Here is a 139763-nt window from a genome sequence, read left to right on the forward strand (position 1 = left end):
CATTCTGGATAATTATTTGTTGTGGGGTGCTAACTGTATATTGTAGGATATTTTGCAGCATCCCTGGCTTCTTCTAGTTGTGACAACCAAAAATGTCTCCAGATATTGCCAAATGTACTTTAGGATAAAATACTATCCCCCACTGAGAGCCACTAGTTTAACATGTTTTTGAACTTTTATAAAAGGAATCACACAGAATAGACTTTCATAAAGAATATGCTCTTTTGTGTCTGACTTCTTTTGCTCAACATCATTTGAGAGTCACCAATCTTGCTGCACTTACTTAGTTCTAGTCTGTTCATTATCTCTGCCTTCATCTGTATGTATTTCTGTTGACTATCTAGAAGCAGAATTGCTAGTTATAGAGTACACAGGTCAGTTTTACTATATTAGTAATTTTCCAAAGGGGTTGTATCAACTTACACTCCTACCTGTCTCTCTTTTTTATGTTGGCAACTAAAACAAAAAAAAATAATACTGAGCAAAATATCTCATGAGCTGAATAAGCCTTGCCAAAGACCTGTTTTAAAAGAAAATTTCATTACATAGGAAACTATTCATATGTAGTAAAAAGACAAGAAAAACCATAACCCCTCCTCCAAACAAACAACAAAATAGCCAGATGCAGTGGCTCATGCCTACAATCCCAGGAGGCTGAGGCAGGAGGGTAACTTGAGGCCATGAGGCCAGGACTTTGAGACCAGCCTGGGCAACATGGCAAGACTCTGTTTCTACCAAAAAATAAAAACAAAAAAATTATACATATATATACATATACACACATACATACACACACACACAAGTAAATAAATAAAAATTAGCTGGGCATGGTAGCACTCGCCTATAGTCCCAGCTCCTCGGAAAACTGAGTCAGGAGGATTGCTTAAGCCCAGGAATTCCAGCCTGCAATGAGCTATGATTATGCCTCTGTACTCCAGCCTAGGCAACAGGCTCATCTCTTAAAAGAGAAAAAAACAAAACAAAACAAAAGCACCAACAGCATAATACGTCTGAATGAAAATACAACAACATTAACAGTGGCCTCTGAATGATTTCTCTTCTATATACTTTTCAGTATTTTCTACAATAAACACGTGATAATGGAGTTAGCAAAGCTTTACTATGCAACAAAAGCCCTGAGAGAAATTTTAAAAACAGATTAGGGTACAAGTTTCAAAGTATTTTTATACATTCATAAAGACCTAAGTAATGGATATATCACAGAAGAGTACAAATATTATACCCAAGCATTCGTACCATAAAACTATCTCATAGAACCTTCACTACAATTACTACACCCCCTCGGATATAGAGATTCAAGATAGAATTTATATAAAATTCCACTCCAGAGGTGGATGCCTTTTTCGGCCTCCACTCACCTGCACCCAGATGCTCAAAATAAAGAGCAATTTTAAAATTCCAAAGAAAATACATTTAAAAAAAAATTCCAGAGTAAAATATAGGATGGTGAGTACAGAAGGTAATTCTTAATTCACAAGGACCAAAGGATAGTGGTCTTATAGCAGGTTAGTATCACAATGCTGCTCTTCTCGTTCCTTTAGAGATCTACTATACAATGAACAAAGAAAATTATATCCAATATTCTCTTGATGCTTGCATTATTTCAGGAAAGGGATTTAAAAAATATATATATTCTCTTGAAATACACAGTTGTTGCATTATAGCCTGCTGGTTACTATATGGTATTGAATATTTGGAAGGAGTTACTTTTATTTGATAAATTAATTACTAAAACAGCCACCAAAAGCTTACCAGTCTCCAGTACAAGTGAGTTCTACTAAATGTTTACTTGACAAATGAAAATATTGCAAAACTCATACTTCCTGCCTTAATCACTTTGTTTCATTTTCTATACTTCATATCAAGGGTTCTTCTGTTGGGATAAGAATATGCCCATGAGACTCAGGACGAACTCAATATATCTGTCTTCCTAGAGTAATATATTAAATATTATGTATAGCCCTAGATGGATTTTTTAAACCAAAATAATCTATTATTTTAAAGCTTTGAAGATTAGCTATACTGAAATTCAGGCCATTATTCTGAGAACTGATTTCTTTTCTCTTTTGTTTTTTAAGACAGAGTCTTGGTCTGTTGCCCAGGCTAGAGTGCCGTGGTGTCAGCCTAGGTCACAGCAACCTCAAACTCCTGGGCTCAAGTGATCCTTCTTGCCTCAGCCTCCTGAGTAGCTGGGACTACAGGCACGCGCCACCATGCCCGGCTCATTTTTTCTATATATATTTTTAGTGGTCCAGCTAATTTATTTCTATTTTTAGTAGAGATGGGGTCTCGCTCTTGCTCAGGCTGGTCTCGAACTCTGAGCACTGATTTCTTATTTCCATTTTCTTATCTATCTCAAGAAACTGGGTTGACATGCATGTCACTTGAAACCAGGAAGGCAGAATAAATAAAAACCACTTGTAAATAAACTTTCTTTTATATATATATATATATATATTTTGTTTGTTTGTTTGTTTTTTTGAGACAGAGTCTGTGTTGCCTGGGCTAGAGTGCCATGGCATCAGCCTAGCTCACAGCAACCTCCAACTCCTGGGCTCAAGCGATCCTCCTTGCCTAAGCCTCCTGAGTAGCTGGGACTACAGGTGTGTGCCACCACACTCGGCTAACTTTTTCTATTTTTAGTTGCCCGGCTAATTTTTTCTTTTTGGTAGAGATGGGGTCTCTCTCGCTCTTGCTCAGGTTTTGAACTCCTTGAGCTCAAGCAATCCTCCCACCTCGGCCTCCCAGAGTGCTAGGATTACAGGCGTGAGTCACAACATCCAGCCCATTTTAACCATTTTTAAATATACAGTTCATTGGTATAATTGTTTTCATAGTATTGTATGAATAATCATCACCCCATCTGTTTTCAAAACCAGCCTGAGCAAGAGCAAGACCTGTCTCTACAAAGAATTAGAAAAAATTAGCCAGGCATGGTGGCGCATGCCTGTAGTCCCAGTTACTCGGGAGGCTGAGGCAGGAGGATTGCTTGAGCCCAGGAGTTTGAGGTTGCTGTGAGCTAGGCTGATGCCACGGCACTCTAGCACAGGCAACACAGTGAGATCTAGTCTCTACTAAAAATATTAAAAATTAGCCAAGCAACTAAAAATAGAAATGAAAAATTAGCCAGGTGCGGTGGCAAACACCTGTAGTCCCAGCTACTCAGGAGGCTGAGGCAGGAGGATCATTTGAGCCCAGAAGTTTGAGGTTGCTGTGAGCTAGGCCAATGCCACATCACTCACTCTAGCCCAAGCAACAAAGCAAGATTCTGTCTAAACACCTGCTGAAGATGGATCTGGACATGGCTATTAACAAGTTTATATCAGTAAGTATTCACTAAGGATCTAGCACTGTATCAGTATGTATATAAGACAAATAATGCAGAAAAAAAGCATACAATAACAAGGCTTCTACTTAAAAGCACAAAAGCTTTGTCAGAAATACTTCACTACAACCAGCAATTAATAAATAAAAAATAGTAGGCACCCAAATAATTCTTGAATACATAAATGAACTATGAACCAGGTGCTGAGGATACTAGGCTAAGATAGATATTACTCTTGACTTTACAGAATATACTGTATAGTCAAATGATGAAACAGGCATTATACAAAGAATTAAATTAAAACTGTGATAAAGCCTACAAGAGAAATATGGGGTGCTAGAAGAGTATATTATAGGGCTCCCTAACCTAATATAGGATGATCAGAAAGTTTTCTCTGCAGAAGTGATTTTTTTTTTTTTTTTTTTTTTTTTTTTTTGAGACAGAGTCTCGCTCTGTTGCCCGGGCTAGAGTGAGTGCCATGGCGTCAGCCTAGCTCATAGCAACCTCAAACTCCTGGGCTCAAGCGATCCTCCTGTCTCAGCCTCCCGAGTAGCTGGGACTACAGGCATGCGCCACCATGCCCGGCTATTTTTTTCTATATATATTTTTTAGCTGTCCATATAATTTCTTTCTATTTTTAGTAGAGACGAGGTCTTGCTCTTGCTCAGGCTGGTCTCGAACTCCTGACCTCCAGCGATCCACCTGCCTCGGCCTCCCAGAGTGCTAGGATTACAGGCGTGAGCCACCTCGCCCGGCCCAGAGTGATATTTTAAATAGGTTCTAAAGAATAAGGAGCTGCCTCCCACACAGAGATATTACCTATAGAAGTGCAAGGCCCTTGGGTGAGCTTTGAACTTTCAGGGAATAGGCATAAAAAAAGATCAGTATGGCTACATCATACAGAATAAGAAAGAATGTGAAAACAAATGACGCTGGGGAAGTAAGCAAGGCCAGATCACACCTTGTTAAAGATCCAAAGCCAGGGGCACTGGCACACACCTCATGCCTGTAGTCTCAGCTACTTGGAAGATCACTTGAGCCTAGGAGTTTGAGGGCAGCCTGGGCAACATAAAAAGACATCATCTCTTTAAAAAGCAAAAGATTCAAGGCTTTAAAGGGAAAATAATAGACATTTCCTGATAAGTGACTTGATTAAATTTGTTTTATAAGACAATTTTAGCCACTGTGAGAAGAGTAGATGAGGGTATACCGCTTAGGGATATTTTTATATATATGTAGTAAAAGCAATAAAGAAATGCAAGGGTATAATAAAATCAAGTTGGTGATTACCTCTGTCAAAGAGGCCTATAATGGGAGGAGAGGTACAATAGAAAATCAGAGAACAATAACAGTAGTATTTTATTTTTTAAGCTGACAGGTACCTAAGTATTCATTGTCATATTACTTATTACTTCTGTCTTAAATATTTCATATTACATTTTTAAAAGTAAGAGTGAATGAAGAAAGATCATTTAAAATGACTATAACAGTCTTAGGAAAGGGTTGCCTGGACTAGGACAGGGAGAGTAGAGGTTACTGGAGTAATCTTCAGAGTGTGGCCTCAGTAAATTGTTGATAGAGCCAATTAATGAAACAGGATACACTGAAAAAGGTGTAAGTTTGGAGTCAAGACCAAGAGCTTAGTTTGGGGGGGTGGGGGACACGGTGGTTAGTTTGGACAACTCAATTCAAATTACCTCTGAGTATCTCAGCAGGGACTTTGAACGGGCAGGCACAGCCAGGATCAAAAAAGGGGTCTGGGCTACAGATAAAAATTTGGGAGTATTCAAAATATATATGGTAACTGAAGACATAGAGTAGACAAGATTAAAGTGAGAAAAGAGGAAGACTAAGGACCAAGACTTGTGAAAGACCACAAATTAAAGATCTGGTAGAAAAAAAGGCTGGTGGGAAGAAAGGAGGAAGGGATATTAGAATCCAAGAGAAGAGAGTTGACTTCAGGAAGGAAAATTTTGAGTCCAAATAAACACCTACTCCAGAAAGGCAATTAGGAATTCCCGGTCCAAGAATGAGTCAAAGGGAATTCCCTAAAAATAGAGCCCAGCTCCAATTTACTCTGAACATTCCAACTCATTACTTAAGCAACAATAAATTCAGCCAAAACTGATAAATCTTACAAACATGTGGATGAAAATCATCTTTATAATTATTTGAGAGTTGAATGTAATTTAGAGAGATTAGAGGATAAGAATGGGGTATATGAAGTTTATCCCACTTCTGTAGAGAAAAAACATCAAAACTTACTTTGAAATCCTATACATTTCTTATGTTTCAAAGATTTTAGATAACTTCCAGATGGCTAAGCCTTTTAGCATGTTAAAATGCATTGAGAGCAAAAAACATGTAGTGTTCATCTTTGTATCTTCAGCATCTAGCTCAGTGCCAGACATATAAGCACTTGATTAAAAAAAAAAAAAAATAGGTCACTGAATAAATGAATAGGCACCAGAACACTTTTGTCCAAACTATGTTGGTGCTACAGCAACATAGCCTCAAAGAACAAGTTTTACTGAGAGCTCATTCATTCTTCATTCATCCCTCACAACACTTCATTTCTCTAGAAGTATTGTAAAATGCTATCTGCAAAGAGATCTTATCCTTGTTTTAGGAAAACCCTTTGGGCAACAGGTTCCACAAGTCTGAAAGATAATATAAACCTTTATTATCAAGGAGTACAGTCAGCCAACTGCATACAGTCCCTGCAAAATTCAAGATTACTACCATGTGACAGCCAGTACTAACGATGTAGTCATTCATTCTTGAATGCTGTAAAAAATAGCAATGCTCTAACAGAGTAAGTTAAACAACACATTTTAATAGGTCCTTACTTCCACACAAGCAAACTCATCAGCTGTAGTAGTATGTCTGAAAACTATTGGCACTTAGCTGATACTAACAGTTCAGAATTGTTTTCTATGCCTCAATTTCAGGTTAATGATAGCAGCCAAAATCTATCTTCTCAAACCTATTCTCAAAGGTATGGTCTTACAGAAAGAATAATTCTACCCTTTCTGTGCCTAAATCTTTATCAAATATTTTGAATAGGAACCACCTGTTTCTATAGTACAAGAAAAGCATGAATTCCGAAATAAGTTATTATAGCCCCGGTTGCACTCATCTATCGAAGGGAACACATCTCAATTTTGAAATGTGAACAAACTTCAAATAAAGTAAATAGTTTTTTGGAACTCACCACTTTGCCCTGAATTAGGTATAGAACAAACACTATATATTTGTTACGAGAATGATGCTCTAGATTTTAAGTACATATCTTGTATTCTAAGGTCCAATTACTGAATTGATAAGCAAGCCTGGAGCTGGGGGCTAGGTGGCTAATCAGAGACAGAGCCCTGGATTCCTTCTTTAGCTGATTTATACAAATATAAGAAGAAAAATTAACAAAGGATAACAGCACTTATAAGTAAAATTCTTATGTGGAGATGTGTTTAAGTTCTTAAATCCTTTGGAGTAAAGGCTAAAACTCAATTTTACCTTCATGAACTGATTAGAGAAAATGACTGGGTCCTTTGCTCCTTTTTAAGAGAATTGTGTTGGCTACCTAGAGCAAGTAGAAAACCAATTTTGAAGTCATACAACCTAAAAAAGTTAGAAGTAATGACCTTTGAAAAGGATGTTTGAAATGCTTTGGAAAAAAGCACAACAGTCTAACACAAGCAGTCAATAATATTAAGCCATTACACATCAACACAAATATTAACAGAACTTCCATTTAACTTCTATGAATTCTCTTCAAAATGCTCTTTGCCTACAGCACACTGGGCACAAAGATCTAGTGAAAACTAAGACACTATCTGTTTACCAGAACTTTTTATCTTTTACAGAGAAGAGTCAATTCGTGTTTCATTAATTCTGCCATTACATAGCTCTTAAGAAATCCAAAGCAAATGCGATGATACAACTCTATGCTACATTAAAAAAAAAAAATCACCAAACACAATTCACAATATTTTTAGTCAGGAGCTCTGGAATTAAAGGTTTTGGGTTTCTTGGGGGTTTCTTTTTGCATCCTTATTCTGAATAATACTTAAACCCTCTTTAGGGGGAAAAGGATTTCGTTCCTAGGTGACATTATTAATTCTTTTTTGTGCAGATAGTAATGTACTCGAAATACGCTGTTTTCTGCTTACAGAACTCCCTTTCATTTATAGTTTGATTTGTATAGCGCTTTCACATATATTCACTTGAACGTGTACACAACACAAACATAATTTTAGACTTATCAGGCATACAAGATAACCCTTATCCAGAACTCACTCAAACTTGATTTACTCGATTTCACATAGTCTTGATGCTGAGAAAATAAACCGTGAGCACAATGAAATCTGTACCACTGCCAACTCTCAATGAACAAAAATTCCTTCAAATGATAAAACCAAACTTGCCCACTTCGCAAAAGAAAAGTAATCCCAATCAAACAATCGCAATAGAGAGAAAAGAATCTAAACCACAGATTCAAGTAAATCTTTTCAATTCAAAGGTCCAAACGCAGCCGCCAATCACCCAACTGCCGCCAATCACACAACTGCCCACAATCACAGCGTTAGCGCCTTCTCTTAATTTTGAAGCTGGAGGCTCAAGGAAAAACAAAAACAAAACAAAACAAAAAAAACCGAACAGTCCTCCAAAGTTTCACGAAGTGGGGGAAAAAGTCATTTTAAGTAAACAAAACGAGTTAATCAAGAGGTGATTAACCCAGTTCTTCCGCCCCCCTCTTTCCCGCTGCCAGCCCTCGAACTAAACCTCCCCTAGGCAGGAGTCCCGGCGGGAAGATGTCAGAAAAGAGTCAAACGAACCCGCACGCCGCACGGAGAGACAGCAGGGGCCCAGGTCGCGCAGACAAAGACCAGCCCGCGAAGCGCCCGAGCGGCGAGGGGCGGCCCCAGCGCACTCTGCGCCCCTAACCGCCCGGAGGAGTTGGGAGCCCCGCCTGAGCGCCAAGTGCGCGCCGCCGCTGCCCCGGCTCCCCCTCCGGCCCCCGGCCCCCGCTCCGCCGCCGCCGCGGCCCGGGCCCACCCCCAGGCCGTTTCCCTCCCAATTTGGAAACCACACGCCTGGGGACAAAGAGGGAGGGTGCGCTGGGGGCAGCGGCGGGACGCAGGAGGCGACGCCCCTCCAGGCTCGGCGGGAACCCCTCGGAGGCGCCCCTCTCCCTCCTCCCAGCCCCGGTCGCGCTCCTCCCCAGACCCCGGCTCTCCTCAGCCCCGCTCCGGGCTCCCCACGAGTTCTCCTGTCTCCCCCTGGGGTCCCGCCCCTGGCCCACTTCTCCTCACCCGGCCCTGCGGCCGCCCCTCACCCGGCGGCGGGTTCCCCCGGAGCCGCCTTCTCCGCCGGGCCTCGGCCCGTCCCGCCGGCCGCCGCTTCATGTGCCCCGCGTCGCCATCGCCTTCGCCGCCACCCTCGCCGCTCCTTCACCTCCTTCGCCGCCGCCGCCTTCGCCTCAGTCTCCAGGAGAGGCTGAAGCCGCTCCAGCTGCTCCCGCCGCCACCGCCTCCCGCTCTCGCTCCCGCCGCCGGGACCCGCGGGGAGGCGCCTGCGCACTACGCGCGGCGGTGGGGGCGGGGGCGTCCCGCAGCGGCCTGGGAGCAGGGGGCGCGTGGCACGTGGCGCTGGGGTGGGAGGGGGTGCCCCGGAGCGCGCGGGCGGCGGCGCGAGCGCCAACTTTCTGCGGTCGGGTCCGCGCGCGCTCCCGGGCGGTCTCAGACGCGGCGGAGGCGCGGAGAGTGTAGGACCCACCCACCAGGAGTCCCGACCCAAGGTGGGCGCAGACTTCGCTCCCGGCAATTCATTCCTCCAGCTTGATTCTCGGGACAGGAGTCCCCCGCCAGCCGTGCCTCAGTTTGAGCGGGCTACTAACGGTGCCGTGAGGACTCGCCTTACCTGGGTATCCTGGCTTGGTTCAACGGGCCCCGGGGTTGTCCTCGGTGCGCTGGGCCGAGGCCTTGGTCGGGTGCCACACGGTGCTGATGCCCGGTTCTAGGTTCTGCTCTACAGTTACTCGGCGAGTATCCCACGGGCCCTCGGTGGGTCAGCCATCCTAGCTGCTTTGAATAGTGGCTTTTAGAGGCATTCTAGATACTTTTCAGGTCCTGAACTTCTTGGATTAGCAAGACCCTAATAGGCCATTTCCTCTTAACTGCTTGCATCCCAGCAAGATCCCATTCAAAGGACTTGCTAAACAACTGCTTGCATAGTAATCTCCAGTTTTAAACTGCCTGGCAAGAAACTGAAAATTCCCCAACTGCTTTAAGTAGAGTGAGACTTTGGGTAACAAAGGAAGGTTTTCTGAAGAGATGGGAGAGTACTTTACCGTGTATAGTGTCTTAACAGTTTTTGTGTTCCTGAATTGTCTCATTTGAGCATCACAATACAAATGGACAGGCTTTTATTTTGCCCCTTTAACCAGAGAGGAAATTAACGTCTAAGAAGTGTGGTTACTTGCTGCAGGTCAAACACTCCCACCCAAATGCAAGGGCTAGTTTAAGGGTTGAAAATTTGAGGGCCAGGCATCTAACCCACTGACAGGTTTTGTTTGGCCTGATGGTGTTTTCCAAAATTATGAATTAATTGCCAAAAGTTTAAAATCCGCACTTGTGGCTTCTGTCTAAAAAGTCAAAAAAGGTGCTCACTTTGAGCCTCTATTTTCACGTGGCAACTACTTCTGAGGGACCTTTTTTTATCCAGGGCAGGCACCGTCCCCACCCAGCTGCTTGAATCATTAATTACCTGCTTGGCCTCTGAATATTTAAGTACTTCTCCCTGTGCTTGCCTTACCCCAGTCCGGCCCCCCCCCCCCCCCGCCCCTTATCACATTAACTCTCTACAGATGTATTTAAAATGATGAGTGCGAAGACCCTGGAAATGTTAATAAAGGACATGTTAACTAAAATAACGCAGGAGGCAACACCATTGCACGTGTTGACTAAAATATGAAAAATCTCAACAGCCTGCTAGTAAGTGCAAGTGTAAATTGGTGAAAATCACTTTGGAAAACTGTTTGGCAATATCTACTGTCAGGGCTCAGAAATGATACCCCAAATAGGGCGCTTTGGCATGCCGGGTACTTTGAGCTAAGGGAGATTGGAAGGCCTCAGAAGTCTCTCCCACCCTCTTTCTCCCCTGAAGGGAATCACAGAAACAAAAATTTCTCTTCCCAAAGGCTGGTCATAAAAACTAGAACTCTCCTCCTTAAAAGCAAGCCATAAAATGTAGAAAAGTCACATCACTCTTCCCTTTCTCCCTTCCCCCTTGAAGACCATCATTCCAGAAGGATTGTACCCCATACCTGGGAGGAAGGAATGCTATGCGGAGAGGACAAAAAGAATCTGAACACACAGGCCTTGCTAGGTTCCCCGGTTCAGTCTATTACCATTAGATCATACCCTTTTTTGTCCAGTTACATTTCTACACAGCTAGCTGTCCATTCTTCATCGAAACTAAGCATACAGACAGATAATGTTCCTTGGGTCATTGAGTCTTCATTTCTGAAGGCTCTTGTGTTGCATAAAACCTTACGTAAATTTGTTATGTTTTTCTTTTGTTAATATAGCTTTTGTTACAGGCGTGTCCACTGTGACCCTTATGATAGGTGAGGAAAGGTATCACACCTTTCGGCCTCTACCCTACTAAAGCTGACCTATGAATGAATACACTGTGACTTTGAAATTCTATGGAAATTTCACAGAGATGTGTACAAATGTTCACCAAAATACTCACATCAGAGTATTCATAGCAGCACTATTTATAACAGCCAAAAAACTGGAAACTACCCAAAATGCCCATCAACCATAGAAGGGATAAATTGTGTTATATTCACAAAATGGCACATTATGCAGCAATGAGAATGAACAATCTATAATTACACACAAGATAGATGAATCTCACAAAAGTTTCCATTTGTATAAAGTTCAAAAACAGGCAAAATAAATCCTGACTACATATCTAGAAAAAAAAAACAGGCAAAAACTAATCCATGCTGTTAGAAGTAAGGATAATGGTAGGACAGTTACTAGAAGGAAGCATGAGGGGGCTTTTGGGGGACTGGTCCTGTTCTGTTCTTGATTGGGATGCTGAATACACAGGTGTGTTCAGGTGATACATTGACCTGTATTCTTTTGATAGTGTACTTTTCTGTGGCATATTAAGACTTCCTTAAAACCCTTTAAAATTGTATGAAAGCATTGATTATAATATATAAATAATAAAGATATACAAATAAATATGTATAATTTTTATATCTATGCAGATGTTCATTAGGTATTATCTTCCTATAAATTCATGAATGAACTTACCAGGGAAGGCTTCCCATCTTTTGTTATTGCCCATTCTTCGTGGAGATTGGGAACGATACACTCACTTAGTAAATCTGTTGCTTTACTACCAAGCCTGCAGCTTTTAAAGATTGTAAAAATTAGACCCAAAGAAACTAAGTTGTTCTACCTGTAGGTAGTTTAAAAATCAGAAAGATAACCTAAGGCTCTTTTCTTCCTAGTCGGGACTCTTCTTTCTCTCTTCTGTCACCTTGCCAGCTAGTGACATCGTTAAATCCCATTACAGGTGGGGAAACTTAGGTCAGAAAGCTAGGCCAGAGACTGTTGGGCCCAAACATTCACCAAGATCAGGAGGAAACCAGGTTGTCCAATAGAATGTGAGTTCCCTTGAGGCAGGGGCACTGTGTCTCAGCTCCTAGAACAGCTCGCACATAGTAGGTACTAGGAAGTATATGCGGAGTGAATGAAGGCTCACCATTCCTAGGACAAAAAAGACAGGCTACTGGAAGGAAGGGGGAAAAAGCCCCAAGTTTCCAACAGGGAAGTGGGTCTGGTTTCCATCCAACTCCAGCAGGGAGTGGTGCAGCCGGGTGCTGTGAGAACCAGTCACTTTTAATTCACATGGGGCCCAGGCAGGAAAAGATCAAAACCCAATTTGAGAACTTGAGAGTCACCCTGGGGCTCTGTGGTTTGGGAACAGTAGGGTCAACGTGAAGGCTACAGTGTGTCACTATTTCCATTACACACTTTCCAGGGTCCCCACTTGCCTGGCAAACTCAGAGCAGATTCCTCTGTCTTGGAGGATAGAAATAGAGGCCCAAAGAAGTAGGTTTTGAGAACACTCCTTGTTGGCAAGAGGGAGTCCTGCCTGCCCCAGGCTGGCTGGATAGTGAGGAAGAATTGTTAAAGAAGTTCTTGATGACTCCTGCTAATGGGAGAGAGGTATTAGTAGCACAAACTGCCCTCCCTGCCCTCCCTCTCCACTAATCCCTAGCAGTTTCGGTTAACCTGTGGGACACATTATACTGCTTCTCCCCACCCTGGCCCACAAGGATGTTGGCTGAAGCAGATTTTTTTTGTTGTTGTCAAAAAACATTCTCGAATAGGTAATACAAGTAGCAAAGAAAGAACGTAAAACCACCTCCCACCAGGTATCTCCTGGGGGCCCTGTTAGCAGTTTCTTGTGTATTAATGCTGAATGTAAATTAAGGTCAATTTCCTGAATTGTATGTTCCTTAATAGTATGTTCAGAATGTGGAGGTACGGGTTGGGGAGAGTTAAGGAGACCTGCTGTGGTACCACCCACCAGGCAGGGACTTCTGGACAACCCTGAACACAGTGCACTGGCCCAGGACTGACCCTGTCTTGTTGAGAAGTGTGTAGTCCTTGAATGTCTGGAAGCCCTGAGTTCGAAAGTCCATTCTGCCCAGCTGTTTGCACTCTTGTTTATTTGTATTTTTCTCCTCCATGGGAAGGCAGATGGCATGTTTACTTGTATTTTAAGATGGTTGTGAGAATGAGATGATGAAATGTATATTAAGTCACATTATACATTGTTATATGCTAATTTTCTATTGTAAAGTGGTTTGTAGTGGTTATCACTATTGGTTGGATAGCTCAGTCTTAGCCATTTACTTGCTGTGTGATCTGAATAAGTAACAACCTCTCTGAGCCTTGGCTTCCTCATCTGTAAAATATGACATCTACCTGTTGGGGTGATTGTGAAGATTAAATAAAATATGAAAATTGTCTAAACCTTGTGGGTTCTCAAGACATTAGTCCCTTTAGCATTATCTTCAAAATAAAGAAACACATCATCTTTTCTCCGGTTTGACTTTCGTTGTCGAATTACCGCTGCTGGGTGTACCTTTTTTCTGAGCTCTTGTTTGCCTTTCTTAACTGTGGCCATCACCATGTCACCCACACCAGCAGCGGGAAGTCTGTTCAGTCGTCCCTTGGTCCCCTTCAGAGAGATGATACACAGATTTTTGGCTCCTGTGTTGTCAGCACAGATCACGGCTCCTGCCGGAAGACCCAGGGAAATCTGGAATTTCGCACCAGAGGACCCACCATGTCCTCGCTTTGACGTCTTGAACGCCGGAAAACATATTTTTTATTTTTATTTTTTACCATCAGGCAAGAAACCACCACCTATTTTCAAAAGGAGAGGGGTATTACCAACCCCCCCCCAGAAGCCTGCCTCCACCTAGCCACATTATCTGGAAACTTCCACTGCCTCTTCCTGTTACCCCACTCCTTACCCCTCCAGTCCCCCAGACACCACTATATGGCCTAATGTTTTCTCCCCCATGATCCCCCCAGCCCTTCTACCCGGGTTCTTCTCATTTCAAACCCAACTGGAAGGATCTGTTCCTTGTCTAGTTCATTCTTCATCATCCCCTCACTCACAGCTCTCATTAGCTCAAGGCAAAAGCTACATGTCACTCTCCTCCCCTGTTTGGTCACTCAGCTCTGTTGGGCTATATATAGCACAGCTGTGCCTTAGAGTATTGAGAGCTTCCAGGCTTAGTCCCCCCTGCCCCCATCCCTTCCCCTCCAACACAGTTAGGCTGAGGAAGCCCAAGAGGATGGGGGATCTGGGGGAGGGGATGAGAAAGGGACCACACAGAATATGGCAACCCTGCCATCTGTTGTCAGAGACTTTCCATTTCTCCCCAGCCTGCTGCTACCCATTCCCTGCCACTTGCTCCATCCAGAGGAAGAGGAGCAGCAGTATACAGGGGAATTCTAGCAATCATCCTGTCGAATCCTTACAATAATCCTATGGGTAGATGTTACCTCAATCTTATAGCCAAGGTCATAGACTCAAAGGGATGGAGTGGCATAACCAAATACTTAGTCAGCGTATGGGCTAATTCATCCCAGGGTTGACTCTGCCTGCACTAAGTCTGTCTGCATCATTCGTTTAGACTCCTCTAAATCAGGATTTCTATTGGTGTGACCTGATTTGGAAGAAAAAGACGTTTATTAAGCAAATTACTAATGCAGAAATGCTTAAATGGAAAACAATTAGAAGACTTGGCTTCTTAACAAAAATGGTGCTATCATAATTTTATCTTATCTGTTTACTAAAGCACGACTCCACAGAAATCTGTTCCTTGAAGTTTTAGTTACTGTATGTTCTCAGAGGTTTTTGAAATAAAGCAACTTTTTTCTTAGAGATGGGGTCTTGCTGTCACCCAGGCTGGAGTGCAGCAGTGGCAATGATCATAGCTCACTACAGCCTGGAACTCCTGGGCTCAAACGACCCTCCTGAGTAGCTGGGATTACAGGCAGGAGCCCCTGACTCGGCTTATATTTTTTCTATTTCAAGACTTCCCCTCCACTTTACACAACTTCTCCCAGGTTAGTCCAGAGCAGTGAGATTTAATTTTAGGAGTGGTTAGAATTCTGGACCTTTTTCTGTTGCTTACTGACCTTGGGCAAGACATTAAATAGAACCTCGGTTTTTTATCTGTAAAATGGGGATAATAATAGTACCTACCTCATGGTTATGGTAAGGAGCACTATCTATATAAAGCAATTAGCCCATGGAAGGTACTCAGTAAATCAGAGCAATCATTATCATTTCTCAGTTTGGGGCTGGCAGGCTGTGCCAGCATGAAGAATGAAGAAGCTGAACTTCACTCTCCATAGCTTGGTCCCTGTTCTTCAAAGGACTTGGAGTTGATCCTGATTCCTGCCGCCTCATGCAGACATTTTTGTCCCCCTACTGTGGCCCAGACCAGTGAGGGCATATACAATCCATCTCTTGAGAATTCAGGCCACTGTTGGGACCTGGAAAGGCAGCACAGGAGGGCGTGTGTGAAAGGCTGGGAGGAGAGTTCCCATGGACGTTGGGGATATGGGAAGGCCCTGGGGAGTTGCCGTGACCCTGGGTTTCTTCCTAGAGCAGTGAGTGTTGGGGAGAGAAGAGGGACTTCAGCTGCTGGATAAATTTCCAGTGCTGAAAAAACCCCTCTAGGACAGATATATGGGGCTGAGTCATCTAGGGAAGGAACAAAGGCTTGGAATGGAGTGGGACTCTCACTGGTGCACCCTATCTTTTCCCATTTGCTTAGCAAGTACTTTTTCTTCTAATCAAGAGTCCGGTGAGGAGGGTTTCAGTCTGGCTGACTCCCTGGAGGTTGGTATTGCTGTCAAGAGTGCAAACTGGAGCCAGCCAGACCTGGGTTCAGATTATGAAACTGCCACTTATTAGCTGTGTATACTCAGACAAGCCATTTAGCTTCTTTGAAGGTCAGTTCCTTTGTGAACAAACTGCCACTTACCATATAGAATAGTTGAGAGGTCTGAAATATAAATCTTGAGTACAGAATAGTGCTAATCCCAGTCATTGTCATCCCTGCAACCTGAGTGAGCATCAGCTCCACAGATGGTATACAGAGCTCTGGAGACATGAGGAAAGTCAGTCCTGTTTTGTTTTAAACTCCTGGATAAATCTCCCTGGTCTGGAAAGCATCTTTGAAGAGATCAAGACTAAGACCAAGGAGCCTGTCTCTCACAACCAGGGTATTTTGTTTATATCCCACATTGTTCATAAGAGTATTTGGGCCAGGCAGGGTGGTTCACACCTGTAATCCCAGCACTTTGGGAGGCCAAGGTGGGAGAATTGCTTGAGGCCAGGAATTTAAGACTAGCCTGGGCAACATAATAAGATCCCATCTCTTAAAAAAAAAAAAAAAAATTTTATTGGAGGGGGGTTCAATTTCTTTTTTCTTTTTTTTTTTTTTTTTTTTGAGACAGAGTTTCACTCTGTCACCCTGGGTAGAGTCCAGTGGTGTCATTATAGCTCACTGCAACCTCAAACTCCTGGGCTCAAGCAATCCTCCTGCCTCAGCACTCCCAGTAGTTGGGACTACAGGCCCGCACCATGTTGCCCGGATAATTTTTCTATTTTTAGTAGAGATGGGGTCTCGCTCTTGCTCAGGCTGGTCTCAAACTCCTGGGCTCAAGCAATCCTCCTGCCGTGGCCTCCCAGAATGCTAGGATTACAGGTGTGAGCCACCACACCTGGCTTCTACAAAAAATTTTCTAAAAAGCTGAGTGTGGTGGCACATGCCTGTAGTCCCAGCTGCTTGGGAGATTGAGGCAGGAGGACCACTTGAGCCTGCAGTGAACTATGATTGGGACCTGCACTCCAGCCTGGGCAACAGAGGCCTGGTCTCTCCCACCCCCCAAAAAAATGTATGCAAGGTAGTGTAACTTGGGGGAGAACCCAGGGTCTCTGCCCATCCTTGCTTCAATATCTCTATCTCAGTTCTCCACATCAAGCCTGTCTCTGACCCAGCCACTTATGTCCATGTCCGTGGGAACTAGAAGACTAAATCTAGTTAGGGGCTCCCCTCCATCTGGCCTTTCATTACTTTCTAGCTCCTGGAGCTCTGGCCTGGAACTCAGCAGATGGGGGGTTAAGACTGATGCCCTGTCCTATCTCCTCCCCTCTCTGTCTCTGACTTCAAAGTCGCCATAAAGCCCAAGTCACTGCTTCCCTGACCCCATAGTGGCAGCTCCATCAACAGCTCTTAGCCAGTGCAAAACAGCAGACGCTGAGCCCTGGCCCGGCCACTCGCTCTCTACTTTCTAGTCATCTCCTAGGGTAAGCACCAGCATGCCAAGGGCCGGTGGGGCTACCCGTCATTGCTCCCCCAGCAGAGGAGGAGGGCCAACTAGGAATAGAAGTTGTCTCAAGCAGGGATTGTTTGTCTCATGGTCAGACTTAGAAGGCATCCCACTGGCAGAACCCTTGGTCTGAGGACTGGGACTCTGGGACTCTGTCTAGTTTGTGACAGACATTTACAGGGGTTAGCAAGTGGAGCGATACGGTTTCCAGCCCAGGGATAGAGTTAGCAGGTTGGTAATTGTGAAGAACCTGGAAAAAGAGGGACCTGCAAACAGGGTAGCAGCTCAGGAAACAGAATTTGTTCCTTTAGCATTAATGTGCAAAATATAGGCTAAGCTATACACAAACCCATGTCAGATCATTCAAATCTCTGGCTCTGGTGACTTGGTAGTCAGTGCTGTAACGCAGTCTGGGATGGTTCTGGCTCCCTCGGGAGCAACCTTCACAGACCCAAGGCCACAAGGCTTAAGGACTGTTTCTCCCATCCTCATATGTGGATTTTTCCAGCTGTTTTTCTTGGCCCAAGGATCACACCCACAAGGATGCAGATGGGGGAAGGGGAAGCAGAGGAGACAGTGAAGTCGAAATGGGCTGGGGAGGTGGCAGATGTTAGGAAGATGAGATGGAGAAATGGCACTAGTGGTCCAGCCCCGAGACAGGACAGCTGGGAAGGACAGCTTTTCAAGAAGAGGCTGTGCTTGGCATGGTAAGGGAGGGTCTTAGCAGGTAACCCCCTCCTTTCCACGCCAGACTGAGAATCACAGTTCTTAACTGTAGGGTGCCTCCTACTAGGACTAGGCAGAAGCTGAGGAGCCCCAGCTATTAACATCTGGGCCCAGGATTATGTCTGCTAACAAAGGCTGGTGGGTGCCATCTGAGGGCGAGGACAGCGTGTCTGAGAAGTTCCTGAGGAAGACCCGGGAATCTCCGCTGGTGCCTATAGGTGAGTGGAGAATGGAACAACGGGTGGGGAGGAGGCCTGAGACATCATGTCTCCTGGTGCTTTCAAAGGAGAATGAAGCAGAGGTCAGAGAACTCAAGCGGTCCTGCCCACTGAATAAGGGAACCAGTAGAGAAAGTGCCAAGGGACGAACCCTTACAACGAAATGAGTTTGGATGAGTGGACGTGTGGCCCACTGAGTACCTGGGATATGGGGAGACTTGGGGCACCAATGCCAGAGCCAGGATGGGAAGGGTCAGAGGGACAGTTTGGGGTCCTCCAGGACTTCCTTCTTCCAGGCCCTGGGAAAGTAGGAGAACAGCCGTACCAGGATCCGGAGCCAGCAGCGGCTGGAGTAGGGCCCAGAGCAGAGCTGAGGTGGGGGCAGGCATCAGGATGGGCTATTTGTATATGGGGGAGGGGCATCATTGGAGGAGGCAGTCACTTTAAAAATGACACTGAAGGGAAACAACCCACTATTCCAACACCCTCCCCCCTCACTGTCCCACAAAGATGCAGGAAAGCAGCTGTTTATCCAGGTGCCCTGCCTGACTAGTGAGGAATCGCTCATCAGGGGAGCACTGTGCTTGGTGGCTGTGGCCCAGGGGTCATGTTCTCTGACCACAGGCTTGGGAGGCTGCTTGGTGGTAGCAGCATACAGGATTTACCGGCTGAAGGCTCGGGGCCCCACCAAGATGTCCATACACCTGATTCACACCCGCGTGGCAGCGCAGGCCTGTGCTGTGGGCGCGATCATGCTCGGTGAGTAGCCTGATGGGGTCAGAGAACGAGGGCAACACAGATCTGGCAAAGTCAGTCTGGCTTTGACTTCTGCCAGATAAAAGGACCATGACTTCAGTCCCTGTTCCCTATGCTAGGGTCTACATCAAGTCCTTGGTGAAGCCCCGATACTGAGACATTTTTAGGGTTCCCTGTTTCATCTCCTGTCCCAGGCCTGGGGGGATGTGCCCAGTGTTTCATGACAGTTTGCTCTAGAGGTGAGAAAAATCGAGCAGCAGAACAGATACTGAACTTCTCTTCCCCTCTGGATCAAAAAGCAGCCAGCCACGTGCTGTGTGACAGTAGACAAAGCCCTCTCATCAAGCCTCGGTTTCCTTGTGTGTGACATGACGATAACCGCCCCTAGCTGGCCTACTTCACAGGTTGCTGTGAGGTTTCTCACGGATGTATAACGTACATGAATGTGCTTCATGAACTGTCAGATGGGTTGCTCCCCAGGCTGTGTGGTCAGATGCTTGGAGCAGCTGCTGGGACCTGGGGCAGAAGGATGAGCGGGGAAGCGGGAGTCTCGAGGGAGCAGCTGGAGGTGGACACCTGGGAGAGCCAGGGAGGGGTGAAGGGCTCAATGCCAAGGGGCGTTTTTCTCTTTTCCCTCACACAGGTGCTGTGTACACAATGTACAAAGATTATGTCAAGAGGACAGGACAGGATGCTGGAGAGAAGTAGGTCTCCTATAGGATCTGAGGCAGTCAGATGCCCCCTAAACCAGTCCCTGGAATGCTCCTAATAAAGTAGTTTTTAGGAAAATCAACAGGCTCTTCTTCATGGGGGGAGAACAGAGTAAGGGACTGGTGGTGGCTGGGGAGAAGACTTGGAGCAAACAGCTGGAAATCAGTGCTCTGGCCCCTAACTTCAGGGCAAGGGCGACTCATAAGGGGCAGTGGTCTCCCAAGGAGGTGGCGTGTAGACCTCTGATCCCAGGAACCCCACAAGGCTACCTCAGGTCCCACGCAGCAGCAGCGTGGAGTGGGAGTGGGAGGATGAGGGCAGGAGAAGGGCCTCGATGCTCATGGGAATGCTGCATGTGTTCCTCCTACCACAGGCTGCTTCCCTGGGGACCTAGGCAGGAAGCAGGCCGCAGCTGGGAGCAGAGGCAATAAAGCCTCCTGGGAGGTGACATATATTCAGAATGTAAGCGCTAGGACTAGACAGGGCAAGGGGGATGAAAGAAGCAGAGCAAGGCAGAAGTCAGAATGTTCTGTTCACTTACAAACCATGGCTAAGGTCAAACATGTAAAAAATAAAATTCCATGTAAATCCCAAAGACAGGACCCCTTGGGGTTTTGTTTCATCTCCTTCCCTTTCCCTGAGCCCAAGCTCCACTCTGTTCCCTGGGAATGGAGCCAGGCAGAGGCCACAGAAAGAAGCAGGAGGCCAAATGCTCCTCCCTCACTGGGGTTCTGGGCTGGAGGTTTGCAGGTTGTTCAAGATGGCAACAGCAACTCCCAGATACTCTCTGACAACAGGAAGGCTGAGTCCCACCAGGTCTCAGTTTCAAGTCCAAGAACTGCAGTCCACTGTAGGGAGCAGGAGCTGCCGGGAGTCGCTCACTCACATGGGGTAATTGAGCACAACGTCTTGTTTGGCGAGCTCCAGCAACATAGGATCGTCGAAGAACTTGCTGATGCTCACGTCTTCACTGAGGCCCTGCAGAGAAGGGGAGCACATGCAAGAGTGAGCCCTATCTGGTTGGTGGCTGGCTGAGCTGGAGGGGTGGCGGGGCATCCAAGACCTGTGTTCAAGGGGGAGGCTGGTGGTGGCTGGAGCTTACGTGGGGCCGTTTCAGGAGCCTGCCTTTAGGGTGTCATCACATTGGAGGAGAAGGCCTTCCTTCCCCAGCCAGAGTGGGCCCCAGGTCTGGCTGCCCAGAGTGTACAGACAGCAAATCTCTACATTGGAAAAGGGTCCCTTGGGAAGAAGTAAAGGGAGCTCCAGCTCCTGTTGAGAGCCCTGGGGGTTGAGGGACGGCAACAGGTCTGAGGGACACATACCTTCCTACGACGGGTTTTGATCATGAATTCCCGGGCCAGGTGAGGAGCGGGCTGTGGCTCCAAGGGACGAATGACAATGCTCTTGTCCAGAGGATCACCAGGTACAATCTGAAAGGCAAAGGGATTTCGGATGGCCCAGGCAGCTTCCCAGAGGACTGAGGCCCAGAAGCAGGGCTCTTCTCCAGGATGCTGCATGTCTCACTGGTGGCTTGGAAGGGCAACAGGCCAGAGGGGCTCGGCCTGCACTCTTTGCTCACCTGCCAATGGTGGAAGACAGACAAGGAAAAGGCTTGTCCCTGGGTATGAGTCCGGAGATCAGTCTCAAAGCCAAAAGAGTCGATGGCTGGGATGAAAGCTTTGATGGTGTAGAGGGGGGAGCCTGGGATGGGTGCGTCCTGAGTCACGTGTCCCCTGAGACAGAAAAACAAAGGCTGAGTCCCTAGTCATACAGAGGCCAAAAGCCAAGTGGCAATATGGCTTTTGCTGTCCCCAAATGCATCCCAGCCCAGAGTTACCATTAAAGAAAGAATAACTTAAGAATGCCCTACAGACAGCAGAAAAGGCTTGGAGCTCTCAGCACAATTCCCTGTGAAGTCAAGGGGAGCGAGCTCTGGGCAGATGACAGGAGCACAAACAGTGATGGGACAAGGCCTGCAGACATTCCCACCACCGACCTGCCTCAGCACTTCCCACAGCAGCTCTCTGAGGAGGGGACCCAGGAAGAAATCTCAAATTTTAATCTGTGCAAAAGCTGGGGATTGCCTCATTCCCTTCCTACTTCCTTCTGGAAAACCAGCTCACTGAGTTTCTGGTGTGGAGAGGGTGGGGGAGGCCAATCTCTCCTGCTGGCAGGAGCGAGGTGCTTCTCGCCAAGCTACTCGCACCACTGTCCCCAACATGCCTGTGACTACTCACCTGCGCCTGGCCAGGACAGTGTAAACCGCAGAGACACAATCTGCAGGGGCCTGGACCTCTACAAAGTAGTAAGGCTCCATGAGACGGGGAGTGGCCTGCAACAGAGCAGGAAGAAAGGGCTCCTCAGTGGGGGAAGGTGGAGGAGCAAGACCCTCGATGGAGGGAAGGCTGGGGGACTGTAGTCTTGAGGCCCCCAAAATTTGTCTTCTACTTTGCTCCCTGTCCAGAGAGGCAGAGTCCCCTGTAGCCCCACTCTTACCATAAGGAAGGCAGAGTAGACGACTCTCCTGGCCGTGGGGATGATTTGGCCCCCGCCCCGGTGCAGGGGCTCCTGGGCAACCACTGCATCCAGGATCTTAAACTTGACGTTCCGAATCACTGCAAAGGAGATGGGGCAGCTGGCTGAGGAAAGGTGCTGGGGCTCGTCACCGGGCCATGGCAGAGCAGAGTCTCCTGCTCACTGTAGCTGTCTTGCAGCCCCAAGAGACACGGTACAAGTTTACACTGGAGGTGGCTGTTCTAAATCTAATAAGGCAGGCCTGGGGCATTGAGGCCAGAAGTTAAGCATATGTTTTTAGTGTTGCTTCAGACCACACTCAGACATGTAGAGCTTTCCTAGAAGTTTATGTGCATCTTCTGCAGATCATTAAATTTTCTCGGTGTAGGAATTCTAGGAATTGCACATTTAGTCCCATGAAATCCAATCAGGGCCTATAAACTATTCCAATCTCATCATCCTCTTGATATCCTTCCTCAAACACACCCAAAGCCAGATCCTTCTCAGGAATGAGGAGCAAATGCCAGCCTAGAAATGACTTACATTTCCTGGATGTACCAAACAGAGGTACCACGACAGGGAAAGAGATGGGAAGCTGGCCCAGGTCATGGGACGGCCCCGTACGGCCCATGCTGATTCTCCTGTGAGAATCTCCTGTCCCAAAGACAGTGAGCCCACCCCACCCCACAAGCCCAGGTGCAGGGACCCTCAAGGACCGGGCTGGGGGAGGTGCTGGTGGACTTACACTCATCACAGAGGGGCCCCTCCCTGGTTCCCCACTGGAAACCTTGAACGATGCTGTCTTTCACTGAGCCAAGAAGGGCCTTATCCACCTGCACAGAAAACATGAGGCCTCCTTAGCAGTCACTCTGACAACAGTGGAAGAGTTTAGAGGAAGGAGAAGACAGAACACCTGTAAAGGGATACTCTTCACCAGAGGACTTCTGGGAAAAGAAGAACACTCTATAGTTTCTTCCACTCGAGAGCTAGGACACTGCCACATGGTTCCCATCAGTTCCTCTATACCTCAGAGGGCAGAGTATCATCCACCAGGATGTTGGGGCCAGTGGCATCTGGGCCAAAAGCCCAAATGGAACGGGCAGCCAGCAGATCCCAGTCGTACTTGGTCTGGAAGAACTCTCCCAGCTTCTTCCTGGGGAAAGGAGGGGAAAATGGAGGTAGCACACTGCTCTGTGATTGCTGGCTCCTGGGACCACAGACCCTCCCTTCCTGGAGGACAGTCACCTCATCCTACCCACACTGTGCCTGGGACACCAACGTGGGGAGACACAAACGCTTTCCAGGGATGTGTGGTATTAGAGAGCCAGTAGGAAAGCCACGCCATCGCCACCTTCCTTCAGCCCTGGCATCAGAGCCATGTTCTCACCTGTTCCACGTGATCTGGACCACCTCGTTCTCTATGTCCTCGGCGAGGCCCTTCTCAAGAGGCTCAGCAATCATGGTGATCTTGTTCCTAGTCAGAATGGAAATGGGTGATGATGAGGGTTAACAGGACTAGCAGAAGGGACATCCTAAGGAAAGGGTAACACAGTGGACAGCTGAGCCAGTGACAGCAGGGAAAGCCACAGGGGCAGGGTAGAGCAAAAAGGGGTCATCTTCTGTCTCCTTTCATTTGAATCGACCAGTCTTTAAAAAGTAAGGTTTGGACTTAGAGGTCTCTTTTTCCACAGTGCTGTGGTTGGGGTGGAGTTGGGGAATGGGGGGAGTGTCCTTGAGGCTGTTAGCCCCAGGGACACTGTGCTCCCAGCTTACTTCTTATTGGGTGTTTCAGCAAAGCACTTGAGAGAGGATGTTTCCACCACCGTCTCACAAAATGTGACAACTGGGTCAGCCACCTGGGAAACAGAAAATATTAATAAATTGCTGAAGCGAGGTCTAATTTTGTTGGAAGGACAACCTTCTACCTAAGGGAATTCTGAAGCTCCCCGGACACTACCTCTGTGAAAACCCCATCTGCCTTAATCAGCAGAAGTGACAAATGCAGCAGCAGGTTAAAAGAGCTGTCCATACTGTCACTAAAAAGACTGAGAAAACTTAGCGTAGTAAAGAAATTATATTCCTGAGCCAAGAGTAAGTGTGGTATCAAATTAGGGCCTTAATTATAGTCTTCTAAGGTAGCCTTCACCACGCGTCCAACTGTCCACCACCATTCCTGGCACAACTCCCGTGGCTCGGACAGAGCTGGCGCCACAGCCCGGGAAGCAAGCACCTGTTCCATTCTCAACCCCTAATGCCTGGGGGTGCAGCTCCTCCCTGACGCCCCCACACGGCCTGCTGCCAGGGAAACCCAGTGCTTTCTCCAGCACCAGTCCTGGGCACATCAGTAGGACAGTCTTGTATTGAAGGCACTTGTCCCAGCGCCACAGGGCCCTGAAGAAAATGTGCGCCTCAACTGAGACATGGAGGCCAAGCAACGCATGGTTTAACTACATCAAGGCTTGACAATGAATCCAGGAGAGCCAGTACCACCTTTTTGTTTAATTTTTGAGAGGTAGTCTTGCTCTGTCGCGCTCAGGCCAGAGTCCACGGGCATCATCATAGCTCACTGCAACCTCAAACTCCTGGGCTCAAGCAATCCTCCTGCCTCAGCCTCCTCAGTAGCTGGGACTACAGGCACACCATCATGCCTGGCTAATTTTTCTATTTTTGGTAGAGACAGGGTCTCGCTCTTGTTCAGGCTGGTCTCAAACTCCTGAGCTCAAGCAACCCTCCCTCCTCAGCCTACCAGAGTGCTAGGATTACAGGCGTGAGCCACCATGCCCGGCCCTCACTCTCTCCTTGAATATATCCACTCTGAGCCCTAATCACCACAGATGGGTTAACTGTGCAATTATTTTCCTAACAAAGGACCAAGAATAACTTTGCCTTGGGAGCCTTGAGTTTAAACATATGACATTGAAAATAACCCAGGCAGAATGGGGAAAACCTTCCCATACAAAGAGCGACAGATCATGCTTTTTACAAACATATCTCCTCTAGTGTACCCTCTCTTCCCATGGAACCTCCAGGGGCATCAAGGGTTTGGCCACATGTAAATCGGTCTGGAGCTGAGCACCCAGCTCCCGTCCAGGTAATGCTCTACCTTGATGTCTATCTCCGAGTACATCTTCCGCAAATCGTGCATCACACAGTCCAGGTAGAGCTCCCCGGTACCCAGGATCACATGCTCACCAGACTCTTCCACCTGAAACACAACAGCCCTGGTGATCACATCTTAGACTCTTTTGCCAGCAACAGCAGATACAAACAAAATCAAGGCCAGAACCCAAGAGAAGGTGCCTATCAGAAATAGCTACTGCTTAGCATCTGTTCTAGCCTCTTCAAGAAGTTTCAGTGGGGAGCATCTACCTGTGAGTCAGTTCTCAAGACACCAGGACCACTGGGTGAGGTGAAGGATTTAATTCCCATCTTAGCCATTTGGGGGGAAAAACTGGCCCTATGTCCATGGACACAAGATAACTCTTAGCCCTCCTGGCCAGCTACTCAGAAAGGTATGCTGGCAGGCTTAAGAGTGTATAAGTATCAGAGTAACTCACTTTTCCTTCTTTCTTTTCTGGAAAATCAACTCAAAGTGCACTCTCCAAGAAATACACTTTTCCTATCCAAATATATTTGGGAAAAACACATACACACACAAGCACAGGTTTTGTCCTGCCTTCAAATGATAGCAACAGGCTGGGACTGCTGCTGACACAGGTTGCCGGAAACCGCACATCAGGGATGCCTGAGGGACACGAAGTGGCATGGGGCACGGACCAGTTAGCTGGGGCAAGTAGGCAGCTTACTTCTTATTGGGTGTTTCACCTGGCAGCTTCTGCAGGTCACGGGCATACCTTGGTGGTGAGGGATGGATAGCTCTTGTTGACTTTGCGCAGACCATCGAGCATCTTGGGCAGCTCTGAGGGGTTGACTGGCTCCACAGCAATCTTGATAACAGATGTAGTATTGAACTTCAAGGGCCGGAAAATCTGAGCCTGAGATCCAAAACGCAGAGGAGTGAGGGCATTTGGCATGAGCAGTCACAGAAGGTGCAGAGGTAAGAGAGGAGCTGGGGGCCTGCTGAGATCAGACTACTGGATTCCCTAACCAGGAGTTGTGGTGCCATGTGGGGGCAGCCTGAAGGGCCATTTATTCCCATGTATTCTCGCAGAACGAAGAGGGAAAGAAAAGAAAAAGAGGCACTCCTCCTAATTCCTAGCATCTGAGCTGAGCACAGAGAGAACTCAGCAGGGTCAGATCCAGAAGGCTGAGCCCATGCTGGGGCCTGGAACCAGGGAGTGGCAGCGACTGGACAGTCCTCTGTGGGTTCTGCTGCTTGTTGCTCCTGTGTGTCCTTGTGACCCTCTAGCTTCAGTCAAACCAGTTGGCCTCTTCAGAAACGCTACCTCCTCATTGCCTCGGGGTTCAGTTATGGTCGCTGTCTTCACAATTGGTTGATCAACACCTTCAATCAGAACCCAGTTGCCGGCAGGAACACGGTTCACCTCAATGTGGTACCTGCAGCAACATCCAAAAAGCAGCAATGGAACTTAGGGAGAGCAAAAGCACCACAGAAAACACTTCAAGTTTCCAGCTCCTCAATATTCTTCTGCCTTTTAGCAAACAGGGTGGATCTGGAGGAGGGAAAAGGGGCCGTCATTGAGGCAGAGCAGCCACATTAGGGAACAGGACTGCCTTGGTTTTACTTGCCTACTGAGATGCCAAACTTATAAACTAACTGACACACAGCCCTGGGACCTAAGTTAAGTTTGACTCTGCTACAAGGGATCCAGCGAAGCCTTCTATTTTGGTCAAAGAATAGACAGTAGAGGTGGGGAAATTTCTTTTGGGAAGAAACACAAAGGTTAAGACTTAAAGAGAACACAGATGAAGAAACGAAAAGAGGAGTAAGATGAGTAAAACTGATAATCCTGCTATCAAAGTTTATACAAACCACCCAAAATGAAAAGGCACAGCTTTGGCGTTATCCCAATAGTAGCTGCCTTTTGGCCCTAGCAACCTTTTTTTTTTTTTTGAGACAGAGTCTCACTCTGTTGCCCAGGCTAGAGTGAGTGCTGTGGCGTCAGCCTAGCTCACAGCAACCTCAAACTCCTGAGCTCAAGCGATCCTCCTGTCTCAGCCTCCCGAGTAGCTGGGACTACAGGCATGCACCACCATGCCCGGCTAATTTTTTCTATATATATTTTTAGCTGTCCATATAATTTCTTTCTATTTTTAGTAGAGATGGGGTCTCGCTCTTGCTCAGGCTGGTCTCGAACTCCTGAGCTCAAACGATCCGCCCACCTCGGCCTCCCAGAGTGCTAGGATTACAGGCATGAGCCACCGCGCCCGGCCCCTAGCAACCTTGAATAGTGAGAACTATTAAGTCAAAAGATTTCTTGAGGGAGGGTCATATTACCCTCTGTTGCATAGAGCCAGGCAGCTACTGTGTCTTCAAGGAGGACCACCACTTCTAGCTCCTTGGGGGCAGACCCAGGACAGAGGGCAAGGCTCTGATTAGCAGTACCTGGCCACAGAGATCCAAAGGCGGCCCACGGTGCATATCTGGGAGTCTTCCTCATCCTCCAGGGTGTAGTTCTCCCCTAGCACCTTCACAGGCTGCCCAGCATGGATGGTGCCACTCAGCACCCGGCCAAAGGCATGAAATTGAACTCCATCATCTGTGCTGTACATCTTAGTAGTGTGGCACATCAGGGGACCCTGGAGCGGGGACAGAGTACATCTCAACCACATCTACCCTCTGGGCAAGTACCACTGTCCCCACCTCCTTTGACAGAATGACATGAGCTATATGAGAAGCTAGAGGAAGATGAGGCAGTACCACGGAAAAATTCCAAACCATGCCCTACTCCTTCTCTCTAAGGAGGGTTAACAGGAAACACAGGCATAGCAAGAAAAATTCTCTTTTTCTGGAAGGATGAGGGCATTGGGGAAGAGAGACAGGTTTAGGATGGCAGATTGGCACTGCTGACAAGATTACTTGCCCCAAATTTCCTCTGAAGATGTAATTCATAATTCTACCTGGCTGTATGTTTATAACAAGAAACTAGATTGCCTAAGGAATGGCTGGGAAAGATGTTTTTAAAAGCCAGGACTGACAAGATTAGCTACCATTTGTTGAATCTTTACTATCTGCCAGGCAACATGCTAAATATAACCAAAATACTTTCTTTTTTAAAATTTTTTCATTTGTTTTGAGACAGAGTTTCATTCTGTCACCCTGGCTAGAGTGCAGTGGCATCATCACAGCTCACTGCAACCTCAAACTCCTGGGCTCAGGTGATCCTCTTTCCTCAGCCTCCTAACTAGCTGGGATGATAGGCTCCCACCAGGACACCTGGCTAATATTTTCTATTTTTAGTAGCAATGGGGTCTCACTCTTGCTCAGGCTGGTCTCGAATTCCTGAGCTTAAGTGATCTTCTCTCCTTGGCCTCCCAGAGTGCTAGGATTACAGGCATGAGCCACCGCGCCCGGCTATAAAACTTCCTTAATCTTCTTTAATTCTCAAAACAACCACTCACATATTATTGTCCTTATATTATTGACCAAGACCTTGAGACTCAGAAAGCACGAGTAATGCTCCCAGGGTCATACCACTAATAGTGGCAACATCAGGTTGTGAATTTAGGCCTTCCCCTGCCCACGCTCACGTGCAAGGATAGGGAAGAAGGCATCACTCCCTCGACCAGATATCAGCATCCTTATGCAGGAGGGGACAAAATTCAGAGAACCAGGGGGCCACATTCTCTTACATCAGGGTCACAGTCACTCATGGCCTCGCCAAGGTCAGAGTCTACTCCACCAGTGTAGGTGTGCTCAATCTTGGGCTTGGCGCCCACCTTTGGAGAAGGAATATGCTGCACACACATGTCCACAAAGCCTGTAGAGGGAGAAGAGAATGCCATTACTGTATGCTCACAGGGAGAAGTGAGCCGGAGTTATTGATCCACTCATGATGGTCAGAAAGCTAAAAGTGAGGGGACCGATCTTTAAGCTCTAAAAGCTATGGCACTATCATTCTAGGGGGAAGTGATAGCCTGTTTCCCGGGAGTATGCTGCTAAAAGACTTGGAGTCACACTGATGTCAGAAAAGAGCAATAAGCAGGTCTCAGTGGTATGTGATTCCTTGGAACTCAGCTGACAAAAGCCTTAAAATACATCAATCCATGAACTTTTGTTGAATACAAGCATTTACTGAACACCTGCATTGAGCTAAATAAGCATCCCATCTTGTCTTTCTAGATCTACTTAGAACAATTCCTAAACAGTGTTAAGGGGCCATGAGCTTTTTATTACCTGTGAACTCGCCAAAGAACTTTTTGCAGACCAGCCTGAGCAGGGGGCGGATATTCAACTTCAGCTCCTCCTTGGTCAGGTGGATGCCAAGTTCGTCCAGGGTCCTCGGGAGGCTGGTGTCCACATCACCTACAACCTGTAAGGGTACCAGACACCACTTAGCTGTAGTGACAGCCCCAGTTGTGGTGCTACAGAGGACAAGGGAAGGCCAAAGGGCAATTTGAAGAGCTCCTGCACAAGGTTCTTTTCCACAGAGAGAGCTCTGGGCAAGGACAACAGTTTAGTTTCAGTGGTGTCTTTGGTACCCACCCTTCAAATCAAACCCGGGAGAAGCTGACTTGGTTAAATCCCCATACCAGCCAATAAACCAAGCACTCAGATTGATCGCTGTCAGTGCTGCCCCCTGGCGTCTGAAAAGTAGCATCTCACCCCACTGAGGAAATCCCTCACCCCTCTGTAATTAGACTTCTCAGATTTAGAGGATCATTGCCCTGGAAGGAACCAAAAAAGGTCACCTAGCAGACCATCCTGTCAGGACAGGGCCAAGCTAAATCATCCTCAGCAGACTCAAGGTCTCTACTGCGGCAGGTTCTATAAATTTCTTTTATTAATCCATTCCAATCTGACATGAGATACTAAGTATTTTTCAGCACTAATAAATTTAAGTCGTTATTTTGTCTTGTTGCTATGTTTTGCTGTTTTGTCAGCTGGAATGGCCACACACATTTTGTGTATGTGTGTCCACTGTATACAGTGCTTATTAAACACCTGTATATTTTATTACTGTCTTGGAAGAAAGGTCTGAAAATTCCCAGACAACATTTTTACCCTTTTAGTCCTAGTCCTGTTTTTTAGGTAGCACATATTTATATAAACATAAAGTTACATTCTTTCCTTCACAATATTCCACAACTTTAACTGCATCCTTACCACTTCCCGATGTGTCCTTTCAACCTGACACACATCACATTCCAGTACACACATGCCCAGAACAGTCATGAAAACAGTTCATATAGTCATTCCTCTAATGGCTGCAAAATATTTCATTTTATGGGATGTACTATAATTCATTTAAGCAGATTGATGAACATAATTAATTAACATTTAACTTATTTCCAGTTTTTTTCTTTTCCTATTATAAACATTGCTATAATAAACATCTTTATTGATATAAATAACCTGGATGACTGCACAATTTTATCTATAAGTTAAATTCCCACAACTGATATGACTAGCTCTACAGTGTCACATTCTTCTGAATAGTCAATATCTGTCCCCAAACTTTCCCTAGGTTACGCCTTCTCTTTCTTTCCTTCTTTTGTACCTTCTCCCTTTCCTCAGATTTCAACAGCACTGGGAGTAGTGTAGTGTTTGAGATCCAGAAGATTACTTAATAAACAACTGGTGACCAACCACCCTCATACTTCGTAATGTAAATCTGAATAGGTTTAGGGGCAGAGGGAAGCCTGAGTTCATCAGCTTTAACACGTGTGCTTAGAAGAGCAGATCTGAATCCAGTGGCCTGACACTCACCTGAGCAAGGATCTTATAAAGTGGCTCCAAGATAAACTCCACGAAGCTCCTCTGAGAGCTGCTGGTTGGGGCCTTTTTTGTGAACTTTCGCCTAAAGAGAAAAAGAAGAATTCTGAGTGACCCAGGAGGGAAAAGGCAGTGTCACTGACCCCAAGGGACTGTTGCTTAAATTCTGAATCTGAGCAGGAGCCGGGGGAGGAATGTGAGCACGATCGTAAAGTTTCCAAACACAGATTCCTGAGAGGACACATAGTTATGACCCTCCTGCATGCCTGAGCTGAGCTGTGAAGACCTCAGGAGAAATAGCCTCTCACCCAATTTGAACTTAGGACACCAACCCTTTTAAGGGAGGAAAGATGGTAGTTTATGTCTAAGGAAAAAGTAAGTTTTAATCTTAGGAACTCTTTTCCCATCTCTCCTTGCTTACTGGCAAAATGGATCACCCCTCTGGAGTCATGTCCCACACTCTATACTTACGTCTTAGGGTTGAAGTAGATGTCACCCCAGAGTCTTTTAGCAAATTCCTGGTAATTAATGTCACCTATAGGAGAAGCCACACAATTATAAGCTACCTAGCAAAGTGTTGTTCAAAATTCTGTTTCAGGTACCACAACTGGTTCATAGCTGAGGAATTCTAGCACCTTCCATTCCAGGGCCCAGACATTTTCTTCTAGCCAGCAGGCAGACAGGGACACTGAGGCACAAAAGAAGGATTAGCCCAAGGCTGGCAAGGCTGGCAAGGCTGTGCTGGAGCCAAAAGGAGAAGCTAGGTTGACCGCAACTGCTAATTCTAGTCAGATTGAACCAATCAACTATGGCTTTTAAAATCCAAGATCTTCCAAGTCAAGAGCTCCTGTAACATTCAGCTAGAACACTAACATCACCAACTACCTCCCAGATATTTCTACCCAGAAAAAAGGGAATGCGTCACCCTTTCCCTAAAGTCATGTCCCCCTCAGCCTTTCCTGTCTCCATCAGTAAGGCTACCACTGGCATCTCATCCAAGCTCAAAATCATCTTCTTCCTCATTTTGTTAATGACCAAATTCTCCCTTTCTTCCCCATTATTAGTTCCTGAAACTTTCCTCTCTCTATGAACCATGGTACCTTTTATCCCCTCTATTACTGCACTTACCACAGTTTAATCACTGGACTTATAATCCTGGGACTGAACTTCTCTGGACTCACAAGAATGGGGTCTAGCACATTAGAGAGGTTTGATAAATGCTTACTGAAAGAATGAATGAATCTCTTAAATCCATCTCCTCTTTTCAATCCCACAGGTAATACTAATCCAATACTCACAATGCTGTATCTAAATATTTGCAAAAATGTCTGAACAGGTGGCCCTTCCTGCATTCCATCCTCCCTCTGGTCTTTCATTAGTTTGCAGATAACACCTACCCCAATCTTAAAAAGCTCCTAATTGCCTATAGAATAAGGTTTAAATTCCTTAATCTGGCATGCCAAACTCTCCTCAATGTGGTCCCAACCTAGCCCACCTACCAGCAGTTTTTACTTGAACTTTTCTCCTTGGTGAAAGAGTCTATTGTTACTTGAACAGGCCATGACTAATGCCACCTGCCTCCATTCTTCCTCTTCCAACCTTGCGAGTCTGGAATTCCTGGCTCTCTACTCTCCACTTACCTAAGCCCCATCGCCTTCCCCGACCCTTAGGCCATTGTACCTACCCCTTGCCTCCAAATTCTCTCAGCTCTACCTGCCTATGGCAGCTACCTGGCACTCAGCTCACACTACCACCCTACATTGCCATTCATCACTCTGTGCAACTCTGCCCACCCACTGGATGAAGTTCCTAGAAGTCAGAGATTATTCATCATGACTTGTATTGTATTCTTAGCAAGAGGACATGATATAATTTTGGCAGTATGGTATAAATGGATTCTAGTGCCAACTCTCAGTAAGTTCTGTGACCATGGGCATAGTTTCCCCATAGGTAAAATGAAGGGGAAGGACTCAATGCTTTCCTTCAGTGCTGACTTTCTAGAAGCCCAAACATGGCTTTTCATGATAATGGTGTTGGAGCCCACTCCTGGCTCCTTCATAAATTGACAGTGGGTTCAAAGGATGACTAACAATATCTCCCAAGACTGAGGGCCATTTTCAATCAGAAATTGAATCATCTTTATATTACAATTACAGAAAGGGTCTTGGATTTTGCTTCACATGCTGATACAAAGGGCGCTGAAAAATACATAAACTTCTACTGGAACCCTGTTCAAATGAGTTTCACTTATTGTTCATCTACTCACATCTACCCAGTATATATATATATATATATATATATATATTCCATGTACACTGAAATATGCATCTGATGACAAGAAAATGGTCAGTGATTCAAGGCTGAGTGAAAAACACAGGAAATATACATATACATACACACACACACACACACACACACACATATATATATAGTTGACCCTTGAACAACATGGGTTTGAAGTGTGTGAGTCCACATATGTATGAATTTTCTTCTGCCTCTGCCACCCCTGAGACAGCAAGACCAGCCCTCTTGGTCCTCCTCCTCAGCCTACTCAATGTGGAGATGATGAGGATGAAGACCTTCATGGTGATCTACTTCCACTTAATAAACAGTAAATATATTTTCCCTTCCTTATGATTTTCTTAGTAACATTTTCTTTTCTCTAGCTTACTTTATTGTAAGAATATAGTATATAATACATATAAAATGTGTTAATCAACTATTTATGTTATCAGTAAGGGCTTCAGGTCAACAGTAGGCTATCAGTAGTTAAGCTTTTGCAGACTAAAGTTATATGTGGATTTTCAACTGTGAAGGGAGGTCAGTGCCCCAACCCCCATGTTATTCAAGGGTCAATTGTGTGTGTGTGTTTATGTATATAATATGATCTCATTTATGTAATATAACAAACAGAAAAAGAGGGAACTATCACCAAATGTGACCAGTGGTTATGGTATGGAAGTTACAGGTGAATTTTGACTTTTTAAATTTTACTGTATTTTCTACTTTTCTAAATGAGCATGTATAAAATATTTTTTAAAAAGGACTGAGTTTTAATTGCCCAGTTTTTCACAAGAGCAAAGGGATCCACACCAAGGGTTCGGCAGGACAACCAACCAGCAAGAAGAGACATGCTGGCGTTCCAGTGCCTGCCAGTCGTGAGACCTCTCACATAGCCTGTCTCCCCAGCCCCCAAAATGGGGGTAACAATGACTCCCCTCTAAGTGCAGCATTTGACACGCACACGACTCTCAGTACACTATTCCTGCTGGAATGCGAGGTAACTGGGGAGGCAGGGAGATGGAGAGCCAGGGAGCCCCTTGGGTTGGGAGGCTGGTCCTAGGGATCTGGTGTGGAGGCTCTAGGAACCCATAAAACCATTCCACTGGGCATGCCAACGGAGGCTTGTGCGTGCTGACTGCAAGTCCAAGACGAGTTCTCAGTGAGGCCTGTCACAGTTACGTGTGCACAGATGCGGCTGGAAAGACGGCCAGGAGCGGTAACAGTGAAAGAGCCCACCTCTGAGGAGGATGTCTGAAAAAGTGCTCCGTGGGCACAAATAATTCCTATTTTACGAAATCTGTCTCACTCCAGGAGAGATTTTTATTCCTAAAATGAGCTCCCTATTCTCCCATTTCCTTCTAGTCACTTTTATTTTCCTGTTGTTTAGAAACCACTTGGCCTGCAGCAAGGGTCTAAAGGCCAAAAAGAGCCCCAAATGTGATAACAGGTGATAAAGCGCTCCTCCAGCAGGGTACTCGGACACGAAGCCAAGTTCAGAGCCATTCAGCCGGAAAGGCACACGCGACTCTGGGGAGGCTGGCGAGACAGGCCGCCAGCCAGTGCTTACCGAAGGTGTCGGCGTAGATCTTGGCAAAGGAGCCCAGCGTGAAGCAGATGCTGTACTGGGAGCTGGAGAAGCAGACGTTGCCCAGGAGTGGGGAAAGGATCAGGTTCTCATCAGTGGAATACATGCTGAAACAGAGACATGGTGAGCACAGTGCCAGGCTGTGCAGCAGCCCTGACACACTGCCATCGGGGAGGGCAGGAACTCAGTGGCACAGCCGCTCTCCAGCCCTCCGGAGGGGCTTGCATAAGACACTCAGTTTTGCCAACAGCCTGGTCCAAGGAAGTGACATGATGGAGTTGTTCCCTAATTCCCAGTAACAAGTTGACTTCCCAGAGCTGGGAACATTCTGCACAATCTTGGAAAAGTTAACTGTACCAGACAGACAAGGGGAAACCTGGAGGATACAAAGACCTTGGAACACAGGAAATGAATCGAATCTGATAAGACAGAAATACACTGGAAAGAAATCTCAATTTCACAAATACAAACAGACATGAACACCACTAAAACGAAAAAAGCCACAGAGAGAAAAAGAAGAAAGCAACTCTGCTCTCCATCTCACTGCCCTATTCTGCTTTGGTTGGCTTTGTTTTACAAATTCATGTTAAAACGTTGAATCTTAAAAGCCATGCAGATTTTGGTGGCTGAAGCAGGAGGATCACTAGAGGCCAGGAGTTCAAGAGCAGCCTAAGCAAGAGCGAGAACCCCTGCCATCTCTACAAAAAATAGAAAAATTAGCTGGGTGTGGTGGTGCACACCTGTAGTCCCAGCTACTTGGGAGGCTGAGGCAGGAGGATCACTTGAGCCCAGAGTTTGAGGTTGCAGTGAGCTATGATGATGCCACTGCACTCTAGCCCAGGCAACAGAGTGAGACTCTGTCTAAAAAAAAGAAAAAAAAGAAGCCATGCAGAAGCCACAAGCATCCCTAGTTCACTAACATTTATAAGAAAACCAGTTACAAACAGGGATCAAATAATCCACAACCCTAGCTTTACTGGTACATTATTTTATGGAATTTCCTAATTTAGAAATAAAAACATTGGTTTATAAAGACAGTCCTCTAGCTCACCCCACCCCCAAGTCACGCTTCTGTAGAGGCAACTATCTTAATATTTACCTCCACATTTCTAAATAATATGCTTATGTTGCTTTTTATTCTTTTAGAGACAGAGTCTCACTCTATCATGCAGGCTGGAGTGCGGTGGCACGATCATAGCTCACTGCAGCCTCAAATTCCTGGGCTCAAGTGAAGCAATCCTCCTGCCTCAGCCTCCTGAGTAGCTGGGACTATAGTTGCTGTGTACCACCATGACTGGCTCGTTTTTTTTTTTCAATTTTATTTTAATTTAATTTTTTGTAGAGACAGGGTCTTGCTATGTTGCCCAGGCTGGTCTCAAACTCCTGGCCTTAAGTGATCCCCCTGCCTTGGCCTCCCAAAGTATATGTTACTTTTTCTTATTTAGAGGTTTGAAATGTGACCTCTTGTTACATCAGGTAAAATTTAGCCGAATCCGTATCTTTTTTTGTTTCTAAAAAAAATAAGTTTATCATTTCATTTTTTGGACTCATGTCATGTTGGGCTCTGGTCATTCTCAGTCCGTCCAGAGATGATGTGAGTGAAGACATTCCTACTGAGAATTGGTGCTACAAACTGGGGAGGCTCCTGAAGTTAACTCTGCCTCGAGCCACACAGGAACCCTCAACTGGAGAGGCATTCTTTTAGTAGGATGGCCTCCTCCCAGGTCCATGTAAGGGCCTCAAGAAGTCATCTATATACCCTTCAGCCTGCAGATAAGACTTTTTAAAAATTTTTATCTTTTTAAGAGACAGCATCTCACTTTGTCACCTAGGTTAGAGTGCAGTGGCACAATCATAGCTCACTGCAGCCTCAAACTCCTGGGCTCAAGTAATCCTCCCACCTCGGCCTCCTAAAGTGCTGGGAATACAGGTGTGAGCCACTGTACCTGGTCAAGACTGTCTTTAAGATATATTTCACCTTTGCTTCAAAGCCACTTTGACACTGTATTCTAAGGTATCCTAACCCTCACTCATTAATGTGAGCCCTAAATCTATCTTGCTAAGAAGCAAGTATATCCACAGGAACACAGTAAACGGTTTCTTAATTTCCTTATTCTGTGTCAATAGTAAGATAATAGACAACATTCCTCAGAAATCAGTTGTCTTATGGTAAACACAGAGCCAAGCGTGTTACATCAAATCTCTATTTAATTTCTTGCAACATCCCATTGGGCAAGTACTATTATAATTCATTTTTTTACAGAAGCAGAAACTGAGCTTAAGTAATTTGTCCAACTTACCTGGATGGTATGTGGTGAAGATGAGACTGATTCTAGAACCCATGGTATTGAGCACAATACTAAACTGAAGATGTGTTAAGTTGCAAAAGTTGTTAAAGCACAGAGTTAATGAGGCCAAGTCTGTGGAGTCAATCCCTGTAGAGATCCAGAATATTCCTCTAGCTTTGCCCAACAAGCTTATCAACACATGCCAAGAAATAATCAGTTACTCCCAGAGGTATTCAGGGTTAAAATTAAAAACGAGTCTCTGAGGACAGGAAATCTACTCCCAGGGGCCTCATACCTTATTAATCCATTGACCTCATCCACAATGTGGCGCAGCTTGTAATAAGCATCAGTTGGAGGCAGCTTCAGCTCCAGGATCAGCCGGTCAATCTTGTTGATGCACACAGTGACCGCCAGCCTCTCCTGCACCGCGTGCTTGATCAGCCGCTCTGTGTTCAGCATCACCTGAGAAACACAAGGCTCAGAAGGTGGTCATAAGAACAAAGAATGCGGAAAGTCCAGAGCAAAGCCAAAGAGGACAGTATTTTAAAATATGAAGGCTGAGGGGGAAGAGGACCCGGGGAGATGTTGTTGGGTGGAAGCAGAGAGCACTTTGTCTGAAGGCAGATGCAGGAACTTTAAGAGGACACTTTGCAGGGCTGAGAAATAAACACACGAATGATGATGCTGGGGGTCAGGTTTGTCACTGCTAGAGAAGGAACTAGGAAGGCTAGGAAGGACCTGTGGTGCTGAAATGGGATTGGGGTTGTTAGGATGAACGAATGATTTTTAATATGCAAGTGCAGGAATAGTTACAGATATGTGTGAATGAATATGACCTAGCTGGGCTCAGCGAAAGGGCCTATAAGCAACGAACCCTAGTAGCAACGAGCACTCTCAGATCTTTGTTTCTAAATACCAGTCCCCACTATCAGAAGTCAGAGCTCCTTGAGGATATGGCTGATTCCAGGATTGGGGCAGGGAAAGATATGTACAGAACATTTTGTGCCTGAAAGTAAGGAAATGCAAAGATGAGACATCTCAAAAGGACGAAGGAGCTCTTGCTAGCCAAATCTGGGATAACTAGAGCCCCACAACATGTAAGGATCGTAACGGATTATAACCCACTGAATAAAATAAATATCCATGTGTCCACACTGATAATAAATAAGCAAATGGGGGAGAAGGGAAAGCTCTTCTTTACCATAGAATTCCAACCAATAAATACAGAAGAAATAAGAAGAGTTAGAAAAATTGCCATTTGCAATTATCACAGAAATAAGCCAAGAATCATCAATGGATGATAAAACTGGTAGATAAAAAAACAGAATATATATATATATATAGATTCAAAGTATCTCCCCACAAATTATTTATCACAAAGAGGAAAATGGTAACTTTATACTGGAGAAACCTGGCTGACCCACCTTAAACAAGTAATCAAAGTTAACATCACAAATTATGGGATAAGGTGGCATCATGTATCTTCTGATGGATGGAATAGTAAGAACACACAACTTTACTTATGTAGTGTTCCTGCCAAAAATAACCTGAGATAATCATGAGGAAATGTTAGCCAAACCCAAATTGAAAGATATTCTACAAAATAAATGCCTTGTACTCTTCAAAAGTGCCAATGTCATAAGAGATCCAGAAAGGTTAAGAACAGCTTCAATTCAAAGAGAAATGAAAACCAGAGAGTCATGAAAACTAAATTACTCTGGATTAGGGGAAAAATTCTATAAAGGACATTACTGGTACAATTAGACTGAATAAGGTCTGTAGAAAAAGCTCTTTACAGTAGTATTGTACTAATGTTAAATTCCCTGATTTTTGGTAACTACTGTGGTCATAAAAATTAATGTCCTTATTCTTAGAAAATGCATTCGGAAATATTTACTGTCAAACACTTCAAGGGGAAAACACACACACACATGTACAGAGAGAAAAGTACAAAGCAAATGAGGGCAAGTTCCTTGTACTGTTCTTACAACTTTTAGCTAAGTTTTAAATTTTTCCAAAATGAAGAGTCAATTAAAAAAAAAAATAATAATAATTCTGGCTCCCTCTGCTGGTCATCTCACCAATGACAACACGAGTGAGGTAAGCCAACTCAACCTTTCAATAGAGAAATATTAGACACCGTTTTAACTTCAATCTCTTAGAAAAACTCATTAACATTTAAAATCCATTTATATGAATATACTCTCCTCCCTCCCTTTTATTTACACTTCTCATTTTATCTTTGTGTTTCCTGAATGACAATGAGTCCTATCATTTTGAGCTTCACTGGGCAGGGAGCAAGGAGACCCACGATGAAAATTAATTTTGAACTTCATTTACTGCCCTAATTTCATAGCAATTCTGAGCCGTAATCCCACAGATTTTCATGTTCTCTGGCTCCCAGCTATCTCAGTCTCTGGGCATTGGGGGGTGGGGGGCAAACATAACCGTGGAAGAGGTTCTAAGAGTTGAGTCTGACTCACCCCCTCAGCAGCATCGATGAAAAGGACCACTCCGTCTGAGATACGCAAGCCAGCTGTGACCTCATCAGAAAAATTCACATGTCCTGAAAAGCAGATGCAAAGTAAGTTGCCATTTGGTGCAGGTGAGGCACAACTAACTTGTACAGTGATCAGAGGGGCACTACAAAGCTTGTGCCCAAATATCCCCCAAATATCCCCTTTCCTTCCTTCCTCCGACAGCTCCTTGCAATGTATAAATTCCCCTCAGTAGAGTCACATCCTTGGATTACACTTTTATACAGGAGGCCTCCATGCATAAAAAGAGGGAAGTGTTTTACCCAGGAGGGCGTACTGAATTCGCACTCACACACCACTTAGTCTAATCAGCAGTGAGCAGAGTGCTATGGGACATAAGACAAGCTGGGGACAGAAGAAGGGGCAAAGGCAGGCCTGGAACACCATGTGCTGCCCAAGGGGGACAGGGGCTGAGAGGTATCAGGGCACTGGGCATCTGATAGTGCAATGAAGGAAAATCAGCCAAAATCCCAAATTTTCTAGAGTTTTTAAAAATTCTGCCCCAAGTCGGTCCTTTTCGTAAGAGAAAGAGTCATCCACAGGGCAAGAGGTGCTGTCCCCACAGTAATCTACATGTCCATGAGCCTCCTTCAAAGGCCTGAGCGTACTGAGGCCGGGGACCAGGTCTGACCCACCTTTATCTCCCCAGCAGCTAGCACGGGGCCTGACACAGGTGGGAAATGAATAAATGAATTAGGATTCCCTAAAATATAAATATTCTAAAGGAGAATAAAGAGAAGTAAATAGGAGGCCTGGAGCATGGCTGCTTGCTAATTAACCAAAGGATAGAGTTAAAAATGAAAACTGTCTCAATGAAGGTGAAGGAAATGTAAAAATGAAGATGTCTGTTTTGCTCTTTCTGCTCTGGAAAGTGGGAACACAAATACCCAACAGGACAAGGTTCTGACAGTAAAAAGTCAAAGAATGTCTTACCTGGGGTGTCCATGATATTGAATAGGTAAGATTTTCCTTTGGTATCTGGCAAGACCACCGTCACAGGAGTGCTTTTGATGCCAACACCTCTCTGAAAGGCACAAAGAAACAGTGGTCAAGACTTGTTCCTATGCAAGAGAGGTTCATTCTGCTCTTGGGGCTTGCCAATTACTAGTAAATTACACTAATGCCTCTTCTTGTAGTGGGTTGATTTTTATCTAGGCCTCAACCATCATGACCATGAAATATCTTGGTGCCAGACAGCATTTTGGGGGGGCTTTGGTTCAAATGTAAAAAAATTAAAATGAACAAGCAAGCAAAGCAGTATTAAACCTTAACAGAGAATCCAGGGTCCTAGAATCTTATCCTCCTCACACGTTGGAAACAAAAAAGCTGAGCATTTTAAAAGTAAAAAGAAACAATCTGGGGCATTTTAGGTTTATTTTATTTTATTTTAAAGAAATACTGTAAAAGCTATAATAGGAAATAAATATTTAAAAAACTCCAAACAGTTTGAGGGCAGTGAGCTATGATCAAATTACCACACTCTAGCCTGGGTGACAGAGCAAGATCCTGTCCCCCGCACCCCAAAAAAACCCCACAAAAACGAAACAAAAAACTCCAGACAAACATAGAAATATATTAGCTAACATTCATTGATTGCCTATCACATGCCAGCACTGTTCCAAGGTCCTTCAGTTGACCAAACTTATATAGTTGAGTCTTCCATGTGGTCATTTAGGAAAAAAGGACAGAAAAAAAGAGGACAGGCCAGGTGTGGTGGCTCACACTTGTAATTCTAGCACTTTGGGAGGCCAAAGCAGGAGGACTACTGGAGGCCAGGAGTTTGAGACCAGCCTGAATAAAGTAGAGAGGCCCCATTTCTACAGAAAATTAGTGGGTATGGTGGTGGGTGCCTGTGGTCCCAGCTACTCGGGAGGCTGAGGCAGGAGGATTGCTTGAGCCTAGGAGTTTGAGAGGTGAAGGTTGCAGTGAGCTATGATGATGCCACTGCACTCTAGCCTGGGCAACAGAGCTAGATCCTGTCTCAAAAAAAAAAAAAAAAAAAAAAAAAGAACTAAAGAAGAGAAGGGAAAGACAGGGGTCAGAAGGAAGGGCCAAAGTTCCAAAGGGAAAGACAAAGAGAAGTACAAAGACACAGGAACCCATTCTCAAAGAGAAGCTATTCTTAGAAAGAGATCATCATATGGATGGAGTCATCTTACAGATTTTAAGGATGATGCCATTTTAAAAACCATACTGAGCTTCTGTATTACTTACAGCATAAATGTAGACATCACCTCTTGGTATCTGCCCTATCTGTCCAAATTAAATCCAGTCAAGGACAGGAGGGCCCTCTCCCCCTACACCTTGCCAACCTAGTTCTCTTTGGAGTTACAATCTTGGGATGACTGGGAGAAGCTGGGAGATAAAGCGTGTGGGGCAGTGGGGTACAGAGGGGTGGAGATGGACCAAAGTGCTATCATAAAGGCTTCCCTACATTCCCTAAAAAACCATTACTGGTGGGTCTGGTGTGGGCAACAATCTGATTTCCCAAGGCACACTTACCTCTTGCTCTGTGAAGAGGATGTCAGTATAGCATAGCTGAAAAAAATGAAGTGTCATGACCACCTGAATTCAGACTCCTCTCCCACGAATGAACCATCAATCACTTTCCCTCACCGCCTCCCAGCTCAAGGGTTTCTGTCTAAGCAGGAGAATAGATTAGAGACAGCAGGGTATCCCCACACAATTGCAGACAATGAGACCCTCCCAGCTGGAAATGCTCCTGGATGTGTAGAGGTTTGGGGTTTTTTTGGAGGGGGGGGAGCAGGGGAAGGTCAATGAAGACCAGGTAGAGCTGGAGAGCTAAATCCTATCAAATGCACCAAATTCTCAGAGTGGTAAAAGGAGACACATGCCAGCCTTCATGCCAACATGTCTAAACAGTCAATCTGGCAGAGATTGAACATTTATTGCACTGAGACTTATAGCCACAGTTGGCCTCATTCAAGGGCATTTAAATTTACCATGAAAACAAGATACAATTGTATTATATTTATAGGGCAGGCTATTAATATTATGATGGGAAAAGAATAGAAAATAAAAGTCAGGATATTTCATAACAGAGGAGGGATCCCAAGCACAAAACAGATCATCCAAAAATACTGCAGGTTGATATTCTCATGCTTCTGAGAAAGTTGAAATTATTTTCCTACAGCCTATTAATAGAGATTACAATCATAAAGCCTCACTCTGTAGGCGTCATTATTTATAAAGAGAGTGGGAATGGTGAAGGAAGGGGAAGGAGAGAGACATCCCTACATATTAGGAATGGTTCCTCCTAAACCCTCAGCAGAAGTTCTACTCACATCTTGGTCATAGCGCTTTCTGATTTCTGGGTGAGTCTGCTCGATTAAACAATCTACAAAACACGTCTGAAAGGGAAGAGATGGTTAAGACCTGCCAACCACAGAGGAAAATTTCCTGTGCCCATCCCCCAGCTCCCAATGCACCATGTAATTTAGGAATAAGGAGACGAAGAGGAGAGCAAGGAGGATGATGGGACAGCAAAGTATTAACGCTGAAGCCACAGGATTATTTTCAAATGAAAGATGAAATCTTTCTTGGACAAGCATCCACCAGGAAATGAAAACTTATAAAAATCAGAGTGAGGCTCAATTTCCCTTCTTCTGTCCAGATGTAGACACAAGGCTCAGGCATACAAGTGGCTTTAGAAACAGCCTCCACATGTCGCTCAGGAAAAGCTACAATTTCACAGCAAGGTTTTATAATAGGCATGGAGGCTCCCTCCCACCCCGAGTCAGGAAGTCAGGAAGTTTAGCCTTACGATCTCAAACCTCAACTTCTGTGACTCTTAACATGAGTCCCAGACATGAGCAGGAACAAAGAGAACTCCTGTTCCAAGTAGCCAAAAGTTCTCTTACCTTGCCATGGTGGAGATGGCCACAAAGGGTCACATTTCTGATGAGCTCCGAGTTATCCATCAGGTCCGCCAAGAAACTGAAAGGAGAAAAGAAAAGAGAAAAGGGACTTTGGCAAAAGCTTTCAAATGGGGAGTGGTTCAAAAGCATTTCGGGTATTTTCAGCCAGGAACAACAGACCAACTGGAGAATGCTCAGAGACAGACAGGAATGTCTGTGTCTACACAGCTCTGGCTTTGGGAATGGAACAGACTTACCCATGAAGTAACGAAACCATGTGAATGAAATATCATGGGAGTAAAATAATGGGAGTAAAAAAGAAAAGAAAAAACATAATACGTGAACTAACACATATACATGAGTACTATCCCTTTAAAAATCTTCAGTCTGTACTTATATTCCATTGATGCCCAGGGGGTTTAAAATCACTTTGGGAGCTTCTGTTGAAATTGTTGTTGAAGGCATTCAAGAAAACCCCATCTCGGCTAGGCGCAGTGGCTCATGCCTGTAATCCTAGCACTCTGGGAAGCTGAGGCAGGAAGATCGCTTGAGCTCAGGAGTTCCAGACCAGCCTGAGCAAGAGTGAGACCCCCATCTCTACTAAAAATACAAAAATTAGCCATGCGTGGTGGTGCGTGCCTATAGTCGCAGCTACTTGGGAGGCTGAAGCAGGAGATCGCTTGAGCCCAGGAGTTTGAGGTTGCAGTGACCTACGATGATGCCACTGCACTCTACCTAGGGCGACAGAGTAAGACTCTGTCTCAAAAAAAAAAAAAAAAAAAAGAAGAAGAAGAAAAGCAAAGCAAAGCAAAAGAAAACCCCCATCTTGTTAACAACATTGAGTCTAGAGGACTTCCATCTTGATAATAACCAATACTGTCCTTCTCACTCATCAGCCACATTACTTATGGCAGGTAGCCCTTGGATAGCTCGGGCTCTTCACAAAAATCAAGTCCACTCTCAAAGATTGGAGATTTCAAAAGTCACCACTGAGAACGCAAAGGAATATGAAGCAAATTCTACAGACAACTGAAAAGTTGTTTCAAAAATGTCTGAACAGGCCGGGCGCGGTGGCTCACACCTATAATCCTAGCACTCTGGGAGGCCAAGGCGGGCAGATCATTTGAGCTCAGGAGTTCGAAACCAGCCTAAGCAAGAGCGAGACCCCGTCTCTACTAAAAAATAGAAAGAAATCTGCTGGACAACTAAAAATATATAGAAAAAATTAGCTGGGCATGGTGGCACATGCCTGTAGTCCCAGCTACCTGGGAGGCTGAGGCAGAAGGATTGCTTGAGCCCAGGAGTTTGAGGTTGCTGTGAGCTAGGCTGACGCCACGGCACTCTAGCCAGGGTGACAGAGTGGGACTCTGCCTCAAAAAATAAATAAATAAAAACAAACAAACAAACAAAAAAATGTCTGAATGATGGCAGATGAGCTGACCATTTCAGAAGGGACCCTGCTCTTTTGGACATACAAGAGGTCAACAAGAGGTTTGTTTTAGAGACAAACAAAAAAGTTTCGTTATCTAATCACGAGTCACAAGCACTTTAATACATGAGGGCCTCACAAGTGCATTTTGCCAGTAAAAATGTTTTCAAAAACAGTTTGCAGTGTGAAGAGTCTAAATGATGCCATACATATATCCACCTACTTGTGCTCTCCTTTTCAAAATAAAGAGATGATACGGTCCTAAAGGTACTCAGCTGTCTTCCTGAGTCAAAACAGGCTCTGGTGGACCTGACACTGATAATTAATACCCAGTTCTGTCTCAAAGGCTGGCTTCCAATACCAAACTAAAGGTCTGGAAGAAGACAAAACAGCTAAGACCTGGATGAGCACCAAGAGACAAGTCAACAGAGCCTAAATATCCCAGCAGCCATATACGATAAAGGGGAATTGTGGAGAGATTTTTGCTGCCACAATCCACCAGCTACTTCAACTACAAACCACTTCCTACCTCCATGGAAAGATGAACCCACACACACTACCTCTGCAGAGAAGCTGAGAAACCTTATAACTTACTCCATTTCATATACTGTGACGGGTAATGTCTGCTCCATCAGAGTGAATTTCTTCGTTTTCACTGGCTTAATAATGGGTTCTAGAAGGAAAAAAAAAAGGAAGTGATGTGTAGGTAGGTATAAAACAAAAATACAGAGCCCTATTCCATTAGACTGAGCTTTCAGAATGTATCATGCATGCCATCAATTTATTTTATTCTCAAGGATCACTCATGTTGAGAAAGTTCTGGAAATACTGTTTGGCATGAAGGATCTTGACCTGAACCAAGGCATTTGAACTTCATTTTGTGGAAAGGTGGAAGGGAGGGAGAATGGATATAGGTTAAGATCAAGTCAGTTCAAAATCTCTCCTTGCATTTATAAGATGCAATTACTTTCTAGAAGATCAATGAAAACTATTAAGAAACGGACAATAAGCATTGTAAGGACTGGTTAAAAGGGCAGGAATTATTTGGACGGAAAAACCTATCAGACCACAGGGAAAACTTACTAACAATCTTCATGTGCCTAAACAGATACAGATAAAGTAATAACTTATTTGCTTAGTAATAGGAGCTTTATTGAATATCAAAACAGGATTAACTAAATTACAACCTAGAAACGGCACCTGAAAATAGTAAAGGAAAACTGATCTGGGCCGGGCGTGGTGGCTCACACCTGTAATCCTAGCACTCTGGGAGGCCGAGGCGGGTGGATCGCTCAAGGTCAGGAGTTTGAGACCAGCCTGAGCAATAGCGAGACCCCATCTCTACTAAAAATAGAAAGAAATTATCTGGCCAACTAAAATATATGTAGAAAAAATTAGCCGGGCATGGTGGTGCATGCCTGTAGTCCCAGCTACTCAGGAGGCTGAGGCAGTAGGATCGCTTGAGCCCAGGAGTTTGAGGTTGCTGTGAGCTAGGCTGACGCCACGGCACTCACTCTAGCCAGGGCAACAAAGCGACACTCTGTCTCAAAAAAAAAAAAAAAAAGAAAACTGATCTATTCATTCACTAAACTTCTGGGTTTTTTGTTTTTTTTTTTGAGAGACAGGGTCTCACTCTGTCGCCTAGACTGGAGGGCAGTGGCTCAATCATAGCTCACTATAATCTCAAACTCCCAGGTTCAAGCGATCCTTCTGCCCCAGTCTCCTGAGTAGCTGGGACCACAGGTGCATACTACTGCGCCTGGCTTCACTGAACTTTTTTAACATCTGCTGACGGCTATGGGATGAAGTTTTCAGGTTTCAATTTCACCTGTCACAACTTAGCTCATCCTGACTTACCTGTGAGAGGCTGTGTGTCTTCCTCCTGAACTATGGTCTCCACCTCAGGACCGTACACCTCCTCGGCTGTTGGGTAGTACTTCTTGTCCTCATGCAGCACCACTTCCATCCCAGGGTGATCATCATCATGATCACCTATGTCATCATCGTCGTCATCATCATCCATCTGCAAGAAAGAGAGGAAAGGAGGATGAAGAGGCACACACTTCTGCTTAATGACTGACTACCTTACATGAGTAAGGGCACTGACTTCACGTGCTAGACAGCACCTTATTTTGAGTTCTGTGCCCATGGGGCAAGATCCTTCACAAACAGACGACTGTAAGCCAAGGCTACAGACAGCTCTCCTGACTCAAACTTGCCCCTTCCTGGATGTGACCACTGGTTACAAGTGGATTGAGACTGGAGAAAACAAATGGCTCATCGCACCCGTTAGGGGAAAAAAACAACTTTCTCCAAGGGTAAAAAGCAGGAGCCTGAGGTAGGAACCACGAAAAAGTTCACACTTTTGTGTGACAGATAATACCAGGTGTTGGTGAGGATGTGGAGAAACTGGAACTTTATACATTGCTAGTGGGAGAATGGTGCAGCTGCTTTGGAAAACAGTTTGGTAGTTCCTGGAAATGTTAAACACAGAGTTACACATAACCCATCGAGTCCACCCCTAAGTATATACCCAAGACAAACGAAAACTTAAAGCTACACAAAAATTTGCACATGAATGTTATTGGCAGCAATATTTATAGTAGTCAAAGAGTGGAAACAACCCAAATGTCGATCAACTGATGAATGGATAAATAAAATGTGGTGCATCCATACAACAAAATATTATCTGGCAATGACAAGAAACGTAATACATATATACGCTGTATGTATACACACGCTACAACACAGATGAACCTTGAAAACATGATGCCAAGTGACATAAGTCAGACACGAAAGGCCGCTTATTATATGATTCCATTTATATGACAATGTCCAGAAAAGACAATGTCCAGAAAAGCAGATTGCCTAGGGCGGGGGTGGGAGGGTGGAGGTGAGGGTCAGTGGGAGGGCAATGGTTAATGGGTGGGGGGCTTCTTTTTGGGATGATAAAAATGGCACTATGTGCCAGGCACTGTTCTAGGTGTTGGTAATACAACAATGAAAAAAAAAAGGTAATGACGTTTGAGTAACAATCTGAAGGAAGAGAGAAACCTCTACAAGTACCTGGGGAAGAGCATTCTAGTTGGCTAACACAGCAAACAAACGCAAAGGCCCAGAGCCAAGAGCATGTAGCAACTTTGAGAACTAGCAAGGAGACCAACACAGTGAGAATGGAGCAAATGATGGGGAGAACAGTAAGCTGAGATCACATGGGAGGTAAACACACAGGATCTTCTGGATCATGCTAAGTCATCTGGCTTTACTATTTTTTTTTTTGGGACAGAGTCTTGCTCCGTTGCCTGGGCTAGAGTGCAGTGGTGCCCTCATAGCTCACTGTGACCTCAGACTCCTAGGCTTAAGTGATCCACCGGCCTCAGCTTCCCAAGTGGCTGGGACTACAGGTGCATGTCACCACACCCAGCTAATTTTTCTGTTTTTTTCTGTAAAGATGGGGTCTCGCTCTTGCTCAGGCTGGTCTCAAACTACTGACCTCAAGCGATCTCGCCTCAGCCTCCCAGAGCGCTAGGATTACAGGCGTGAGCCACTCTGCCCTGCCTCCTACTTTTACTCTAGGGCAGTGGTTCTCAACCAGGGGTGATTTTGCCCCCCAAGGAACATTTGACAATGCCTGCAGACAGTTTTGGTTGCCACAACTTGGCAGGGCAGTTGTGCCATTACCCTCATTAGCATCCAGGAGGTAGAGGCCAGGGATGCTGCTAAACATCCTACAATGCACAGAACCTCCAACAAAGAGAATTAACTGGTCCCAAATGTCAATGGTGATAAAGTTAAGAAACTTTGGATGTGAGGGCGATCTGGCTGTGACATCTGTCACCTCACTGATCGCCAGGGTTGACTTGGCTGATCTGGCTAGCTAGGCGGGTGTGCCCTTCCTCCCTCACTGCTCCATGTGTGCCCTCCTGAAGCTGCGGGCTCAGTCGAAGAGGACGACCTTCCCCGATAGAGGAGGACTGTTCTTCAGTCAAGGGTATATGAGTAGCTGCGCTCCCCTGCTAGAACCTCCAAACAAGCGCTCAAGAAACCCCTGCACCAGGGGTTTGAGCAGAGGAGTGATATGATTGGACTTGTGTTTTAAAAGAACAACTCTGGTCCCTATGCTGAGAATATACTGGAAGGAAGATTAGTTAGGAGGCTAATAATTCAGAAAAAAGAAGACAGTGGTGGTGGCTTGGACCAGAGTAGGATCTGTGAAGGTGGTGAGGAAAGGGTGAATTCTGGAAATATTTTGAAGGTGTTTTCTAATGAATTGAAAGAAGGTGTGAGAAGAAAAAGAAGAGGCAAGGTGTTTGACCTGAGCAACTGGAGAATGGCACTGTCTTCACTGAGACGAGGAATGAGGAAGACTATAAGAGTAGGTGGTGGCAGGGAGAAGCTCAGTAGTTAGGTTTTAGTTAAGTTTGAGATTTCCTATTAGACATCAAGTAGAGATGCCATGCATGAAGTTGGACATACAAACCTGAGGTTGGAAAGAAAGGTCCAGCTTGGAGATACGAACCTGAGCATCCTCATGAACAGAAGTTATTTGATGGACGGGATGAGCTCACCATGGGAGTAAACGTACATAGAGAAGAGGTATAAGGAATGGAGCCCTGGGGCCTGTTGACGTTTGGAGGTCAGGGAATGAAGGAGGAACCAGCAGCAAAGGCTGAGAAGGGATGGCCAGTGACGAGGAAAGCCAGGGGGTTCTCCGAAAGCTGAGGAAAGAGTTTTTTAAAGAGGAGGGAATGCTCAGCTGGGTCAGATGCCGCAGGCAGGGCAAGTAAGATGACAGCTGGGAACCGACCTTTGGATTTGGCGGGGCAGTGGCCTCTGGTGATCTTGGTAAGAACAGGCTGTGTGGAGTGGGAGAGGCAAAAGGATGGAAGTGAGTTTGGGAGAAAATAGGAAGAGAGGATTTGGAGACAGTGAGTATCAATAACTCTTAGGAGATGTGCTGCACTGGGAAGCAGGGAAAATGGGAGGTAACTAAAAGGGGGTGTGGTCAAGAGAGGGTTTAAGATGAAATAACAGCATGTCTGGGCGCTGATGGGGTTGATCCAGCAGACAGGGAAAGCTGATGATGCAGGAGAGAGAGGGGAGAATTGCTGGGTAAAGGTCTTGAGTGGTGAGAAGATGTGGGATCTTGTTTCTAGTAAACAGAAACATTAACAAATCATCCATAAGAGCAGAAGTGAAGGCATCGTATAAGGGTACAGATGCAGGCAGGTGGGTAGATGTAGTGGTGGGCACTTGTTTTCCTTCACACAAATTCCCGCATGCCAACCTCTTCCTTAAAAAGAACACAAAACCCTCCAGTGGTGAGACTGGCTGTCTCCTACCATCTTTACACTCTACTTCTAGTAAAGTGGCCTAAGATTACATCAGCTCTTTTGGCAATCATATATATCATACACTTAGTGGTGGCTCCAAAATAGCTATCAAGCCAGTTTTCTCTGCCCCATACTGCTGAATACATTATGAATCCGATAATAATTACAGGATTTTATGTAATAATTTCTGACTGCCTGTAATTACCTCTACCTGCGCATCCGGACAGTAGCTCAAACTCAACATGTCTAAAATAAAACTAAACAAGCATCCTTTTATCATTGCCTTTTGTGTGTAAATAACCAGTGTTCCTCTGGACATTCCAGCTCCCAAAGGTCCCAGCATTTTGTTTTGACCATGTCAGCCTTTACTCTCAGCTCTCCACTCAAATCCCTATACTGTGTGGCCCCACTGCCTCTGCTTCACACCCACAGCTGTCCTCCAGGGGCTGTGCTTTGGGGATTTGGAGGACAAATCATTCCTGCTTGACACACAACCTCTGGGCCCTGCTCACTGCATCCCTTCTGTGTAGAATGGACAACCTTCTTTCCTGTCTTCATTATCAAAATCCTATGCATCTCTTTACTCTCATATACCACAATAAAATATTTAAAAATAAATCTATGCATCTCATGTGGACTAAGAAGATATAGAATCTTCATTCTGCTGGAAGGAAGATAGACTAGTGCAGTCATTCTGAAGAGCAATCTGAAAGCCCTTAGTACAAATATACTAACTCAGTATAAACGCAGTAAGTACACACGCACACTCCCCAAATCAGCAGCTCTGCTCTTAGGAACACAATTCAAAGAAATTTTCACATGGTCCATCAAGGAATACATTTGAGAAATTTCATCACAGTATTATTTGTGGCAAGGGAAGGCTGGGGGCCAGTAACCTGGGTGTCCAAGACTAAGAGAGGGATGCCACTAGGGTGAACTGAGCAGCAGTCAGATGCCACAGGTGAGACATACACACAGCAATAGGGACAGACCCTAAGATGCACCACTCATCATGACGCTGAGAGGGAAAGGGAACAAAATGATGCAGATAAAATACCACTGACTTAAATTTAAAATACATTCCCACAATGCAACTATACACATTTCATAACTCATACAAACAAAAAGAAACATACAAAAATAAGAAAGATTACTAAGGTGGCAGGTATGGGAATGAGATAAATAGGAAATAAATTAATTAAATAATAACAGAGCCTTGCACGGCAATGATACTAAGTAGCATGAACTAGGCCGGGCACAGTGGCTCACGCCTGTAATTCTAGCACTCTGGGAGGCCGAAGTGGGCGAATCATTTGAGCTCAGGAGTTCGAGACTAGCCTGAGCAAGAGCGAGACCCCGTCTCTACTAAAAAATAGAAAGAAATTAGCTGGACATCTAAAAATATAGAAAAAATTAGCCGGGCATGGTGGCACATGCCTGTAGTCCCAGCTACTCAGGAGGCTGAGGCAGAAGGATCATTTAAGCCCAGGAGTTTGAGGTTGCTGTGAGCCAGGCTGACACCACAGCACTCTAATCCAGGCAACAGAGTTCGACTCTGTCTCAAAAAAAAAAAAAAAAAAAAAAAAGTAGCATGAACTAAAAGAGTATGATTAACTCAACTGCCTTTAATGAGGTAAAAACGTTCACACACCACCTCACCACTCTTTTTTTTTTTTTTTTTGGTATTATTTCGCTAACAACTTTATTGAGATAGAATTCACATTCCATACAACTCACCCATTTTAAGTGCACAATTTAATGGTTTTTAGTATATTCAGAATTGTGCAACCATCACCACAATTTTTAGATCACTTTCATCACCCCAAAAAGAAACTGTGTACCCTTCAGCTACTACTTCCCAACCAATCATTCCACTTTCTGTCTCTACAGATGCCCATCGATTCTTTGGGTCCACTTCTAATGTCACTTCCTCAGATACTTTCTTGGTCATCCCAGCCAGGAATGATTCCTCCTCACATACTATTCCTATAGCACTAAGCTAATATCGCTTAAATGGCACTTGTCCTTCCCTGCTTCATATTATAAATACCTGTATCTCATCTTCCTTGATAAGCAGTAGGTTCCCAGAAGGCAGGGGCTGTGCCTCAGCTCTCTCTGTATCAAGTTTCCCTGCACATAGTAAGTGCTCTATAGATATTTTTTTTTTTGAGACAGGGTCTCACTCTGTTGCCCAGGCTAGAGTGTAGTGGTGTAATCATAGCTCACTGCAGCCTCAAACTTCTGGGCTCAAGTGATCGTCCTGCCTCAGCCTCCCAAGTAGGTGGGACTACAGGCATCCACCACCACACCTGGCTAATTTTTCTTGTTTTTTCGTAGAGATGAGGTATTGCTATGTTGCCCAGGCTGGTCTGGAACTCCAGGCCTCAATCGATCCTCTCGCCTTGGCCTCCCATAGTGCTGGGATTACAGGTATAAGCCACCATACCTGGCCTATAAATATTTAATGAAAGAATGAATTACTGAGTTTGTAGTCCAGAATTCAGATTTGTTGGGATCACTTTGAATTTAGATTCTGCTATCCAATATATAAGCTTTATGTCATGTGCAAATTTTATAAACCTCTGTTCTCTATCTTTACCCAAGTCATTGACAAAAAGGTAGAAAAGAGCCTTTTCAGGACCAAGCACAGATACCTAGGGCATGTCATGTTACATCACAAGAGCTCTGGTGGTGACCCATTAATCAACACTCTTTGGGCCCCACTGTTCAATGAGCTGTGACCTACCCTAATTGTATTATGACTCAGGCCATGTTATTTTCACAAGGACATCATGAGTTACAGAGGTTAACTTGGGAAGGGGAGTGAACTAGAACATGGATGAAAGAAGACTTTTCTATCCATATAGTTTGAATGAGAATGTACTTGTGAATTACTTACATAATAAAAAATACCTCTTTAAAACAATATTGTTGGCCGGGCGCGGTGGCTCACGCCTGTAATCCTAGCACTCTGGGAGGCCGAGATGGACGGATCGTTTGAGCTCAGGAGTTCGAGACCAGCCTGAGCAAGAGCGAGACCCCATCTCTACTAAAAATAGAAAGAAATTATATGGACAGCTAAAAATATATATAGAAAAAATTAGCCGGGCATGGTGGTGCATGCCTGTAGTCCCAGCTACTCCGGAGGCTGAGACAGGAGGATCGATTGAGCTCAGGAGTTTGAGGTTGCTGTGAGCTAGGCTGACGCCACGGCACTCACTCTAGTCTGGGCAACAGAGTGAGACTCTGTCTCAAAAAAAAAAAAAAAAAAAAAGAACATAACTTTTAAAAAAAAGAAAAGAAAAAAAAACACAATATTGTTTTAAAAAGTGGTTTATAAGACATCAATAAAAAACTTCCAATATCTTGCCCAAATCTAGATACATCATTCATGTCCACAGCATACCCCTGAACTGTATCTCCCATCCAGGTACTAACCAGGCCTGACCCTGCTTAGCTTCCAAGATCAGATGAGATCAGTCACGTTCAGGGTGGTATGGCCATAGACCTTGAGCTGTATCTCAACCCAATAATCCTATCAAGAGAAAATTATTTTTATAAAACTCACACTAGCTTCTTAAAGTGTGCAACAGTCACTTGTTTTAAAAATTCCTTCCATAATTTTACCATGGATGCATATTAACACTTACTAATCTGTGATTTCTGAAATATAGTACCTTATCTACATCTTTGAAAATTGGGACTAGTTGCTTGATTTCCTCTGTAGCACTATGGCCACGCCCCACATTTTCTTAAAGGTGATTACAGTGGCTCTCAGCTTCGATTTGCAAGGGCCTCACCCCAGCCAGGGGGCATAATTCATCTGGGCCTGGAGGCTTAAACACATTTAAAGCTGCAAGATGCTCTTTCACCCTACTTACATGGCTTCAATTTTATTTTTCCAGTGTTTATTCTATTTTTTCTAGTTTGAAGGCCGTTTTCCCCGATGGAAAAGATAGATGGCAGCCAGGACTTTTGTTCTGCTTTCCAGCTGTCCCATTAATATCACACCTCCATTGCCAAGTATCACTAATACGCAGACTAATCACTGCTAAACAGTGGGACTATATGCTTCTTGTTCATCTTATTCTGAACAATGCTAAAACATAAAAGCCATCTTTCGTACCTTTTGCAAATCTCCGATCATTCTGGACTTCACCGTCCATAGCCCTCCTGAAGGGGAGTCACCGGATCTGTACCTTCCCTTTCTATTGTTTTTATGCATCTTTAAAAACCTGAACTTGTGGCCAGGTGTGATGGCTCAGGTCTATAATTCTAGCACTCTGGGAGGCCAAGGCAGAAGGACTGGTTGAGCTCAGGAGTTCGAGACCAGTCTAAGCAAGGGTGAGATCCAGTCTCTACTAAAAATAGAAAAAATCAGCCAGGCATACTGGTGCACGCCTGTCGTCCCAGCCACTTGAGAGGCTGAGGCAGGATAGCTTGAGCCCAGGAGTTTGAGGTTGCAGTGAGCTAAGATGTCACTGCATCCTACCCGGGCTACAGGAGTGTGACTCTGTCTCCAAAAACAAACAACTTGAACTTGTGAGGAAGCTCCGAGTGCAGCTGCACCTGGAATAGTTGAATATCTTTTCTAAGTTGGAATTATTCATGATTGTCAAAAGACACTTCAGGCAAATGGAAGCAGAGCTACTACCATATGAACTAGAGATCAGACTACAAAGCCACCTCATCAACGAAACTATATATTCCCTTTTGGAACCTTAGTAGCTAAGCTTTCTTGGGGGCAGTACAAGACCCCACTAGGTCATTTTATAAAAAAGGCAATGTTAGAGAGGTACACGGGGTATTATGAGAACACAGAGGATTCAGTCCTTCATTGCTTTTTTATAAAAAGAGTGATGAAAAGAATAATATATTTGTTTTACCTCATCAAGATCTTTGGTTTCTCTGCCCAATTCATCATCATCTTCATCAGAATCGAGCTCTGGTCCAATGTAATTCCCAAACTCATCATACAAGTCAGTGTCCATGATGCTAAAATTCAAGGAGAAGAGAAGAGTTAGATTCTGGCAAGGTAATCAAGGCCTCTAAGACATGGCCCCATCTTTCTAGTCTGCTGGTTGAGCACAACTCTTCACTCACCTCCTCTCCAGTTATGTCAGCCTACTGAATGCTCCCCCAAAAGCCCAGTACTTTCCCCTCTCTGCCCTGCTCACTGTCTCTACTGGCATACCATTCCCTCCACTTGTTTTTTAACACTAAAACTTAATTTTAACATAATTCCATACCAAAAAGTGTCAAGAATAGTACAAATAATCTTCTTTTTCTTAAATCATTTGAGAGTAAGCTGCTGATCCAATGCCTTATCACTTTGTAATCATTTAGTGCAGGAGTTGGCGAGCTCTGGCCTGTGGCCAAATCTGGCCCCTCCAGGGCTGTTTTTTCTATTTGCATGGCCCACAAGCTAAGAATGCTTTCTACATTTTTAAATAGTTGGGAAAACAGTCAAAAGAAAAATATTTCCAGATACATAAAAATTAATTATTCAGAATTCAAATGTCAGTGTCTATAAAAAAAGTTTCATTGGAACACAGCCATGCATATTCATTTATATTGTCTTTAGTTGCTTTCACACGATAACAGCAGAGCTGAATAGTTGGGACTGAGACCATAAGGCTCAAAAAGTCTAAAATATTTATTATATGTTCCTTAATACAAAAAATTTGTGAACCCCTGCTTCAGCATGTGTGATTCCTACAAACAAGGCATTCACCTGTAATACAACCGTCAAAACCAGAAAACTAATGTTGACACATTACTGCCACCTAATCCACAGACCCCATTAAAGTTTCACAAATTGTTCCAGTAATATCCTGCGCACCCAAGGATCTAATCCAGGATCACATGTCTGCAGGTTCCTAAATCTTTCCTTGACTTTCATGACTTGACAATGAAGAGTATAAACCAGTGATTTTGTAGGATGTCCCTTAATTTGGGTTTGTCTGGTGCTTCCTCATGAAGATAGTCAGGTTATGCATTTTTGGCAGAAATATCACAGAAGTGATACTGTGTTCTTCTTGGTGCATTTCCTAGCAAGGCAGACATGACTTCAGTTTGTACCTTAGTAGTGACGTTAACTTTGATCACTTGATTCATGTGGTATCTGCCAGGCTTTTCCATTGTAAAGTCAACTCATTTTTCCACTGTAATTAAGTACTACTTGTGGGTTTTCTCTTTAGTTATTGAAATTCTATTCAAAGAAACAGTTCAAATACCACCTCCTTCAAACTTTCTAGATCCTCAATTTCTCATTTTCTTATCCTGTTATAGCCTTTTGCACCTGTATCAGTATTAATTCTATCTTGAATAGTATTAATAGTTAACTATACTAATTACCCTCACCAACAACTCTGCAGATTATAAGAAATAAACAAAGGACTAGAGCATGGCTTAAGTACCATGGAGTTGGAAGATCTAGACTCAAATCCTTTGTCACTAACAACTATGTGACTTCAGGTAAGTTACTTCACCTCTCCAAACCTGTTCTCCTAACTGGAAAATGGAGGGAATAATCTTCACTGCATAAAAGGTTATGAGGATTAAACAAAATACTCTTTTTTAAAAATTTTAGACATTTATTTTCATTTATAATATAAAACACTTTAAGAAAAGTTTACTGTTTTCAGTGTTCAAAATTAAATAGGAATTATTTTCCATACCTAGCAATTGTAATGGTAATGTGAAGTAAAAATTTAATTCTGCTGAACTAAAGCTCAAAGAGTCAAATAAAAAATATGTATGAAAATACCTACATTTTTAAAAAGTTTTATATTTTTGTTATTTTGAAATGATAGGTTTACTTTTTCTAACATTTAAAAAATCCAGCCTTCTATAATCAATATAAAACTATTCAAATACTCACAACAGAATCTTTTATATCAGAAAAACAAATTCACATGATATCCTCCTAACACCAATTACCATCCAGAAAGAGGTAGTTTCCCTGAAACAGAGAATTTCTTTCTTTTTGTCACCTCCATTCCTTATATATAATCTTTATTTCACATCATTTACATGGATATATTATCACAATCTGACAGGTGGATAAGAAAAACTTTTTTTTTTTTTCCCTTCTAGAGCTCATCAAGTAAATGTATTGTCTTCTACGTTTCTTTTCTTTTCTTTTTTTTTTTTTTTTTTGAGACAGAGTCTCACTTTTTTGCCAGGGCTAAAGTGCTGTGGCATCAGCCTAGCTCACAGCAACCTCAAACTCCCAGGCTCAAGCAATCCTCCTGCCTCAGCCTCCCAAGTAGCTGGGACCACAGGCATGCGCCACCATGCCCAGCTAATTTTTTCTGTATATATATTTTTAGTTGTCCAGCTAATTTCTTTCTATTTTTTAGTAGAGACGGGGGTCTCACTCTTGCTCAGGCTGGTCTCGAACTCCTGACCTCGAGCAATCCTCCTGCCTCGGCCTCCCAGAGTGCTAGGATTACAGGCGTGAGCCACCACACCCGGCCTGCATTTCTTTTTAACCTTATCTGAGTGTCATCTGCAGGTTTGGAGGCCAATGACCGAATGCCATTGGAAGATTATTTTGCTTTTCTCTTCGCATGATGAAAACTGCTGCTGCTAGCCAAACAGCATCCAATTCAACGTGTCCTCAAAATGAGCAAAAGTCATAGAAGTCTGTGTACTCATCATGGTTGCCTTTGTGGCCACAATAAAGATGATGTAAAGGAACGTAAGATTATGCTTTGATATTGCCAGATGATTGGTGTGCTGGAATGGGGAGATAACAAGGGTAGGACATCTACAGTCATTCATGACCTTCTGGTTTCCAATCTCCTTTTACTAACCTCTCAAAACTTGTGATAATGGTACCACCTGTACCTCAGGCCCACCTAATAGCTATCATGACTATCAAGCCATTTTTGTAACAGTTATTAGCATGTGTGACTCCATCTACTATTTTCCGAGTTCTGGTCACTTCGTTGCAGCCAGGAGCTGAACAGGTAGGAATGACTAGCACTGGGAAACTAGGTTGCATGAGGAAAAAAATATAATATACCTGATTGAAGATGCTCATAACATATAAGTGTTGTTTGAAGAAACCTCAATGGAGGCTCTGCAAGCAATACACAGCATATAATTCCTCCACCACAGCAGTGGAACAGAGCTGTAAAACAGCTTGAAAGAGGATTCTTCCATGCCACTGCCGCTGCTCCCTGCTGATGCTTCAGAGCCATCACCGACACTAGATAATGGGTGATGTCAAAAAAGGGGAACACAGACCTACGTGCAGGAGAAGGCCAGAGCCAGCTCATCCCACAAAGAGTCCATAACCACAAGAGGACCGACCGCAGTGGCTAAAGCAGCTGTGGCAATGGGTACCCCACATAAGAAAATACTCTGTGTAAAGGATTTAACACAGCCCCAACTTCAATAAATGTTAGCTAGCATTATTTCTGGCTATTCTCAAATACAAAAATCCTGTATTCCTTGTGCCCACCTACCAACGCCCAAGACAGCACCGTGCATAAGGAGGAACTGGATAAATGTTAACTGGATGGAAAGTTTAATTTTGAGGTGCTGATATTTCTTGTGTTAGGCTAATACCTCTACCTCCCTCAATGCCACCTGCTGGGTGCTGAATGTAGATAAAATAGAGGGTAAGAGAGTTCCAAGGACTTGCAACTAAATGTAAATTATTAAGGAAAGTTTCATAGGTATAGATTCTTTTTACTTCCAAAGAGCTCTGTGCTCACTTCATTCCCCCAAGATGCCCATCAAGTGACTGCAGAAATTTTTGTAGAAGGCTGTCCATGGAAGAAGCCAAGCTCATTTCTGCCTCGGGGCCACTGCACTTGCCATTCTTTGTCCAAACTGCTCTTCCCTTTGGTATCTATACCTTGTTCCTTTATTTCACTCAAGTTTCTACTAAAATGTCACCTTCTCTATCACTCGAAAAAGTCCCCCAGGCTGGGCACGGTGGTTCACACCTGTAATCCCAGAACTTTGGGAGGCCAAGGCGGGAGGAAAACTTGAGGCCAGGAGTTTGAGAACAGCCTGGGCAAATAGAGAGACCTCGTTTCTATTTAAAAGTTATATATACACATACGTACACACACACACACACACACACACCCCCATACACTCTCCAACCCCCGCTTGCACTGTTTTGTTATTCTTAACATTTATCACTAGCTGACATATACCTAGTCATTTGTTTAACTGTTCATTTCCCCAACTACATTTTAAGCAAGGACTTTGTTTTGTTCACTTAGAACCGTGCCTGGCATAAAACAGGCCCTCAATAAATACTTGTTGAATGAATGAATGGATGACTCCAAAAAGGCACAGAGAAGATGGCTGACTTGCCCACAATTGTATAAAACTAGTGACTCTTGGTACCAAACCTCACTGCAACTTCCCGCTACAATGCAAGCTCTCAAGGGAATACCGAATAAAGACGGAGGTAGGCTGGCAGAGAAGGGGTGAAGCCGGCACACACGGAAGAGGGAGTGAGAGAGGGGACTGGACAGTCCCTGCCTCGGGACGAGATTTTACGGATGGAGGATATCGAGGGAACCCCAGAATCGGGGTGAGTGTGTCCTAGGGGCGGGGGGACTCTTTCGTTCCCTTTCCTGCTCCAGGCCTCAATTTACCCATCTGTAAAGCGAAAGGGGCAGATAGCACATAACGCCTCTTCTAGGCGTTAATTTCCTATCCCACCCGGAGCAACCATCCCACGCCGTTGGCCCGCACGCACTCACCTCCCGCTCGCTCAGCCAAGAGCGCCAAGGCCGTCGCGGGAGACCGCGCTTCCGTCCCACGCCACAGCAACACCTGCGCCTAGCGCCAGGAAGGACCCCGCAGACGCCAAAGTCGCGTTTCTGCCCCGGAGGACAGCCCTCTGCCTGAGGATCGGCTCCAAGGAATGCCGGCCGCAAAGACAGGAACCGACAAGGTGGAGTTGTGGGTCCCCAAACCAAGGCGTGGGCTACTACAAAGAGAGTTACGCCTGAGGACGCATGAATCTGATCAGGCGCCTCGGACCACCCTGAATGGGGGCCTTCGGCCAGATCACGTGGGCGGGCTGTTGGAGCCGTTGCTGGGCAACCACAGCTGCTGTGCCTGGTCTGCGCTGAGCTGCCTTCCTGTTCTGGCATATCAGGGGATCCCCAAAGAAAGCAAGGGGACCAACGCCGGGGCTGCTGGGGTGGAGGTCTGGGTAGCTGAGTAAGGGGGACGGTAGGATTAGTTCTAGTTATTCAGTGACTGGGGAGGGCTGAGAAGTGGTCAGGAGCCACAACACCCTAGTCGCTGGTCAGCTCAGCTCCCTTCTGGTGTTCAGCTTCCCCACATTGGGGTGGGGGTGGCTAATGGGGTTGGTTGTGTATCTCCTGCTTCCCTACCCTAGAGCTGTTCATGATGACTCTGCCACAAAATCTAGCTCAACTCCCCACCAGGAGTCTGAGGTTGAGAGGGGTCTCACAAATAAATGCCAGAGCCAAGGTTACAACCCATATTTTAATGGATAATCTCTCTGTAGAAATAGTCAATCAGCCTCAGATACGCAGAGACTGCAGACGTAGAGTGGTAAAACTAAAGGCGTTGCCCAGATACTTGGGCACCTGTGCTCCAGCCCTGGGCTGGGCAGAGTGAATTAATGGATGAAGATCATTAAACTCCTTTCTCTGCCACTTCTACTGAATTTCCTGCACAGGCATTGTATCTGGTTGGTTTAATGGAATGTTTCCTTCCCCATTAAAGACATTTAATGAAGGATGAAATTTTTTCCCTGGGCTTAGAGTTCTGCTTTTTTTTTTTTTTCCAATCAGCTTTTTCAGGTTGAAGAGTTCTGCTTTTGTGTGAAGAGGGAAGGGACTGAATTCTGGGATCCAAATGCCTCCTCTGCTGGAGCATCAAAATTAAAAGTATTTTTAGAAGCAGAGAGCAAAATTAAGACGGCTCCAAACTGGAAGCCAGGACTCTATTTTCAGTGACAAGTCTTGTTTAAGTCTTCACTGCGCAACTCTGCTTATCTCTGTAAAGTAGAAAACTAGATTTTTGCAACACCCCCCCCCAAATAAGCGGCGCGCTATTCAGAGTGCTTTAGGGTTATTTTGTGTTCTGGCAAAGAATCCAGAGGCACCCGCTTTCCCCTGATCCTGACCCTGCACTGATGTGCATTCCCTTTGCCTTCCCAGGCCATGGAAAGGAATGACATCATCGACTTCAAGGCTCTGGAGAAAGAGCTGCAGGCTGCGCTCACTGCTGATGAGAAGTACAAACGGGAGAATGCTGCCAAGTTACGGGCAGTGGAACAGAGGGTGGCTTCCTATGAGGAGTTCAGGTTGGCTTACTGCCATTTTTCTTAGGCCCTCCTGTTTGGTAGATTATAGTGGTTAACAGTGAATCCTCTGGAATCAAACCATTCTGGGCTTCAGTCCTGGCCTCACCCTCTGCTATTTGTGTGATCTTGTGCAATTTCTTTAACCTCTCTGAGCCTCAACTCCTCATCTGTAAAAGAGATTAACTTGTTATAATTAAATGAGTTATTGCTTATAAGATTCTGAGCAGTGTCTGGCACATGTGAAGTGCTTTAAAGTGGTCAGCTGTCACTGCTGTTGTTATTATCATGTTGGCTTGCAACAGGTTCAGCCTATATCATGCAAATACCAGCTGCCTGACACCCACAGACACAGCATTAGGTCCATCCCCTAATCTCTGTCCTTTGTTCACAGGGGTATTGTCCTTGCATCACATCTGAAGCCACTGGAGCAGAAAGACAAGATGGGAGGAAAGAGAACTGTGCCCTGGAACTGTTGCACTACTCAGGGAAGGACTTTCCAGGATGTGGCCACTGAAATCTCCCAGGTAGGTGAGGCCCAGCTTCTTTAGCCCAGCAGGATTCTCTGCCCTAAAGCTCCAGTCCTGTCTTCTTACAACACATACCTCTTCCTTATTTGTCACGTTAAGCCAACAGAGATAGGTTTCTGCCTCCAATCCCAGAAAGAAAAGCAAGCAGCAGATGTTGAGGCTGGGTTGAACTGGGCAGAGTGAGTCAGAAAGGCAGGCTAGGCAGGTCCCCTTCAATCAGTCCTTTGACTTTCATCAGATTTGTGTTGCTCTGCTTCTGGGTTATATAATACATGGTATAATGATCCTCTGGCAGTGTTCAGAGAGAGACCCAGCCTGTCAGATCCTTGACATTCACTTTTGGCTCCTTTCTCTCTTCCTGAGATTCCCAGTCAATCCCTCCACCCAACTCAGAGAGTAAACTTTAACTTACTCTTGAATACCAGAGCTATGTCCCCGTTCATCACTAGGAAAATCCCAGTATAAATGAGAATCTCAAATCATGGCCTGGATTCCTTGCCCTCCCTCCTGCTCCCATCCCATTTCCCTCATCTGAAAATGATGCCCCCAAGGCCCGCAGCCTTTCCAGTGCTCAGAGAGCAGTATCAGAGCTAAGATGAAAACCTACAGGCTCCCCTCACTCTTACTGTCACAGGACAGACATAAGAGCTCAGGACTCTCTTTCCCTCGTTTGTGATCCAGGAGACAGTACACTGCCAGCCTGAGACCTCAGCAGAGTTCTACCGAGATTGGCGGCGACACTTGCGGAGTGGGCCTGAGCGCTACCAGGCCCTGCTGCAGCTCGGGGGTCCCAAGCTGGGCCACCTGTTCCAGACAGATGTGGGGTTTGGACTTCTAGGGGAGCTGCTGGTGGTACTGGCTGATCACGTGAGGCCGGTCCACCGGGTGGCAGTGCTGGGGATCCTGCGCAGCCTGGCCAGCACCGGGCGCTTCAGCCTGAACCTGAGCCTGCTGAGCCAAGCAGAGAGAGAGAGCTGCAGAGCCTTGTTTCAGAAGCTGCAGGCCATGGGAGCCCCCAGACCCATGAAGGAGGGGCTCAGCCAGGAGGAGCAGCATCTAGAGGAGCAGTCTGGTGGCTCCCAGGAGGAGGAGAGGCTCTTGCAGGAGTTGCTAGGGTTGTACCAGCTCGATTGATAGGACCAGCTGCCCTCAGACGCCCCAGTGGGCACTGGAGGCATTTTATTGGTTGTGGCTGTGGGGTTTCTGCAGGACCGTAAGGAGCAACCTACACTTAATTCCCTTCTCAACTTAGAATTTTCAGAGCAAAAGCAGGAATTGAGTTTTCCCCACTTCTCCAGTCCCTCAATGTCTCAGTGTTTTGAACTATGTGGATCCACAGGACAATCAAGGGCCCAGAAAGTTGAAAGCAGTTTTGCTTCTCACCCTTAGAGTCTACCAAGCCTCTAGCCCACTGACTCTGAGAAATGGGGGTGAGCTTAACCAAATGCTGGCTATACTAGTTATAACCTCCACTCGGAAAAAGCAAAATCATTCATCTTCCATGGTAAATAAACACTGATCTATATAGCTCTTTTTTCTTTTTCTTTTTTCTCCTTTTTTTTCGAGACAGGGTCTTGCCCTGTTGCGCAGGCCTGAGTGCAGTGGCATGATCATAGCTAACTCTAGCCTTGAAGTCCTGGGCTCAAGTGATCCTCCTGCCTCAGCCTTCAAAGTAGCTGGGACTACAGGTGTGCCCCAACATGCCCAGATGATTTTTTTATTATTTTGTAGAGATTGGGTTTCACTATGTTGCCAGGCTGGTCTCAAGCTCCTCGCCTCAGGCCATTTTCCCCGCTTAGCCTCCCAGAGTGCTAGGATTACAGGTCTGAGCCACTGTGCCTGGCCCCCACAGCTCTTAACAAGAATATTTATAACCCAAAATCAATAAATGGACATTTAATAAACAAATGATCAAATGCTTCCCCATCTGAGGTATAGACTCTTTCCCTAGACACTGAGTTCTTGTGCGGGTTGAGCCTAGGAATGCCCTGCGCCATCAGCTTAGGTCTGGCCAGCCTCCTGTATGGCCAGATGAGCAGGAAAGTGGGTTTCCTTCATCTCCCAGATTGATAAAAGGGAAGACTTTTCCACCAGGCCAGCAGGGCAGGGCCTGGAGCAGTGAGGCAGAGAGTTCCCTGCCTAAGCACCTGGGCCCTTCTTATTCCGGTTTCCCTTGGCCCATTCTTGGGTAAGTGCCAGTGTTCTAGAAAGGGAAGTGAGGGTCAGGTTCTAGAATGATTTTCTCTTGAGATCAGGTCTGGAACATTAGAAGGGCATCTTGTACATCTGCTGGGAATAAATTGCCTTGCATTTGGCGGCTTCCGCTGCAGATCGTTGCTTCTTTTCCTGGCTGCTTAATCCTTTTCTCACATAGAGGCTTCCTCTCAGCAGATTTCTAGAAGCCCCATAGGCCTTTAGTGCCTTGGTTTTCCCTTACCGCTCTGTCCCCTCCCTCCTGCAGGCATGAGCCTGGTCCACACCACTGTGCTCCTGTGGGTGTGGGGGAGTCTCCAGGCCTTTGAAATCGTAGAGAAGGAGAACATTTTTCAGAAGACCCCCTGCCCCGCTTTCCTGATGTTTGACAATGCAGCCTACCTGGCTGACATGAGCTTCGAGCTTCCCTGCCACTGCAAGCCCGAGGAGGTGACGGCTGTGGTCTGGTTCTACCAAAAGCACCTAGGCAGCAGCCACACCAAAGTGCTGACGGACTTCGACGGGCGGGTGCTGACGGAGGCAGCTCAGGTGCGCGTGGGCAGTGACATGCTCGTCCGCTTCAGCATCCGCATGTTCAGCCTGTTGGTTTTCCGCGCCCAGCCCGAAGACTCAGGCCTGTACTTTTGTGGCACTCGCAAAGGGGACTACTTTTATGCCTACGATGTAGACATCCAGAGCAGTGAGGGAATGGTGGCTACCTTCAAGGACCAGGGCCAGGAGCCCTTTGCAGACGAGTACCATGGGAACCTCCGCGTCTTCACCACCTTCTGGGAGTGGACGCCCTGTGACCGCTGCGGGGTGCGTGGGGAGCAGTGGCGCATCGGCCTCTGCTACCTGCAGAGCCCAGACCTCTCCCCACGCTACCACAGGACAGTGCCGGACATGGTGTCCTGTGGCTCTCGGGCTGTGCCGAGGAAGCTGCGGACCAGAGCCAGGGACCACATGCCCGAGCTGCTGGTCCAGAGCTGTGTAGTGCCCTGTGAGAAGAAGATGACAATCCGGGAGGGTGTGCTGGCCATCTTCAACTACGTGTCTAAAGTGGGCAGCCGGCCCTGGGTACCCCAGGTGCCCATTCAGTTCCACCAGCAGAGACTGGGCCACGGACTCATCATCTCCTGTCCCGAGGCCCGGCCAGAGCACGCTGTGGCCTGGGACAAGGACGGCCAGTACCTCTACCGCACACAGTACCTCAAGGGTGTCAACAGGTCCATGAGGGTGTTCATCGACCACGGCAACCAGCTCCACATCCGCTTCACCCAGCTGGAGGACCGGGGCATCTACTATTGCTGGCGGCAGGGGGTGCGGGTCGCTGGGTTTCGGCTGGGTGTGACATCTCGAGGGCACTACCCAGCCTCGTTCTCCGACCCGGAGACTCACTCCGCTGTGGTGCTCACCCTGATAGGCTACCTGCTCATCACAGCAGTCTTTGTCACCATTCACCTCTGTCGTTGCTGCTGTTACTTATTTCGCTACTGTCCCAACTTCTCCCGCTAGGTGCTCTCTTGCCCAGCTCTGAAGACCGGTTGTGCTTCCATGTGTTTGTTAATGATACCAGATGCCTTTGGGTGGACACCCTGGGCTGGAACTGAGACGATATGGACAAGTCTGTTAGTTTCAGCCTGCTCCCCATTTTCGTGGGCCGGTCTGGGGCCTGATCTGGGAGTGGGGGATCCTGTGGCAGGTGGGAGATTGGGGAGCGAGGTTGGGAGGGAATAGAGCGCACGTGTCCTGACTTCACTCCCAGGTCAGAGAACGAAGGAGTGAGCTGAGTGTGATCAAATGGCCTATCCAGTGCTGAACAGCATTTGGGGTGCTTTAGCTTTTGCCTTGGAGCATTGCCGAGTGGGTGAAACTGAGGGTAGCGGGGAGAGGGGAGAAGGAGAGAGTGGCGGGAGCTAGTGTGTGTCCTCTTTGGCCTCCTCCCCAGCCTTGCTCTGCCACTGGCAGGTAGAAATAGCAGGTTTGGGAATAAAGGTAAAAACGAGAACAGGGGAAACGGGTGAGGAAAGTAGAGTTCAAATTCAGGACTTTCCTGAGACAGTGTACCCAAGCTAGGGACTGGGGGTGACAAGAAAGGTGGGAGCAAAGGCCTGGGGCTGCCAGGCACAGGCACCACTGTGGCAGAGCAGTGTTGGGTGGGATTTGACACGTGGCTGCTGGTATGAGGGTTGGGCCATGAGGGTGGCCGGCAGTAAGGAGCAGTGGTTTTGTCCACAGCCACGTCTTGGCCCCAGTCCCACCCTCGTGAGAACAGATCAGAGTCCACTCTGGGGAAGGCCGCAGCATTTGTCTTTATTTTTCCTCAGTGACTAAAGGCAGCAGCAGTGCCCTGAAGGTTAGCAGCAGCAGCGGAAGGTGGCAGGAAGGAGTCGGAGGAAAGGGCACCAAGTCTTAGGAAGAGGGAGGGACCCCTACCTCTCCTTTCAGCCTTAGAGGGGAGAGGAGGACACTGGGGTGGGCCCTCTTGGCCCCATTTCTGGGCACAGGTACCCACCACTTGCCCACCAGTCTGCCCAGGGAAAGCAGAGGGGTGCTCAGGGGCAGAAGTGTCAGCCCCGAGTGCTGGCCTCCAGGCTGCAGGAACATAAGCCAATGTTGTCACTCTGTCCATGCCTCAATTTCCTGAATTGTAAAGTAGGGTGCTACCTAAATTACTGGATACATATCGTGTATGAGCAAGAAGGGATCACAAGAGGCCCTTGGGTGAGAGAAAAGCAGCTGGTCATTATGGGGGCAAGGGGTCAGCAGTCCCAGGGCTCAGGGGCCTGGGTGGATGGGATTGTGCAGCAAGGAAGAGGCCTTTAGAACTGGGACAAAGTTGTGTCCTGCCCCCCTGGGCAGCAGCCCCTCTCTCTCCTATTTCAGCATCTTCAAGAGGATGAATCACTTCCTTGATTCCCACAACCCAGAGGCCAAGTGTAACTGGTCACTCACAACCCCCGACTGTAATGTCTAGCATCATCTCAACCACCACCTGCACCATCTCTGCTAGTGACCCCTCCAGCCTGCATGGGGGAGTCCTCCAGGGCTTGACCTCTCTGCACCTACATCTGGGGGCCAGGCAGCCCCCCTCGATCCCTCCCAGCACCCCTTCCCTCTCCACGTACACTGTAGATCCCCCAAGTGCTGAGAATCAGGTGCCTGCGTGCCCATGGCATGCCCACAGACAGGGGCCCTGGATGGTGGCTCAGTGGGACTGAGACACTTGGATCGTTACTCAGGAGGCCCCTCTGGGATCTGGCAGGACCTCACCACCCACTCTTACACTGGTCAGAGTCAGTCTAGAAGAACAAGCCTGTGGCCAGGGCTCCCTTGCCTGTGGGGACTTCTCCTTCCTGTCTGGGTTTCACTTTTCCTCCAGCAGCCTGAGGAAACTCAAAGGCCCAGTGCCAGACAAGCCCGAGACCTCCAGCTCTGGCAACAGTTGCCATAACAACAGGGATTGGGGATACGAGGGTGATTTATTAGGTCCCCTGCCTCTCCTCTTCCCAATTCTAACCCAAGCTGCTGGCCATGCCTTTCCACACTGCCCCTTTGGGGTTAACGCCCTGTTAGTTGGAACTGCTGGGTGCTGGGTGGGTGCTGAACGACAGGCCTAATGCTGACAGAGCCTAGGGCAGCAAGCTGGGTAGAGACAGAGGGAGGGGAGCAGCTGGGTGGGTGGGAACTCAGGTCTGGAGAAATGAGCTACTAGAAGTGGGGCGACTGTCCTGCTCCTGCTGCAGGCTCCTCATACTGTGGGGCAGGGGCCACCAGGTGGGGCCTGCCTCACATCACGTCCTTGTGCTCCTGCTTGGACTCCTTAATGACCTGCAGGACACAGGGAAGGTGCACAGTGCAACAGTTAGGAGCTCACACAGACCGCAGGTCCACCACCGCCAGGCTGTGTGACCTCGGGCAAGTCCCCAGTCTTCCTGGGTCTTTCTTTTTTTAATAGTAATCGCAACTACCTCGCACAGTGGTCAGGGGGGTAGTGACATACACTTGTAAAGCATTCAGCACCATGCCTGGTACGGAGTCAGCTGGTGGTGTGAGGTTAGCTGTCACTGTTGCTGGTGTGAGGGCGAGGGGGAGATGCCAAATCCCTTCTTCTCATTCCCCCAGCAGGGTCCTTTCACTAAGCTGGAAATTGAAAGCCCTCCCTTTCCCCAGCTGTCCTGGCTGGAGTTGGGAGTGAGAGCTGCTCACTTTAATTATCTTCCCCCATCCCCGAGGCCTGACACTGGGAACACCTGAGTCTGAGGGTGGGCAAGGCAGAAAGCCTGAGTTAGGACCCCATCTAGTGGCCCAGGCTCCCCTTAGAACTTCCTTCCCCTCATCCACAGTTCCCTGGGCAGCTCCTGGGAGTTATTGGGGACCTTCTATGTGCCAGTTCCAGGCTTTCTTCCACCGCCTGGCCTCGAGGATTCCTGGGGGCAGCTGAAGCCGGACTGGCCCAGAGTCCCCCTCACCTCTCCATCCCGCATCTCCACGGTCTTCACCACAATGTTCCTCTTGAGGTGGCCTTCTGACACGGACTTGGTGTCCAGGCTGGTTTCTGCAGGCGTGAGGAGAGGAGGCCTCCCATGGGCTCTGGGAGTACTAGACATCCTCTCCCACCCCCAGCTTCCCCATCACACCCCCGATGAGTACGAGAGCCTATCCAACCAGGCAGGGAGAGCCTAGGCTCTTCCAAAGGGGCTGGAGACCCCTCAGATCCCCACAGTGCTGGGCAGGTCCCGGCTGCTCTGTCTGCTGGCCTGGCTTCATTTCAGCCCCTACACAAGCTCTTGCCTGGCACCTGGTTTTCTGACAACCCAGCACTGTACCAAGGAAGGAGCACATGGGCTTTGAAATCAGGCAGACCAGAGCTCGAGTCCCAGCTCAGCCACTAACCAGCCACACGACTGTGGGCCAGTTAACTGACCTCTTCCAGCTTTCATTTCCTCATCTGCAAAATGGGGATGATGGTGTCTACTTCTAGAAATGGGAGTGAGGAGTCAAGTAACTCAAGTAACATGTGTTAAACATCTGGCACATGTTAGTGCTCAATACACATGGGTCCCTTTCCTGTCCCCCTTCCCCTTCCTTCTGTCACTTATCTGGACCCAAGTGACCCTTGACTGTTTAGCACTTGGCAGCATTACTCGTACCTGGTCAGCCCGGTTAACCCTTCTGATGGGAATTAAGCCCTGGGATGCGTATATCTAGTGTTCCTAAATATTCTAGCCCAGAAGAAGAGAATTATTTTCCTTAGCTAAGAACCATTTGCGGGCCACATACAAGTACAAAGTAATTTAGTTTTTCCCCCCCTCAGAGAGAAAAATATAACACGTCACACTCGCTAATATTTAAAATTGAGAGCAGGGGACATAAAGCTTTATTCACTACAAGAGCAGCGGCCCAGAGGGAAATAATCCTCTGGACTGAATCAGCGCTGAGCTGAGCAGCGGAGTCTCAGGGACAAACAGATCAAGCAGAGAGCCTGGCCACCAGGCACCGAGAGACCCAAGGGGCCTTCCCAGTGACAGGGAAGAGGTGAGACAGAGGTTGGTGTTTGCTCACAGTCCCCAGAGCATCTCATCTGAGCACCCAACGACACACCACCTTTAACACTCACCAGTTCTGCTATCTTAATCTACATTTACCCTGTGCCAGGTCTTGGGCTGGGCACTGAGGTTCCTGGAAAAATGACACAGTCCTGGACCTTTAGGGGAAGCTTGGGAGCAGGGGGCCCGAGAGGACGGGGGAAAATGGGGCCAGTGAGGCTCCCTCCCTGTCAAGCTGAGACCAGCGCAGTAGCTGAGAGGCAGGGAGCTAACCGAGAGCCGGCGGGGCTCCGTTTACAATCTGCTGAGCCTGTATTGGTATAACTTGTATTGTGAGGCTTTTGAGATGTCTTGTGACCTTGTGACCTTCCCCTTCATTGGTGCTTTTGCCCCCTGTAGTGACAAGCAGTTAAAAAAACAAAAACATAAAACACTCAGAAGGGCAGAGCTTGCTCAGGGATCTGCAGACAGGCCTCGCCCTGTTCTGCAGGGGTAGAGGGTGCAGGGAGGGGGAGTCGGGCACAGGGAACAGCAGGACAGGGGTGGCTGCAAGCCCCACCTGGAAATGCCCTGGGATAGTGTGCTCTGGCTGGGAGCCCTGTGGTGAATCATGAAGGCCTCCCAAAGAGAGCCGGGACCCCTTTGCCCTGGTCCTTGGCCCCAGGCCAGAGCAGCCCACCAGCCTTGGGGAGGGGGCAGGACTCCAACACCCTTCCCACAAGGCCCTGCTCTACTGACCTCGGATCTGCAGGTTGGAGAAGGTCTGCACAGGAATGGTGATGCTGAAAGAAAGCAGAGGGAAACCGGTGACCAGGCTGCCCTGTGACACTCCCAGGCTGGGTCCTGGTCCAGGGTCATCATGACAACCTCAGGGCCCTTTTCCTTGCCAGGAAAGTCTGACTCCCTCTCCTAGCTTTCCCCAGCAGCCAACATGCTCTCTAGAGCTCTAAAAGTCTGCAAGGGGCTTGGGTGTTGTCTGCAAGGGGCGCATCTCTATCCAAAGGAAGATGACAGACGGAGGGGAAAGTGATGAAAAAAGTTCCAAGGAGCAGAAGAGATGCGTCAGGTGAAAAGAAGTCCAGTCTTTGTTTGGAGGGTGGGGAGTGAGCCTCTTAGTTTGGAGGGTGACCCAAGTCCTTGGCCCTGAGATCTAATTAATATTGGTTGAATCCATTCATTCACTCATCAAACATTTATTGAACACCTACTGTGCGTTGGGCATGCACTGCGCTGGGCATTGCGGTGCTAGGAGGGCTGGACACAAGGCTGTATACGACTCAGTCCCTGAAGGGAGCGCGCTGGACTCTATGGAGAGGCAGCAGGGAGAATCCCCTAGGGCTGCGGCCAGGGCTCACCGGTTCTCCTCGCCCTCCAGCAGCTTTCTGTAGGTGGCGATCTCGATGTCCAGGGCCAGCTTGACGTTGAGCAGGTCCTGGTACTCCTGCAGGTGGCGGGCCATCTCATCCTTGAGGCTCTGCCCCTCCTCCTCCAGCCGGGCCAGCGCGTCCTGGTAGCCCGCCGCCTCCCGCGCGTGGCGTTCCTCCTGCTCGCGCATCTGCCTCTCCAGGGACTCGTTCTGCGGAATCCAGCCCGCAGGTCTCTCGGGGCCCAGCCCGGCGCTCGGACCGCCACGACTCAGAGGCTTCGAGGCTCCGCCCCCGGCCCCAGGACCCGCCTCTAGCCCCGGGGTAACTTTTCAGAGCCCGCCTTCACCCCCCAGCCTGATCCTCGCCTGGGCCCTCTCCCCAGCATCTCCTGGGATGGCCGGTCCCCCCATCCTCCGCCGGCTCTGTCCAGCCCTGCCCACGCTCACCGTGCCGCGCAAGGACTCCAGGTCGCAGGTCAAGCCCTGCAGCTGGCGCCGGTAGTCGTTGGCCTCGTGCTTGGCCTGGCGGAGCAGCTCCGAGTTACGGGCAGCAGCGTCTGTCAGGTCTGCAAACTAGATGGGGAGAGGGTCCTAGGCTAAGGGCAGCCTGGGGCCGCAGGGCTGCAGGGGTGGGGGGGTATGTATGAGGGAGCTGTGTGGGCAGGCGTTGTCCAGGAAATCAGGGAGGTGGGCACTGGCCCTGGCTGGCATCAATCCTAGCAGCTGTGACCCAGCACCTAGCACGATGCCTGGTCAGTCAACGAATGAATGAACAGTGCCACAGAATCCAGAACCTTCTGCACTGGCAGCTCCCTCTGTGGGACTGAACCCTGTCCTCCCACACAGTGGACGGTGGGTTCTGGCAAGCAGAGCTGTGGGTTCTAACAGCGCCTTCTCCCCCCAGCCTGCAGGGAGGCCCTCACAGCTGCTCAGGCCTCAACCCTACTCAGACCGTCAGTGGCATCTGCTGCCCACGCTCCTCAGCTTGGCGCACTGGGCCAGCATCTCTGGGCCCTGCTTTCTGCTTTTCTGCTTCCAGACCTCTACGCAGGCTCTGCCCTGCACTGGGAATGCCCCTTCCCCCTCCTCTTCATGTCCATAGCCTGCCTGCCCTGCCCAGCCCAAATGCCCCCTTCTGTGACATCTTCCCTGGTTCCAACACTGCAATTAACTCCACGCTGTGGTGGTCTCTGTGGGCACCATATTTGGGTGCATATCACGTCTTCTCGGTTGAACACCTCCCTGTGTCCCAGGAAGTGCCCGGCGTACAGTAGATGCTCAGTAACTCAGAACACAGGCTGGCAGAGGCTCCCAAGTGAGACAGGCTGGGGATGGAAATCCAACTCTACCACTTAGGAGCTGTGTGACTTTGAGCAAATTAGTTAACCTCTCTGTCTTCAGTTCTCTTATCTGTCAAAGAATGGTACCCACTTCATGCTAAAACAAGCCATGCAAAACACAGGGCCTGGCACATAACAAAGTTGGCCAATAATAATGATAGTAATAGTAGCAGTAATAATAATGAATACTTTTGGAAATCATAGTGCCTGTGTGACCCTGGACGAGTTATCTCAAGTCTCTGGTGAAAATCAGTTACCTGGAGAGGATATTCCCCCAGCTTCCTCTACCCTCCTTTCCCTATTCTCTTGTAGAGCAAGGAGGGCTTCCTGGAGGAGGTGGGTTGGCCCACAGGCCAATACCTTGGACCGATACCACTCCTCTGTCTCATGCATGTTGCTGGACGCCACTGCCTCGTACTGCGTGCGGATCTCTCTCAGAGCCGCTGTGAGGTCTGGCTTGGCCACATCCAGCTCCACGTGGACCTGCTGTTGGGCCAGCTGCTCCTGGAGTTCCCGAACCTCCTGGCAGAAGGAAGACAAGGGGTACCAGGGCTTAGAGCCCAGGCCACAGCTGGGGTTCCCCACAGCGTCATGCCCTGTTCTGCCAGCCCCTCGGCCGTGGGCATTGGCTAAGGGAAACGCAGCAGCCCTTATTGGGAGAAGTGGCATTTGCTCAGGCTAAAGGAGGCAGAGGGTAGTTTGAGGGTCTCACAGCATCCTTCCCCCAAGGGCTGGATAGGCAGGAGCCAGGTGCTGAAAATGCACTGGTGTTCTCATGGGTGAGTGACTGCGTCCCTATGGGGGTGTGTGCTGTGGGTCCCCAGGTTCCATGGGGCCATGGATTCTGAACCCAGGGTCTGAGGTCAGAGCTCAGCAGGGTCTTTTTTTTTGTTTTGTTTTTGTTTTTGTTTTTGTTTTAATGAATGGCTCTCATTTTAATGGGGACAGATGGCAGAGGGGGTGGAGTCAGAGAGACTGTGTGACCTTAGCACATTCTTTAACCTCTCTGGGCCTCGGTGTCCTCCTCTGTGAAAAGGAGGTGAGTACTGGGAGGGCTCCTGTGTCACTGGGCTGTGAGGCAGCAAGGCCTGTTGTGCTTCTCAGTGAATGGAGCGTGTGTCTGTGTGCATTTCACCAGGGGTTAGGAATGCATGCTCTCCTGCGCTCTCTCTCTCTCATTTTCTTTCTCTGTCTGCCAATATGTTTCTCTCCTTTTCTATCTGAGTATCTCTCTCAGTCTCAGCCTCTCTGTCTCTGTCTCTCAGTTGCAATCTCTGTGTTGAGCTTTCCTCCCTCTGCCCTGGCCTCACCTCGTCATGGATCTTCCTCAAGAACCGGATCTCTTCCTCCAGGGACTCAATCTTCCTCTCCAGATCCAGACGGGCCAGGGTGGCTTCATCTGCCTCCTGGAGTGGGGAGGGGCAAAGGGGCACTCTGACCCCTGACTCGTCCTCCCCATTCCCCAGCCTTGCCCTACCCCTCCTTCTGGGGCAGGGGGGAGCAGTGCTGCCATCAACCCTTTCCCCTGCCCCTGCCCCTGCCCTCTACCTCTATTACCTGTCGAAAGGTGGCCAGGTTGTTCTCGGCCTCCAGCCTCAGGTTGGTTTCATCCTGGAGCCTGGGGTGGGGGGACAAATTCCTAGATCCAGGCTCTTTTGAGGACACTTGGATCCCGGCCCCAGTCTCCCTGGAGGTGGCTGTCACAGAGATCCCCCCAGGACCAGTAGAGCAGCAGGAGGAGTGAGGGTTCGGGGGGGCCTTAGACAGAGGCCTTGGCGGGAGAGTGAGCAGACAAGGGCTTTTGCTTTAACTCATTACTAAGGTGCCTTATCAGGGCTGGTGCACCTGCTCCTGCTCACACAGGCACATCCACAACATATACTCACTGCTGCGTGCGCGCACACACGTCCTACACTTGAGGGCACACACGTGCCCTGCCAGCTCAGCAAAGCACCACCCCTCAGGGATTCCTCTGGTCCCAGGCAACTACCTTGGAAATGGATTTTATTATGATCCCACTTCACAGCTGTGCAAGTCAGAGTGACTTGGCTGGGGTTATAAGCTGGTGACAGGCAGTCAACCTGTGTTCTGCACCTCTACTTCCTTTACCCTGGAGTCCAGTCCGCCTCGTGGACACCAGCCTTCTCTACTCGTGACTCCTCCTTTATACAGAGCTAGGCTCGGAGTAGGTGAGCCCCCTGCCCACAGTCACAGGGCCCAGCTATGAATGAAATCAAGACCCTGCCTGCTGGGGTCCCGACTGCTCCCCACAGCTTTCCCCAGTTGGGGGTTGCTGAGAGGACCCCAGCCCCCTGGCAGAAGGTGTCTGGGAGTCAGATTCCTGAGGCCCTGGGTCTCTTCCCTGTCCCACCCATCATGTTGGGGAGAAAGGAGAGCCCCCCAAGATGGAGAGACCCAGCAAGCAGGGAGGCAGATCTCCTGCCCCAGCCTCTGCGGGCCTGCAGGCCCTCCCTCTCCCCGCCTCCAGGTCCTCTCTGCTCATGAGGGCCCTCTTCCCTGTCCCGCTCCTCACTTCTGCCTCAGGGTGCCCAGGTCCTGTGCCAGGTTGTCCCTCTCGACCTCCAGCCGGGCGCTGTTGGCGGTGAGGTGGTCGAGCCGCAGCCGCAACTCACGCAGCTCAGCCTGGTAGACGTCGGCCAGCTTGGTGGGCTCCTTGGCCCGCAGCTGGTTCAGCTCAGCAGCCAGTGCCTTGTTTTGCTGTTCCAGGAAGCGAACCTTCTCGATGTAGCTGGCAAAGCGGTCATTGAGCTCCATCATCTCTGCTCTCTCACTGACCCGGGTCTCCTTGAAGCCAGCGTTGAGTGCCCCGGCCAGGGAGAAGTCCACCCGGGCCGGGAGAGGAGGGGGCATTCGAGCCAGGGAGAGGCGGGTGCCAGCACCCAGGCGGCGGCCCGGAGCCAGGCCCCCCACCATCTCCGCAGAGGATGAGACGTAGGCGCGGCGAGCAGCCGAGGTGATGCGTCTCCTCTCCATCCTGCCTGGCTCTGCTAGCTCCTGGGGTGTGAGAGCTTTATGGAGGAGTGGGCTGGACTGGTGCTGCCTGGCTGCCCCTGGCTACGCCCCCTGGCATAGCCTGAGGGGGTGGGGTTGGGCCGCAGCCCAGCCATGGGGAGAGCTCCTCTCACCCCATCGAGGTCATTGTGCCCAGAGGGAGGGCTTTCTGGGCATGCCAGCCCCCTCCTGAGGAGGGCAGTGCCTGCAGCCAGATGCTGGGTCTGGGTCCCTGATCATTGAGCAAGCAGACCCTCACCCTAGGAAGGTGGCTCAAGAAAGGGTTGGTTGGACATAAATATGTACAATTATTATGCAGCAATTAAAAATGAAAAAGGAAGCACTGAAGGAAGGAAGAAGGAAGGAAGGGCTGGGTCAGATGACCCCTGACCTGACTTCTGACTCTTAGGTTTTCTAACCCAGGCTCACTCACCACTCAGCACTCCTCTAAGTTCTTTCTAGATGCTGGGAATTTGGTGAAGAACAACCTGTCCTTACCCTCCAGGAACAGCCTATGTTATAGTTTCCTATCGAGCCCCATTCCCAGCGGGTTCCTGGAGTCCTCTGCTCTGAACACTGACATCCCACACTCCTGCTTTCTGCCGGCTCCCTGGAGTTCTGGGGGCTGGGGGGTGGGATTGGACACCAGCCCTTTGTCTGAGGGTCTGAGGGATCGCAGCCTCTATCTGGCAGTAGAGGGATGGCAGAGGGATGTGGAGGCCCTAACAGGGCAAGAGGGGCACAGTCTCCAGCTCTCTCCCTGGGCTACTCATTAGCCCCCCGCATCGGTCCCACCAGGACACCCCTCCGTCACCTGGCCTCCCTGCACCCCCTCCCAGAGCCCGGGCTCTGACAGCTCCACAAAGCAGTTACGAATGAGCTGGCTGTGCCGGCTTGAATCTTTGTTCCAGCAGCACCCTGTTTCCCTGGTCACCTTCGCTCTCTCACTGCAGATTTATCTCCTTTGAGTTTCCACACATCAGCCTGAGAAGACAGGAAAGACCCCTGGGGAGGGGTGGGTTTGGGAACTCATGAGCCACTGGGTCCACCTGGGAGCCCCTTGAGACAGTCCGTCCAACCCCTCCACTCTGGTCCCACAGGGACAGAGCTCCACCCAGGCCCCTCACCCATCTGTGTCTTCAAACTTCTGGGAAGCAGACACCCCTCTTCTCCCCACCCCCATCCCCACCCCCCGCCTCCCTGCCACCCACTGCCCATGCCTGGGCCTCTGATCCCTTTTCCTGGGCACTTGCTGAATAGAGCCTTGTTCTCCACCGCCGGTGAGGGCGCCACACAGCAAGGGCAGCCCCCAGGGGGCTATGCTGCTTTTATCCCAAGATGCCAGGCTGCCAGGCTGGGGTGCGACACGAGCCCCCTGCTCAATGGGCTTCTCGGAATGCAACTGAGGGGGGCCGGGGTGCAGCGGGAAGCAGGCAGTGTGCCCACCCCTGACCATTGTGTCTGTGCCAAGGTGAGTCATCCAGTGGGCATGAGGAGAGGGCCCTGGGGGGTGGCCAGCCAGCGTTACCAAGTCTCTGCCTGCAGACAAAGCCGGCTGCTCGGCCCTCCCCAGCACTCAGAGAGCCAGCTCAGGCCCCCGAGCCCCGTCGGAGCAACAGCTCCCGCTCCACACCAGGGGATGTTCTTCATTTGGGTCCGTCATGGGCTGCCTGCTAAGGTTTCCCACGTGAGTCCAGCGCAGAGAGGGAGGTGAGAGCCCCTTAGCCTCTAGCCACATTTGCCCCTTGTCCTGAGCAGGGCAGGGCAATCTTGAGGAAGGGATGCCCAGTGACCTTTGATCCTGCTGTGGGTTGGGGAGCTGGGAAAGGACAGGGAGCTTTCAGGGAAGAGCAAGACTAGGGACGAGCCCTTGTCCTAACTTTCATCCCTGTGGCTAGCAGTGCCCGCCCTTCCACGTTGCCCCGCAAGTCACAGTCTTCCCTTTCTGTTCAAGTGAAATCTCATTGAAATGAGGGCAAAGCAGTCCTGGAGAGAAAAGATGTGACAAGAGCAGGAGGCACTTGTCATCGAAGCTCAGTGAGTTGTCCCTGTGTATGTGAGACACTAGTTGGTTTCAGCACCAGCAGATGAAGTCTCCCAGTCTTTTTCCCTCAGCCACCTGCCTGGGGCCCTGTCACAGGCCCAAGTTCCATCTTCAACCCCAGCCCTGCCCCTCAGACCCATCCCCACACTCAGCCCTTAACCACCTAAAGGTGTCGGCACAGAGAACCAGAGGCAGACAGACTTGGTCATGGTTGTTTTCCAAACTTTCATTATTTTTTAAGTTATACATGCATTGTAGAAAAAACAGAAAATACAGATAAGCAATACAACAAAGTTTAATTAGCCATAATTTTGCCACCTGGAGATAAACACGACCAGACTTTTTCCACACATATAAACTCAGTTTTTTCAAAGTGCATGCATGCTGTACAAATTATTTTGCAATTTGCTTTTCTCACTCAACAATATGTTGTGAACATCTTTCCATATCAATAAATATTTATCTATATCATCGTTTTAACAGCTGCATGGTTTTCCACTATATGCATTCATTTAACCAAGCCCTGTCGTTGGACAGTATGTTCTGCCTCTCTCTCTCTCTCTCTCTGTTCTAAACCACACTCTGATTCACATCTGCCCCAGGCAGACACAGCCAACAGAGACAGGCAAGCAGCCCTCGGCCCTCCCAGCCACCACCCCTTCTAGCCTGGCTCAGGCCCCATTCTCTGGGGGCCTCCTCTCTTGCCTCCCCAAGCGGAAGACCCTGACATCCAAAGCCGCAAGCCAAACCCTAGACTGACTTCTAGACTACACAGCCGGATGCTGCTGGCATGCAGTGCGGTGCCCAGACACTCCTTCAAGGAGCCTGCAGCCAAGCCACGCCTCACTTCAAGCCCATATGGGGACAAGATGACTTCCCTGTGACCCTCCCCTGTGTCAGAATCCGCCAGATAACCTTCTGCCTACAGGGCAAAGCCCAAATGCCTCCCAGGACAGACCAACTCCACATCCGGCCTCAACCCCCACACAACGTACCTGGTGTTTGTCAAATACACCAGGCTCTAATTCAAGCGGCAGTTTGGCCACTTGTGCCCCCGCTCCTCGCCCAGTGCCTGGCACAGCATGGTGGTCACCACACTGGGTGGGATGAAGAGAACATGAGTCTCTCTGGCCAACCAACCCCTCCCTTGGCGACCACAGGTCTGTCTGTCCATGCCCGAGGAAGGGAACTGAGCCCGGTGGCCACTAGATGGCGGTGCTCAGCTGCCCAGGTTCCAGCCGCCACCAGCTACAGCGGCTTAGAGGCCGGGGAGAGCTGGTCTCACAGCTGTAGGTGGGTTCTCTAAAACCCAAATTTGTAACACCCAGAGGCATTACCCCTTTATTCTCTAGCCTTGCCTCTGACTGCTATGCAGTGCCCTCTAGGAGAGAGAGCAAAGCCTTGTCACTCAGCAGCTGTGAACTCTTGGATGACTTCAGGAACCTTCTCTGAATCTCCATTTCCACATCTACAAAATGGGGACTTGCCATTCCTACTCCCAAGCAAGGCAGTTGTGAGGATGAAATCATTGGAAGCTGCACACGGCAGGTGCTTGACAAGTCATAGCTTCCGCCTAACAATACCTCCCACGTGCCTTACCTACCAACGTTAGCACATCTGCGATGGGGTTGGCCTGGAGGAGTGGGAGCTGGGTCCTCTAGGAGGGCTGCCATGTCCTCCTGACTCCACTGGGAATAGGTGGGCACCCCCCTCAAAGGCAGTTACCTGGCAGTGTGGACAGGGCAGAGGGGCTGCAGCCAGTGAAGGGAGGGTGGGAGTCAGCACCATTCACCCCCAGACCGCTAGTTGTTGGTGGCTTCAGGTCTCCCAGGGGATACGTGCAAGTAATGTTCGACTGCCCTGGAGACTCGAGTAGAGGCTGTTTGTCAACCTGATTTTTTGTTTCCCTGACCCCATGGGTTCTGTTCCCTCCACCCCTTCCCTTCCCCACCCCCAACCTTGAGCACACAGTCCACGCAGGTTGAGTTCTTGGGGAACCAACACCACCTCCTGTGGGTGTGGGTCTCATCTAAGGCTTCCTGAGGAAGGGACCATGATGGGGACTTCCTGATGTTAGGACCTATGTCTTTCCATAAACTGGATTCTCCCTAAGGACAGGGCTGCCCCCCGAGACTGAAGCACCCACAGGACAGCAGCCATCCTTCCCCCCTGGATGGGAGCTCCCTAATGTGAGAACCCACAGTTCACTGTCAGAGGGACATTCCTTGAGGGCAGGGGCCGTCTCCCTATTCACTTGCAGGGGCTGCCTCAGAGCAGGGACCATCCCTTCTCCCTGTCCTTAGCCTGGGTCCACCAGGTTCTGTGGGTTGGAACCGACTCCTGTGGCTGCAGAATGGTCCCTGGCTGCACCTCAGACCCTTCCTTCCCCTTGCTCTTCTCTGGCCCCTCTCAGCTTGTTGGGGGCATCAGCTCACTCCCCTTCACAGACCCCCGGGGCCAGGCTGCTGCCTTGGGGTTAACAAGCCCTTTCTCACTGGCTTTTCCCCAGCCCAGCCAGGCCCGCTCCAGCCTGCCCCCCACCTCCCAGCCTCTAACCCTGAGATCAGCTTTTTAATTGCTTTCCCTGATCTGCTCTGCTCCCTGCTCCCCTCGTCTCCCTGCCTGATTGGGTCCCTCTAGAGGACAAAAGGCAGGGACCAGATGTGGCCCTGGTGGGAGGAGGGGGCTGGCGGGTGGCCTGTTATTTCCAATCCAGCAGTCCTCCCAACAGACAGGATGAGAATGGAGAACGGAGACAGGGACAGGGGGGCTGTAGGTGAGCTGGGGGAGCCCTTGGGATGAGCTAGAAAACACAGCCACGGTCTCCAGCCCCTTGGGGTGACTCTCCTTCCTCCACAACCTTCATCCCAAGCCCTCCTGAATCCCTCTTCACTGAAGAGCCTTGGAGGAAGGGAAGACAAGTAGGATCCCCCAAACATAGCCAAAGGGACATTCCTGGGGAAATCTGGGGTCTGGGAGGCAGGACTCCTGAGTCAGTAGCTGCCAAGGAGGTTCCCTAGGTGGTGATGAAGTCCCCTGGGGGCTGAGCTGATGGCTGTAGATAGGAGGGGACCCAAAAAGAAGACCCAGTGCTCTCTCCTTGACAGATACCAACATTGATGGAGGTTTGGTCTTACACTCAGGTGACAGGGACAGGTGCCAATCCTGACTCTCTGCATGCAGGGACCATGTCTTGTTCTCTGTGTTTTCAGCCCCTGGTACTGACCTTGGTTCTGTGAACTGGGCAGGAATTTGTACCCCAGGGCGAGGGTCCAGGCATGAGCTGTGGGGATTAAGGCAAGCAAGGAAGTGGGGGTACAGGGCCTGGGGAGACAGGACTTCTGAACCGGGAGAAGTGAAGTGAGGGGCTCTGTTCAGGCCTTCAAGGTGGAAGAGGCAGGACGAGTCAGGGAGAGGGGGCATTACACCAGGGTGGGCCCGCAGTGGATATCTTGTGGTCGACTCTCTTCGTGTAAGAACAATCCAATGTCAGAGTCTCACCGCCGCCCACAGAGGTCAGCTGGGAGCTGGCTGTCAGCTCCCTGCGGAGCTCGGACCAGCCAGGCTGCGTCTCCGCAAGCGGGACATCACACAGCGAGCGCTCTCAGCCTGACCTCCTGTGATTGAGGGCAGGAGCCACACATGCTTAACTCTATCAGCACAGAGTCTTTGTGCATTTAATGGATCACCCTAGAGCACATTTTGCACCACAGAGCCACAAATGTTTGCCGAGGGAATGGCTGGCTGAGGAGCATCCTTGTCAGGAGTGACCCCTGCCACTTGCAAGCTGTCCCCAGCCCAAGCAAATTCTGCCACATGCAAGGGACCCTACTGTGTGAAGGTTGGCCTCCCGGCTCTAGTTACCAGCTGCCTTGCCCTGTGCCTCCTGCCTCTGCACTTGCAGGGGGGACGGTGGTGATCAAATGAGATAATATATGTGAGGGCTCCAGGAAATGGGAGGACTTATTCAATTTGAATCCAACCAACATGCAGCAGGGCCTCCTGAGGTCAAGGCACCATGCCAGGCCGCTGGGGGCGACAGATGATGTGAAGCTGTGACTGCTTCTGTGGAAATCGCGGTACACAGGGGGCAGAAAAACTCATTAAGACTAATTGGAGAGGAGGGAACCCCAGGCACACGAAAAGAAATGATCTGTTCACTTCCAAGGGGAAGCGGCTTGGTGAAATGCAAAGAACCAGCCCCTGGATCCTGAACACTTGCTGTCTAACTCTGGGAGAGTTTCAGGGTCCTTTTCCCGTCTATCTCCTCATTACCGACCCCACGAGGTCAGGAAGCTTTGTGAAGAGGCCTGGCAGCTAGGAGGAACTCAATGCTTCTCTTCTCACTCCAACACGTGCTCAGGACTGAGCTTGGAGGGGCTCACCGGGCAGAGGGGGAGGAGGCTGCTCCCCCAGAAGAGCTGGGACTCATTTGAAATTAGCAGCGTTATTTATACACTGCTCACAATGTGCTAAATACCTTTAACATGTTTGTTTTCAAAATCAGGTTAAATACAGACTCCTGTAATTTTGTTTACACTATTAATTCGTTCAGCCACCCGTGTCTTCATGGGGAGAGCAGAGGTAAACTTGTGTTGAACTATCACACAATTCAAATGAGTGGAGATGGAAACCACGAACAGGTGGAGGGCGTGAGGGCAGGGCCAGACTACACTAGGCTCAAGCTGGGGGGGGCTTAGCTCAGAGCCTCATCGAAGACCTGGGGACCACTAAAAATGCTCTCCCTGACAGCAGGACTCCTAGCAACCACCCCCAAGGCTGCAGGAGGATGGACAGACCTCTAGGTGTAATTGCTTTGAAACCTGCTGAGGAGAGGGTGGATTGGGCTGTGGAGGAAAGAGCAGGGCTCAGCCCCAGGCCCAGATCTAAGGCTCCTGGGGGAGGCAGAGTGGGGATTGTTTTCTATACTCAGAAGTTTCTCGAGGGCTTGAAGAGTGGGAAGATGAGACAGGGAAAGTGTTGCTATCCTTCCTAGATGTACAGAGAAACACACACCAAGGGGCCAGGTGTGGTGGCTCACACCTGTAATCCTAGCACTCTGGGAGGCCAAGGTGGGATGATCGCTTGAGCTCAGGAGTTCGAGACCAGCCTGAGCAAGAGTGAGACCCCCGTCTCTACTAAAAATAGAAAAATTAGCCAGGTATGATAGTGGTGCCTGTAGTCCCAGCTACTAAGGAGGCTGAGGCAGGAGGATCGCTTGAGCCCTGGAGTTTAAGGTTGCAGTGAGCTACGATGATGCCACTGCAATCTACCCAGGGTGACAGAGAGAGACTGTCTCAAAAAAAAACCCAAAAATCCCAAACCCACACATACCAAGGATGGAGATGGTTTATTAATTATTATAAAAAATATATCTATATCTACATGTATATTTATATATACGTATATAGGCAGAAATAAAGTATCAGAGGCTTATAAACATCAGTATTACTAGCATTTATATCCAGGTGGTAGCGTTAGGCTGAGTTCCCCTTTCTTCTTTACATTTTCTTTTGCACTGAATGTGCATCTTGTCCACAACAGGGCAAAAACAGTAAAGCTGTCCTCATTTGGAAATCCAGGCACCACCATCACCCACATCATCACCAGGACTGTGGCTAGAGACTAGGGCTCCTGCTCTGGGCTGGGGGGAGTGGGGCTGAAGATGCCCCTCTCTCAGAAACCAGGAAGCAGGGATGCTCCCTTCCGTTCTCCTCCTCCACTGCCAGTGGCCATGACTCTGCAGGGCCCTGTGTTAGACACAGGCCAGGAAGAGAGTCCAAAAGGGCCCCCTGCCTGCTTGGAGGGCATCATAAATGAGAAGAGAACATGGCAGCGCCCTTTAAAATAGCAACATGTTAACACTCACAAATGAATATGTACCCGCTGAGAAGCTGAGAGTGATGATAAGAGATTAATAAAGAGAGCGAGTAGCAGAATGGATGGTTGGGGGAGGGGTGTTAATAAAGGAAAGGCGTGTGGGCACTAACTGCTCTGAGGTAAGGAAGGCAGGTCAGGGCTCCTGGTGTAGGCAGCTCCAGGGACCAAGTGGGGGTGGCCGGCCTAGAGGGGCTGGTGGGTCAGGACACCTTGGCGATGCAGTTCCCAGCTGACAGCACTCTCCCAACCCCAGTGAGTTCCTTTCTGCTCCTCCTGTCCCCAGTGTGGAGGGGACTCAAGGACAGCTCTACAGGCCAGTTGGATGGGGGGGCTGTAGGGAGGAAGGAGGAAAGTGAGGCTCCGTCCCATTGTCCCCTTGTACCCCAGTTCATCTCCCACCTGTCTTATCAGTGTCCCTGACATCCTTGGCAGCATCCCAGGCCCTCCTGTTACCCAGATCTCAGGCCACCCTGTCCCTTCCTACTTCCTGTCTTCATCGGCCACCGTGGCCCAGGCCATCCCTGTCCCCAATGCCAGTCACCTGGGATTGCGAGGGGCCCAGCTGGCCTCTTCAAGGTGCTGCTGGGGAGGCGGGCGATGCGGCTGCGGCCCCGGGAGACTGAGGAACTGCGGAAGGGAAGGAAGAAAGGTGGGATGTTACCTCTGGGCTGTGGAGGTGTGTGCTGGGGATGGGGGTAGGCGCTAAACACTAAGCCTTGAGAGCAGGGAGGTTGAACACCAACAGGAGCTTCTGGGGCCCGATCTGAGGGAGGGAGAGGCGGTGGCGGGAGGAGAGGCTTGTGGGGTTCGGGACATGAGAGGGAAGGAGCGGTGATGGGGTGGGTAGTCCACTCACTGGATTAACCAATGAATGCTGAATGTCTCCCTTGATGATAGGGGGCCTATGGCCACCTTCAGCTCTAGGGAGATCCTGGAATAGCAAGGGCCAAGGGAACCTCAGGCAGAAAACTAGATCCTGGCCCTGCTCATAGGCCTCAGCTGCTGCTCCAGGGGGTCCAGAGACACACTGGGGGCCTAGAGCTGGCCCAGGTGTCCACTGCCCTGGTGAGAGCTTTCTCTCCCTGGACACCTCACCTCACAATGTGCCTCTTCTTGCAGGCCGAGGTCCCAGGGAGGGAAGATGTTGGCTTGGGGCCCTTTATGGTGAACAGCACGGGTCCACTGGGGAGGAAGGAAGGGGAAGGGAGGCGGATCGGCAGGGAACCAGAAATGGTGCCAGCCACTTCCTCCCTCCACCTCCCCAGCTGGGGTGGGAAGGGAACTGGGGGTGGGTGGACGAGATGACCTCTGAGGTTTCTTCCCACTACAAGGTGGACTCCTCTCCCTGCCTCACTTGGCCCAGGCTGACAGCTGAGTGACAGGCCTGCTCTGGGAGGACGTCCAGATGTCAGTTTCTGGAGTGTCCCGGGAACTGGAGTTCAAACAATTTCACCCTTCCACCTGCCCGGCTCTGAGCTTGTTACTGAGAGCTGGTTTGCGGGCTGTGGCAGGGGCGGGGATGCGGGCGGGCAGCTGCTGGCCTCTGTCTCACACGTCCAGGTCAGTCCACCACTTGTTCTTGGCCTTGGACTGTCCTGAGCTGGCTGCTGTTCCCCTACCCTGCCACGTGTGTGGAAGGCAAGGGTGAGAGCTTCATCTTCTCACTGAAAAACCCTGAATAAAGTTTTCTGGGGACCCCCCCATTCCAAATGCTGGGCTAGAGGGCAAAATCTGGGGGTGGAAGTGGCGGAAGTAGGTATTTCCCAGAGGAAGACAAAACTCGGACAGGGCCGGCCAAAAGGCCCACACAAGGCAGAGGAGCAGATGGCATTGGCCTCCCCTCACTCACTCATGCCTGCTCTCTGCTCACTATTCCCAAGTTGGGGTCCCATTAGCTACCCATGAGCATGCCACAAGCCAGCACAGAGCTAGTGGCTTTGCAGCATGGACAGACAAGGCAAGGGCCCCCAAGAGATGCCCTATCTCCCTGGCAACTGTACATCCTGCTCTCCTGGGCCCAGGGAGGGAAGCTGATCATGACCAAAGGGAAACAGACAGCAAACATCCAGCTCCGAGAGTCAGGCTGTCTCCACTCTGCTTGGGAGCACCACTGTCCCTTGCTGGGCACTGACCCCCTGCTGGGAGGGGTGGGGGAAGGCAGGAGCGGAGACCCACCTGGGCATGAAGGGCTGGTCCAGCCTGTTCAGCTCCTGGGGGACTTTCTCCCAGCCGGCACCTTCACGGAAACTGAGCTTTGAGGGGGTTTCCTCGGAGAGATCAAAGGTGGCATTGAGATCCCGAGTGGGTGGGGCCAGAGGGGTGGAGCAGTTCTGCATGGCCGAAGGGCCCAGGGGCACCCGGCTTTTGATGACTGTGGCTGGGCAGACGCGAGAGGAATGGCAGGGGGAGGAGGGCCTTCCCCCATTGGGGGTCCTGGGCCCAAATGGCAGCTGGATCTCAGGCAAAGACTCTCTCCTCAGGGAGGGCAGGAAGGACTGGCGCTGGCGCTTGCTTCTCTGCTTTGGGGCCGAAGGACTGTCTGCCTCAGAGGGGCTTGGTCTCCTCCTCCTCTTCTTCTCCATCAGCCATCGGGATGCCTGGGCCGGGGAGCACTTGGGCCCAGGTGGGATGCCCAGAGTGTGCATGGGGCCACTCAGTCGCCTTGCCATGGTCCGGGTCATGGGGCCAGAGTACGCTGGAGACTCTGGGCAGAGAGAAGGGGGTGTTGAGGGGGACCAGGGACGGGCCAGAAGAAGGAGAGTCTGTAGAACTTGAGCCAGACACTGGAGACATGATGGACCCCCTAACTCCTCAGATGTCGGGGGCCTCTGTGTACAGAAGTCCACGATCCCAGGGGGCCAGCCTCCTACCACAGCATAACCCAGCAACTGAGACCCCCAGCAGCACTCTGCCCCAGCTGGGCCTTGGAGATGGCAGCAATAGAACAGGGTGAGACTCACTTGACTCTGAACACAGCTCCTGAGCCAGAGGTGTCCCTCTGGCCAGCCCAGGAGTCCTGGAGGCCTCTGCCTCAGGCTCCGTTTTTTCCTCTTGCACCAGCTGCTGCAGGGTCTCAAACTCTGTGATCATGTCGGGGGTCAGGAGGTTGGCTGCTTGGAGCAGGGAGTACTGCCGCTGGGCCAGGCACAGCACCTTCAGGGCCAACCTGGAACAGAGGGAAGGGGATCCCCACCCCTCTTAAGACCTGGCCTGACCAGGATCCTCTGTGCTGTGCATCTGCCCCCGTCGCTCCAGGTGTGGCTGAGGAGCATAACTGGGCTGGTGCCCTGGCTCCCTCCTGCTTTGCCCCAGACTGGCTGGCCACCCTCGCCACCCTCCCAGCCATGGCTCCTGTTCTGCCCTACCCTTGCTGAAGGCCAAGGCTGGCCAAGATGGCCACAGGTAATGGTGGGAGGTGTCACCATTAAACATGTGCCATGACAGTGACCTGGGAAGTAGTGAAAGGGAACTAAGTGGCCTTGGCCTGGGAAGGTCTGAGTTTCTGCTCAGCTCTGCCACTTAGCTAGCACAGTGATCACAAGTTAATCTAACCCTAGAGGCAATGTAAGGGAGCAGTTAGGAACCCAGCTCAAGTTAGACTGCCAGCTTCCTGCTCAAATCCTGGTTCCATCGTCTCTCAGTGATGTGATCTTGGATGCACTGGTTAACCTTGGTCTCAACCTTAGAATGGGGATAAAAAATGCACCCACTTCATAGGGCTGTTGGAAAGATTAAACGAGTTATTTCACATACAAACTGTTTGGGATTCTTGGCACATAGTAAGCCCTGTAAGTTTAGCTAACTATTACTTTCTGTAAAATAACACCATCTACCTTGTTAGGGTAAGAGGAAATTAAATAAGATAGGCTGTGTTCATCTTGGTTCTGAGAAGATTCTCAAAAGTGCATCCAGTCTGTGCTTGCTACTTAATGGTTGGGATCCTGGAAAAGTATCTGTGAACCAATGCATATTTTGCATGCACTGGGGGGCCATTTAAAGGAAATTATGGGGCTAATGTGATTATTGATGGTCTAAATTTAGATTCTAATAAAGCAAATTTTCTTTCTGTAAGGCATACCTATGATAAAAGAACAAACACAATTATCTCGGTGGGGATTATTTGTGGAAAATGATTTATCCTCAGGTAGCTCTATCTGCCTGAACATCTCTGAACCCCCTCTGCTGCCCTCAGTCAGTGTGTGCTCCAGGAACAAAAACTCATTTTTATAAAGCAGCCTCAAGGCCTTTTTGAAAGAGGCAGGATGTAAATTAAAAAGGACACAGCAGACTCATTCTATACCTGCCTGAGCCACACATCATAAGGAAGATTAGACTACGGAGAAGAGGGGTGTTCGGGGCAAATGCATTGGCCCCATCCTTCCTGCCCTGGGTAAAGGCCTCAGTACCCCATCTGCCAAATGGGGAGTTGGTCTAAATCAGGGGTTTTCAAATTAGGTTTCAAAAATCCATCAGGCAGAGCAACTCTGTTTTGTCTGTTCTATGCATGAGATTTCAGCACGGGATTTCATTCGAAGAAAGGACTTTGCAGTTAAAAAAAATTCTGGACAAACCACTGAACTGGAAAATCTAAGATCTACTCATTGCCCTGGTGGTCCAAGACTCTAAATTCTAAAGCCAAAGGTAAATTATTTTTGATTGTCTGGTAGTTAGGATGTTTCCAAATATGGAAACAATCTAGAATGTCCTACAACCCCTGATGCTTGGGGTCTTCTGTCACATTTTATTAGTACTTCACCCTCAAGAAGTAGGGAGACTAAGGGCTATGATCCCCAGATTATAGCCAAGGTTGAAGCAACTTGTCAGAGACCACAAACCCGGAGTGAAGCAGAAATGAGGACCCCGGTGTCCTCTCTGCTCATGACAAGGGACACCAAGCGGAGAGACCCTGAATCATCAGTGGAAGCCTGTGGTGTTCCCTGGTGGCCAGGGGGACATCTACCAGTGCGTCCCTGCCTCTCCAGGGCCCCGGGGAGTCTGCAGCAGGAGACAGATAATGAACCGCTGATTATTCAGGCTGCAGCATTTTTGCTGAGTCGGGAACAGACACTCCCCAACAAGAAATAAAATTAAACAGGCCCTTCTGTCCAGAAGCTTTAAATACACTGCCTAGCGTGAAGCGTGCTGGGGAGGGAATAGTGGGGTTGGCAGTAGCAAAGCTAAGTGGCAAGGGATTTATGTGCTAGGGGCCAAGGAAAAAATACTAGTAGCATCTCTCTATTAAGCATAGAAAGAATGGTCCAAAATCCGTTTCTCGTTGGCTTTGAGTGGTGGTCTGTATTTACGTCTGAGAAAAAATAGCCTCAGTCAATCTGTTGATGAAGACACATGACAAACACCTGGCTCAGGAAGGCTGTCCCTAATTTCAACTCCTCTTGGCTGTTCCCTCCTTGTTGAGGACGGGCCGCTTTGCCCTCAGACTGGAAAGAAAAGCTCTAGCCTAAGCAGCCCTGCCCTAACTCCACGCCTGCCAGCTGTCTGGATGGAATCTGGTGTCTCACGTCCCTCTCCTGCTGGGCTGCCGGCCATGTGGAGGAATAAATAGAGATGACGATGATAAGTAAATAGAGTAGGTGATAATATCAAGGCGTTGAAAGCAGATAAGGGACAGTGTTGATGAAAAGAGACTAGACTCCACATTGGACAGACCAGAGCTTTTGAGATGCATTTCACACCCATCCCACCCCCAGGAGGTTGACCCCATCACTTTCCCCCTTGGACTCCATAGTAGAAGGAGAAGACACCTACTGCATAGGACGGTCCCTGTCCAGCTTCTGTGGTGAGCGGTGGCCCACAATGGGTTTGGGCTGCAGGGTCGGGCCAGGGGGCCCTGGCAGTGGATGCCTGAGGCTCTGCTCCAGCATCTGGATTGGAACCTAAAGAGGAGGGAGGAGGTACAGCTGGAGGAGCCAGGGTGGCTGCCCTGCCTCTACGAAAGCAACTCCTAAAATCTTTCCTTCCTCCAAGCATGGCAATGGTAGCTCCTAGAATGCCCAGGTCCTGAGGGAGGTTTTCATCCTCCCGGACACTTCCAAACACACAAGGATCTGACAGAATATTTCTCCTTTCTGTGCTGGATCTGAAAGCCCCCCCGCGTCCCCCCCACCTTTTTTTTTTTGAGACAGAGTCTCTGTCACCCTGTCTAGAGTGCAGTGGTGTCATTGTAGCTCACTGCAACCCCAAACTCCTGGGCTCAAGCGATCCTCCTGCCTCAGCCTCCCGAGTAGCTGGGACTACAGGTGCGTGCCATGACGCCAGGCTAATTTTTCTATTTTTAGTAGATATGGGGGTCTCACTCTTGCTCAGGCTGGACTTGAACTCCTGAGCTCAAGTGATCCTCTTGCCTCGGCCTCCCAGAGTGCTAGGATTACAGGTGTGAGCCATCCAGGTGGAGAGCCAGGAATGAGGGGCCCCTGAGTCAGGAAGAGGCATTTCTCCACTATTCCACCAGCTCTAAGCCCTCCCAATGCCCAGGCCTCACATCCTCAAGACCTACCTCCTTTGCTGGGCCTTTGTCCTTGTCCTCTGAGGACTGCTCCTGGTCTGAAGAGTTCCCTTCCACGACCCTCTCTACCTGGGCCTCTGTCTCCAGGCTCTCCTCTTGAAGGGCTCCAGACTCCGCGGGGAGCTTTGGGGTGCAGGGCTGTCTGGGAGGGCAAGGTGGTAAGGGAGAGCTGGGAAGGCTGAATGGGGAAGTGACAGTCTGAGCAGCAGGATATGGGGCAGGATCTCTGTGGCACCCAGGTGGTACAGACTTCATAAGGGACGGATGCTTGGGTGACAAATGGGCAGTAGCTGAGGGTGGGAGAAGGAGCCAGGGATTTTCTGGTTTAAGAAACAATGACACCCAACCTCTGAGTTCACCTGCTCTGGAATAGTAGATACTGCCTCTGTGGGCTGTGGTGTCATTGGCGCCTTTGACACAGGGCATTCCAGGTGACAGTTGGTTGCTGGGCACTGGGTGGGAACCCTGACTCTAGGTGTTGGAGCAGAAGCTGGAGAAGGGGGGCTGGGTCTCCATCCTGGCCAAGTTGAATGGTGGGGACAGGCACGGGCAGTAGAACTCACTGTTGTTGTGGTGGGCCCAACTTGGGGGACCCTAGGAAGTCCTGATGTGGGGGCTGGGCTCCTGCCTCATACATCTGGAGCTTCTTTCTCAGAGCAGCTACCTGGAACAGGAGCAGCCCAGCCCCTTAGAGTCCCGGCTGAGCACAGGAGCAGAGGGGTGGGCCTAGAGCCCTGGCTGCACCCCCCAAAGGTCCTGTCCCTCGCTCTCTGCCCCCGAGCCTGCTCCCCAGGTGGGTTCCTCACCTCAGCCTGGAGCTGCTGGCAGATGGTGGCATACTGGCTGATGTGACAGTCCAAGCTGATCACGTTGCTCTTCAGCTGAGATGGGGCACAGGGGAGAGATTTGTTTGTTCATTCAAAGCAGCTTTTATCAACCACCCCAGTGGCCAGGCTCTGCACTGGGTGTCTCATGCTACTGTGAGGCGCCCTCGCAAGTGGGGAAACATGCCTGAGACCCCAATGCAAGAGGCAGACGGTTGCCTTTGAACCCAAAACCCTGACTCCTCAAACAAGACATTCTGGCCAGGCATGGGCTTTTCTGCAGCGGCCCCAGCAGAGCCAAGGAGGAGGAGGAAGCAGGGAGGGGGAGGCCAAGCAGATGTGGCAGAAACCAGAGCAACTCTGCTGTTATCTGTGTTAACACGTGTCTGTTTTGCTGAAAATATGGTCCTACTGCTAAAAACAAGCCTGAATTGTTCTACTGGCCAACACTCAGCTACCTGCCTTGTTGCTCCCGTCAGTTTTGAAGACCATCCTGTCTCTCCCCAGCTGGAGTCTTCCCACCCAAGGATGGGGACTGTGTGGCTTCTATCACAGAGAATCTCCCAGAAGACAGAGCCAAGGGAACTTCTTTCCTCTGCCTTGGGGATCTGTCCCTTCCTGATCCTGGGCTGCAGCTCCCTCCATGCCTAGGCCGGCCCTCCCCAGCTGGCACGCACCGAGAGCCTGATCTCCTTGGCCCGGTCGGCATACTTGAGGGTGTTGTATGTGTCCTCGTAGGCCAGGCTGGAGGGGCTGACAGCAGCAATCATCACTGTGCGGCAGTTGCCCCCAAGGGAGTCTTTGAGCAGGCGAGTCAGTTTGCTGTCCCGGTAGGGTACGTGAGTCTTGCGGCCCTGGGGGCAGTGAGCAGATGTGGGGTGAAGTAGCTGGACAAGGCTGACACAGGCTGGGGCCTGGTGGCCTTTCACCCGGTTTCAGGTGCTTGGTTGCTGTCCTGGGGAGGACACTGGTCAGCCTTGCTTTACCTTTGCGTCAGCCAGGGCGTTGAGGACATTGATGAGGGCCAGCAGAGAGCGGTTGATGTTGGCGCCCTCCCGCAGCCGCTCTCCCTTCGCGCCAGTGTTGGACGCCCGCTCCGAGCCAGCCAGGTCAATCAGGCTCATCTTGGCCACCTGAACGGCCTGGGTCAGTCCTGGAACCCGGTCCTGCTGCTTCACGAAGATCTGGGGCAGGTGGCAGGGGTGAGAGGGAGCCAGGCCTCAGGAGCCCCGGCTTCAGGCTCTGACCCATGGCCTCTCTCACCTGGAAGATGGCGTGGGAGCGGGAGGATGCAGCGTTGGCATCAGTAGGGTGCTGTGTGCGGTTCCGGTTCCCCCTGGTCAGCATCTCCAGCAGCTGCTCAGCTGAGGCTGGCTACAGAGGAGATGCCCAGGAAGGGGGCTGTGGTCTTCCCAACCAGGGCTTTTCCCCTGACAGGAAGGGCCACTCTTCAGAACCAGTGTCACCCCCTCCTTGTCACCCCGCCACCACCACAGGGTCCAGGGTGTCCCTGAACGTCTTTGAGGGAACCCCAGAGGACCAACGGGGCTCTCATGCCACCTGAGCCCAGCCCCACACCTGGTGGAAAGAAAGTCCTTGCACCACCACCCCCTTGTCGGGGTCCTCACGGATGGCAAGGGGCCCCTTGGGCTCCAGGAGGTCGTGGATCTGCTCATTGTATACCTGCAGAGAAAGGAAGTGGGAAGGAGACCTCAAGGAGAGGACCCACCAGGAAACCTCTCTTTCTAGAGTCGGGGGCATGTGGAGACACCAGACCACCAGCGGCACTTTGAGGGACGATGTTAGTGATGAGAGCAGGGTGGGCGGTTCTGTTCTCTCACAGTCTCTCATGGGGCTGTATCTGGGGCCCCAGGTCGCCATTTCCTGCCCCCGCCACCACTGCCCCCCAACCTGCTCACTTTCCCCCTCAGGTTGTGAGAAGGAGGGGTGAGGCCACCAGCCCAGGGGAAGGAACAGCCTTACCTCCTGATAGCTGATGAGCACTTCGAAGCGCTTCTCCTCCTGGAGGGCCTCAAGACGCCTGTACAGCTCCACGGTGGTCAGGTACATGATGCCAGGGTCCCCCTCCCTTCCCAGCATGGTGTGTGTCTTCCCGGCCCCAGTGGCCCCGTAGGCAAACACTGCAGAGGACAGAGTAGGGAGAAGGGTGGCAGCAGGGCCAGATCCGCTTCCCCAGGGTGGCGCCCCCCCAACCCCCCTGCACTTCCGCCCCGCTCAGCCTTTCTTCCCCCTCAGGCCCCTTTCCTTTGCCTTCCGTGTCCGCCTGTCTGCCGCTTCTACCACCCACATCCCGTGTTCCCACTGCAGCTCTGCGTTCTCCGTGTCTGTCCTGGCTCCTCGCAGGCCTGTGGGTTTGGGGGCCATGGGACCCCCGTTACGCTGGGGCCAGCCCCTCATTCTCCAGTCTGGGTAGCTTCCTCTGCTGAAGGCCCGGAATTCTTTCCCTCATGTCACTTACCTGGTTACACACTTGTGATTTGTGATTCGTGTCTGCTCCCCCTCTAGACGGGAAGCATCAAGAGGGAGGACCCATAGGGTCTGTCTGACTTGCTACCGTGTCCCAGGCCGGGCAGAGTGCCTCACACAGGGCAGAGTGAGTGAATGGGGGCCCCACAGGGAACGAAAGGGCCAGAGCTCTCCTCAAGTCATGCCCAGCTGGGGGGAGGCGGGCACATGTCAGAAGACACACGAAACCCTCCCCTTAGGAGGAGGCAGGAGGCAGGAGGCAAGGCCACTACGAGACAGGGTGCAGGTTCTCACCTGAGCAGTTGTAGCCCTGGAGGAAGCCGTCCAGGATGCCGTGGGTGGTGTGCTGGAACACATCCTGTTGGGTGGCTGCCTCGCCAAAGACCCGGTCAAAGACAAACGTCAGGTCTTTGCCCTTCCTTTTGGGGCCATCTTGGGTGCCGCTCCATTTCAGGCCAGGGAACCCTCCATCAGCCTCCTCAGGGTTAAAGACCAGCACCCGCTCGTCCACCACCTGAACCACCGGCCGACGTTGACTGTCCAGCTCCCGAGGGGTGGGGGGCCGCACCCGCACCACCACCCGCACCATGCTGTCCTCCACTGCCATCACCATGGCAACACCTGGGCAGAGACATGATGGAGATGAGGACCAATCCGACCCTGGGCCTGACCAATTGCCCCCTCAGCATTCAAGGGAAACCTCTGCCCCTTCCCAAGGGCTGACCTCCATTTTATACCTCAAGACAGCAAGAATGTTGGTGCCAGCACCAGTTACTAATAAATATTCCTTTCTCACCTAAAATACCTCTGTCATATGCAGATGACTATATTACTGTGCCTTCTACCATGTTCCTCTGATATATTTGTCTACTCTTGTGCCAATACCACACTGTTTCCACTGTAGCACTTTACAGTGTACTTTACAGCTAGTAAAGCAAGAACCACATCACTTGTCTTTCTCATAACTTTCTTGGCTATTCTCAGGCATTGATTATATTATTTGACTTTAAGAACATTTTATTAATATCAATTCTACCCCCAACCCAATTGCCCCCTCTCCCCTCAAAAAAACCCTAGTGGGATTACAACTGGACTTGCATCAAATTTACATATTTATTTTATTATATTAAAACTTTTCAGGCAAGACTGTGGCTATTGCCTTTCTATTTGTTCAGATGTTTTTTATGTCTCTCAATAAGGTTTTATAGTTTTCTATCTCTTCACTTAGGTTCTATGATTGTTCTTTTAATATAATTCCCAGGTATTTTATGGACTTAATTGCTCTTATGAATGGAACGTCTTCCCTCATTTTCATTTCCAGCTGGTAATTGCTAGTATGAAGAAACATAATTGATTTTTACATATTTGTCCTATATCCACCACCCTCAAACTCTCTTATTAATTTGAGTTGTTTTTATTAGGGCTTATTGGGTTGTCTAAGTATACAACTATGTATCAGAAGAGAAAAAAAATGAGCTTCTCTTTTTCACACTTACACCAAATATTTCATTTCTTGTCTATTGCAGTCTCTAGAACTTCTAAAATGATGTTGAATAATAATGATAATAGGCATCCCTGTGTTGCTCCTGATTTTAAAGGAAATGGCTTTAGTGCTTCAGTATTTAGAAACTAGTTTTGGACAAATAGTCTTTATCATATTAGTAATTTCTATTCTTATTTTAGTCACAGTTGTTATTAGGAAAATCTAGAATTTTATCTAATGCTTGTCCAGTATCTCCAGATATGTTTATGGGTTTTTTTCCTCCCTTATTTTGTTGATGTGGTAAGTTATTTGATATCATTCCTGGTATCAAACCAACCATGCATTCCTGGAAAAAATCCTACCCTGGCCATAATGAAGTTTTCATGATTGGGCATAGTGGTTCACACCTGTAATCCTAGCACTCTGAGAGGCCAAGGCAGGAGGATTGCTTGAGCTCAGGAGTTCAAGACCAGTCTGAGAAAGAATGAGACTCCATCTCTACAGAAAAATTAGGATCACTTGAGCCCAGGAGTTTGAGGTTATAGTAAGCTATGATGATACCATTGCACTGTAGCCTTGGCAACAGAGTGAGACTCTCTCCACCAAAAATAAATAAATTAAGAAGATACTCCTTCCCCATGGTAATACACATTTTCTTATATTTCTGTCTAATACTTTTCTTTCTTACATTTAGGTCTTCCTCAAGATGCAATGTATTTTTTGTGAACTGCGTGAAGAGTTTTCTAAATGTCTTTTCTTTACAATTCATAAGCAGTTATCTCGAGGTCATTTATTGAATAGTGTATTCTTTCTCCACCAATTTGAAATGCTAATTTTTTTTTATTTTTATTTTTTTGAGACAGGGTCTTGCTCTTGTTCAGGCTGGTCTCAAACTCCTGACCCAAGTGATCCTCCCACCTCAGCCTCCCAGATTGCTAGGATTACAGGTATGAGCCACTACACCCAGCCTGAAATGCCAAATTTAACCTAAGTAAATTCTCACAGAAACATGAATTTGCTTCTGGACTTTCCATTTAGTTTCATGGATATGTCCATTCCGTTTCTAGCACCTCACTGTTGTAGATACTATGGTTCTATAATATATCCCCTCATTGCTCCTTTTCCTCACTATTCTTTGGCATTTTGTCTTGCATATGATTTTAGAATCAGCTTATAAATTTCTATGAAAATCCTGCTAGGATTTTAATTTGGATTATTTTGGCTTTATAGATTAATATGTGGAGAATTAGCATCTTTACAATATCAAGTCTTCCCATCTAGGAACTGATACCTCTTTCCATTTATTCACAACTTTATAATCTTTAGTAAAATTTTATAATTTTCCCCACATGGGTATTATATATTTCTTAATAGGTTTATTACTAGTTATTATATAGTCTTTGTTATGTTGTGAATAGGCTCCTTTTAAAATTACATTTTTGCCAGAATATATGAATGCTACTCATTTATATATGCAGATCTTGTATCTGGCTACACTGCTGAACTCCCTTATGGTTCTAATAGATTGTCATTGATTCTTTTAGGTCTTTCAATTAAATGACAATATAGTTTGCAAATAATGACAGTTACCTTCTATTTTTAACTCTTCTGTATTTAGTTCACCACCTCTACTGCCCATTAGGAATGTAGGAATGGCTTTTGAATTTTATCAAGTGCTTTTTGGCACTTGCTGAAATGATCACAACAGTATTTCTCCTTTATTCTGTTAATGTAGAAGGTGTGGCACAACAGATTTCCTAATGTTAACCAGGTAATAATTCCAAACATTTTTTAAAAATGTTTTTGGAGATGTGGCCTCGCACTATTGCCCAGTTTGGCCTTGAACTTCTGGGCTTGTGCAATCCTCCTGCCTCAGCCTCCCATGTAGCTGGGACTACAGGTGGGAGCCACTGTGCCCAGCCCAAACACTTATTTTCCCATTCTATCTTGTATTTCCCCCAGACTTCTCTCCTTGATTTTTTATTTCTCTTTTGAGCCAGCTTACTGAGGATAGGGATGGAATTTGTGGAATGCATGAGTCACAGATATTCTGGAAAAGTTCAACCCAACTCTGGGGATATATTAACAAGGATAAGGACAGGGGCTTTTCCTGGGGGATACGAATAGATGAATGTTTTCCCAGTAAAGACTAGGTCCCACTGATGGGTCACAATTACCAAGGTCATTCAGCAAAGAAAAGTGGGGTTTCTACCTAATACTCCAGCAAACAGCTCAGGTTTCCCTTGGGGAATCAGGCAAAATAGAGCTGATTTGAAACTCCTGTCTCCTTACCCCTAAACTTCTTCACTTCTTCACCATGCAAAACAAGAAAAATATATCAACCAACGATAATCCTTTTACATGTGTATAATTCTATTCCTGTCCCAGCAATCAGATTGCCATAATAAACATGTTAGCTACGTGCTCACTATGTCAGAAACCTTTCAAAGCACCTTACGCATATCACCTCCTTTTATCCCCATTGCAATCCCACAAGATAGATACCGTTATTATACTCATTTTTCAATGGGGAAATTGAGACAGAGAGGGTTAAGCAATTTGCCCAAGGTCCCAAAGCTAGTGAGTGATGGAGCTCCATTCCAACCAAGGTAGTCTAACTGCAGAGCCTGCTATACTGCTTTATAATGATATTATATGTTATGCTATGATGATCAAATTGTTGTAATGTCCCTTATGTTTGTGTAATAATTATAATCACTTTTATGGAATTAGCATTATGTATTCTGCAGACACTTTCAGATATATGGACTGTACCTAATTTTCAACAGAGAGAGTTCTTATCTCCTACCCTTGCATTCCTACCCCCGGAAAACCCCACCTTTAGAGCTGGGGAAGTGAAGGCAGGGAGTGCCTGGGTCTGCATGGGCCTCCTTCCTGGCAGTCCCAGCTCCCCATGGGGAGGGCACCAGCTGAGGAGCCACAGAGCAGCCTAACAATCTAAGCAGGAAATTAAAAAGGGCACTGGCGAAGGAGTGCGCATAACCTTTACAGTTCTCTCCTCCCCGCCTCCTGAGGGCAGTGAGGCTGAGTCTGTTTGCCTAATGAGATGTTTTCCTTCTTTCTGAGCCAGTGCTGGGGGCACGGGTGCAGGATTTGGGTGACCCTTGGCATGACCGCTGCTAGGATGTCTGGGTCCTGGTCCCTGTTCTGCATCTGACTGAGAGGAAAGTCTTTCCACCAGTCACACCATGTGGATGTCACGTCAGCTTCCCCCTTTGAGAGCCAGAGAAAAACAGCTACATTTCTGCTCCTGCCCCAGAGGGATGAGGAGATTAATGAGAGAACGTTTGTCAAGTTTGCTTTGATCCTTGGTTGGAAAGAGCATTTCAGCCCAAAGTACAAGGGAGATGATTCTTTAATAAGATCTTCGGGATTTTTCAGCCAGCCACAGTAACGTCCTGTTTCTAACCTAGGGCAGCTCATTAAAAACCCAGAGGCTAGTGCTCTGCTGAGCTGGGGGCTGAGAAGCCAAGATTCAGTTGTTTTGGGGATGGCCTCCTTTGCCCACCCTCGTAGGGACAGGCCCAAGAAGCTTGAGCTCTTCAGAAGCCCCTGGAGAAGAATTTCAGAGGACTCGAGAGGATCCCTCTGCAGACACTGGGAGCTGAGAAAGGTGGGGGAAAAAGCCCAGCCCTCAGATGTCCTACTTTTACAGGGGTCGCTGTAGTCTCCTTCATCCCTCCCTCACAGCCCTCAAACACTTGCATTTTGTCCTTAAGCTCCAAGAGAGCAGGACCCTCTTCTGACATAGTCTGTGCACCCTAGGTGCCTGGGAACACGGCCCAGCATGCTGCAGATGGTGAATTTGTCCTGTGAATGAATAAAGGCCAGGAAAGAGCAGAGTCTAAATCTAAAAGTCTAAAAATAATTATTATTATAGCTAACATTTACTGAGTGCTTACTATGTATCAGACACTATGCTAAGTGCTTTACAAATGGTGTTTAACTTTCACAAGAATTATTACATCCCTACTCTATAAGGGAAACAAGAGGTACATGAACTTGTCTCCCAGATGGTAAGTAGCAAGGCCAGAACTTGACCTTGTATCACCAGAGGCATTACTCCATCCTTAGGCTGTTCTGCCCTGCACTTGGGCTTTACCACTTCCCCCTCCCCTTGGTACCTGTAAAAGAACAGCATCCCAGGACCACTGATTCTTCCTATGTGTGGTTGTGCAGAGGAAGAAGTTATGTTCTTTTTTTTTTTTTTTTTTTTGAGATAGAGTCTTACTCTGTGGTCTGGGCTAGAGTGCCATGGGATCAGCCTAGCTCACAGCAACCTCAAACTCCTGGGCTCAAGCAATCCTTCTGCCTCAGCCTCCTGAGTAGCTGGGACTACAGGAATGCGCCACCATGCCCGGCTAATTTTTTCTATATAGATTTTTAGCTGTCCAAATCATTTCTTTTTATTTTTAGTTGAGACGGGGGTCTCACTCTTGCTCAGGCTGGTCTCGAACTCCTGACCTCAAGCGATCCTCCCACCTCGGCCTCCCAGAGTGCTAGGTATAAGCATTTAAGCTTATAAATTACCCTCTAAGTATTGCTTTAACTGCATTCTACAACTTTTATAAATGAGATTTTTATCATTGTTCCATGCTAATTATCTTTTAATTACAATTATGATTTCCTCTTTGACTAAGTATATTTTTAAAAATTTTCCAAATGTGGATTTGCTTTAATTTTCTTTTTCATTGGTATTTGTAACTCAATTGCTTATGGAAAGAGAATATGGTTTGTATAATACTCTGATAATTGTTTAGATTTGCTTTGTGGCCAGGTAGAACAAAAAAATTATAAATGCCTATAAAAATATGCTATTAATAGTTATATACTTTTAAAAAAAAGGTATAAATGGATCTAGGTTGGATAATATAAAGACCAACATTTAAAATAACTCTCTGGGGATGGGGGAATGCAATAATGAAACAGGCAGAGAAGGACTGGATACCTTTATAGTTATAGAAGCACAGGAAGCCGTGATGGCAGAAGAAATAGAACAGGAGACTGGAGAAAGCAATGTAACATTGAGGAGAAGCTCATTCAGGAAAATGTAGGTGTTCTCCTCTGAGCTAGGCTTCTCTGTGCCTCAGTTTCCCAACCTGTAAATTGTAAATAATATTAGCACTATCCCATAGGGTTGTGAAGATTAAGTGAGTCCATATAAACTTGAGAAGTGCTCAATAATTAGTAGCCATCACTAATAGAATTATATGACATGGCATTTTCCCATGATGCCAGAAGACCCAGTGTCTTCAATTAAATTCCCTAAGCACAGACCTGGTTTTATCTTTTCCATGTCACTTCAGTACCCAACAGTGTCAAAGCTAAGAGGAGAAGCATCTTAGGAACAGTAGCAGAGGCCTGGTTTTCTATCATAAAGAAATTCTTTCATTCAATTAAATATTTACTGAGTGCCCCAGTAATTAAGTTACAACCACAGGCTCGTACAGCTCTGCAATCAGTTCTGTAAAGATGTGTGGAGAGAGGCTTAGCTACTCCATAGTCATGTGCAGAGGGTCTCAGGTCTCCAGTTCTAGTGTTCAGGAGGACCCAATTCTTCCTCACGCGCGAGAAGGATCTTTCACAGAGCCGATGTACAGAAGGCCAGGCCTCAGTGCAGATGTGCAGGCCCAGTCTAGGTCCTGCATGCATGAGCAGAGGGTCCCGATCTCCTGTACAGATGTGCAAGGAAGCGCCCAGCTTCTCACCCAGTTCAGAGAGGACCACCCAGAACCTACCCCATCTCCGCGCTGCACCTTCAAGTCTAGCACAAAAAAGGCCTGGCTCAGGCTTCCGCCCTGAGCAACTGCATCAGCGCTTCCGAGACGTGAGCGCAGGAGTCCGCGGGGCCGGCTCCGCCGTAGGCCAGAGCTTACCCTTCGTCGGTTCCCCGCCGCTGGTGTCGCCGCTCGCTCGCAGGTCCCTTCGCCACAGACAGGAGCCTCAGATCACAGGAACGCACGCCGCACACCCTCCCCCGCCCGCGCCAACCTCCACCCGGCGCCACGCGTTCAAATTAGCCGGGCCGCTGGTCCGCCCTTCCCATTGGTCAGCGCCTGGATCGCTGATTGGCTGTTTCCTGAGTAACAAAATAAGCCAAGGTGGCGGGCGCTGTTCACAGTGCGCTTGCGCACTTCGCATTCCTGGATGCCGGCGGGTCTGAGGCAGCGTCTCCGAGGCAGACAGACCGGAGTGGCCGGCAGAAACCAGTACGGGGCTGGGATAAGCGAGTCCACGACCCGTCTCTGTGGTCCCTGGAGCTGGGTTCATCGTTAATTACAGCAACCAGATATCCAGCAGGTTTTTAAGCCTGCTTTTTCTTGGGCTAAGTCGGCGTCTATTTATCTGAGGGAAGAGCCACTGTCCAGCGTCTCTTCCTGCTCCGGGACCATCCCAAGAATGAACTTCAAGGACCTCCTTGATGTGGCAAAGCCGACGGACGTCAAGAATGGCAATTCCGGCCGAGTGCGGTGGCTCACGCCTGTAATCCTAGCACTGTGGGAGGCCGAGGAGGGAGGATCACTTGAGTCGAGGAGTTTGAGGTTGCAGTGAGCTACCAGGACGCCACTGCACTCTAGTCTGGCGACAGAGAGAGAGGCAATTCCATCCACGTGACTTACACAGTGTCAGGAGCATCATGACTGAATGTCGTATATGAGGGTTGGCCCCATGCGGTACCACCAATGGGCTGCCTTGCCTCCATCCTGAACAGCGGCCTGCTGCTTGGATTCTGGTGGGCCAACCTCATGTTGATCTCCAACACCGGAGGTTGTGGGTGTCCAAGAATTGCCAGTCCTGGCCCAATCACTAGTGCTGAGACTATGAAGTCACCTTAGCTGAGTGTCAGTTTCCTCATCTATAAAATAGGGCAAATATCCTGCCCTTCCTACTTACCTAGGACAGCATGGATATAAAAGCCTCCAAAGCTCCAGCATAGGTAAGGAGATAGCTTTATATGAATTCGATTTAGGACCAAGCCGGTGAAGGATGCACAAGGAGCCAGTTGCTCCCCACTTTCAGTAAACTTGATCTGTCCCCACACTGGGACTGTGGGCAGATCTGGGGCATGTAGGACAGAGAAAGGCAAAATTCCCTCATTGGACCAGCCGTCAGGCTAATAGAGTCACTATTTAATAACTGGCTGACTTGGCCCAAACTCTTTATCCACCTCCCTGAACTTCAATTGCCTTCTATACAATAGAATAGCACTGCCAGTTTGGTGAGGTTAAAACATAAAAACTATGCAAAGGTGCTGTCGTTGTAAAACTACAAGAAAACCAGGGTACTCTTGCCATCTCCACTAACCATGAGAAATAAAACTCTTAAAGGATGGCTTACAGAGTAAGAGTCCCCTCCCCCTTACAGGGGTGTGTATTTGAACAGAGGTTTGGGCTCCCCAGGAGCCCTCAGGGGAGCAGATGCCTCTTGTGTCCTATAAGCCAGGTCTTGCCTTGGTCCTGCTCTGGAGCAGACAATTAATTAGCTGGAGGTGGGCTGAGTCAGAATGAAGCAAGGGGCAGAGGCAGGCCCTGCTGTGGGCAGTGGAAAGGGGGCACTTACTTGCTGGATAATCTGAGACAAGTCACTTAGCCTCTCAGAGCTTCAGTTTCCTAAGTTATAAAATAGGGAAAAAAATAATACTTAGCTTGTTACAAAGACTAGAAATAATGTAGGTGAAGCACCTTGCAGACATTCAATGAAATGGTAATGGGTATTCTTATACTCACTCATTCAACAACTGTTTATTGATATGAGACAGGTGGGCTCAGAGGATAGGGTGGTGAGTGACAAACACCCTCATCCTACCCTCATGGAGCTTACAGTCTATGGGAGAAATTAGACCATTAAGTATGAACAATTACACGAGATACAGGCTATAATGAGAACATGCAGGGGGTTGGGGGCCAGAGAGTGGGATGCTGGCTGAGGTATGAAGGAGGACTGGGAGCTAGCCTGGCCAAAGAGGCTGTTCCTTGGATCTCAGAAGACAAGGGAAGAGAATCTCACAGGTAAGAGCATCAACCTTGCTGAATAATGCTGAGAGGCCTTAGTAGGGCCTGACCAGGCCTGCCTTAGTGGACACAAATGGAAAACTTGGGGGCACTACATCACAGATGCTGAAAAGGGTAGATTGGTTTGGAACTGGCCCAAAAAGAATGTCAAGGCCTAGAATCCTGACCTGAGGGATGGGTGCAGAACTTTTCCCTTGTGTGGAGACAAGGTGATTCTGGGCTGATGTGGTTGGGGTGTGAAAGACAGCAGGCTCTGTGCTCTTGTGAGGCATGTGAACATCTCACTATCTATGATTTCCAAGACCCTAGGTGCTCAAAGGAAGCAGAGGGGAGGCATATCCTCCCACCCACATCCTTATCACTGTACATCCTTTGCACTGAGGTGTGGCATTAGCTACTTCAGATATAGACCAATTTTAAAAGGTCCTTGAATCAAGTCCAAGACATCATTCTTGCCATCTTAAACCCAGGCCAAACTTCAAGGTCTGGCCTAGCACAGAAGTCAAACATGATGAGGACTGAAGAGTGCCCACTAGTTTATCAATAAGTAGGTATGACTTTGACAGGAGTGGCAAGGCTAGATAGAGTGGGACTCGAGGAAGTAGTGACAACTCTTAAGGCATCTGAGTGCTAAAGTGAGCAGAGAAATGAGGCAGTAGCTGGAGTGGGTAAGCGGTTAAAGGAGGATTTTTAAGGATAGGAGAGATTTAAATGATGATGGGAAGGAGCTGACCTAGAGTGAGCAGCTGAAGATTAATAGAGAGGTGTGATCATAGTGGGAGGTAGAGTGATCAACCATCCCAATGTGCCTGGCTGGGACTGAGGGGTTTCACAGATGTTCAGTTTAGAACTGGGGCAGCCCTGAGCAAACGAGGATAGGTAGGTCTCGCTGGTGGGAGAGCACAGGATGCGGAGTATCTTCCATGCAGGCAAGAAAGGAGGAGGAAAACAGGGGCACAGAGCGGGCAGGGAAGTTTATGAATTTTATGGTGGAAAGTTGACAGAATCTCCCTCTTGTGACTTCTGGCTTCTCTGTGTGGTAGGAAATGTGCTCACCCATTGGACGATTAGCTTTACACTCTTATCTCCTGTCCTTACTCTGGGCCTGACACATAAGAGTTACTCAATAAATACTGGCTGAGGCCGGGCGCGGTGGCTCACGCCTGTAATCCTAGCACTCTGGGAGGCCGAGGCGGGTGGATCGCTCAAGGTCAGGAGTTCGAGACCAGCCTGAGCAAGAGCGAGACCCCGTCTCTACTAAAAATAGAAAGACATTATATGGACAACTAATATATATATAGAAAAATTAGCCGGGCATAGTGGCGCATGCCTGTAGTCCCAGCTACTCGGGAGGCTGAGGCAGGAGGATCGCTTGAGCCCAGGAGTTTGAGGTTGCTGTGAGCTAGACTGACGCCACGGCACTCACTCTAGCCTGGGTAACAAAGTGAGACTCTGTCTCAAAAAAAAAAAAAAAAAAAAAAAAAAAAAATACTGGCTGAAAGGGATCAATAAGTAAGATGGTGGGTACATATTGCAGGCATTGCAGGCTGGGTACTCTGGAGCAGACTGGGAAAGAGATCAGTGTACAGGAACTTTATTGGGGAGTGCCCTTAGAATTAACACCTGTGGAAGAGAAGGGAAGGAAGCAGGATTGGAAAGAAGGAGAAGTTCAGCTGGGAGCTCTGAAGCTGGGAAAACATTTCAGAATTGTCTTGAGTAGGGCCTGGGGGACCAGGCAGTTAAACCCCCATGCTGATCAGTCATGGGAAGAAGGCTGCCCTGAGAAGGGGCAGGACATTGAGCAAGGCAGCTCATATCAGCAGAGGAAATCCCTGAATGGGGGCTGGTAGCTGAGAGCCATCTGCTGGCAGCATTCCCAGCGGCTGGGGGAATGGAACCTTCAGTCCTAAAGGAGACCTGGGCAGTGCATCACAGCGTCCGTCACAGCAGGGAAAGGTGAAAGTTTAAGGAGAGTGAGAGCTGTTTGAAATAGCTGCTATATGGTAGAATGGTTATTATGTGGCAGGCACAGTGTTACATACTGAGTGAGACATTGTCCTACTTGGAAGATGCTCTCAGTCCAGCCTTGGAGACAGGCATATACCTGCAGGGGGAGTCCAGGAAGGCTTCAAGGAAGAGCAGGCAATACGCCTGGACTTTAATGAGCAGGTGTTCATATGGCTCTGGTCAGGCAGGGAGAGGTCTGTAACTCTCCCAGCCTAGGCAGTTTTCCTAGTCCAGGCTGGTGCTCCTCACTCTGGGAGCAAAGGGGCCTGTGCCTTGAGGGCCTGGGAAGGAGCCATTCACCATCTGCGAAGAGGCAGGAGCCCCCACCCTCTGCATAAACTGCCCAGGCAACAGGCATTGTGACAAGGGGTGCTGGGTGACTTAGGGGAGGAAAGAGCTCTGACTGGCAGAGTGTGAAATTCAACCCTTCCCTTCCTTGAGGGACAGAAATAAGGAATGGCCATTCAAGAGATCTGTGCCCAGAAAAGGTTAGCCATGTGACCTTGGGCAAGTTAATTCACCTTTCTGTGCCTGTTTTCTCATCTAAAAAATGGGCATGAGGCCGGGCACAGTGGCTCATGCCTATAATCCCAGCACTTTGGGAGGCCGAGATTGGAGCATCACTTGAGGCCAGGAGTTTGAGACCAGCCTGGGCAACAATAGCAATATCCCATTGCTACAAAAAAATTAAAAAATTAGCCAGGCATGGTGGTGTTTGTCTATAGTCCTAGCTCCTTGGGAGGCTGAGCCAGGAGGATTGCTTGAGTCCAGGAGTTGGAGGTTGCCATGAGTTGTGATTGTGCCACTGCACTCCAGTCTGGGCAACAGAGTGAGCCCCTGTCTCTAAAAAGAAAGAGAAAAAAATGGGGATGATGATAGTAACTACCTTGCAGGATCATTGTGAGGCTTAAATGAATGAATAAATGCAAAATTCTTAGAACAATGCGTGATATATAAGCTACTGTTATAACACTGCTGTTGACAGAGAGATGAGAGAGTATATGTTGTTCCTCCAGTTTCAATATTTCCCAAGTCCTTGGACAAGAGGAGAGAAATTCCCCAGCTGCCTGGGTTCTACCCCTCACTGCCATCCCCCAAAGGGCAGCTTCAGCAACAACTCCAGGGATGGAGGCTTAGATTTTGGAGGAATATATGCTGTTGTAAAACATTTCCAAACATACAAGTAAAGGATGTAAGCCCCACTTAGTACAGCTCCCTTGGAGGTAACCCCTGCTAACAGTTCGTGAAGCCTTCCCTGCCCTCTAATACCACTGTGTCTTGGATGTATCTCTATGATCCCTGCAGGTATCTTGAATCTCTGGGTGCATTTGCATTTTGCTTTATAACTTACAAAACAGGTTGTCATCTGTTGCCTCACAACAGCCCTTCCAGTTTTATTATTCAGCCCCATTTTGTGGACAGGGAAACAGACTCAGAGAGGTGATGTGTCTTTTCCTGAAACACTGAGTATGATCAGGACTTGAACCCAGTTCTTCTGTGTCCACTTCCTGTATGTCTCTTGGGTCCTGCTGTCTCTGGTTCTAGCTCTGCCCTGAACCAACCTGAGCAAACCTGGGCTCCTCTCTGGTTCTTAGTTTTTTCAGCTGCGTAATGGGAGTTGCCCATTCTGTGGCTTTGATTCTCAATTTTGGCTGATGGGGCAAAGTGAGAAGGATGTGGAAAGCATGGGGTCAGCAGCCCTCTGGTCCCTTTCTCCTCCAGCCCCCAGCTGCCACCTCTCAGTAACCCCTCCACCCACTTCCAGTTCCAAACATGTGTAGACTTTTTACTTCCACTTTATTATCGCCTCATTTGTGGGATTTTAAGGTTACTTGGAAAGGAGCGAGGAACTCACACCTCCAATTCCACTCTTCAAATATACCTTCATCACTTGTGAAAATAACCTTATTAACAGAGTCTAACCTGCTACAGCTTTATCTGGGAGGGGGGCACCCAGATAAATAAATGCAGAAAGAACCAGGACATGGGAAACAACACAGCTAGCTGGGGTAGTGCAGCCTCTGGACCCCTGGAATTTTCTCATAGCCCTTGGGGGTCCTGTTAGCAGTTTCAGCAGAACTTAGGCGAAGCCCAGAATAGCTTTGAGCAACTGGCCACCTTCTCTGTGCTTTTACTCCTCCTCTGGTGCTCAGAGCTCCTCCAGGAAACGGCTCCTGTGCCTCCCCAGCTCCCCTGTCTCCTGGATGCTTGTCCAGGATTGATTCTCTGGGCAGCTCCCCCTCTAAGCAGTAAATGAAATATTGGTTACCAGGAGTGAGGCAGGAGGCAATTAACCCTTGGACCTCTCCACGGCAGATGTGTTTGTAGCAAGCTGAAGTGGAGAGCCAAGCACACCTGCCTGGCCTTCCTGCAAAGTCATCCAATTAGGGCAGCCCCCAGTGGTGGGCCCTGCTGCCCTCTCTGGTCCCCATAAACCCTGAAACCAAGATAGCACCAGCCCCTAGGGCTGGCAGCTGCCTGGGCATAGGATGGCCTGGCATTTCCCATGTGGGTGAGCTCCAGGGTCACCTCTGTCCTCACACCCCTCCTTGCAGGGACATTATTCACTAATTAATCACACATCTTTCTAAAGGAGAGGCAGCCTGTGGAGGCTTGTTGCTTCCTTCCTCCAGAGCAGACCTGCCATTCTGCCTGTCTAGCCTCATTTCCACCATCCACCCAGCCCTGCCCCTGGAATGTTCCTGGGTCAGAAAAGCCCCTGACTGAGGAGGAGGGGAGACACATGCCCAGTCCAAAGGGGAGACACAGCCTCTGTTCTCAGAGAGGCCCTAGTTGGATAAGCAGACAGAGTCTCTCCTTTAGGGAACCCTGAAGTCCAAGGATGGAAACTGTCCCCTGCTCTCAGAAAGGCCTGGTTTAATAGAAAAAGCACAGTATCTACCCTCAGCATAATTAATGGCAGCCACCGTCTCTGCATTGAGAAACCCCCTGGTCTTGGCAGAGATACCTTGCCCTCAAGGAGCTGACAATTTGAGGAGAAAGTACAATCTTTGAGGCCCCACTAGTCTGATGGAGGAGACATAGGTCTTGCCTTCAGGAAGCTTCCTAATCTGATGGTAAAGACACAGTTCTTGCCTTAGGGTGTCCAAAGTCTGAGGGAAAAAACAGACTGCCCTTAGGGAGCCCCTCTTTGATGGGGGAGATACTTCCCCAGTAGGTTCTCCTGCAGCTGGGATGTTGCCTGAGTGACAAGCAGCTGGCAGCTGGTGCTGCAGGACACTCCTCATGCCCTGCAAAGGTAGAAAAAGTCCTTGACTTCAGTCCAGTCCCAGCTGTGCCACAAACCTGCTGCATGATCATGGGCAAGTCACGAATTTTCTTCAGACTATGATTTCCTCATCTGCAAAATGGAAATTTCAGTACAATCTCTCAAAATGACACAAGGATTGTCAAGTCACCAGAAAGAAAGCAGGCCAGCTGGCCAGCCAAGCACTCACTACAGAAATGAAGAACATGCTTTTTCATTGTAACAGAGGTCTTGGACCAGTCCCTGTGGCCTCTGTGGAGCGGTGGGGAGCCCGTCAGGTGTGGTGCCTGGGTAATTCCAGGCCAATGTGGCCATTAAAGAATCACAGGGTGCTGTGGGCAGCACTGGTGGGGCAGGAGGAGTGCCTTCTAATCTAATCACTCTTCTCAACGGAGACTCTCAATCCAGCCAGACCTGCCAGGAGTTTTATTGGGTTTGTGGGGACCCGCAGATTTCAATCTCCAGACCCCACAGGGAAGTAACAAGCATTAAGCTAATTTTATTAAATGGCCACAGCTGGCAGTGGGGGAGGTAGGGAAGAGAAGAGAAGATAAAGAAAGTCATTCAAGTCTACCAGCCATGACAAGGGTCCATACATGGGGCCTGGCCAGGAGGGAGGCCACCCCTCCTTCCTGTCTCTCCAGCTGAGCCAGACTTGGGGGGAGGCCAGATGGGACTTTTCCTCAATGTAGAGCCTTGGGATTCTCCAAGAGGCTCACCCCATGGCTGCTGCCCAGGGCAGATGCTTGTAAATACATCAGATCTCTGCAGGGCCAGGGTGGGAATGGAAGGGCTGGACTCAGGCTGCCCTAATGCCATCCTCAGTTCTGCTTTGGAGATCTCAATTCTTTATGAAATATGGGGTACTGGGTAAGAGCATGTTCTTTGGTTCAAATACTAGTATTTGCCTGTTCCTAGCTCTGTGATCTTGGCAAGTTACTTAACCTCTCTGAGCCTCAGTTTCTTTATCTAAAATGGATAAAATAACAGCATCTATGTTTAAGTACATGAGAGCTGTCCTGCAAATCCACTCTCCACCCCACACACATATCCATGAGATAATATTTATAAAGTTCTTACATAGTATCTGACACATAGTGGGTGCTCTCTAAATACTGGGTATAATTATTTAGGAATGCCCTGTGTGACTGTCACAGCCCCCAATTACAGGAGGTGAGGGAGGTGGTGGCAGGGCAAGGAGACTTAGTGTGTCTTAGACTGAAGTGCAATCATAGAACTTAGCAACTGTCACACCTCCCTGGAAGAATAAAATCTGCTCATTCAACCTCCCAGGGCCGTTTGGAAAACTTGAGTGAGATAAATACCTGAAAGCATTTTGCAAACTTTAAAGTTATGCATAAATAATAAAAGCTATGTTTATTGAGCATAGACATTATACCTCTTTAATCCTCAGCCAAGTGAAGTAGCTCTCCTTACCTACATTGTATTGCTGAGAAAATTGAGGCCCAGAGGTGAAGTGTTTGGACCAAGGTCAGCCAACTTTTATCAATAGTGCAAAGCTTGTTCCTTTCTATGGCTGTCAGTAACCCAGTATTGAGTCTGAGAGGAGTGACTTGCCCAGGATCATACACAGTGAAGGGCACGGGGATGAGAACCTAGGTCTCCCAGTTTAAGGATCGCCTGTGCCTTTGGAATGTGAAGCCACTTTCAGCAATGCAAAAATGGAACTTGTCCACCATGTGAGATGATGATGTAACTGGGCTGCTTCCGGTTCCAGCTTCTCAGGCCCACTTGGGCTGTGGTGGACGTTGAACCCTTTGGCCAATCTCCCTGGAACAGCTCTGACTCTGGCACCTGGTTTTCTGCAGAAGCTTCCACTAGACTCCTTCCCATTCTGGAGAAGAGCAAGGTCCACGGTCCTCTCCTGCATCCCTCCCCAGGGCACATACTGAAACCGCCGCAGGATGGAAATGTTTTTATTATAGCTTTGGTCAAACGGGGCACAGCCGGGCTAGGGCTCTGGGGGTGCTGGGAAGCTATCCAGCCCCCCAGCTCACCCCTCCCCCAGGCGGTGCCACCCCGGAGGAGCCGAGGGCAGCTCATCTTAGAGCGCAGGAAGCAGCCCCACCGACCCTCCCCTAGGCTGGGGAGGGCTGGTAGGCGTGGCTGGGCAGTAAACAGTCCTATTGTACAAATATACAGCGCGGGCTGGGGCTGGGGCGGTAAACACTGCATCCCAGGGACAGGGACCGGGCGGGCGCGCTGGGCCCGGCTCTGCGGCGAGCCGGCGGGAGGGCCTAGCTGCGGCCCAGGCGGTAGTGTGGGCGGGCCGAGGGCTTCATAGCCGGGTCGGGCAACGAGGAGGTGGGCGGGGGACGGGTCTTCACCTGCCCCGCCCCGGAAGGGAGCCCTGGGGGTGAGGGACAGGAGATGCAGACGCTGGGAGCTCAATCGGAGTAGATGATGAAGCCGGAGAACGTGCTGTATTTGTTGCTGTTGCCGCCGTGCGCTTTGCCTCCGTCGAGCTTGATGAAGACCTCGTCGCCCGCGTCCAGGTGCAGGATCACGCTGTTGCTGGCGTAGTCGTAGTTCTGGTCTGCGTCCTGGGCGATGGCACTGGCCCGCACCTAAGGGGGCAGGTGTCGGGGGCGGAGACGGGAGAATGTGAGAGGGTAGGGAGGTGAGGCAGCCACGTGGGGGAGGATCTGGAGGCCCGAAAGCCCAGCCTGTTTCTTCCTCTGCTTTTCTCTTCATCCCACTCCACCTCCCTTCCAATTATACATGACGGGTTTTGGGAGAGGGTCACAGGGGAGCCCCGGATTTCTACAGGAAGTCTAATCTGGGCCTGAATTTGGAGTCAAGGTGGAGTCTTCCTCCTTAACTCCTCTAGGTGCTCCCATCTGGCCTTGGAGAACCTCAGTGCCTCCAGGACATCCAAGCCTGGAAGTCCTTCCTTGCTGAGGGGAATTCTCTGGACCCCCAAGGAATGGAAGGCTTTCCCTCCTCTCATCATTCCTTTCTCTCTGCTTTAATAATAATGGTGCTTACATACATTTCAGTCACATCCACCCGATCTCATGTCAGTGGATGGACACAAGGGCACACCTTGGCCCCACAGGTCAGGCGTCTGGACCAATGCCAGGCTGCTAGTAAGCAACCATCCCAGAACCAGGGCGGGTCTGTGGATGCCTTGTCTGAAGTTCATGCCAGGGTCTCCCACACTGCAGCAGTGAAATGGAAGGCTGGTAACTCTTAACCCTCCCAAGACCTAGATTGGGGCTGGGTACCAGCTTCCAGGGAGCTGTAGCTATATACCTGTGACTTATTTCCCCACCCAAAGAGGACACTTAGCTCCTCCTCTCTCACCCCAGGGTGGCAGAAAGGAACTGGGTAGGAGGAAGGGAATCCAGGCCTTACTTCCCTCTGTGATGCTCAGTCTAATCTGACATCCTTGCTGGTCCTTGCCTTGATGGGGGTAGGGAGGGACAGGCAGGATGATGGGTCAAGGGGGCACCAGTATTGTAGTTTGAAGCCTGCCGTCACCTTTGGGGACTCTGACTAATCGTAGCTATTGTGTGATGGTGGAAAAATGATCTCCAGACACGCCTCTCAGACTGAGGCAACACAGGGCTGAGCAGGAAGATATGAGCCTCTCCAGGACTCTGGGTAGAGAATGGGAAGGGAAGAGCCATCTCCAGGATTGTGGCCTGTGGTGTGGAGAGGCTGCACTGAGCGGGGGTTCTCTCAGCCAGGCTTCTCAAAGGTCCCTCTATCCTGTCCCTTCCCTGAAGGCAGCTCACTGTCCCCCTCCCCCCAGGGCTGATGTCTGGGCAGAACCAAGCCAAATTAGGGGAGGGGCCCATCCTCTCTCCTGGGCTGGAGGCAGAACTGCAGGTCAGCTGTGCAGAAGCTGCTGACTCAGCCGCAATGCTGCAATGAAGAGGACCCGACATATTTGCATGCGGTCCTCCATCTAAAGCCCAAATTCCCCCAGCCCCTTCTCCCCGCTCAACGTCTCTTCCCCAATCCAAGAAGGAACTATATAGGCACTTAACTGGGAAAACTCCTGGTCCAGCTAAAGGGAGGGGATAAAATAAGAGCGATGCTGTCTGTCAAGGAGCTCAGTTTCTCTGTCTAGAAAAATGGATGAGAAGACCTTGCCTCACCACTGCCACCTTTGTAAAAGCCTTTTGATGGTGAAGAAAAAAAATTTAAATCTTGAGCTATTAGGGAACAGCTGAAAGCAAGCAGCCAACTCCTGTATTGTTCCCTGGGCCCTAATCTTGCTAGTATTTATTATTACACATGCATTTCATTATCTTTGCTAATAAATTACTACTAATAACAATTATTTTTATTACCCAGATTAATTTAGCCTTAACTCATTAAAACAGTGTGCTCCTTAATAGCCAAATCCATTAGAATACAGTCATCTGTCATCAGGAATCTCCCGGTGATGTGACAGGCATCAGAACTGTTATGCTTATGTTTATTATTTATTCATCACCATGATTGTTGCTGTAATTATCCTAATTATCCACGGAGGCAGGGAGAATTTATGCCCTTTCATCCGTAGATGGTGGGGAATCCAGGAATGGAACCCAGGGGTCCCAATTCTCTGCCTGACTGAAAACAATTGAGGCATCCAGCTCCTCCTGGGGTCCAAAGAGAAGTCTGGGAATTGAGGTTGCCATGGAAGCAGGAAAGCAGGTCTGGGCCTTGTCACCAGGGGGCACTGTAGAACCACCTCCTCATGGGCTGCCAGGAAGGGAAACTGAGGCAGTGGTCTGACCAGGAGAACTGGGTGAGGAGGTATCCAGGAAACATGTCCCTGCCCCCAGATCAATGCTAGGGTCTTGGATGTGCACATGTGGCTCCCACAGGCAGTCAGCCTGGCCCATAGGGGACACCTGTGTTTTCATACATTTATTGGGCCCCTACTGTGCCAGGCACTGTGCTCTGTGTTGTGAAAGGTATTAGTGGCCAGATAGGCTGGCTGGGGACCACCTCTCACCACCAGGTGAGAGGATGATTTCCAGTTAGGTTTTTATACTGCAGCCCTCAATTTATATATACCACCACCTCTCACCTTAACTAGACTGTTGTCTAAGCCCTGGCCCATTTGTAGTAGCTCCCCACAGCTTCCTACCCTGGACAAGTATCATGCTGACCATAGGCCCCGGCAGGTCTTCACACAGCCCCCTGCCCAGTTTATCAATTTTATATCCTCCCTGACCCATCTGAACTGTGGATGTTGGAGGCCACTGTAGGCAGCTCACCTGACCCTGGGCACCACCCCTAACCTAGAGTCCTTTCCTCAGGCTCTTCGTGTCCTAATAACCAGGGCTCAATGCCTTCAGGTTGAGGGGTGTTGACTAAAAGCCATCACTAAGGACAGGGGCCAGTGGACCTCAGACAAGGACAGAGGGGACCTCAGCACCAGGCATGAAGGTGGTGTCCCTCCACCCCCATCTTGCCCGGGGAAGGGCCAAGGCTCTGCCTTCCCAAAGAAATTCTGGAAGCCTCTCTATAGGCAGGAAGCCAAGAAGGAAAAGCCCAGAGTGACCCCCAGTTATGAAGGCATGGAAGACACAAGCTCCCCTCCTGTTCCTGTCCATTGCCCAGTCTTGTCATTTTTTTCTCTGCTTACTTGAATGTCCTCATCCACCTCTGAGACAGCCTTTCCCTTCACTTGACTTTTCATTTTCTCCCTAGCTGTGTCTCCTTACCTTCGGGACCCAGGTTCACCAGTCTCTGCCCCCATCAGGTTGGTCGGAGCCATGATAGGCCCCTCTGAATCACTCTCTCCCAGCCAACACATTTGGAGACAGAAGTCACCAGTGGGCTCCCAGCCCACCTTTAACACAGTACTGTTGGGGTGTGTTATTGTATGGTTATTACTGTTCCCCCTACAGAAGCCATGAGGTCCTAGAGGGCAAGTGGACTGAACCCCTGGTACCAAGCCCCAAACCTGGCTCCTAGTAGGGGCTCAAAACTAATATGTGGAATGATGAGCGCAATTAAATGAGTCTCTTGGGCAATCTGGATGGAGAAATCATGAAGGATATAGGGGAGAGGGCTGTAGGCCCCACTCTTTGTCTTGGGCTTTTTGGGGGCTATGGTCTGAGTAACAAAGTGCTGAGTCTTTGAAACCCCTAGTTAAAGCCACCTCCTTTTTTTCTATTAGCCTGTGGTACCACCTATAGTGAGCACCCTTCATTGACTCTGCCAACACCCTTCCCCTCCTGAAGGGGAAAGAAGGGGCTTTTGAGACAGTTTCACCTCCTAGTGGCTAAAGCAAGTGCCCCTGCCCCAGGCACACAGCATCTTTGGGGCCTCTCTTGCCTCATCTCTGGGGCCCTTCTGGGACCTCCTGAGGTAGTGCAGGGCCTAGGCCCACAGCTGGCCTGGTGACTGCCACCCTATCCAGGCAAAGCCCCAATCCTCTGAAAACTCTGCTTTGTGCCAGCCCAAACTTCTTTTGTAAAGAAAGAAACTCTGTTGACGAAGGTGACATTGCTTCATCCCTTATTGGTGATTAATAAGGGAATCCTGGGGCTGTCTGCAGAAGGAGCCCTTGCTGGATGCTGGGGCCTCCCAGTTGGTCAGAAACCAAGGACAAAGAGGAGAGACATCGGGAAGCCCAATAGACACAAGAGGGAGAGAGACACACAAGGAATAGAGAAGAGCGGGGTTAGCCCCAGAGGAGAGAGGCCAGAAACCCAGGCAGAGACAGACAGAAGTGGCAGACACAGGAGAGAGACAGAAAAGAGAGAAAGAGAAGAGGCAGAAACCAGAAAACAGGGTGGGGACCAGCCAGGCAGGGGAAAGAGAAAATGGGGCAGACTTACAAGCACCTGGTAGGCAGTCTACTGACACCCCTGCCTGCCCCTTCCCCTGTCCAAAAGCCTTGCCAGCAGGCCAGCAGAGCCTCAGGGTAGTGCTGTGGTGGGAAGGGTTCCAACAAGGTCTTGGGTCTCAATCTCAGGAGATTTCTTCCCAATTCCGAGCTTTAGTTCTGACCAGGGGTCCCCTTCTTTCAAGAGAATACTCAGCCTGGCCACGCCCCCAGTCCCCCAGGCCTCAGTGAGCTGGGAGCACTGGGATAGGAGGTGGTATCAAGGGACCTGAGTAACCCTGTTGTCACCCTGGGGCAGGGTTGGATGGAGGTTGGTCCTGGAGAGACCATTCCAAGGTGAGCTAGGCACACTCGTGGTCCCAATACCTGACTCCCCACACACTGGGTGCCTTCCAGCTCCAGTGTTTGGAATGGGGACAGGGAACAGAGAGGATCCCCCTACACTCCAGGAGTCAGGAGGGGTGGAGCTGTGAGACCAAGAAGAGGGGTAGTTTCTGTCTCTGCCCTGCCTCAGAGGAAAAACTTTTCACCCCCAAGGCAGCCTTCTTGCGCAGTGTAGCTCTGACACAGTGCGAAGCTCTCCCCCACCCCTCGCCCCCGCCCCCAGTCCCAGATTTTGCAAAGAGTGTCAGATCGGCTCAGTGGTCCCTTCCCGAGGGCAGGGGATGTATTTCGGCTAGGGCTCTGAGCGCTGGGCTCCCTTTGCCTTTGTGCCCCAAACATTTCCTGCAGCCCGCCTTCCAGCATGCGCGCATAGCCAAGCGCCTAGGCGCCAGTGGGCGCCCAGGCTGCGTCTCCCTACCCGGTGCCCTAGAGCCATCCTTGCCCTCCCCTTATTGCCGGTTGGTATCAGCTTGAATCCGCCTCCCAAAGGCCAAGCCCCCAAGGGCAAGTCCGCGTGCCCCGGAGCCCTGCGCTCTGACTAGTTGGCTTTATCAGCCGCATTTCCATGCCGCTGGTGCCCAGCAGCGTCTGTTTTGGAGCCAGGGCCCAGGAAGAGAGGAGTCAGGGGCATTCGCTGGCTCCGACCAGCCCCGCCTGTGATGCCTAAGCGGGGCCGCTGTGGGATCTCCACCTGCGTCTGCCTGGCGCGCCCGCCAACTCTGATCGGGTACCCATTTGCCCCAGGCTTTCTGAGTGCCCTGGCCCCAGGCCAGCCCTATGTCCCCTCCTGGCCCACCTGGCCGTTCTTGCAGAGGTCCGCCCACATACTGGTCCCGTCGCCGCCACGCATGAGGACATGGTAGGTGAAAAAGTAGGTGCCGGGAATGTTGCACGTAAACTTGCCGCTGGCCGCGTCGTAGTTGTTGCCTAGGTTGGTGACCACGTCGTCAAACTTGAGCACCTCGTAACCCTCGTGGGGGTTCTTGAGGCCGGCGTAGAAGGCCACGCGCGGCACCGTGGTGTAGGTGGCCGTGCTGATGGCGCCGCTGCCCCCTGCGCCCGGTAGCCCCGGAGGGCCCGGCTTGCCTGGCTCACCCTTCTCCCCGGGTGGCCCCACAGGGCCGGGAGGACCCGGGTCCCCGGGAGGCCCGGGGGGGCCTGGCTTGCCGGTGCGGCCCGGCTTCCCCTGGGGGCCCTGCACCAGCGTGGAGGGCGGGGGCGCGCCGCTTTGCTCGCTCAGGGCATCGCCGCCGTCGGGCCGCGCGCCGGCGCCGGGGCCCCGCGCGGGGTAGGGGTCGCACACCATGCGGCAGGTGCCCAGCATCTCATAGTGGCCGTCCGGGCCACCCGAGCTCACCAGCACGGGGATCAGCACCACCAGCACCAGCAGCATCACCACGCCCGCGGCGGCCGCTAGCAGCGTCTTCCGGCCAGCGCGGAACCTGGGGAGCGCCGGGCCGCCCGGCCGCGCCGTCGGGGCAATGGTGCCGGCGGGCGTGGGGCGCGGGCGAGACGCCCGCGCTCAAGGGCGGTCCGGCGGGGCTGCGGGCATAGGGCCGGGCCCCGGGCGCCGCGCTGCGCTGGCTGCGCTGGCTGCGCTGCGGAGCCCAGCCGCCGGCTCCTGCCTCGCGCCTCCCTCCCGCTGCGCGACCGGACTGAGCGCCGCGGCCGCTGCCTCCCGCCTCCTGGCTCCCGCCTCCCGACTCGCTCCTCTGGCCCCGCGCTCGGGCCACCGCCCCCTCGGCCGGGCCCCGCCCCGCCTGCTCCGCGCGGCTCCGGGAGCGCTAGGGGTGGGGCTGCGGGCGGGGCCGGCGCCTAATTGGGCCGCCGGCGCCTCGAGGGGGCGGGGCCCGCAGGGGGCGGGGCCGCGGAGACCAGGGCGAGAGCCGGGAGAGGAAGGGGGCACCGAGAAAGCAGGAGACTGAGTATCGGAAATGGGGAGGGGGCTAGAGTCAGAGAAATCGGAGAGGCTCTCCGAGGGAAGAGGAGAGTAGGGACCAAAGAAGCGAACGGAAGAGAGGGCCACAGGGAGAGATAGAGAGCGCGGAGGGGATCTGGAGAGAAGCCTCGAGGGTCGGTCACGAGGAATTTGAGAGGGACAGAGGGAGGCGCGAGGGGCCACGACCGGTAGGGGGCGGAAGCGAGGGGGTAGCGCCGGGTCTGCCGGGGACAAAGAGGGCATTCAGGGGAGGACCGAGCGGGGAGCGGGAAGGTAGGTAGGATGAGAAGAGGGTTATGAAGGGGGAAAAAGAGGGAAGGCAAAGGAAGGACAGAGAGGGGCCATTCCGCACTCAGGCCGCCGTCTGGGAGATCCCAGGATCGAATACCTACCTGTCAGCGTGCCTGGCGGATCCCGAGTACTGAGGAGCCGCCGCCTCTTTTCTAGCTCTGACTGTTCCCGGGACCTGCCTTCTGCCAGGTCATCGCCTTGCCTTTCCTCGCCTCTGCCCCTTCCTCACTGAGCTCCGCCCAGGCTGCTTTTTCCTGGTGCTCCCTTCCTCCGTCTTTCTCTGATCAATCCCCTTGTCCCTGCCTCTAGGCCAGGGAGAAATGGGGATCCTAAGAAGGTGGGCACCCCCACGTTACTTCTCTGCGCTGACAGGTACAGATATATCCCAGGGTAGCGGCCTCGTTTTCCAGCTGCCTGGAGGAGGCGTTGATCTCGCCCAGCCCCTCAGTTCCACCCTCACCCCCAGCCTCCTCAGCGACCCCTAACTCTTCTCCCCATCAGATTGTGTCTCTCCTCTTCCTCAAGTGCAATAGTGTTTAGGTTGCATAAACTGAAATGTGTCTGCTTCCATCAAAATATTTGTCACATTATTTGAGACCCAGCTCGTGCTGCCCCACTGCTTCACCTTCACCCTCTTTCATCCAGCCCACCAGGGAGGGCTCTGCCATTCCATTCAGAGAGCTCTGGCTACTGCTAAAGAATGACACCCCAGCCTCTTCTCTCCTGACAGGCCCCCTCCCAGCTCACACTGTCGCTGCTGACCTGTCACCACTGGCCATATGATCTCTGGCCTTCCCTACCCAAGGCTGAGATTGCTTACCTCTGTCCAGGACTGCAAAGAAAGAGATATGGGGACATCTAATGAGGGGCTGTGAGAGAGAACCTTCCAAGCACTGATGGCTGAGTCCAGGTTAGAGTGACCACCACCTCGAAGGAGGGAGCTAAAAAAAAAATCAATAAATAGCATTTACTCAGGGCTTACTGTGTGCTAGGCCCTGTGTTGAATGGTTTACATAGGTGATCACACTTGATCTTCACGTCAATCCAAAGAGGTAAAGCCAATCATTATTTTCATTTTACAGATGGAGAACTGAGGCTCTGGAAAGTTAGGAGATTTGCCCAAAGACACACAACTAATAACTGGTAGAGCAGGGATCCAAACCCCCAGCCTGGGTCCAAGCTCTTCCAACTTCGGTGAGAGTGGGTCTCCAGGTGCTGTTCACTGCCCAAAGTGCAGGGGAAGCGGGGCTCAGCGCAGCCGGACCTCCCCAGGCTGAGTAGTCCTCAGCTGTCTGCTGTCAGCCAGTCCGGCCTCCTGGTCCCCCACGGCGGTCTCCTCAGGGTAACCCCCCCCCCACGAGGGACAGGGCTGGTGACCCGAGGGACATGCGCGCGGTCATTAGCACATGATTTGTACGGACCCGGCTCTCCCAGGTACGCAAGTACACGGGCCCCTCCTCCGCTACCGCGCTGGGGCTCGCCCGCCACCCACAGCCCTCTCGGAGCCCGCTGGGGACACCGCAGCTGGCCGCTACTGCAGCTGGCCGCCGGCGGGCCGAGGAAGTGACAGGAGCACCCACCCCTGCGCTCGCCGGGGCGTCCAAGAGGCTCGTTGGCCGCTGCACAGCCCCTCGCCTCCCGCCCCGACAGAGCGCCCGCTCCCCTGGCGCGGTGTGGCGTCTCCGTCAGCCCAGCCGGATTCTCCCCGCTTCGCTGGAGTGGAAAATAACGGATTCAAACTTTGCAGAGAGGAGCTGGTGCCAGCACTTTAATTAACAGCCATCTTGGCTTGTGAGCCGGGGCCACTGGTTCGGTGCCTCCCTTGGGCTCGCCAAGTCCCGCCCAGGTCCCGAAAGAAGCAACCCCCACCCCAGGAGCTCAGCGCCCCTTTTCCCCGGAGATGAGGGCCTGGCGATCGGGGATCGGGTGCTGTCTCCTAGCCTAATACCTGAAGGCCTCCCTTCAGGGCCCCCCTCGCCCACACATTCCCTAAAGCCTGGCAGTTTCTGGATTCTGGAATTAAAGACCTGCATGCCAATACCACCTGCTGATGTTAGGAAAATCGCCTAACCTGCAGCGCCCCAAGTGTCCTCTTCTGGAACAAGGTGGTTGTGAGGATTAAATGAGATATAACGCGCGTAAAGCTCTGGGCTTAGTATTTGACCCTTATGCACCCGCTACAGGGTAGCTAATATAATTATTTCACCTCAAGGCTAAGAAGGCCCTCGCACCATCCTAGGCCTGGGTTCTCTTGGGTCCTGCCATCTTCCTACAGATTGCTACGCATGGGGGACAGTGGGTCTATGCTTGCAGGCTCAGAGATGGGACTAGATGAGTGAGGAAGGAACCCTGGAGTTCTGGCTCCCAAGCCTCTTCTTCAACCACCTGCCAACACCAGGGACCTGGGTTTTCAGAAAGGGAAAGGAGTGCACCCACAGTAGGGAAGGAGGGCTGCACCATCTGTAGCTGGGATGCTGCCAGGGCTAGGGGCTGAAGGTCCAGCTTTGCTTTCCCTCCCATCATTCCAGGGGAGGGGGTGGGGTGCTGGGTATCGCAGTGGATTGTGGAGGGTATTGGGAGGCCGGTAGGTAAGGCTGTTTACTTATGCATAGCTGACTTTAGGAAACTGAGTGGCTGTTCCGTGGTATTTTGGGGTTCTTTGAATGAATGTGAGTGGGTGTGAATGTGTAAGAGACTGTCGGTGTTAGTGTGTGTCTGGGTTTGTGAGTGATGAAGGGGGTTGCTGTGCCCTGACTCATCAGCAGGCAAATCTGCATTCGCTTGTTTTTATAATACATTTCCTGAAAACACCTAGGTGGATTCTGAGAGGTGGTAGCAGTGGGATAGCCAAAGATGAGTAAGACCTAAGCAGTGCCCCTGAGAAGCTCCCTATTTGGGGGGGCAACACAGGCAGAAAAAAAATCATAAATACTGTAATAATTATTGTAACTAACTTTTTTTGAGCACTTACTAAATGCAAGATCCTGTTCTAAGCACTTTGTGTGGATTATCTCGTTTAAACTTAACCTGTTACCATGGATTTGAAACTATTATGTGGCTTATATCACTTAATAGTAATAACCCCATGAGCTAGATACCATTTTCCCCATTTTATAGCCAAGGAATCTAAGGCTTGGGTAGAGGTTTGCATTAGGTGTTATGAAGCTCAGAATGCCCTGCCTAGAGGAGTCCAGGAAGACTCTACAGAGAGGGTGTCATTTTCTCCATCTATATGTTCGTCCCTCCATTCATCCATCCTTCGTTCACTCTATAAACCCATGTTAATTGACTGACCATCATAACTTTTGTTATCACAGGACACAATGAAGAGCGGGAAAGGCTTCTCACCTCATGTAGTTTACATTGTATTTCTGGAACCTGGACAATCAAACAAGCAATTGCTATCTAGCCTGATAAGTGCACTGCCTGGGAATGTGTCCTATAGGCACACTCAGCAGTGTCACCTAAATTCATCTGGAGGCAGAGAATAATGGGAAGCTTCCTAGAGGAGGTGATATTTAAGTTAAGCTCTGACAAAGGAGTCAGCAAGGTGGAGAAGATGGCCATCAGAAGTGGAGGAAGGAGGGAGGGAAAAGTATTCCAGGCAGAGGGAACAGCATATGCTAAGGACTGAGCTTCAGGGTCTTGTGGGCTGTGACAAGAAGTTTATAATTTACCCTAAAGGATGTTAGAAACTATTGAAGTGTGTTAAGTGGGTGATATTATCAGATTTTTTCAGAGAAGAACAATCACTCTGGTTACTGCGGGGAGGAGGATTAAAATAGAGTAAGAGTATTGGTAAGGAAACTAAGTAGGAGGCAGTTGCAGTGGCCCAGGTGAGAGCTGAGCGTGGCCTGACTTGGGAAGGCAGGAGATGGAATGGCTAACTTGTAGACAGATTGGACTGGACAGGTTAGAGGTCAGGAAACTTTCAGGTTTCTGGAAGTATCTTGAAATGTTTATTGAATGAAGAAGGGATGAATGTTGTTGCTGTTACTTGGGTACTGAGATGTAAAGCACATAAAGCCAGGTGCTTTAGATACTCAATTTCATTTAACCCTCACTAGAAGTCTAAGGAATAAGCATTATGTCCATGTTGGAGATGAGGATGCTGAGGCTCAGAGAGGTTAAATGGCTTGCCCGAGATCACACAGCTAGTACGAGAGAGGGCAGAGTTGGGACATAGATCTGTTTGACCCAGGTGGGGGCTTGTCAGCACCCACTCTGCCCAGCAGGCACACACCTGGTGGGGAAGACAAAGGCACTTTAGAGTCAAGGCCCAGGAGTATAAAAGCCATATTTTTGTTTTCTTGTTGAAGCCACTAACCTACAGCCCCGGCTTGGACGGAATGGAGAGTTGGGCACCAGGAGCCAGAGACCTGCTCCCAAGGCCCAGTTAGGCCACCAACTTGCCATGTGTTGCCTCATCACATTTTAGGGCTTCCATTTCTTTATCTGGGCTGGGTAATTGTCTGGGGCAGCTCAGAGGCTGTGATTGGCATCTGTTAAAATACTTTAAATCCCACCAAGACATTTTAATTCAGACACTTCTAGATCCTTCTTGGAAAAACCCTCCATAATTTCAACACCCCTTTGGAGAGGGAGCATTTGGTCACAATATATGGGAGAATGGATGCCGAGTTGTGATTTGGGGTGGGGAGGCCAGGGCACACCTCAGTGGGCTGAGCCAGGCTTGGTCACAGAACTTCTGAGTCCTGGCCAGGTATCAGAGGTTGGTGAGGGGACCTTCTTCAGGAGCCCCTCCCCCCAGCACTATCTCCTAAAGAGGAGAGTGTGGGATTGTGGGGGCAGAACCCAAGCACCCTGGTCATAGGCGGGTTTTCTTATGCCTCTCTTACTAAAGAACTCTGGGACTCATGCGTGGGTGTTCCAGGGACCTGCCCAGCCTGGGCATCCTTCCCACCCACTCAGCATAGCAGCCCCAAGAAGGCTCCGGCTGAGGGAGGGGGACCTAATAGGAAGGGCCACCTCCCCTCAGCCCAGCCTGTGTCTCCCAGCTGCATGTATAAGTGATGAGTCTCTGCAGCCCAACAGGAACCAATATAATGGCGGGCGCGCCGGGTCAGCTGGAGAGACAGATAGCAGGACGCAGGAGTGACAGGCAGTGCAATTATGCCGAGTCTCCTGCACAGGCAGCAGAGAAGGCACCGCCTGGCCAGTGTGGTCCATGGGCTCCCCACCCCCTCCCATAGGCTGTGACTCTTCCAGACCCCCAGCCCCCAGCCCCCAGGCCCAGCTCCCAGGCAGGGTGGGGGAAGGCAAGGGTGGGGAGGAAGAAGAACTGGGGCTAGAGGGGAGCAGCTGGTTTTCCTGCGTTCTGGGTCTGAGGATGGGGCATCAGAGAGAAGGCCTGCTGCTCCCCAGGATGGCTCGGGAAGACTTCCTCTCTGCAAGCCCTGTCCCTTCTAGAAAAAATGTACTTTCTTATTCCCACCTCAGAAGACCATAGAACTTAGGGTCCAGAGAGGTCTTAGAGACCCCTCCTTTGACAGACAGGGAAGCTGAGGCCTGGAGAGGAGAAACATCTTGCCCAAGGTCACAGTGCCAACCTAAGGTAGAGGCAGGATGGGAATCCAGGGGGTCTTTCCGGCATCCCCCAGGTGAGAGATCAGAGGCTGAGGGAGGAGGGGCTGACTGCTGGCCTCTGTGCCGGGTAATGGAAGGTGGGGTCAGGGAGGTCTAACAGCTGGGTGTGAGGGTTAGAACATGGCTGCAGCAGTATCCTTGAAGAGCCCAAATTAGCCAGGGTCGGAGATGGCCCAGCCACCCTTCCTTGTTCTGAGAGGGGTCTTTGAGGAGGCAGAGCCAGTAGAGCAGTACAGCTGAACAGTTGGGTGCTTAGTAAATGCTCATTAAACTGAACCCGCACACAGGCCCAGCTTCATGGACATGTAACCTGTGCAGTGGCATGGTGGCAGGGGCCTTGCACCCAGAAGGGACCTGAACTTGGTTCAATGCTCTGCTCTTACCGCCTTGAAATTTTTTTTCTTTTTTTTTGAGACAGGGTCTTGCTATATCATCCAGGCTGGTCTTGAACTCCTGGCCTCAAGTGATCTTCCTGCCTCCTGAGTAGCTGGGATTACAGGCTCAAGCTACCACCATGCCTGGTCCTGCCTTGACATTCTTAACATTTTTTTTTTTTTTCATTTAGGGATGGGATCTTGCTATGTTTCCCAGGGTGTCCTTGAGCTCCTGGGCTCAACCAATCCTCCCAAGTAGTTATAACAATTTTTGTTTTTTTTCTCTCTTTTTTATTATTAAGTCTTTTTATCAGAGAAAGAAGATGAAAATCATAACAATTTTTAAACAACAGACTCCACATTTTCAGTTAGCACTGGGCCCTGCAAATTATGTAGCTGGTCCTGCTCCTGAAACAGAGATGTACTTAGTTCTTGAAGGGGCTCCCTTGACCCCTCCATGCCCCAACGTCACCCTAAGGTCCCCCAAGTGGAAGGAGATGCATACCTAGGAGATACTAGCATTTGATGAGCTTCTTGGGGGTCCTCACCTGATAACAGTAGCTAACCATGCATGTGTGGGGTTGGGGGAACTTGGCTGCTCTGTCCTGTTGGCCTTGATCCCATCCATGAGGCCTGCACTTTGCCTGTCTGTCCCTCTGTGTACCCCTCCCCAGCCCAGGCCAGGAGTATGTATGGAGGGGGATTCTGGGTCACAGGACTCCTCGTCCCAGGTAGAGTTCCCTGTCATTTGGGGAGACTTGGCCCCTCTGCTCACTGATCATCCCCCACCCCTGGGACAGGAGGGGTTGGGGGTTGGTGGGGGAAAGGGAGTGGGAGGCTTAATTAGCAGCCAGATCCAGACAGCAGGCGGTGGGGCACCATCAGCCTGACTTTTCCCGCTATAGATCTGCTCTCCGGGAGAGGCACTAGCCGGCTGGCTTAGGCTCTCACTTGGCTATTTTAGGAATATTGTTAATCCTTCCCATGCCACTGCCTTCATCAGACTTCTCTTCCAAAGCACAGAGTGCCAGACTATCCCCTCTCCCTGCTTCTCCCTCCCCAGTCCCTCTTCCTCCCTGGCAGCTGAGAAGGTCAGAGTTTTCTCAGTGGTAGGGCGTGTGGACTTTTACCAAGGAAAGCTGAAGCCCCCCGAGCTGCCTTTGTCCTGCCCTGTGCCTTCTCCCTGTACCTCAACATAGCTCTGGACTAAGGGAGGTGGCAGACTGAGCGTGGACCCAGCCCTTCTCATATTATGGAATTGCAGTGGTTAGACTCCCCCACTTAGGGAAAGCAGCTGACCTGGATCCTGGAGAGTAAGATGGGAAGCTGCAGTCCTGACTGCCTTTGATGCTCCATCTGGGCCTAGTTTCCAGCGGGGTGTCTCACACAGAGCCCCTCAATGTCATGGGGTTCCTTCTGTCTTTTTTCCCTACCATTCCAGATCCTTCCTGGTGTCTGGCTTCTTGGAAGAACCTGGGCCAGGATATAGACACTACCTGGGCAAGGTCAAGGGGAGTCCCGTGGAGGGCCAGGAGGGTTCAACATTAATAAGTCTGAAATTTTAGCCCAGACAGGGGAAGAGCTCTCATCTCAGTGAGTGCCAGGGGTTCCTGTGTCCGTGCTGGCCTTGCCTGAGCCGGAAGGCCCAGGACATCCAGGCCTTATGGTGCTGTCCTCAGGCACATGCCTTCTGGGACTAGGAGTTGGAGTTCCCGCCAAGTGCTGCTGGGGAAGCTTGACTTGGAGATCCAGGCATATGGCTCATGATGCCACACAAATGCCCAAGGGCCTGTGGTGTGCCCGACCCTGTGCTGGGCACTGGGTATAGGGGCTCCAGAATCAAAAATCAGTCTCTGCCTGAGAAGGGAAGCTCTCTTGGGCTGGTTCACCAGGAGTCTGACCACCAGCCTGGGCCACAGAGTCGATGGACTGGGGCTTCCTCCCCACACCTCCCCTTGGACCACCTCCTCCAGGTTCTCACAACCAGCCCAGCTCCAGCAGTGACGGGGTGGCTGGGGGTGGGGTGAGGCCAAGTGAAAATGATTTGGCTCCCCTCAAGGGCTGCAGAGGGGGCTCTTGTGATGGGGGTCACTGAGCTGCCATGTCCTCCTGCCTCCAATCCAGGAAGGGCCTGAAGGTGTCCTGGGAAAGATTTTGAGTTCAAAGAGATAATATGCTCCAGGGACTCTGGAAGAATTTTCTGCGTCATTTAAAAAGCAAGACGTCCCCTCCCTTTACCCCTAATTGAGAGCTGTGGATAGAAGGCAGGAGGTAGCAGAAAAGGGGGAGCCCTTGTCTTTCTCAGGTAGGGGTGGGACAGAGGCGTGGATGATGCTCCTGGCTTGCGTGGTTCCTGGTGAGGACATGCTGGACCCAGGCTAGCCTTTGGCAGAACTGGGAGCTGAACTCAGGAGTCCCTGACGCCTGCCTCCACAGTGCAGTCCTCCTCCCCTCCCCCATGTTCCTCACTTGCTAGTTCCCTCCCTGCTGGCTTCCAGGCTGGGAGCCCCAGCTGGCGGAGGATGTCTTGCTCCTCAGCAGCTGGGATTTGTAAATATTTATAGGAACATGGAACAGATCAGTGGCTGACAGGCCCAGGGAGCGGGCAGGAGCCCTGCCCAGAGCTCAGCGACTTCACTCCCCCTTCCCCACACTCTGGCCTGGTTTGAGGGAGCCTAGGATGGCAAAGAGGGGTGATGAAGCAGGGTGTGGGGCTGGCAGCCTCCACATCCGGGAACATGAGCACGAAGGATGCATTTGTCCATCGCTTCTGGGTTCACCTTCCACCCTCAGAGCCACTCACATCCCTCCATGCTGGCTGCAGCTCACACGGCCAAGGCCACACTGCCCCCACCCACACATACTGTTTCAACACTTGTCCACACTTTGCTGTCCACACACACTTTCTAACTCCCACATCCACACTGATGCTCACTCTCATGCTCATGGGCTCACACCTTTGCACACACACCAGCTCACACTCAGATCCGATGTGGGCTCAGGTCCCAGCCCCTCCCCACAGGCCTTAAGACAGGTCCTGGGAGGGAAACTCCAGTTTCCTGACTGATGTGGGCTGTGAGTGTGAGCATGTGTGTGAGTTTGAGTATAAGTGTGGGGGGCAGGAGGGAATAGTCCCTAAGGAAGAGAGAGGAAGAGATGGAGAGAGGCCTGGACCAAGGGCCATTCAGAGCTGACACCCGCTGGAATGGACACAAGGTAGAGACAAAGACAAGCCAAAGAAACACAGGCTGACAAGGGTCAAGGCAGAAGGGGCAGAAGCTGGAGACAGAGGGCCCCCGGATGAGGAGCTGTCACATTGCTGCTCCAGTGGCCTGTGAGACCAGCACCACCCCCAGCTGGAGCCTCTCCCCTCTGGATCTTGTCACTGTGGCTTTGCTTTGCTGCTTGGGCAGGCAGGAGTGGTGACAAGCAGGGAGGACAGTGCCCAGGGCGGCTGGCCATGCCACTCCAGCCCAGCTGCCAACTCACCCGTCAGTGCCCATCTCATCCCCGACAGGGACCCAGAAGAAACAAGTGATCCACTGGCTGCCCTTACCTTCCACTGTCACAGTTGGGGGAGGGGAACAACTGATCCCCCTCCCCAAAAGGTGGGCAGTGCTAACCAGACTTGCCCAGGCCCCTGGACCCTGCCGCCAGGCTCAGGAGCATGGGCCAACACTCTGCTCCCGGGCACCCAGAACCCACCAGACAGGACAGGAACCAGTGCACCAGACAGGGGCTTGAGGAGGGGGTTGGGGAGGAAAGCCATTATGAGGAACTTGATGTGTTTTTAGCATAAACTTTTAATTTCATATGCTTTTACCACGCACAAGAACGCTATTTCTACATCCCGTGCCCCTGGGTGCTGTGTTAAATAATCGTCCTTCTCGCCTCGGGTCTGTCTCGGGGTATTAGTTCTGGGGCATCAATCAGTCAGTTTGTGCTCTGCAATCTGAGAACAACCATTTCTATAAAATCAGAAAGGCAAAAAAAGACTAATAATAAAAAACAGGGAAAGTTGCATCGACTTCTGTTTTCCTGATTTTTAATCATCGGAGCAGCTTTCCACCCAGGTTTGACGTCTTGATTGATTCATGCTTTCCCAGGTTCATTCATGTATTTACTCAGCAACAGTTACTCATCCAAGTGCCAGGCCCTGTGCTGTGTCCTGGGAGCCAGTGAAAAAGCCAGACAAGGTTCTTGCTTGCACAGTGTTTAGAGTTGGTCAGAGCTAAACAAATGTGCAATAAAGTGTGTTTCCCCCAGGGGGCCAGGGAGCAGTGTCCCAGTGCCCAGCCTGGGGACCCAGACATTATGCTCTTCCAGCTGAATGCCTGAAAATGCCCCGGAGTCCTTCTCCCATTCCAGGATTGACATCTCCTTCCCACCCATCTCCTGCCTCTGCAGGTTCATTTTCCCACAAAATCAGGCCATCTGGTAAGGGGGGCAATAGTATGAATCAGCTTGGACACTCACTGGCCAGGTGACCTTAGGCAAATCACTTCATCTCTGCAAGTCAGTTTCCTTCTCTGTGAAGCACAGTAACTAATACCCGTCACTAAGGTACTGTCAGCATCAAAGGAGATTAAGTATATAAAGCACCAAAGATGGTATCTGGCACATAGTAGGGCCTCAGCTAATGCTGGCCCCTTTCCCTGCCCCTTTGCCAGTGGTATACACTGCATCTCCTCAAGGGTTGTTGAGGGGAGGCTTAGGAGGTGTTGGGAGGTGCAGGAGGACCCAGCACCATGGATCTGTGCTTCATGCTGTCCTCCCAAGTGGTCTGATTCTGTTCTAAGGGGAGCCTCTTATTCGAGGGTGGAGAGGCCCGGATTTCCCTCCCGGATGACCTGAACACTCCAGAGAGAAAGTCCCTTTCTTCACTCAGTGTATTCTCTCTCTGGCTTTCAAGTTTACAAAAGCATATGGTGGGTGTGGTGGTTGTGGAATGGTGATGGTGGTGATGATAGCTGTGATGGTGGTAGGTGGTAGTGATGATGGAGGTGGTGGTAGTGATGATGGAGGCGGTGGTAGTGATGGAGGTGATGGTGGTGTTGGTGGTAGTGATGGTGGTGAAGTAGTGGTGGTGGTAGTATTGGAGGTGGTGATGGTGGTGGTGGTAGTGACGGTCGTGAGTAATGATGGAGGTGGTGGTGATGGTGGTGGTGATGGTGGTGGAGGTGGCGATGGAGGTGGTGGTGATGGTAGTGAGGTAGTGATGGTGGTAGTATGGGAGGTGGTGATGAAGATGGTGATGGAGGTGGTGGTGGCGGTGGTGGGAGCTCATTTCAGAATCCTATGAGCCTAGTGCGTTGGCAGGTACCTGTAGTCCCAGGACTCAGAAGGCTGAGGTGGGAGGATCACTTGAGGCCAGGAGTTCAAGACCAGACTGGGCAACATAGTAAGACCCTCTCTCTAAAAAATAAAAATAAAAATAATAGGATCGTATGCTCAGATTTTGAGAGCTAGAAGAGAGCTCAGTTTCAGTTAATCTCTGAGGGTCTACTATATTCCAGGTCCTGTGGCCTCACTTTATTATCACAGCAGTGCCCTGAGATTACTGTCTCCTTTTGATAAAGACACTAAGACCAGAGATATCAAGTGACCTGGCTAGAGGCATGAAGAGGTATTTAAATCCTGGGTCCTTTGACTTCTAGTCCAAGTTCTTTCTCTACGCTATTGTCATTTCACAGTCGGGGAAATGGAGGTCGAGGGTGGTCAAGTGATTTCCCCAATGTCATGCAGTAGTTAGAAGCAGAGCCTGGCCATTTTCTCTGCACTCCTAGGTCTCAGCAGCCTTTCCAGCACCAGGGGCTGGGATCTCACTGGGAAGGACAGAAGGACTGCCAGCATGTTACCCCTCATGGCCCTGACAGAGGCCTGAAGCCCAGACCTCCTTGGGCCCCTGGGGCAGGCTCTATATCTGCTGTCCTCCTGACCCTGTACACTGTCAACTCCAATCTCCCCTCCAGCCTCAGAGTGAGAGTGACAGACAGCCCAGCGCTGCCTGACCCATTCAACCTCACACCTGCTCTCCCGTATCCGACTGTGGTGGGCCTCCCTTGGCTTGAGCACCGTGCTGCAGCAGCTCTGACTGGCACTGAGGTGGAGGGACAGGGGCTGGCACCCCTCTATGCTCTCATCCTTGCTGAGCTCTGAGGTGGTGAGCCTGGCAATCCAATCCTCTTGCTCTCCTGGTCCTTTTCAGGTCTTGGACCTTAGTTTCCTGCTCAAAAAAAAAATGGGAAGCTCTACCCTGACCCACTAGCAGTTACCGAAAAAAGGGAAGAGACAGAAAGAATTGTGCCCAGGCTGCACATTGTCCACAGCCTTCCTCCTCCAGGAAGACTTCTGGGACCCTCTCCACTGCCTCTGACCTCTCTACACCTTCCTCCAAACTCAAAGCCCTGTGCTTGGCTCCAAGTCTGAGTCATGATGATGATGATGATGATGAAGATGCTGGTGGTGAGGGTAGTGATGGTAGTGGAGATGGAGGTGGTGATACTGGTTATGTGATGGTAGTGGTGAGGGTGGTGATGGTAGTGGAGATGGAGGTGGTGGTACTGGTTATGTGATGGTGCTGATGGTGATGGTGGCAGTGGTGATCTTGGTGATGACAGAGGTGGCACTGGTAGCTCTGGGATGGTCAGAGTAGGGTAGGGACTCCTGGAGGGAGGGAGGTTGACTGGTCACTATCTTCCTCTGCATCTCCCCCGCAACTCTTTAATAATAGCTACTATTTATTGTCACCTGCAAAATAGGTACATGCTAATAATATGTAATAATTCATTTATTCTTCCCAACAACACTATGAGGTAGGTGCTATTAATATTATTTTAGAGATGAGATAGCTGAAGCACAGATTGGTTAAGTAACTTGCCCAAGGTCACACAGTTTGCAAAATAGCAGAGCCTAGACTCAACCACAGCCCCACACCAAAGTCTCACTCCTGCCCTTACTCCTTCCTGGATGGAGTTCTATCTTTGGGGGGAGCACTGTGGGAGGACTTCCAGGGGCTCCACTATCTTGGGGTTCCTGGGCCCAGCAGTGCCACTCTATCTTCCTGCCTCCACACAGGCCTGCACCCTCAGGAGCTCTGACAGGGGAGGTGGGATGGGGACACAGGGGAGGGGCCAGGTTCTGCCTGGTGGCGTTGGCAGCAGGGGGCAGGGCAGCTCACTCCAGCTCCCGGCTGGGGCTCCCGCCCTTGGGAGCTCAGTCCTGCCGCCTCCCTCCCTCCCAGGATCTCATTATATCCCTAAGAGAAACTGACAGCCTCAATATCTTACTTTGCAAATATAGTTTATTCCTTCAATAAAGCCGCCTGCGCAGGGGAATGTTTAAGCCTTGCTCTCCCCGGAGAGCCTCATTTGAATTTCTAAAGTCTTTAGTCGGCTCCTCCAATGGGGCAGCTGGGTAATGAAAACGCAGCAGCCGCTTAGAGGGGATTCATTTCCTGTCCAGTCTCCGCCGATGGGGAGCTGGACTCACCAAAGGGAGGATCGCTGGCTACCTGGATGCTGGGGGCAGAGGCCAGGAGGGCTTGGCCTGGGGTCTGAGCACCCAGGAAAGCATGGGGGCCCGGCTCATGCCCACATGGGTGGGTTTGTGCGTTCACTCAGGGGCCTCCAGCCTCCAACCCTTGTGGCCGAGGTCCTTCCTTTCGGGCTCAGCTCAGGGGCCCCTCCATGGGGCCTCTCAGCCCAGGAGCCCCTCTGTAGGGTCTCCCTGCCCGAGGACCGGTCTATGGAGACTCTGCCCAGAGACCCCTCCACACAGTCTCTATGCCCAGGGGCCCCTGGATGGCATCTCTCAGGGTGCTCTCCCGAGACCCAGCCCACCAATCCCTGGGGATGAGTCCTCCTCCCTGGTGGGACCCCTCACTCCAGGGCATCCTCTATCCCAGGACCCCATGGGAGTCTCTAATTAAAGGGCCGGCACGCCCCTCGGGGACTCATTAGGCCCGCTGTGCAGAGAACATTTAATCATTGCTCAGAGCATCGATTGGAAAATCAATTTCTTTGTCTCTCTGCACGCGGCGCTAGAAAAATGGGGGGAGCACTGACCTCCTTCTGCTGCCATGTAAAGTGCTGCACATTTAATCAGGGAACAGAAATCAATTAGCCACTTACGAGGTTGGCTTTAGTTACCGAGTCGGCAGGGCCGCACCGCAGCTCAGCGTTGACAGAAGCGAATCTCCTCAACCCGCCCAGCTGGCCACGCCGTCCGCCAGCTCTCCAGGGCCCTCTCCCTCTCCTCCCCATGCACTGGGCACCTGCCACCTACACGGACCCCCACAGGATCCCTGGCAAGGCTCCCCCGAGCCTCCCTCGCCAAGCTCCCCTCCTGTGCTCTGCTTGCCCAACCCTGAGAAGCCACCCGGAGACTCAGATTCAAATCTCAGCTTCCGACTGGCTTCCGCGATGTTAGGAAAGTTTGAAACTTGAGTCTCAGATAGCTCATGCTCGCCTTACTCATAAAATGGGAATAATCATAGTATCTACATCACCAGCGTGTTCTGGAAATTCAATGAGATCATCTCTGTGATCTCCTATTTGATCTCCTACCAAATAAAGCTCAACTGAAGAGAACTTTGAACCCCCATCAGTGGGGTAGCGTCCTTCCCACCCCACAGTCAGCCAGGTAGACGAGGGGACTTGTGTGTGTGTGTGCGCGTGTGTGCGTGTGTGCGTGTGCACGCGCGGGGGCCGGGGGGGTGCAGACAAGGACAGGTGGGCCCAGTGCCTCCTTCACCCCCTCCTAGGGAGACTCTGGGTCCCTTCTGCACCCCTGCCTCTGCCCCCGCACCCCGTGTGTGCATCCCCCCGCAGCCACGCACTCCGGCTTTCCCTCACCTGTGACTATGTCCCCCCAGCTCCGGGGAGACAGGCTTTCCAGCGCTGGCTCACGCACCCCCGGTTACACACACCCAATTACACAGAGTTGTCCACAGTCTGCACGCCCCATTACACACACTGCCACAGTTTCTCCCACGGTTGCGTCCCGGCCTTCCAGTGCTTGCGCGCAGCGGTGCACACAAGCACCCTCGCCCAGTGTCACATGCAGGGGCTCCCCCGGGGACCCCCACCATATAGAGCTGCACACCGGTGCCACACACGCTCACACAGGCACACACATACACGCGCACGCACCCTGGTTCCGTAATAATATTAGACATGCCATTTCTTTTGCATGACAGTTCCAGTGGAGATGCTCAGAGCTGTCACTTGGATGAAAAATAATGCATAATCCTCGTCTTCCTTCCTTCCCTTCCTTTCCTTTCTTCCCTGTTTAATGAGCTCCTAAAAATATTCCTTGCTGTCTCGCCGAGGCTGTGGGCTAAGTGTGAGTCAGGCCTCCCCTCCCCCTCCCTGGCCCCCTCAGTGGGACGGAGGACAAAGGGGCACAATGAGCCCCAGTGCTTGGCCCAGGCTTGGTCAGGCCACGCATCACCCAGGCTTGCCGAAGGTCTCGGACTCCCACTCATCCCCTCCCCTGGCTAGCTCACCTGAGCTGGGGATGGGAGAAGAAAGGCAGAAACCCCCTCTGGTGCCTGACCACCATTGGCAACCCCTCCACAGCTCCCAGGACCACCCCATCCACCACCCGTCCCAGCTCAAGCGGGGAAAGTCCTCCACATAGCCAAGGTCCTTTCACCACCTCCTTGCACACCTGCTTCACCCTCCCTCCTTCCCAGAATTCAAGAGGAGAAAGGAGGAGGGGGAGGGAGACTCTGAGCCTCTCTGAACCCCCGGCTCTCCCAGCATCTCAGCCTGGCTCTGCTGGGAAAATTATAATTGTCACAGTTTCCTCCAATTCATCCTTTAAGCACCAGATCAAAGTCACCTCCTCCGTGAAGCCTTCCTGATTCACACAGATGGAGACATTTGTTCTCTGTAGGTACTGACACACTTTAATAATAATAAATTTACTGAGGAGAGGCAATCCTGTGTCATACCCCGTAGGAACTTTGTCTCTCTGTGGGACTCTGTCCCCCCTGTGCTTTGCTACTCTGTTTACATGGGCCACTTTCACCAGACTGGAGCTCCCCAGGCAAGGAAACTGGCCTCCCAGCTCCAGCTGAGCCAGAACTCAGTGCCCAGAGCTATTGGCTGGATGGGGGGGGGGGGGCGCGGGAGGGGGTGGGGGGGTGGAGTCACAGATGGGTGGTTGGAAGGTTATGTAGAGGGAGGAGCTCAGGGTCAGGAGTCAAGGGCCTGAATGTTCACCCAGTTTCTACCAACACTCACTGCTATGTTGGGAAAGGCAAAGCCCTCTTTAGGCCTCAGTTTCTCTATCTGTAAAATGGGAGAGCTGGGCTAGGTGGCATCTGAGGTCTCTTGCAGCTCTGACAATCCTCATTCTACACTTCTCCACAGTGTCAGATGGAGTAAGCCTGTCTACAGCCTTTACTGTCCTATTCTACTGGCGCCAGGGGTTGGGGGGCTGTAAGGAACAGGTCAAGGGGCTCTCTGTAGGGCTACCTGGGGCGTTTTCTTCCCAACCTTGTCTCAGCCTTCTGCTTCCTCCAAACCTATTTCTTTGTTCTTTAATCCCCACTTCTGTGAGTTCCTTTCATTCTCTGTCCTTTTTCTTGCCTTTTTCTGGGCCTGCATCATACCCATTTGTGTCTCAGAGCAGGCGGCCCCTCGGCCTCCTTCCTCGGCCTCCCTCCCCCAGCCCCACCTGCTCAGGAGCCCCTCCCCACGGACCTCCCCATCCCGTCCCAGCAGCTCCAGTCCCGAAAGGTTAAGCTAATAGCAACTCCTTTCCCATCAGCTGCTCTTGTTTGCTCTACATAATTGCAGGAGAGAGGGGCCGAGAGGGCCTCTGAGTGGTTGCGAGTATAGGGAGGGGCCTGGCTGTGCAGCATTGTCTCTGGGAAGAGGGTCTGGGGGAGGTGGCACTTGCAGAAATGGGGCAGTGGGCTGTGTGGGGGCTGACCGTATGGGACAAGAATGAGGCAGAAGACCAGTTGCGGTGTAGTAGCCTAGAGAAGCTAATAATATTAATAATAATAGCAATGGCCGTAAGTGCATGCATCAAGCCTGTACCATGTTCCGGGCACTATATCAAGCAGTGTACTGGCTTTGTCTCATTGCAGCTTTTCAACAATCCCAGGAGGTAGGTTCAGCTCTTGTGACCATTATTTTTTTTCTGTGCCTGTTTTACAGGAAACTGAGGTTTGAGGAGGCTAAAGCATTGCCTGAGGTCATGTGTTGCTAAATGGTAGCGCCTCAAGCGGAGACTGCTCTTAATCACTCCTGCTCAGAGGGGGTCAGCACTGGCAGGGGCCTGGAAGGCTATTAGGTCCAACCCACTCTTGTCCAGAGGGACAGAGGGAAAGGGACTTGCCCAAAGTCACACAGCAAGTTGTTGCTATAATTGGACTGAGGATCCAGGCCTGATGGAGAGGGGGTTGTCTGTCTTCTGAGCCTAAATCTCCTTGGAGATATCCTGTGCATGGTGCTTGGGCTAGGGGTGGTGAGGTGGGTGCTCAAAAGGAGGGCATGGAGCCGGAGCGCACGTGGTGTGTGCAGTGTGCACGGTGGCAGGAGGCCCCTCTGCCAGGGAGCTGCAGCCCTGGCCTCCGGCTGGGTTGAGTATCTCCAATAATTGATCAGGGACCTAGCGGGGGCCCTGAGTGTCACAGCCAGTAGGGGTGAATTTAGGCCAGCACTAGAATGCTGGAGTTGGGAAGTCAGTGTGGTCTAAGCCCACCTCCACTGTGGACTTGGGACTGAGCTGGCCTCTTCACTCCTGCCTCCCATCTCAGATCCTGTCTCCCCGGCACGTCTGCTCCCATCAGGACAACATGCCTCTTGTTTTCCTCCCAAGCAGTGGACACTCTCGGGTCAGGTACCATCTCCCCCCTTAGACTTGAGGGCTCCCCAAGTCAAGGACTGTGTCTCTCACATCACACTGGGTCTCCCAGGGCAGGGATTGAGCCTCCTCCTTCAGACTAGACATTCACCTACGGCAGAGATCACGCCTCCTCCATCAGATTGCCTCTGCCCCTGTGATCTGTGGTCACCGCAGCTCCACACTGGGTCCATCCGGAATCTTCCCTCCACCCCAACTCCATCCCCACCTCACAGGAGTGAGTTACTCTGTCCCTTCCTGGCTCCCACCCGGGGACCCATGAGGCTTCCTTGCAGTGACCTGCTACCAGATGAGTTCAGCTCCGCCCGAGTGGACCCCTTCCCTCTGTCTGGCCCCTTAGCAATGGTCATCACAGCAGCTGCTCCCCTTGCCCTCATGTAAGCAGGCAGAAGCCCCTGGCTAGGCACGGCTGTTTCCCACCACTCACACCATCAGTGGGTCCCCTTGTGACAACATAGGGGCAGGGCTGGTGGGATGGGGGGTGCCTCAGAGGCCACCTTTCTTGAGAGGGGGTCTTCCAGGCTCTGCTTGTACACTTCCAATACAGGGCACTTCTGGCTCTTGAAGCAAGGAAGCTATCTCGTGGAGAACGACCTGCTTTCTGGAGAAACTGTTCTCACAGGAAGCCAAAATCCGTCTCCCTGTGACTGTCGCGCAAACCTGATGCTCCCTGCACATCTGCCTGCAAGTCTGCCACTTATGCAGTGCTGGGTGCTCCACTCAAGAGGTGTAGCTTGCTGCCTACCGTGGAACCCCTGACCCCCACTTCTGCAGCTCATGGCACGCCTGCAGCTCATGGCCCCCACCTCCAACCGGCACTGCAGGGGCAGCTGTGAGGGCCAGGCAAGCGGACAGTCTCATTTGTATTCTGAGTGGCCGGGCTGTGCCATGGCTTTCTCCAAGAGAACCCTGTCCTCTCTCTCAGCTCCAGCTTTCAAAACTTCTCCAAGCAGCATCAATAATGGGAATCGATTCATCAATGAGCATCCTGGCCTCGCAGCCCCCACCCCTGTGGAGCTTGGCTGCATCCCTAAACACTTCGGCTCCCTGCCCGCTCCACCCCCCATCGCCCAAGCATCGCTTCTAGGGACCTGGCCCTGCCTTCCCACCCACCAGGATCCCAGGAACCAAGCCCCCACTCCCGCCTCCGGACAGCTTTGCTTTGGCTGAGCAAGGAGCATAGCCTGGGGTTGGAGGAGGACATGGGCCAGGGAACTGGGGCTTAGCTCAGAGCTGCTTGAGTCTTATCAGGCACCATTCAGAGTAGGAGAGGGGGTGCCGTGCCTTAGGGATGTGGGGACTGACCACCTTCTCCCAACCTCCAAATACCACCCAGCATCTACCTCTTAACACTGACTAGCCGAGACTAACCAACCCCCAAAGTACTGACCACCTATTGACCCATCCCAACTTCTCAACACCATGGTGGCCCATGCCCAAGCACCTGTCCAATGTCTACCCAACCATCTGTCACTGACCAGCTACCCCTGACGGCCCAACAGTAACATGCTAGTACAACCTCTTAACACTGGCCTCCCAATACCAGCTGCGCAACATGACCCCTCGTCATTGCCATCTCTACAGCCAGCATCCAGTAACGACCCTCACTGCAGACCTCCCCAAACTGACCACCCCAAATTAACTACCTCTAACCACTGTTCACTAACCGTCTATCCAACAAGGACCCCCTCCCCCGCCCCCTGCAATGGCCATCACCTGTCACTTTCTGCCAGACCCTGTGCTTCACCTGCAACCTTTCAGATGGCACTGGTCACAGCTGGCCTTCCCTGGCCCTGACTGGGACTAATTTGAACTTTCTCCGGCTCTTAGGACTTGTCCCGTTGGCCAATGGTGGAGCTGTTGGGTCTCTAGTCCTGAGTCTGTCCATCTGACCCCTGCGACTCCTACCGGCCAGCACGGACCAACAGCCGCACTAGAGTTGGGTAGGAGGGGTTTTCCTCACTGCCCCCGGGCTCCTCCGAGAATCCTGACTGCTGCTCACTGATCACTTCCATGATGGACTGTCCCCACGCCCAAGCCAGGGTGTTAGTTGCTGAGTGACAGTCCCTGCAGGGTTATGGCTCTGGGCTGGGCTGGTCTCACAGGGAAAGCCCCAAGATCTCTGCCCTTGATGTGAGCTATAGGTAAAAAGGGCACCTCCCTGCCCGCTCCCCTCTCAGGGCCAGCTGGGCAGGAGGTGAAGGACTTAGGGGAAGAATCTGAGAAGGGGGTAGAGGGTGGGTGGGGTGGGGGACAGCCAGGAGGCAGAGGGGGGCAGGGAAGGGGCAGTGGCTGGGGCAAGGGGAGGGGGGAACAAGGAACTGGCCAGGGCAGAGAGGGGGATGAGAGGTGGGAAGGGGGTGCCGTTGTCAGCACGTCGGACCTGTGCACTGCCGCGGACCCTCCTGACCCCTCCTGGCTGCCCCTGCTTAATGGAAAGCCCCACAGAGACTTGGTGTCTCGAGCAGAGCAATGGCTCATGATCCCCCTTCATCAAGGACTGAGAACCAGGGGCATTAATTAGACAAGGGAGCAGCTGCTCTGGGCCCAGGGGCCAAGTGACAGGAAATCACTGTGTCCCTGGAAGCTCTGGCTGGCCCTAGCCTCGGGGTTGGGAGGCAGTCTGTCCACCCCCATCCTCTGTGGGGCCTGTCTGGGGATCTGCTCGTGCTGACTTTGAGCCCCTGCCTGTGGCCAACCTTGGAGCTGGGCCAGGAGACCCCACATGCCCAGTGAGAAACCTGCTTCTGCATTTGACTCTGACATGCTATGGTCAAGTCATGTCCCTTCCCCCAGACTCAGTTTCCCCATCATTCAATGAGGAGGCTCAGTTCCTCCTTCAAGGAATGGTGCTGCCCCCAGCTTCCCTGAGGTGTGATCTCTGGGCTCTCCCTTCCTCTCATGGGCACTGCCACAGGCCCCTGTAACTTGTCTGGGGCTGAAACAAGGCTGAGCACGATGGCAATGACTTCTCCTGGATTCTGGACCCTTTTTCTGTTCTCTAGCCCCACCTTAGGGACCCAGGGAGAGTCACTGCCTGCTCTGGTGATGGACTGGGGACACTCACACCATGGTATGATGCAGGCTGGGCTCAGGAGCTGGAAAGTTGCCCAGGGCTGCTGGCTCAGGACAGAGGACAGGTGGGGAAGTGCCAGGGGCTTGGGGAGCTGAAGGAATTGGAGGCGGAGGAGGTGGAGGCAGAGCAGAAGTGAGGATGTACCTGTCACTCCTTCCAGCAGCCACCTCCAGATGATAGCGCAGAAACTCCCAGAGCTATGCAAGGACTGTCTTCCATCATGAGAACCTTCTGAGTTGGTGGGGAGGAGACAAGATGCCCCCGTGGTTCCTTCCGGCCTCAGGAGTCTCCAAGGCCATGAGCCTCAGGCTGAGCAGGCAGCAACTGCATGCGGTGGTGTCTACTGCGGGGGTACAAAGAGGGTGTTTAAGATGTGACCCCCAATGGCCAGGCCCTTACTATCCAGTGGAGGAGATGGGCCTGTTGCCCTAGAAACCACAGGAGTACAGTGTTCGCTGAGCCTCCACGTATAGAATTTAAACATTAAGGTAGTGTGGTACAGACCACAGGGTTTGAATGAAGGAAGAACACAGGAGATTTCGGACAGCCGGGAAGGTTTCAGCAGGAGGCAGGAGTTAGCGTGGGTCTTCAGGATTCCACAGGACGTGGATTCGTGGAGAGGAGAGAGAGAAGGCGTTCCAGGCAGAGGGAACAGCCTGTGCAAAGGCGTGAGTGTGGGAACATGGAACCAACTTCAAGGAGCTGAGAGTGCAGGCAGGATATGAAAGAACCGAAGAAGGGTGGTGGTTAGGGGACCTCTCAAATGTCCTTCCAAGGCATGAAGATTATTTTCTGGTCCCCACAGCTGCCCTTATGGCATGATTGGTTGTGTGTGCTTAAGGGCCTGATGGGGCTGGATGTTTGAAACATGGGGCATCTTGGAAAAGCAGTTGTTTTTGGCAATGGATCCTTTTTCTTTTGCATTTTCTCACCCCTTCTCCACTTGCAGGACATACAAGTTAAGTTTTGGGGCCATCCTCTGGGAACCTGCATTCCCAGGAGTAGGTAGAGGAGGTGTACCATTTCCACAGGACACAGCCAAGGCCCTGGTACCTATGTGAGGCACAGGCCCCCTGGGTGTCCTGCCTCCCAACTTTGCCCCCCTGCCCTAAACTGAGCC

The 139763-nt window shown here is 49.8% G+C and overlaps 7 protein-coding genes and 1 pseudogene across 9 annotated transcripts; 3 read left to right on the forward strand and 5 right to left on the reverse strand.

The window, feature by feature from the left end:
* Positions 1 to 18117: 18117 nt before the first annotated feature.
* HIGD1B (HIG1 hypoxia inducible domain family member 1B) lies at positions 18118 to 19706 on the forward strand. The gene is made up of 3 exons (XM_069482720.1): positions 18118 to 18242; positions 18867 to 19001; positions 19642 to 19706. Exons 1-3 carry the CDS (start codon positions 18143 to 18145, stop codon positions 19704 to 19706), a joined length of 300 nt encoding a protein of 99 aa, XP_069338821.1. The 5' UTR covers positions 18118 to 18142.
* EFTUD2 (elongation factor Tu GTP binding domain containing 2) lies at positions 19268 to 60227 on the reverse strand. Of its 3 annotated transcripts, none has more exons than XM_069482718.1 (28): positions 60151 to 60227; positions 55300 to 55408; positions 46938 to 47103; positions 45675 to 45753; positions 43655 to 43730; positions 43079 to 43114; positions 42276 to 42311; positions 40707 to 40797; positions 39720 to 39802; positions 37532 to 37698; positions 34931 to 35055; positions 31552 to 31615; positions 31075 to 31165; positions 29542 to 29677; positions 28998 to 29125; positions 27751 to 27944; positions 26630 to 26741; positions 26078 to 26218; positions 25327 to 25428; positions 23997 to 24079; positions 23611 to 23697; positions 23250 to 23376; positions 22969 to 23056; positions 22206 to 22324; positions 21947 to 22041; positions 21289 to 21442; positions 21032 to 21139; positions 19268 to 20687 (listed from the first exon to the last, which is right to left on the reverse strand). In XM_069482718.1, the coding sequence occupies exons 2-28, from the start codon at positions 55402 to 55404 to the stop codon at positions 20592 to 20594; spliced, it is 2889 nt and encodes a 962-aa protein (XP_069338819.1). In that variant the 5' UTR covers positions 55405 to 55408; positions 60151 to 60227; the 3' UTR covers positions 19268 to 20591. The 3 variants fall into 3 exon arrangements, with proteins under 3 accessions (XP_069338819.1, XP_069338817.1, XP_069338820.1); XM_069482716.1 differs by having other exon boundaries at positions 43079 to 43144; XM_069482719.1 differs by lacking the exon at positions 55300 to 55408 and having other exon boundaries at positions 43079 to 43144.
* On the reverse strand, positions 56923 to 58717 carry LOC138392391 (trimeric intracellular cation channel type B pseudogene; annotated as a pseudogene).
* A 1363-nt stretch (positions 60228 to 61590) lies between the features above and the next one.
* Positions 61591 to 63394, forward strand: DNAAF19 (dynein axonemal assembly factor 19). Its single transcript, XM_069481537.1, has 3 exons — positions 61591 to 61733; positions 62125 to 62257; positions 62942 to 63394. Exons 1-3 carry the CDS (start codon positions 61591 to 61593, stop codon positions 63392 to 63394), a joined length of 729 nt encoding a protein of 242 aa, XP_069337638.1.
* A 946-nt stretch (positions 63395 to 64340) lies between these two features.
* On the forward strand, positions 64341 to 66244 carry FAM187A (family with sequence similarity 187 member A). Its single transcript, XM_069481538.1, has one exon. It carries the CDS (start codon positions 64724 to 64726, stop codon positions 65966 to 65968), a length of 1245 nt encoding a protein of 414 aa, XP_069337639.1. The 5' UTR covers positions 64341 to 64723; the 3' UTR covers positions 65969 to 66244.
* A 3559-nt stretch (positions 66245 to 69803) lies between these two features.
* GFAP (glial fibrillary acidic protein) lies at positions 69804 to 75715 on the reverse strand. The gene is made up of 8 exons (XM_069481539.1): positions 75242 to 75715; positions 74266 to 74326; positions 74019 to 74114; positions 73069 to 73230; positions 71816 to 71941; positions 71358 to 71578; positions 70741 to 70784; positions 69804 to 70395 (listed from the first exon to the last, which is right to left on the reverse strand). The coding sequence occupies exons 1-8, from the start codon at positions 75700 to 75702 to the stop codon at positions 70271 to 70273; spliced, it is 1296 nt and encodes a 431-aa protein (XP_069337640.1). The 5' UTR covers positions 75703 to 75715; the 3' UTR covers positions 69804 to 70270.
* Positions 75716 to 83844: 8129 nt separating this feature from the next.
* On the reverse strand, positions 83845 to 94085 carry KIF18B (kinesin family member 18B). The gene is made up of 15 exons (XM_069481540.1): positions 93773 to 94085; positions 92975 to 93132; positions 92570 to 92674; positions 92255 to 92365; positions 91978 to 92175; positions 91669 to 91845; positions 90974 to 91048; positions 90731 to 90831; positions 90159 to 90309; positions 89411 to 89538; positions 86605 to 86810; positions 85820 to 86414; positions 84740 to 84826; positions 84186 to 84271; positions 83845 to 83951 (listed from the first exon to the last, which is right to left on the reverse strand). The coding sequence occupies exons 1-15, from the start codon at positions 94083 to 94085 to the stop codon at positions 83845 to 83847; spliced, it is 2598 nt and encodes an 865-aa protein (XP_069337641.1).
* Positions 94086 to 110189: 16104 nt separating this feature from the next.
* Positions 110190 to 117130, reverse strand: C1QL1 (complement C1q like 1). Its single transcript, XM_069481541.1, has 2 exons — positions 116270 to 117130; positions 110190 to 110857 (listed from the first exon to the last, which is right to left on the reverse strand). Exons 1-2 carry the CDS (start codon positions 116864 to 116866, stop codon positions 110678 to 110680), a joined length of 777 nt encoding a protein of 258 aa, XP_069337642.1. The 5' UTR covers positions 116867 to 117130; the 3' UTR covers positions 110190 to 110677.
* Between the last annotated feature and the right edge of the window lie 22633 nt (positions 117131 to 139763).

The sequence above is a fragment of the Eulemur rufifrons genome, chromosome 9, assembly GCF_041146395.1.
Source record: "Eulemur rufifrons isolate Redbay chromosome 9, OSU_ERuf_1, whole genome shotgun sequence".
Classification (NCBI taxonomy): domain Eukaryota; kingdom Metazoa; phylum Chordata; class Mammalia; order Primates; family Lemuridae; genus Eulemur; species Eulemur rufifrons.

Coding starts and splice junctions, on each gene's coding strand:
- DNAAF19 (XM_069481537.1), top strand. CDS start 61,591: ATGGAAAGGAATGACATCATCGACTTCAAGGCTCTGGAGAAAGAGCTG. Junction 61,734..62,124: donor GCTTCCTATGAGGAGTTCAG/GTTGGCTTACTG, acceptor CTTTGTTCACAG/GGGTATTGTCCTTGCATCAC. Junction 62,258..62,941: donor TGGCCACTGAAATCTCCCAG/GTAGGTGAGGCC, acceptor TTTGTGATCCAG/GAGACAGTACACTGCCAGCC.
- EFTUD2 (XM_069482716.1), bottom strand. CDS start 55,404: ATGGACACTGACTTGTATGATGAGTTTGGGAATTACATTGGACCAGAG. Junction 40,798..42,275: donor TCCTCTTCACAGAGCAAGAG/GTAAGTGTGCCT, acceptor TGTGCCTTTCAG/AGAGGTGTTGGCATCAAAAG. Junction 25,429..26,077: donor ATCCATCCCTCACCACCAAG/GTATGCCCGTGA, acceptor GTTGTGTTTCAG/GTGGAAGAGTCTGGTGAGCA.
- FAM187A (XM_069481538.1), top strand. CDS start 64,724: ATGAGCCTGGTCCACACCACTGTGCTCCTGTGGGTGTGGGGGAGTCTC.
- KIF18B (XM_069481540.1), bottom strand. CDS start 94,085: ATGGCAGTGGAGGACAGCATGGTGCGGGTGGTGGTGCGGGTGCGGCCC. Junction 92,675..92,974: donor TGCTCATCAGCTATCAGGAG/GTAAGGCTGTTC, acceptor CTTTCTCTGCAG/GTATACAATGAGCAGATCCA. Junction 86,811..89,410: donor GACAGGGACCGTCCTATGCA/GTAGGTGTCTTC, acceptor CCTCTGTTCCAG/GTTGGCCCTGAAGGTGCTGT.
- GFAP (XM_069481539.1), bottom strand. CDS start 75,702: ATGGAGAGGAGACGCATCACCTCGGCTGCTCGCCGCGCCTACGTCTCA. Junction 71,942..73,068: donor AGGAGTGGTATCGGTCCAAG/GTATTGGCCTGT, acceptor CTCCCCATCTAG/TTTGCAGACCTGACAGACGC. Junction 71,579..71,815: donor TGGAGTCCTTGCGCGGCACG/GTGAGCGTGGGC, acceptor TGGATTCCGCAG/AACGAGTCCCTGGAGAGGCA.
- C1QL1 (XM_069481541.1), bottom strand. CDS start 116,866: ATGCTGCTGGTGCTGGTGGTGCTGATCCCCGTGCTGGTGAGCTCGGGT. Junction 110,858..116,269: donor ACCTCTGCAAGAACGGCCAG/GTGGGCCAGGAG, acceptor CTGCCCCCTTAG/GTGCGGGCCAGTGCCATCGC.
- HIGD1B (XM_069482720.1), top strand. CDS start 18,143: ATGTCTGCTAACAAAGGCTGGTGGGTGCCATCTGAGGGCGAGGACAGC. Junction 18,243..18,866: donor ATCTCCGCTGGTGCCTATAG/GTGAGTGGAGAA, acceptor CTCTGACCACAG/GCTTGGGAGGCTGCTTGGTG. Junction 19,002..19,641: donor TGTGGGCGCGATCATGCTCG/GTGAGTAGCCTG, acceptor TCCCTCACACAG/GTGCTGTGTACACAATGTAC.